Here is a 121,896-nt window from a genome sequence, read left to right as displayed (position 1 = left end):
ACTCCAGCCCAGGCTTTTCCAGCTCCACAGGAACAGGCACCGCGGTGCTGCCCCGTGCAGGCACTGCTTCCCTGCACTCGACTCGACTGGGACGTGTGAAACACACTGAAATTCATAAAATTTAAATAAGACAGTGAAATTATACCTTGTAGCTATAGTTATCACAAATAATGTACAGTCTAAATTGCAGCCTGAGCAAACACGATTTCCTGGGTGCCTCTGGAAGCCCAAGGCGGGATGCAGAGCAATTATGAGGAATGAGCACAAAGCTGATTTGCATCTGAATGGCGGAGGGGGGGGCGATGGGCGGGCTGGGCCCGCTCCATTCACAGCACCACAATGCACCAGCTGGGAAAAGCAACTTTATTAGTGTCCCGCAGCAAAATACATTAGTAATTTGTAACCAGGCATTACAATTCCCGTCCGTGTCACGGAGAGCGATCGGCCGCCCACAGCGGGGGAGGTTCCGCAGGGATCGGCCCCCGGGGCTCCCCCGGCAGCGGAGCCCCTCGGAGGGAGCGGTGCCAGGAGCACAAGGGAACCCCAGAGGGCTCCGGGGCAGCCCAGGAAAAGCAGCATCACGGCTCCAGGGCACCACCGAGCCCAGCTCCAAACACGATCCTCAGCAAAGCCCGGCCCAGGCACGGGTGTAGCGTTTTTCCAGCTGTTTTCCAGTTGTGCTCACACAGCCGGTGCCTGCTGCGATTTCAAACTCCTCTGAGCCTGCTCCCTCTCTACCCCCACAGCAGAGATACACTATCACATACAATACTTTCATTAATTTTTTTGAGTAAAAAAATCTATTTTTTTTCTCTTGATCACCATGATAAACTGAGTCTCTGAGTATCATGATCCAGTATTAGTGTTAACCATTAGTGTTACTGTAAAATCCTCTTTGGTTATAGAATATTTCATTTAAAGCAAGATTATAAAAAACCAGTTTCCAGCTAGAAATCCACCCCTGTAATCTAAAAGCCATCTAAATTACCAGACTTCTGCAGGCTGAAGATATACTGATAGGACTTAGAAATTTAAGTATCTCCCCAGGTAATCTAAACAAAGTTATCAAAATTATATTAAGTAAATACATTTGGAGGAATAGTAAATTTTTGAAAAATCCTTAGGGTATTAAAAGTAGAGTTCTGGAAGTAGCAGTAGTGGGCTAGAGAAAAACATCCCCGAGCCAGAGCTCTCCTCTAGATACTCTCCATGGCCTTGAACTCGCTGAGGGCCTGCACGGGGTTCACATGCTTCTTCTGGGATGCCCTCTTGATTTTCGTCTGGGTCTCGTCCTGTTTCTCCCTCTTGACCAGGGGTTTCTTCTCCGGAGCCTTCATCTTCCAGGAGACGGCCGGGAGGTTGAGGGAGGCCATGCCCTGGGACTTCTGGTACTTGGTGGATGCCACGTAGGAGGCCTTGACCGTCTGCACCACGGCGTTCATCAGGTTCTTGGCTGCCTGGATCAGGGACATGGCACTGTCCACCTGCCAAGGGACACAGAGTTACACACCATGGAACCCCCAAACACAGTGCTCCACTGAGAGCACGACAGGCCTGGGGGGAAAACCACTGGAAAACTGATTTCTATTTTTCCTTTGAAACCTGAGGCTCCCAGTTTAAGGCAGGATTTTTTTGGATGCTCAGTGGTTACAAACCTGACTTGTGCCACCAACACAAAAGAAAGCTTTGCCCCCCTGGATGCATTTTCCATATCAATGGCAATTGGAAACATTTGTATTCTGCCCTTTGCTTTTGTGACTAAGATTTAACAGTTGCTTATTCTCTAATGAGATTAATAAAGCTGTAGTAATATTTTAATCACTGATAATAAATATTTAAATCGCCCTAGAATACTAAATTGTATTGGGAAGGAAGGAACACAACTGCATCACCAGACAGGCCTGGAGCTCTTTCCCAGCTGGCTCCTGATTTACAAGAGTATCAAAACAAGGAAAAACATGAATTTGTCAAAGCTGTAGGGCACAGCAGGGACAGAGCTGAGACCAGAGCTGGGTGGAAGAGAGAGGGGAGGAGCACTGTGGTGACCCCAGCTGGGACCCCCTTCTCCAGGGGCCAGTGTCCTGCTCTGGGTGGGATCCCCAGCTTGTCATGGCCAAATGGGCTGGGACAGGGGTTTCATCTGGGGCAGGGTTTGGTTCTGGTGGCTTTTCTGGGGCATTGTCCCCTCCCTTCTACCCCACTGTGCCCCACGTGCCACCATGGCACCTCAGATCCTCTGGCAAGCCCCTGTGCTCTGCCCTCCTCCTCATGAGCCTGGAAACCACTGTGCTGGAGTGTTTCCAGGAATCCTCACAGCAGGAGGAATCATTAAAGGCCAGGAGAGCAGGGTGGTGCTTTTCTGAACGACCTGACAGACTCTGCAGGTGCCAGCTCTGCCCTCCTGGGCCCTGCTCTGCCCTCACAGCACTCGGGTGCACGGGCAGGGCGTTAACACCGGACAGAACCCTCCTTTCAGAGTGGTGATGCCTCTGGACTGGCTGAGGTCTTCATCTGATTATCCCATAGAGCTCAACACTGCTGCTGGCAGCCCTCAGCCCCAGTGGACAGGCTCAAGGAGAAGGGATAAAACCAGGAGATCAGACTACAGATGCCAGGCTGTTCTACTACTGATTTATGGCAGAGGGGATGTAAATCCTGCAGGCATTGAGTAACTGCAGTGAAGCCCTGGAGTACGTATTGCTGTTCAGTAACACATCTCCTGCTTTGACAGCACCATGCCTTCAGCCTCCCAGCTCCCAGGACATGAACAGCAGCACATCCCACCACAACCCCTGGAGCTGCTCTGGGGTCTGGAAAGGCAGCAGCGGGGGGAGCACAGCCCCATCACCTCCATCAGATGGACTCAGCTCGTGCAGGGATATCTACTGCTGACTGCTCCTGCTGCTGCTGCCCCAAAGCTCTCCTTCCACAGCGCTCCCTGGGTTTTGGGGGAAATCTGTGCTACTAAGTTTAAGCAATTGAGATATCAAACAGGGTTTCACTGGAAAATATCAGAGGCAGAGGATGCCCAGGGAAGCTGTGGCTGCTCCTGGATCCCTGGAAGTGTCCAAGGCCAGGCTGGACACTGGGGCTTGGAGAAGCCTGGGACAGTGGAAGGTGTCCCTGCCCATGGCAGGGGGTGGCATTGGATGAGTTTTAAGGTCCCTTCCAACCCAAACTGTTCCATGATTCTGTGGTATCAAAATGGCAGAATGTGGGAGGTTTTTCCATTTGCTGATCAGGGAGCAATTCTGGACTATCCAAGGGCCAATTCTGTCCCCTCTTCCAACCTCCTTCCTCAGTCCTGACACGGCTGGGCAAAAGCACCAGAAATGACCAAACGTGCCTATGCAGGGCAAGGAAGAGTATGCCAGAAGAATTTAAGAATTTAGCTCCACTTCCCTCCCCCCAAATATCTGTCATACAGAATCCTCTTAGGAGGCAGCATTTCATGAACTACAGTGAAAAAAAATTATTTGCAAAGTAATGGCTGGAATAAGGAAGCAAGCTGGCCTGGGGCAGCTTCCAGCTGTCAGAAACCAGAGCAGCCACTAAAAATCCCTGCACTCTTCAGGGCACAGCCATCCTGAAATATTAACATCTCTGGAGCATTGCAGGACCCCAGCATGTTTCAAGGCTGTGCAGAGACGTGGGGCAGGTTTGACTGTGTTGATAAAGTGATTTAACCTCACTAAGAGTGAAAAGCAGTCTGGAAAACAGATTACACAGAGGTGAAGTGAATCTGTCTACAACACTGTTGAGTAAGGAAATGTCAAGTCTGTATTTTCACAGCAAGCGTTCCTCCCCAGAACAGCGAGGCAGCAACACAAACTCTGCATCCATTAGAACTCAGAACGCTCCGGCATCTCCAGTCTCTGTTCCCTGGGGTTTAACACAAAAGCTCCCATGGAATAACCTGTGGGAGCCAAGCTGCCCGAGGCAGGCGTGTGCCATACGTACCCCGGAGACGACGAGCTCCCCGCCCAGGTTCTGCACCTCGGCCTTCACCTTGCTGCAGATGTTGAGCTGGTGGCAGTAGAGCGCGATGCGCTGCAGGTAGGCCAGCAGGTCCTGCTTGCACGCCGAGTCCGGGCACTGCGGGCGACACGGGCACAGCTGGGGCAGGAGCCAGACACGCTCCAGGCACCTCCCCTGGAGCGGGGCAGGGGCTGGGACAGTGCTGCCCTCCCTGCTGAGCCTGGGCTTTGAGACAGCTGAGCGGCGTGGGAGGCATCTAAACCCAGGAGCCACGAGCAGCGGCAGCACTGCACAGGCTCCTTCCACTGCCCTTCAGCAGCCCTCCCAGGGAGGAGGAAGAGGAGGAACAGAAGGAAAAGGAAGAGAAGGAGGACTATTTACCCTCCCCAGAGCAGGTCTGTCAGCTGTAAAAGGTCCTCCCTGTACTGCACAGGACACAGCAGCAATGGTCTGACACCCAAGGTCCCAAGCTGCAACTAGCAGGTGTTACCAATTCCTTCCTCAATCCTCAATCTTAAGTATTCCAAGCTCAAAAATGATAAACCCAACAGCGACTCAATTATGTGCAGCAAACAGAGATTTTCCTGACTTCTGCTCCTATCTTGTAGCATTGGGGAAAGCAGGTTCCTCACCACGCACAAAATTACATTTTTAAGGTGCTTGCTGCAGCACTCATCCATAAGAGAAATGTAACTTTTTCAGCTTTGCACAAAAGGCTCTGCAGGAGTCCTCTGTGCAGTTTGGGAAGGTGACATTTTCTGGGACAGAATTTAAGAATGATCCACAGATGAGCCAGGCTCAGGCTGGATTTCCAGACCAGAGGGGAGCCCAGCTGAGGAGCAGCCACAGTCCAGAGCAGGATCTGCAGGATATAAAGGCTGTGGGAAAGGTTCTGCTGCTCTCACCAGCCCTGCAGCCCCTTTAGCAGTAGCAGCAAAGGGGTCCCAGCAGTCCCCCATAGGCCACCTCAGCCCCCAGGGGCAGCCCACGTGCTCACACACAAACACACACCACCTACAGCTTCACATCCATGTGATTTACATCACACTGGGCCACACCCCATGTTGCTTAAGCTCTGCTCTGAGCCCCAGAGAAGCATCACTTGTACCCCACAGACAGCTCCTGTTCCATGGAGATGGCTACTCATCATCTCGTCTTCCCACCCAGCCTCCTGGACAAAACCACCATTAGACTCCCACGGATCCCCATCTCCTGCTCTAAGGAAGGCTGCACTGTGCCCAGCATTGTTGCAGCTGGAGCAGTGGAATTCACCTGGCATCATCCAGGGACAGGATTACACCCTGCAGGGATCTCCAGCTGTAGGGACAGCTGCACCCCATCCAGAGTGATTTAAGAGCTATTTTTCACACACCCCTGTTCACAGCAAAATCCCATTTCACCTAAGACCCTGATCCTGTGCAGTGGACCATCTGATGAAGATTCATAATGGACACGGCATGACTGGAAGATTAATCTTCAATGTGGCACCACTTCATTACTTAATGCCTCACTCCAGCTGAGGGTTGTTGCACAGGCCATGCAGCCTCTCCTCCCCTTTGAGGGCAAGGTAAAAATCCCCTCCTGGCTGTGAGCAGCAGGCTCTGAGCCCTGATGCTCCCTGCAGACTTTCTCTCCTTAGCTGGGAGATAGAAGCAGAAGCTCTTTTCTTTGTACAAAAGCGGAGCAGATCATGGTGCACACACAGGGATGTGCAAACATGGTCCCACTCACATGGAGCATTTCCTTCCCAACAGCTCTCAATCGGCCAGAAGAGGCATTTCCCTCTGCAGTGAAGGTGAGTGCAGCTAACATGTTTTTTCCAGTGGCTTTTGTAAGGCAAAGCCGTCTCTGTGCTGAGCAGAGGTAACTCAGGTGCTGCAGTGATGTTCCCACAGAGCTCTCACACACACAGGGGCACTGCACTGAGAGATCTGCATGGCTCTGTGGGCATCTGACCCCACCTACAGACATAAAACCACCTTCTCAGTCCCAAGGAAAATGTCAGAACACCCAAAGTAATTGCAACTCTCAACGTGGGCACGCAGCTTCCATCAGTGCAGTGAAGCCCTGCCTAACGAAGCAGCAAAGCTTGCAGGTTAATTTTTTAAGCTAATCAATATTAGTAAGCAGTACAAAATGTTTAAGAGCAAGTCCACAAATAGCCCTGGCCAAAGAGCTAATGAAAAGCCCAAATTACCATTTTGGAAACTGCTCTCCATCTCCCAAAGAGCTCATCTCACACAGCGAGTGAGCAGCACAGCAGTGCAGGGGCTCGAGGGCTGACAAATGCCCAGTACAGCACGTCAGGGGATGGCTCAACAATTCCAGCTACTCTGTGGGGCTGTGAAACCCTTCAAGAAAAGACTCTCAAGGCAGGAGGCTGCTGCACGTTCACCAACAGCTGAGGAAGGCAGCAAAACCTTCGTGGAATAGGAATCATCACTGGGCTGTGTACATCAATCCAGTGTGAGATGGAAACCCAGATCCTCTCCTGTGTGTGCTATTTCTGCAGGCAGGATCGAGGACTCAGCTCAAAGACAGATGAGGTTTAAATGGAGATGTAACACGAGATAAAAAAGAGCATCAACAAAAGGCACTGCGGGTGCCTGCAGGAGCCCTGTCCTTTCCTAGGCAGGAGCACTCGGATAAAAATCAAAAAACCCAAAAGGCAACAATTTGAACACTGATCAAGAATGATGACATTACTGGACTAACCCACAGCCACAACCCCCATCTGCAGAGATGGATGGGTTCTCACAGACACAGCACAGCCCAGCAGGGAGTGCAGTGCAGATGGAAATGAATGTGTTGGGGGACACCCCACCTTCCCAAAGCCCCCAAACTGAGCTGCTGCCACAGACTCAGGGAAGGTTACTGGCAAAAGTTAAGCTGGCGGCTCTAGGTTAAATCCAGGCTCCATCCTAGACACAGCAAACACCCCCCACTTTCAGTTTCTGCCGCCCCAGCTGAGCCTGCAGAGAAGCAGAATCACCCTTTTCTCTGTTTTTGCAGAGCAAAGGGGCAGGGCAGGACAGCAGAGCCCTGGTGGTGTGTGCTGATGGACACAGACCATGCCCAGTGGCTGCAGGGGAGAGCCAGCAACCCCAGAGCTTCTTCCTCCCACCCCCTCTCCCTTTGGGAACGGGTCCTGCTGCACCAGGAATTCCCAAAAAATGCCCCTGAGTCCTGGGTGCCCGCTGGGCCCAGCAGGAGCTGCCAGCAGCTGTTTTGGGGAGGCAGCTCCCTGGGAGAATGGGCACTGACCACGTGTGCCAGCAGCTGCCACCAGCCTGAGCCCAGGGTCCCCACCCCAGCCCCCCAGCAGGGACCAGTCTCCCTGGCACGAGGCTGCTGGAGCCTTTTACTGGGAAGTGGGGCAACCCCTACCCTCACCCCCAGCTGCTTCTCACAGGGTGATCAGAACTGATGCAGCCTCAGCCTCCCACCGCCACGGAAGGAAAAAAGGAACACAAAGTTCCTTTGGTTTTGTAGGTGTTCTGACATTGAAAAAATAAATAATAGAGAGAACCCTTGCTGCAAATCATTGTCATCTGTGTTGTGCTCATAACTGCTTCATATTTCCCTGTTCCCAGCAAGCAGCAGCTGCTTATAGTGAGGGATGGAAACCTCGGGGAGAACCTGGAGCTGATGGCAGAACTCTTCCCAACAGACAGGAATTCCTGGGACAGCAGCTCTTGGAGCTCCAGAAGAATGTGCTGCAGAAGGGCCTGATGGCAGAGCTGGGAGCTGCTGGCACACTGACACGAGGGGTCACAGCTCTGGTGTCACCCAGCACACAGCCCCTCCATGTGCTCCCTCCAGGGGCAGGGACAGCAGGATCCAGGAGCTGCTCCTGCTCTGTAGCTGTCACACTGCTCCACATTAACATGGTTCTAAAGAGTATGGAAGCACATCTAATGAAATATGCAGGCTCAAAGTATTAGCAGAGTATGGAGTCAGGAAAAAGCTATATTCTTGTCAAAATGACTAACTGTACAGTGTTGCTCATATTTATCTTCAAACATGTGCTTAATCTGTTACATTTTTAAGGACCTTACTGCTACTGAAAGTGGTTTTCTTTTATATTTTGAAATGGCTTGGTAGAGAAAACCATATACCAACTTTGCATAAAACATGTGAATTAAAAAAAAAGAAAAAGGCTTTGTAAACCTTCAGCCCAAGCTCCCCTGAGACCTTGAACACAAACTGCTCCTTGCTTCATTTACCTACACCAGCAGCACACCTGGTTCTTGCAGAAACAAGGCTGTCAAAGTGCTGTAGCAAGGAAAGCCATTTGAAAAAACACTTATCAAATTTATCTCCCCATTGAACATTTCTCACTGCATCATTAGTAAAGGAGGGTGTAGACAAGCACCTCTGAATGCAACATTAAGAGAGAGTCCTGCACTGCAATGATTTACTTTCAAAGTGACACTGGTTCAGTGAAAACCTCGCAGTACAAATTCCCATCCTGAAAAGGCCTGGAAAGCAAGTGACAACTGAGAAAACAAGGTTTAGTCCATGCTCTCGGACTTAACCTCCTTGCATTTCAGAGTCTCTCTTGAAGGTGGAATATTATTACTAATGTTGATGTTTCCCTGCTATTTGGGTGTGGGCTGAGGCCAAAGGTGCTCTTGCTTGGCCCAGTTTCTAAATGGCTCAGGACAGGCATTGCATAAATAAATCCCTGAGCTGGCCATACTCGTTCAGTCCTGTGAGAATTCCTTCCCAGCACTGGGACAGCACAGCCATGCTCAGGTCCCTGCAGGCCTTGCTCCAAGCCTTCATCAGCTCTGACAGTGAAAAAATACCAGAGAGCTCTGACACCCTCCCCCTCAGTCTGTGGAGCATCTGAAAATTGTTGATCTTACAAAGCTGCCTCAAAGCCAGTATTAAAGGTGGTGCAATAAGCCAGGTGCCATTGTGCAGCTGCTGTCCCTGCAGTCTGTGCTTTGGGAAGCACCAGGAGTGCTCTGGGTGTGATGTGAGCCCAGCCTGGTCCTGCTCAGCCCTGGCACTGCCCTGGCTCTACGTGACCTGAAGCAGGGCTGGCACAAAATGCCAGGTGCCTGACCGCAGCCAAGGAGCTGCTGTGTCACTGCTCAGAGAGGCAGGAGAGCAGCTGGAAAGAGCAGAAAGAACAAAATTTTCTAGCAGCAGATCTGGAAAATCAGTTAAAAGACCCCAAAACCAAACAGATTTTCATCTGTTCATCGTGCCTGCAGTACTGAAAGATCTCCTGCCCCTTGGAGCTGGAGCCTCCAGGACTGTGACTTACGTGGTCAGCAATGGTCCGGCCCAGCTTGTCCATCCTGGACCCAGCCTCTGCAATCTTCTTGGCTGCACTGATCACATCTGACGTGTTCTTCAGAGGACCTTTTCCCCTGCAAAACAGAGCAGACGCTCCCTCCTAGCACCAGGAAACCACGGCAGTGAATTCTGTGTCCCTTTTCTCATTCTGTTCCACTCTGTGCTGGCAGTGACTCCTCACCCAAAGGGCAGGGGAAGGCTGGAGCAGCCATTACAGCATCTTCATTTTCAAGAGTTACCCCCTTTCAGCTCTTCCCCACATTTAGTTTAAATCCAGGAATAAAAACATCTTAAATTTTACTGCTTTGAGCAGCTTAATGATGATAAGAGATAACATTTTAGAAGACGGATTTGCAATTTTTATGGAATGAAACGTGAAGTTTAAAAAACAGCGTTATATGAAATCTGGTAAATTAATTTCAAAAGGCATCAAAAACCCTCTCTTTCCTCTGCAAATAACTGTGCCAGGAACTATTTCTGCAGCATGGCAATATTGAGAAGCCCATAGAATTTAATGCTGTAAAGAACTGAGCAAATATATATATATATATATATATATTCCTGGGGACAAGAATCACCCTTAAGAAAGAAAGAAAGAAAGAAAGACAGGCAATAACTGCTGTGTATCTGCAGATCAATTTAAACAGTTATTACTACCCAGCCACTGCACAATAATGCATCTCCCCAGTTAATATGCAGCTGGAACAGGGCACCATTTAAAAGAGATTATAAGAAGTGAGACTCTTAGGAGAACTTGCACCATGTCTCATCAAAAGTCCAGCAGCCCAGGCAGCTCAGAGTGAGCACAAATTAAAAAGCCTCACCTGGTGAAGTCTGTCATTTCCATCATGATCATACACATCTGCTTGGCCAGGACAATGATGTCATTGCCACTGTCGTCCCATTTTGACACTTCAGCATCCAATTTACTCTTTTCCTCCTGGAAGCTGGCGACCTGCTCAGCAATCTTGGCTTTCTGCTCTTGAGGGAGCTGAGCCATGATAGCCTGGAAGAGAAGAGTTTTCTCACATGGCCTCCTGCTGCCTTGTAGAGGCTTTTTGGAACATTTCACTAATAACCAATTTCAGTCATGTAGATGGGGGATAAAACTTTAATAGCAATCCTCTACCTAGAGGCTTTACAGAGCCATTTGCTTCCATTTTGAATCAAAGTTTATACTCTTTTTAAAGAAAAAGTGCCCAGAAAGACAAGTTGACACTTAAAATATGGCTCTTTGCATGATAAAGCTGTTAAGACTCCAAACAAATTTGCCACATATTACCATCCCTCAAAATAAAACTGCATGAAGAAGGAGGACTTGTCTTTAACAGAAAATTTCAACGTTTTAAAATTAAGTTCCACTTGGGTATTGAGGATAATAAGAAATATTACCAGTCTCTTCCCTGCAAAAAGCTAGCTGTACTCTTTTGAAACATGTCTGCTGAGGAAAGAGTAAGTGAAAATAAACAGTATGTGCTTACTCCCAAATAAAATCTCTCAGACTGGGTTTACAGCCTGTGTAAGACTCCATGGCCTTGCCTTCATAAATACTGGGAGCACAGATGCCTCCAGGAGCAGGCAAAAAGGAGCCTTTGGTACTAAAAATCCTCTGGCAGCAGCTGTGCTAAGAGGTAAATGAGCAATGTCTGCATTTAAATAGAAGGGGGCGAGGGTCCAGGCATAGAAAGTGCTTGTGCAAGGGAGGGGAGCATGAAAATACTCCCAGCTGGTGTAATTCCCAAGCCAACGTGGCCCAGGTTTGATAAATAAGGTCTGGCCACTTCTTGCCTGGCAGGAAGAGCCTCCACAAAAAATCTGCCATGGCACTTTCCCAAGAGTGTAAATTGTTATTGATCCAGAGGGGCCGTGTCAAATAAAAGCAATAGGTAAGGCCTGGGCTTCCTTCAATGCACTGATTTTAGGGTTTCACCTCCTAATGATTATATATTGCCTATCAATGCTTTCATTTTTGAGTCACAGGAAATGCAGTTAGTTGAAATGATTTCATTTCTGCGTTCCTCTCAATGTTGTCTTGATAAATGCTCAGTGACCAAACACACACCAGCACGTGTGTGATTTGGGAAGATTTTTTTCTCATAAAGTTAATGTTTGTCTGTTGAAAATAACATTAATCCAATGAGTGATCTGCCCTGTACCTCCCTGCAGAAGCTCACCCAACTACTGTCTGTGGTATCAAAATGTGATGTAGTTTCTTGGTATTAAAAGGATTTTGATCTTTCAGAATACCCAAAATAAACCACAGACGTTTCTCACATCCATCAGACCAACTGCATTTCACTCAATCTCCTTTTCAGAAGAATGCTGGAAACAGAAAATGACAGTTTTCTGCTCCAGCATTTTTATCACCACCTCCCCAAATTCAACCTAGGGTTTCAAAGCAAGCTGCAGTGTTTCTTGAAGGCAGGTCACACTTGGATAAAGCTGAGGGTTGTGCCTTACCCTTGCACTCTGTCCAGCAATGAGCTGATCATCCTCAGTCTGGATGCTGGTTCTGCTGCGGACGTCGAAATCCTCGGTCTCAAAGTCAGAATCATCCAGCTCTTCAGGAGTCTGAGGAAAAAGCATTCAAGCAGAGTCAAACTACAGATTTCATGGCTCTGAAAACCAACAAGAATATTATTTTACAAGCAGAGAGAATAGAAATCAGTGGGGGTAAAAATTATTCCATGTTTTCAACAAAAAGGTAAATACAGGGACTGTATCCAGCTCTGAACACGTGTGATTTTATGTGCTTGACTGCTCCTGTTAAACACCATAGGGATCCCCAGAATCACACAGCAGTAACTAAACAGCTGAGATTTGTTAGGACATTAATGCACTCAGCATCTGAAAGACAGAAAAAAGTTCTTGCAAAGCGAGCAGCGCTTTTGCAAGTTGATTAAATGTAAAAGCTTCACTCGAGATTCTGAAGCTGGAATTACACACAGCTCTAAGGGCTGGTTCAGAAGCACAGACAGTGTCTTCAGCACAATTATGAATCAAAGCATTGACTAAATTAACAACAGATAAAATATCTCAAAATTTATCCTTGTCCCTCGGGAAAAGCTGAAAAATTTCAGCTAGTAAGGGCCAGCTTTTATGCTGTAGGCTAAACACATCTGACCTAGTTCCTGCTTGCCTAGGATTTATTCTTGCTACTGCCAGTCTGTAGTAGGCAAACTTTTTAGAAAGCCTATCAAGTTTAAACAGCATGTTTGTCAAAATACTACATCTTTGCAAAAGTGGCACTTCATGACAATTCTCCAGAGCTGGGTCAACAAAGAACTTCACTGATAGATGCAATAAATTGTGATTAACAGATAAGATGCAAATAAAGTCCCTGTTCTTTAGATTTTTTTCCCTATGATTTGAATTTTACAGACTCCTCTTCTACTACAGACACTTTGTGATACAGTGAAAATAGAGATGGACATGCAAAATAATTGCCAAAAAGCAAAGGTGAGTAGGGTGACAATTAAGACTTTGGGTATTTCAGCCTCCTCTCCAGGCCCTGGAGAACAGGGTATATCCATATCCACAACATCAGCAGAGGGACACACACTAAGAAGTGGCTCAGTGTATCAATATTAAAAAAAAAAAAAGCATCAAGAAAACAGTTCTGCTGTACATGATTCTGTCTGTGACTCCCCTCTGCCCCTCCCTCCCAAAGCCCAGGGACACACAAAGTGTAACTCTGCCTTTCAAGTGCCACCAAGGGCAGAAACTCCTCTGGGGTGACAGGCCTGGGCAGCAGGGAGGGGGGGAAAACTTCTCTTCAATAAATACAGATATAGTGAGATGGTAGTTTTGAAAATACCCTGCATAATCACAAAAATGAGGTGTTGCAGTGGCTTCTCCTGATGCTCCCTGTGAAGAGCAAGAGCCTCTGGACAAAGCTGAAGTGAATGACCCCTGTGAGCAAGCCCTGGAGAGATGTGCATGGCTCTTTTATCCCAAAATAAACTCTCTGGCCAACAAGTGCCAATATTTTAACTTCCTTCTAGGTGGCTGCTGTGTGGCCAGGGAGCTGCTGTTGGCTGCTGGCAGTGGAGCTGTGGCTCCCTGGCCCTGGATGGTGGCACAGGGCAAACATCAGCATTCCTGGACTGCCAGCCCAGGTAAGTGCTGCCCACTGGGACTCCCAACTCCCTGTCCTGAGTAACAAGGGCTTCAGCAGGGGGGGAATACCACCCTTTGCATAGCAGGAAGGCTTTGATATCCTCAACTACCACTGGCTGTCTATAAATCCTGAGCTTGTCTGAAAAAAATTCCATAGGGAGCACAGATGTGGTTGTCAGCTTTTCTTCCTGGTTTCTCATCTGATCCTTTGCTTTAAGCAGCAAACATGGAAGATGCCACTGCAATGGTTACTGTAATCACATATCTTCTGTACATTCTTGATTTACTGACCAACAAGCTGCATCTGCCATGGTCACCACTCTGAAAGACCAAGGCAGTTTCTCACAGTCAAAGGAATACAAGGAAAAGAAGACAAAAGGAATAAACCCCCTATATCTGTCTTTGTTATGTCTGGCTCCTGCCCATTTTTGCCCCGGTAAGATCCAAGAAATAGGTCCATAGATCAGCTGCAACCAGAACTTCCTTTTCTGCATCCCTTCCACCAACTGCACCCTTCTGTGTCTGGCCTACCAGAAATCAGGACTCCCAAGTCACACCCACTGCAAGCACACAGGAGTCAAGGCCTCCGTGAGCCGCCCCTGTTTACCCAGGTTAGCCAATTAACAAATTACATGCTCTACCAACTACAGACTGAACTCATCTCAGCTTCCTTTTGACTAACTAACATTAATTCTCAAAATTTACTTAATGAAGAGCTATTAGGTTTTATTTCTAAGCTCTCAAACCATCAACAAGCATCTATAGTTCTGAATTAATTTGCTGTTGTTAACTGAAAGGTCACTGATTTTAGCACATTAACGAGCCAGGCATTACCATGAGATTACAAAAGATGCATGAAGGGTATTTAGCATCACAACTCGGGCCATCATCGATGCTCAGATCTGGTTAATGAATCTGAATCCAAACGCACTGCTCAAGTGCTCCACGGCGATTAGCACATTTTAAGACTCTGAATGTTAATAGGAGCTAAATGAAAATTTTCTCCTGTCTGCTCTCCATTATCCGATGGCTGTCAGTAGAACAGAGGCAGGGAAGGCTGTGGGGAAGTTGTGCTCACCCGGATCATCAGCACGGCTTTCCTGATGTCGCGGATGCCGTCGTACACCAGCCGGGAGGCGTCGATGAACTCGTTCTCGTCCATGGGCTGCGCAGGGTCGGAGCTCAGCGCTTCCACTGCAGCCTCCACCTGCTCCGTGAAGCGCGGCATCACTGCGCCCAGAGCACAAAGCTGGTCAGTCCCACCCCGAGCCACTCTCTGCTTCCCACTCCTGCCCTGCTCTTAACTGTCCTGGAAGCTGTGCAGTCCTTCCATTGAAATCACAACATTTGGTACAGGAGGTGAAGTCTTAATCCAGCCCCATTTCTGCTTATGCTGCTGCTCTTTGGTGTTTTCCTCTTGGACAGTGAAGTTTATCACACCCTTCTAATGGACAAGGAGAAAACACTTGGGGAAGCCCCTAGAAACTATGGGATAAAATATTAATTGTTTGTTTGATGTTCTCTGCAGATGTACATCGTTTTTTGGGGGGGAAAGAAATCGTGCTACCATCAGGAAACTCAAGTTTAAGGAGCACTGGAAGGGGGCAGGTTGCACTGCTGCATTTCAGTGACTCATGGTGCCCCAGGAAGAACATGCCAGAACCAGTTAAGAGTCTGCTGTTTCTTCAGTGTCACCCTTGATTCTTCATCAAAGCAATTAAAGCAAAGCCAGCAATGAATGGCTGGCACTGAAGAAGCCAGAATCCCCCCCTCACCCTTATGGATGTCACCAGTAGTTCATAGGGAACACCCTGATTTGGTGTTTATGTGTGGGGCACTACAACCTACAATACACTTCCAACAGCTGTAAAGATACTTTACAAAATTTACCCTAATTATTACCCTAAATTTATTCTGCTGGGGGAATGTGATCTTCCTTCTGGACCCTGAACAGCTGCAGAGCCTGTTGCAATACTGCAAGATGAGCACAGCACAACTTCCAAGCCTTCACTCACGCCTGGGACTCATTCCTGGTGTTTTTGCTTCCCACAGCCCAGTCCATGACAGCAAGCACACTCAGGGACACCTTGTGCACAGCTCAGCTTTGAGGCAGTCAACACAGCAAAATCACACTTCTCACTTTGCAACAGTTTTGCAAACAACTCCCACTAATTTGCATTACAGCAAATTGAGTCTTTAACAGATTTCACAGGTACACCGGTAGCCAGCTGCCCACAAACTTTCAAGCAACAGCAATTCAGGGCTCCTGGGAGTGAGAGACCCTTACCTGTGTTGGACAGTAACTTGGTTGCCTCCAGCACCTTCTCAGTGTACACTCCAGGCTCGTAGTTGTCCATCTCCGAGGTGACCACGTGGATGACGCGAGCGGCGCGGCCCCGGATGGCGCCGGCCGTGCGGTCTAAGCCGTCCACGTCTTTCTCTTGGAGAGCGATGACACATTTGTTTACATCTTCTAAAATGTGATTCTCTGGAGGTAAAAGAAGGAGGATTTAGATGGTAATGTCTTTTCTGTCACAGTCATCAGCGTGGCAATTGCTCAGGGTGGGACCTGCTCTACAGAAGCTCCATGGAGATGCTGTCAAGCATTAATGTGAGGGTCACAACCAGCAAAGAGCTGCCCTTCCACAGGAGGTGTCAAAAAACCATCAATCCATTCACCAATTGGCTGCCACACATCCTGCCCCTGTTTGTACTGGATTTTACCAAAAGGAAAGCTGAGTTCTGCTGAGTTCTCCCCTGATTTCTTCCCATATTTCTCCCCTGGACTGCCCCAGCCCTTATTTCAAATACCTGCAAACCACTCCCCTGCCAGTGCACGTGGGGTGATGGGCACCTCCCCAGCACCACACCTACTCCCCTCAACACTCCAACAGACACTTGGTGCACGTTTCCAGCTTCCTCCAGAGTGTTTTCCTACAGGCACACACATTCCATCAGAGCACATTACACTGTCAGTCGCCCATTCCCATCTGAGACACACAATGTATGCAGTGAATAATCTGGAAAGCATTTCAGTCACACAGCACTCACTGACTGTTCAGAAAACAAACAAAAAAATTAAGGCAAGACCTCTGTTTGCAATTAGCTTTTTTAATATACATTTTCTGGTTTTGTAAAGAGATATTTTCCCTATTTATTGAGTCCAAGAAGCCCCAAATGGGAAAAACTTTTATTTAAGAGATTTCTGAAGATGCCTAAAGAAATTGGGATCCTTATTTGGGGAAACATACCCTAAAGATCTCCCAAACTGTTAATACAGACTTCCAAACTCTGCTAGAGAACTCTTTAATGTACCAGGACTAATGTTTCAGTATCATCATCCAACACCAGCATTTGGGCTGCTTGGTAAGAAACCAACTTGGAAACATTTCTGCTCTGTCACTTAAAATAGTTTCCAGCGTTAATTACCATTGACTTAATCTTTCTACACTGCCAACCCGTGCAAGTGGCTTTTATTCCCTCTGCAGGTAGTAAAAGAGCCATTTTGCAAGAGTTTGTAGAGACAAGAAGCTCATAGAGTTGGCTGGGAGAGGATTTGGAGGAACTGCCTGAAAGGATTGCTGCGGGAAGTTACGCCTGATTTACATAAAATTAACACAGCCAGGTGCAATATTGTGAGACTTCAGTAAGTAACCTGGGCAAAAATTACACTTGTGAAATCCCTCTGAAGTAAGTCAGCCTGAGCAGGTTCAGCTGAGGGCAGAATGTGGCCCTGAGAGAGCAAAGAGCAGGTTCATTAGTGATTTGACAAGTCAGTGAGCAGGCACAGGAGCCTCAGCGAGCACAGAGGGTATTTAAAGAAGAGACAGCCCTGGGAGCCACAAGAGCCCAAAGAAAAAGCTTCGGCGCCAGGCCAAAACACAGACTGTTTATTGCTTCAATTCCTAAATGAATAAATTAAGCCACAGACCATTTAAAAGCCTCTTTGGATTATCTGAACTTTAATAAAAGGCATGGACAAAATGAAGGTGAATATTTAAATGTCTGCTGATCATTTAATGCCTTTTGCAGAAGTGAAGTGGCCGGGAAGTCCCTTCTAGAGGGAGATAACCCACAGGGCAGCTTGCAAAGTGCCCAGGGAAGTGCAGGACTGTCAGGTCTATCTGTTCTGGAGATATTTTCTAGCTGGCTGATAACAGATAAGATCTGGCACTGTGCTGAGCCCTTGTAAATACACCCAGTGCTCCCCATCCTACAGGCACACAGAGCGTGGGTTCCCCACCAGCACCTCTGGGGATGGGAGAAAGCTGTCCCACATCCAAACCCCCCTGTCCTCCTGTTGAGCAGGAGAAACATCCCACAGCAACACAACACAGCACAGGCAACAGCAAAGGGATCTTGTCCCACCAAAATGGCTACAGGGAAAATGGCAGGGTTGGGCAAGAAGGTAAAAGGAAAGGTATTTTTTCCATAGAAATGATTTTTAGACCAAACAAGGAAATATATTAAACTGTGAAAAGCTACAGAATAAAAAGTCACCCACGACTGTCAATCCTCAATCCACGCCCACCAAACACCTTCCACCTCCACCCACCTCCACATTAAAGGGATGAAGCATGCTTTTCCAAACAACCCCAGCAGCTTCTGAGGGAGTCTGAGGGCTACAGGAGATCAAAATCAAAGAGAACAGTCAGGAGATGAAACGAAGATTCATAAACACAGCTGTGCTTCTCTGCTGCACCTCCTGTGGAAGGTCTCAGAACCATTTCCACATTGAACCTCTGCTGCCAAAGGGCACTGCAGGAGCCAGGTCAGGCAGCACATGGAGCAAACACTGGGGACTTCACACTCTTGTAAATACAGTGTTCATCCTGGCAATATTCACTGGGAGGCTCTTCAGAAAAAATAGCTCCACTGAGATGGACAATCTGTGGCATAAACCTCTGTCAGCAGCAGAGGAACAGAAGGCAGCAAATGGAATGGTTTTAAAGAGGGTTTCAAAGGAGATTCAGGTAATTTCAGAACATTGAATTTGACAATTACATGGTGCTATCAGCAACTGCTCTAAAGAACAGAGATAGTGAGCACACCAACACACCCAGAGTGCTTTGGGAAGGCACTGATAAGAGGGATAAGAATTACAGAAGGTACAGGAGAGCTTTGAAATGAGAAATAATGAAACAGGCAGAGACTGTGCAGTCAGGGAAGCGATGACTGACAAACTGCATGGCAGAACTCTGCACGTTTGCAAACAACATGAAGAGACAGAAGGGGGAAAAAACCTTTTCACCATCTTTAGTACAAGTAGGGGCATCAAATGAAGCAAACAGGAGACAGTGCAAACAAGGAGGTTCTTCACAGGGAGCACACTTCAGCTGTGAATCTTTGCACAGGATGATGGAAGTGCCAGCAGCTTATAATGCTCGAAAGAACAACTAACACCAGCTTAAATGAGAAAAATCTGTCAAGGATTGTTCAGGAGATAGCACCTCTGATGCTGGAGCTCCCTGAGCTGCATATCACTCATGGCTGGAGGCACACAGACATCTCTAGGCTGCAGGGTTCCTGTGCCATCCACCTCCCATCCTGACAGCGAGCCTCCCCCAGACCTGCCCTAACTCAACAGGGCCCTTCTGCTGCTGTACCTATGAAAGTGCTGTCACCTGCAAGCTCACCTGTGCACTGTGCACTGAAGGATCCTTCTTCCATGATGTTCTGCAGTTACCTAAGCCCAGCATCTCTTTCATCAAGCCTTTACTTGTGTATAATTGACACAATTCTGTAGCATGAGCTGAATGGTGAAGCCTTTACTTCAGCACACCACACAGTAGGGATGTGGGATGGCTTACATACATATTTATATATGCACACACTCATGCACTCACAAGAACTCCTTTAAATTCTGCTTACATCCCAGTTAGTAACTGATACAAACATCCTAATAACCCCAAACAGCACTTGATATAAATCATACTCGCCATGACTTTATCCAAAGAGAAGTTCAGACTTCTAGCAGATGAACTGGAGTTGTGGCATTATATGGAAAACATTTATCAAAGTTCAAACAAATAATATTTAAAAGAGCATTTATTGCTGTAATATTTTTCTACCATCTCTTTGATAATACACATATAAATAATTACTGAATGCACTTGAATATCTGGAGTTGTCTCAAGCTACATCTCCTTGGCTCCATTTTGGGTGGTGAATGCTCACTCAAGGTGAACTCTCACAAATCAATGTGCCACCACTCCAGGAAAGAAACTTTCTCTGCTTATTGCCAAGCTCCTGAGAGTACAGCCATGCAATAGATTTGGTTATTTAGCCAAAACCCCCAGTTCTCCTCTAACCTGCATCCCTGCAGAAGATGGGGTTGTCCTGCCCACAACTCACTTGAGTCTTGTGGTGCTAAACCTGGACTACAAGGGAAGGGAAGTGCTTTTGGCAGCTCCACACAGGCTGTGTTTGTATGGACTCCCAGCTTTTCTTTCTCACACGTTTGCACACTTGTGGGAAAGCTCCAAGTGGAGCCTCGAGCCTCAGCACACAATTCCCTCTGCACAGATCTGCCCACAGCAGGCTCCTCCCAGCTGTGCAATTCCAGCTGCTGCTGCCCAGGGAGCACCCAGGGATACAGTGAGCTTGGACACTGAACTGCCCCAGAAGTTTATGCTCACTCATTGCAAAGAGGAATTTTACTGAGATCCCAGGGAGCACAATACAGTGTGCATGACAATGCAGGTGACTCATCACAGGAACACCACTTGGGCTTTTGTTTGGTTTTTCTTAATAATAAAAAAATACACTCTCTTAATTCAGGACTTTAATTTCTCATCTACATTTTCTACCTGTGCTCATTTCTGACTCCACACATCATCCTGTGAAATCACTCTTTACAACTGAAGGTTTTAGGTCACTTCAGATGCCCAAACTTCCTTGCACCACGGAAATTAGAAACCCAGCTTGCAGTGGTGATTTGTGAACACTACTGCAGACACAATTCACATGGTTACATCTCCATGTCCTCTGACTGGAGCAGAATTAAAGGATGTGGAAATAAAAATGCTCCCATTATTTTTAGGTCACAGCAGCTGATAGTGGGTCTTTATCAAGATGCTGATAAAATGGATTATCTTGGCAAGTACTTTGCCAAATGTAATTATTAATCTATTATAATGATCCAATCTCTTTTAAAAACTCTTAAAACTTTACTAAAGCTGACAGAGTATGAACAGTTTTATTTTAATTAACTTGTACAACCATGGTTTGATATTCAGTTTTGTTTATATGGCAGTGTAAGGTGACCTGAGGGATCATTTTTTCTGCCAGTTCCTACCTTGGACATAAACATGTTCTATTTCCCCCTGAGTTACTGGTGAGCCTTGTCTACAGCAGCTAAATGGCAATTCATCCTTAGTTCAGCCAGCAGTTCCAAACCTTGGGACATAAAGTGTCTTCTCCTTGAAACCAGACCTCCTGCTGCACTTTCACACCTCACTGGGCACAAGGTGATCCCAGGTGAGGTGTGACAACACAAAAACCTCACAGACTCCAGAACACGTGTCCAAACCACCCCTTTCCAGGAGTAAGCTCTTAGGAGGGTGATTATCTCCCAGCCAGGAGCCCTGATTACCTGAGACAGCCAGGAAGTCATCGATGGAGGTGATGTCATCCACGGCATCCGTCAGCACGCGGACCTGCCTCTCCCACTGCTCCTTGAACAGGTCCATGTTCTCCTGAGCCAGTTTGCTTTGGGGTTTAGCAGCCAGAGCCAGCGCAGCATTGATGACCTGTAAAACACCTCTGGATTTTTAAAACATATCCCAACAAAATTATTACCTCCTGTGTGTTTATCTAATGAACTCAGCAACAGACAAAGCAAGTTTAATAAGTTTTGAGGAACTCGATGTTTAAACACAGAAGTGTTTAATTTTGTTGCTCTCACATCCAACTCATACCTGCTTCCATGTTTGTCATGGATAGTTATTAGAAGCAAAATCCCTTGGCAAGTTTTCACAAGAGCTGGTTTCACCTGTCTTTAGCAGCTTGTGGTAACAAGGTGTTGCTTTCCCAGTGTTGTTAAGTATTTTAGACAGGATGACATTTAGTACACTCAAGGCTGCATTTGCTACTTGCCAAAACCTCAGTAAAAAGGTCAAAAAAGGATTAATTTTATAAAGACTGAAGTAGAAACAATATGCATATACAAAATTAAAGCTAATTTTGATTTATCAGTTTTCCTTGCAGGTTTACTCTGGATCTTGCCAGTAATTGTTCTAACGACTGCAGATTTCTGCTGTGGCTGTGAACAAGCCAGATAAGCCAGGGAACAGGAGATGCTTCTTCTGAATACTCTCTCTGAATTTTCTTCAAACCTCAAAAACAGAATTTCCACCAGCTCCTAGTTTTTCTTAGCAGAACAAATGCTACAGGTGCTGCTGGGTCACAGAGCGTACGCTGTGTCCACTAATTGGTCATTTAAACGACCACAAAAGCCTCTTTGAATGTGGGGAGAAACCAATCTCAACAGCCTGGTCCTGCTCTTTCTGCAGCAGAATGACCTGGAGAGGTGCCAGGTGTGAGGAACCAGCCGCAGTCAGAGCATGACAATCCCAGCCTTGCTCCCAAGCACCTGAGAGTCAGAGCTAATTAACTCACAACTTCAAGGTGTCATTTTTCTTCTCCACTTTAAGACTGTATTAATTTCACCAACTTGTCGACCAAAACATGCAAGCACCAGATGTTCCCGCTTTTCCAAAATCTACTTTCCCTACCTGCTTCATTTACAAGTGTCACAAAGCATTTAAAAAAATATATAACTCACTAAACATGGAAATGATGGTGATGTCAAATGTACTGGGACAGCACTGAATGAATCAGGCAGGAGGAGGAGGAGGCTGCTTCACCTGAGGAATGGCAGGAGTTAGCAGGGACAGGAAAATCCACAGAAGGGCTGGGCTGCTCCTCACGCTGCCTGTAGAGCTGGGGCTGCAGGTCTGGGTCACAAAGCCAGCCCAGCTCCGTGGGTTTGTGACAGTGACCAACACAAGCAGCAGCACCTGAGCCTGAGCAGCATCTGCTCAGGGATCTGTGGGGATGAACACGCCTCTGACCCCAGCACAGGAACAGCACTGTCCCTGTCCCAGCCACCACCAAGGGCTTCTCTGCTGCTCCAGCCAGCCCAGGTCACACCTCTGTGGCACTGGCAGGAGTCAGGATGTGCCTTTGGAATGTCCCTGCTGCCAGCCACAGTCCATGCTGCTCTGCCACCCTCACTCATGGAACTGAAGTCCTGAAAACCCCCAAAAAGCCTTGCAACACCCAAGAAAATGATGTTTAGAATTTTTAAATCAAATAGAAGTTTTAGAGAGGCAAACCTGTGCTCAGCTGCTCAAGAGCCCTGATTTGCAGTCCAGCCACTGCCACCTCTCATCCAAGTCTGATGGATGTAATAAATTAACCACCTATCAATCAAAATCTAGATATCCAAGATTTCATGAAGATGAATCTGAACAAATGTCCTGGAAACAGGAAAGATAAACCAGACAATGCTCTGGAAATCTGCTCTCACTTCTATCCTGCTAGAAACTGTCACTGCAGAGACAGAGATGGTGGTGAGGCGATACCAAGGGTCAGGACATTTTCTCTGCTGTTCCCAACCTGCCTTGGCCCATATCAGATATAAAATATCCTGTAAGCACTGCGACAGGGCAGCATTAATGCTGCAGGAACATATGGCCTGGGTTCCTGCGAGATGTTTGTCTGGCCACAGCAGCTGTCTGCACAATTAATCTTTGCCAACAGCGCATGTCAAGCCCAGATGCCCATGTTCAGCACCTCGTCACAGGTAACAGCAGAGCTGTCACACTTAGAGGGCTCTGCAACTGCTCCACAGCCTCAAACTGTGTGCCCTCACCAAATCCAAGCACAGGAGGCACAGCATCACCCTCCTCTCAACAGGCAGCTTGTTCAACCAGAAAAAGTGCATTTTTTATACATTACAGCAAAAACCTATGGCCAAGGTGAATGCATTTTATAAAAATCATCAAGCAAAACCAGTGTTGATCTCTCTCAGACAGACTTTCCTGCAGTAGGGAAGCAGCCAGCAGTGCTGGAGATGAGGAAATCTGGTGGGGATATCAAAGGTTATCCATGATCACCATGGAGCTAAAGACAAACCCAAAGCTCAGGAGAGCCACACAGGTGTGAGTGTGCTCAGGGAGAAATCCAGGGCAGCAGACACAGCTCAGCAATCCCTTTTTATAGCACGCATTCCATATCTCCATGTGCAAAGTGGCCACAACAGGCAGCTTTAGCAGGGGTGATAAAAGCCATCACTCTGTGGAGAGTTTAGCATTCAAGTGAGCAAATCCTCCTGCACCTGTCTCACACCTCTGCTGAGGAAATGTCCCAGGGATCACTGACAACACCCTGCATGTGATCTGTTCCAGGGAATATACTCTGGTATCCAGCACAGAGTGATTGATTTATTTTCCAACAGATGCTGAGAGAGACGTGGGAAAATGACAGGGATGCTGGATCTTAAATAGTCTGTGTACTTAGCAGGACTATGATCCCTTTATTATCTAAAAATAAACACTTTCACAGGGAGGAGGAAACACTTTTATGGGGGAAGGGATGGACTACAATACACTTTCCTTCTCCAAAACACAAAAAACATTGGGCAACTACTTTAAATCTCACAGGATGGAGATAGACAGAGTTAAAATCCAGGAAGATCATGACCGGACTATCTGAAATGCAGCCACTTCCATGTAAAACATTTGGCAATTTCAGGGAAATATTTTGTGGTTCAGAGCTTTTCAAGATGCTGCCAGAGCGCTGTGATCACAATGACTCACTGAAGTTGTACAAAGAAAAGAATCAAACAGGGACATTTTGAGCCTATCCAGAAGGAAATGAAGCATGGCAAGAAAACACACTATTTTTATCGGTGCTTTGTTTCATGTAGCAGTTGCAGTGTTGGAGTCAGACAGCTCCACACTCCATATCACACTTCCAGAGAGTTCCTTGGAGCCTCTCCCCTGCACCTCTCAGCTTCCTGTGGCAGCAGCCAGGGCTTGCCAACACCTGGGGATGCTCAGCATTCCAAAGATTGGAATGGATGTCTCAATCTGCACCTTGAGTCCTCTTCTCATCCCTTCCATGGAACCAAGCTGCTGCTTTTCCCTGGTTTTATGCTCCCTGTTGAAAGCAGAGATGTCAGAGCGTGGCTGTGTCCTTCCCCCTTGGCAGGGCAGGCTCTCCAAGGCTCCCTGCAGTGACTCCTGCCTGGCTTACAACACTTCAACTGCTTGGCCCAGAAGCTCTCTCAAAAAGCTCAGCTATTCTGGCCAGAAAACACCTGAACCTCAGACAAACCTGTGGGTAAATTACAGCCACAATTAATTCTTTTAGGCTAAATTTAGGATAGCTTCCAGCCTCAGCTTTATAGCACCCCAGCTGAAAGTCAGAGAGGTCAGAAGAAAGCTCTTCCATGTGGTGGTGTTCTTACAAAGAACAATTTTGAATACTTGGCTGGCATGGCCAAAGGAAGAAACATCACTTGGGAGAGGAAAACTATCACCCAGCTATTTGCACTGCAATCCCAACCTGTTGTATCTTAATCAGTGCACACCATGAGTGACCCACACCCATTTCAGTGATTTAAGCACTTCTAGATTTTTGCCTCAGTCCTTTTGGTAAGAAGCTTTTGTTCCTTTCAAGAGAATGTTCTTCCTGCAGCTGGTTTAGCTTTTTCTTGATTCCTAGGATTGATTTTAGGATGTCACTGTGCCCCAACAAGGAGTTTTTCAGTTTCAGAAGCTCTGAGGTGAACCCCCAGTCCTCTCCCCTCACTACACACCACTGCTTTACAACCAAAACATCTGCAGTTCCTAAATAACTCACTTGGGCTTGGGGTTTATATAAAGATCTTGACTCACCAGATTTCTTGTGGCATTTGGATAATGAGTTGGAAAGTAGCTCCATGGCCTACAGATCCAGGATACTTTGCATTGGTAAAAAGAAAAAGGTAATAAAACAAGCCCCCACCTATCAGCTCTCATCTCAGGGGCACAGGAACACGTGGCACACACAGACAGTGCCCCAGTGGGGACGTGAAATTAGTTTTACTCAAAGAGTACATGAAAAAGAAGCCCACCAAGCCTCTTTGCCCTTCTCAGGTGGATTTTAATCCCCTATTTTCCTGTAATAAAGAAAGCATGGCTTGCTTCCTGGCAGTTCATAAGAAGCTCCTCATAATTTAACCTTACATACACAAGATGCCAGAGCTGCCTCCAGTGCTCACCCTGCTCATGCCCTTCCCTGCTCCTCACTGCGTTTTGCTCTGAGTGTTAAAAATGGTTTATGAGGAGGATGTCGCTCCCAGTCACATCCCAGCCAGGTTTGCATGCCCACATCTGTGAGTGCCAGCCCTCCACGTACTGGAGTACAGCAAAAAGCACTCTGCAGCTCTGATGAGCTGAAATGCCTGCGAGCAAAACACACAGCAGATTGTTTTACACTCTCAGAAGCTCTAATGGCAGTGACCAGCAATGAACAGAGGCTGATGCACCAAAAGAGGAAGGAAAAGTTTCCTTTGATTTCCAATTCTTTGTTGCCATGAACAAAAGGCACTTTGAGCACTTTCCTTTCCTGCGAGTTACGCACAGAGTGACTGCAGGGATCTCTGCAGATATTTACTGTCTTGTGGCAGTGCTGGAACAACCCACAGATCCACACTAAGTAACTCAGAACCACAGAATGGTCTGGGCTGGAAAGGACCTTAAAGTTCATCTCTTTCCAATAACAGGGACACCGTTAACTGTCCCAGGCTGCTCTAAACCCCATCCAGCCTGGCCTCGGACACTGCCAGGGATCCAGGGGCAGCCACAGCTGCTCTGGGCAACCTGCCCACCCTCAGAGGGGACAATTCCTTCCCAATATCCCACCTATCCCTGCCCTCTGGCACTGGGGTACAATTCCTGATGCAGAGTCTCTCTCCAGGTTCCTTGCAGCCCCTTCAAATGCTGGCAGGGGCTCTGAGGTCTCCCCACAACCTTCTCTTCTCCAGGCTGAACATTCTCAGCTCTCCCAGCCTCTCCATAAGGGAGATGCTCCCCTCAGCACAAAGCCCTTCTCCAGCCCAGCATGTACTGTCACAGCAGTATTTGCCATAAAGACTATTTCCATTCTGTGTATAGATAATTATCCTATCAACTTCCCCATCCATGAAGAAAACATTTTCATTTGGAGCTGAGGACTGATTTTGTAGTGCCAGTCCAAGCAGAAGCTGCAAGAATTTTGGTGCCATTTATCTTGCTCCATTCTGCATTCATCTGGCTTCAAATGCTGAAACTTTGGAGGTCTCAGGGACTTTGTTTCCTGCAAGCTGTTCCACCACTGTGCTCCCCAGATCCTGTGCCTGTGATGAAACAAAGGGCCCTTACTCACTAACACACTTCTTTCTACAGAACTGAATCCTATTCCTGCTCTTGGCTTATTTTCATGCACCAGTAACTGTTTGAATTTCTAAAATTGTTGCTTTTCTGGTCAGCCTTGGCCCGTGCTGGCAGTTCTTCCCACTGAGCCTGGGTGATGCAAATCTGCAACCCAAGTGTTAAGTTTTTAATAAAAGCATTTCTACTCACTGCCAATAAAATGTTTCAAGCACCTGCAATTAAACAGTCTGGAGACAGATCTGCTCGTTAGAACATTCAAAAAATCTGACAGTCTTTCAAAGAGATGAAAAAAGGGGACAATTGTTTGATGTTAAATCTTTACTGCAAGAAAAATGAAGTGCTCTCCTTCTCCAACAACCACCAGGAAATTGGTGGCGACTGGGGCCTCAAGGAGAACAAAGCCTGCTGGTCACATTTGGGTTTGGTTGATTTGAGGGGTGGTGTGCAGGGGTTTTTTTATTTCTCTAAGACACTCCAACTTTTAAACAAAAGTTTCTGGAACTCTCGATGGGATTCCTTCTGCTTTGGTATTTTGTCTCTGTGTCAGTAGGTGTGATCACATATGAGCCATCTGCCTCATCAGAAATCTATAAGCAGCAAATGGCTTTTCAAGCAGTTCAAAATTGGAATAGAAGGATGTGAACAAGCAGTTATTAAAGCAAGATGTTAATATGAGAAGAGCCAATTTATTTTTATTAAAAATGTAATTTAATCCAAGAATTCTCTGGAGTCAGTTTGATGGGCGCCGCGTGTGCGAGCAATTCCAAGCACACTCCAGCAGGTACGGGGGGGCTGGGAAGGACCTGTGCTCCCACCTGGGGGCCTCAAAGCTTCTTTGGAGGATGAGCTCTTTGGGCTGGGGTGGAGAAAAGCACCCAGCCCTGCCTTTCACAGGGGAACAGGTCCTGTGTGCCCTGGGCAGGTGTGTCCTGCAGCCGCCTCCCAGGAGATGCTCAGACCCCCGGGCAATGGGCTCCAGCTTTGGCTGGCTGAGGCAAACACCCAACCTGACAGGAACTATACCCCACAGTTATTTCTTACACCTCTCAGCCTGACTGCAGCTTGGGTAGGAGTCTATAGATGAACTTCATGGAGGCTGCAAAAACCAAGAAAATCAATGTCTAGCTGGTAAAAAAGGAGCTTAAGTGACAGCAGACTGTCACATCAAAAGGCTGGAGCAATTCCTCCTCTCAGGAGCTGGGCTGGGGCATTCTCACTGCTGGTTTCTAACACCTACAGCCTGTATGATCAGAAACACTCCAATGGTTTCAGCTCTTTTCCCAGGCATCTTTAATGCAAAATGCTGTTACAAAACAGCCTGTGCTGGCTCCCAAAGCAAGTCCTTCCTGGAGACAGAGCGCAGCCGCCAGAGCTGGCAGTGAGGAGAGGATCCAGGTTTCTGAGTTGAGATAAACAAAACCTTTCCCTAATTCACCACTGGCAAGCTCTGTGTTCAGTGGGAAGGCAAAGAAAACTTCCCCCCAGATCTGTGAGGCAAAGGCAGGCACGGGCAGCTATTCCAAGCATTTCACAGCAGTAATTTTACATTTCCATTAAGAAAGACAGTTTAAGCATTTTTTTTTAGATTTAACTGTAGTGATGGAGAACTTTGCTCCTTCATCTTAACCCCCTCCAGCCTGGCTTGCTCCCAGCACCCAGCGAGGCAGGGCTGAGGGAACTCCTGCGAGGTGCTGGACAAAGCTGGTTCCTCCCACACGCAGAACTCCAGCAATTCTCAAAAGAAAGAATTCAGGCAGGCTGGGAAGTCAAGGCTTGAGGAATAAAACACAGTGACCCACTGAAGCTGCCTTATTTCTGCCCTGTAAACCCAGAGTAAAATCACCCAGCTGGCTACTGTGGCACAGCTCATCCCAACAGCTCCTCCTGCACCCTCGAAGGGAGCTCTAAATATACCATTAAGTCTTCAACTTCACATTAATTTCTGTGCTAATTGGCTGGGGACCCACAAGCAGGAAGGATGATGTTACTCCTGAGGAAGAGCTGATTTCCAGAAACAAAACCACGCTAAATAAATTGACTGCTTGTTTCTGTAGACCTTTTGATGAAAATTTTCTGCATTTTCTTTTTCCTCAAAGAAAATTTTAAACCTGAGGAGGTCTGAACCCGAGGGTGACACCGGCAATGACAGACTGCTTGTCAATACCAACAAAACTTCCAGGTTTTCCCCAGGCAGCTTGAAGAGTTGCATGTTCCTTCATCCTGCTGCCAGTTCAATGGCTCCTGATGGCAAGGGAGCAAATTACGGCTCTATTTGAGCTACAGCTTTTATAATTAACTCTACAGATTGATTTCTGCAGAAATCATTCTTTAACCAGGAATTCCCTGCTCCCAGAATGGCTTCTACTCAGATAAACTATTTAAGAGGTTACCTGGGACTCAAGTGCATTAAATTTCAGTTTCATCTTTCAAGCACAGCAATACTTTGAATTACATTTCATACATTGTATTTCTGTGTGCTACTGATATCTTGATATTTCTGGGACTATTGTAATTACTGATTGACTTGACTCATTCTCAATCCAGCATCTTCCTGGAAAAATACCATCTGAGCCAAAAAAACCCTCCAAAAACATACAGGGCATATAATGTGGGTTTAACCTGTATCTTTTGCCTAATGCACACATTTGTTCAGCACAGCCACGTAAGAGGATTCAAGAAGTAGTTGTGAATCTCATCAGGAATAAATTGCAAAATAAATTGTCTAGAAAAGGAAATAAAATCTCACTTTGTTGCTCTTGATATTGAGAATTAAGAGATTGTGGAGAATACCCGGGGTTTGGGGACAAGCTGAGGAAGGCAGCTGAGGAGGAGGAGGATGGAGAGCTGTGCTGCTTGCACTGGCACCAGACGAGCTATTGTTACCAGAAAACACAGATGCCATTTGTAAAACAGCTTAGACAAGTGCCCCTAATTATCTCTCAGGATTCACAACATGTTTAAATACTCTTAGAGCATTAAAGAATCAACCCAAGAGCATGTAATGTAATATAAAAGCACTCTTTCAACTGCTATGAACATCTACAGTGTCATTTACTAATCTCTTGGTGACGACCCTGAAATTAAGGCAAGGCTGTGCAGTGGAGCATCTCAACTGTAGGCTTGGAAGTTCAGAGATGTGACCTTTGTAAAGCCAAAATCCATCAGTTAAAGCCCTCGTGCATTTATAGATACTCAGAGCTTCCAATGTGTGTTAAATATATTGTCCATAGTCCCCAAAGTCAAAGGCTAACAGCTGCACTTCAGGAGATGTGGCTACGCTGGTGACTACAGCTGGGTCATGATTTCATGCTGAATACCACGGTGCTTATTTTATCCAGGAGTAGATTTATTTAAATAGGCAGTTAGTTGTTGGAAAAGCAAAGATAGAAGAGTCTGAAATACACACAATTTCAGCAGTGGGGGGAGTAAAACACCCCCACAGACTTGGACAACCACCAGAAACATTTAGATTCAAAGAGAACCTAACTTTCTTCAGATGATTATTTTCAAAAGCAGCAGCATTTGTTTGGAACACCCTGCGTTAGACACCCATATTCTGGGAGATAACTAAAAAAAACTTACATCAGCCTAGTTGGCTTCTTAGGAAAGAGCAAGCCCTCATATCAGGGAAGATGGATTTCTAAAAGCTTTTTCTTCCACATGTTTTGTTCCTACTGCAAAACTTGACCTTTGGTTGCAGCAGCCATGCACAGCCCTCACCCCGGGGCAGGGGCAGAGAGCTGCTCAGCCAAATGCAGGAGTGGGAGCACAGAGAGCCACCCTGGGATGCCCAAAGGATTCGGATTTCACATTTTAGGCTTTATGTTCAGGGGCCTCTCTTCACCTGTTTAACAGCACAGTTACCTGCAGGTCATACAAAAGGTAAACCAGTCCTGCCTTCACCTATTCCCTCCAAATCCCCTCCTGCTGGGGTGGGTACAGGTGAACAACCCTCTTCCTTTTGACTGTTTTTTTGATTAAAAAGACAGATGGGAAAACCTGGAGAAATTCCAAGTAATCCTGAGACAATACACTTTATTTTCATAAAATGCCATTTTGCCAATTTTTCTGAGTACGTATTTTCTGTTAGTTCCTCCTTAGCAACAACAGCTTATTTGGATGTTTTAGATCTGAGTTTCCTGTTGCTTTAAAAAATGTAAATTACACAAATCAACAGCACCCTGCAGTCTTCAGGGGTTCATCCAAGTATCTAGTTGTTGACATTTAAAACACCAGGCTGTCAAAAAGGAAGAGGATAGTCTAGTGCTTATATAAACTTAATTTCCTTGTTTCCATTAAAAAGTTATTAATTAAAAGGTAGTCTCAGCCAGGCTCACACTGTTCACACATAGCCAACTTCCTCTCATCCTACTCCATCGGGAAGATTATCTGGCATATTTATATTCTAGTCAGGCAAAAATAGTATTTTATAATTCATCTTACAGCATGCCCAGGAGCAGTGCTAGCACCTTCACAAGGCACCTTCCTGCAGCACAGATGTGCACAGGAAACCACTGAAGCTTCCCACATTTACTAACTGCAGGTTACTGGAATGTCCTGGCCAAATGGAATTAGAGCTATGACATAAAAACGACCCTTTCACATCAGTGATTCCTTTGCCATGCATTTTAAAGTTCCTAAGTCTTGATGCCTACACTGCATTTCATCCTCTTCATGTACTAAGGGAAAAAAATCAAGTTCTGCAGCAAGCCACAGCCAGCCACAGTGACACCAGAGCAGTCCTAAGCAGCAGCAGCAGCTTGGGGTTTGTGTCCTGCTGTGCAGCCTCTCCTCACCTGGGGACACAGGGCCTCCAGCTGGCTGGCTGACATCCGAACCAGCTTCACACCCTCCTCGTTGTTGGAGATGGAGCAGGCCAAGTTGGCAACCTGTGTCAGAGGGGGGAGAAAACAAAACACAGCTGTTAGAATTGAGGGTTAGTTCCTTCTGGAGAAAACTTTTGCCTAATCCCAACAGTGACCACTAACCAGTAACCCATCATGAGCAAAAAGATTCCACATTTGTTCTGTTCTAAAGAGTTTTGAAACCACTAATGGCACCTGTTCCTTCTGTAGACATAAAATTGTAACACTGTGGATCATGGAATCCCAGCCTGGTTTGGGTTGGAAGGGACCTGAAAGCCCACCCAGTGCCACCCCTGCCATGGCAGGGACACCTCCCACTGTCCCAGGCTGCTCCAGCCCCAGTGTCCAGCCTGGCCTTGGGCACTGCCAGGGATCCAGGGGCAGCCCCAGCTGCTCTGGGCACCCTGTGCCAGGGCCTGCCCACCCTGCCAGGGAACAATTCCTCATTCCCAATCTCCCATCCAGCCCTGTCCCCTGGCAGTGGGAGCCATTCCCTGTGTCCTGTCCCTCCAGCCCTTGGCAATTTTCTCTCTCCAGGTTTCCTGGGGCTCCTTCAGGCCCTGCAAGGCCACCCTGAGCTCAGCCCAAAGCTTCTCCTCTGCAGGTGAACATTCCCAGCTGTGCCAGCCTTTCCTCCCAGCAGAGCTGCTCCATCCCTCTGCTCATCCTGGAGCCTCCTCTGGCCTGGCTCCAGCAGCTCCAGCTCCTGCCTGTGCTGGGGCAGGCCTGGGGCAGCTCTGCAGGTGGGCTCTCACCTGAGCACAGGGGCAGCAGGGGATCAGGGGTTCTGGGCGCTGGGGCAGGTCCAGCTCCCTCCCCCAGCCAGTCCAACAGGGCCGAAATCCCTGCCAGCCATGGTCAGGGTAATGCTAAAGAGCAGCACTGGCAGCAGCTGCAGTCAGTTTAAGAGCCCAGTCCCAGCAGGGAGAGACAGCAGAACCCCAGAGAGCTGAGCTGGTGTTCCTTGAGGGCCCCTGTGTGACAGGAGGGGTCAGGTAAGGCCTGGCACTGTTCCTCCAGCCCTCCCCTGCTGCAATTCATCAAATAAAACCAGTACAGGAGACCTTCATGTTGCATCCACAGGCCTCCAAAATTTGAATAGCACCTCTTGTGATGCTAAAAACTTTACTCCACAACCTTGACCTGCTGCACAGCATCACCCTTAACTAGGTCAGCCTGAAGCAGGGAGCTCTGTAAACATCTGCTTTTTCAGAGCACGGAGCATGGGGACAGCGCAGAATTTTTTGGTAATTGAAGATATTCCTCATCCCAAAGCTACTCTCAGGGGAAGGAAGTCTGAAATAAGTTGCATTTCTCAGCTGACAGGTGAATGACAAGCATGTTATTCTGAGCCATTTGAACACAGAAAGCTGTAAAAATAGCAGCAAGTGAACTGAGACGAACACCGAGTACTGTCCTTCCAGAGGTTGAGCAAGCTGCAAAGCCCCCTGTAAATATGCCATAAAAGCATCACCAGGAGCCAGCAGATGCTCAGTAACATCACTGAACCAGATTTCTCCAGATACTTTTCTCTATAAGCTGAGGAATTTGCATTCTGACTTTAATTAAACTATTCTTTGCATTCATGTAAGTCATTTTGAAGTAGTATCTGAGCTCTACCACATGCTTTTCCCCCTCCCCAAGCCCTTCCCTCACAGCAGATGTTCCCACACAGAATACATTACTGTCCTGCAAATCATCAAGCATGTGCCATTACACTTGAACAGCATTTTTCATCAATCCCATTATCAATTTGGGGAAACAAAATCAAGTTCCCACTGCAAAGTACAGGGACTCTTCCTCCCTCCAGCTCCAAGCCAAGTTACAGAGGATGGAAAGGAGGGGTGTCAGGAGAGGTGTTTCCAGCACAGAACAAGAAAGCAAACAGATGTGCCAACACATATATGGAGGAAAACAAACTGAAGTTGAGAGAAAGACTGAGCAGCATCAACACCACAGAGGAAACCCTGCCAGCTCTCAGGAATATTTGTGTCCTGCTGCTGAAGTTCGTCTTCCACTCGTGTTTGGATTCAATCCTTCACGAGCAGGGGTGAATTGCAGGATGTCCCAGCTGCACAGCGCTGCAGGCAGGGCCCAGCTGAGCCAGGGCTCTGTGCTCCTCCTCTGCCCCCAGCCCTGAACAGCTCCAGCCCTGCCCCTCTGCACAGCACCCCAGCAAACAGCTGGCCCTGGCCCACCCTCTCACGCAGGGGCTGTGTCTGAACACTGGGGGGTTTTCCTGTATATCTGCCATGCCTTGAATCCCTAGTTCCCAGCGAGCTGCTGGGATAATATAAAAGTACATCATGCTTTTGTTTAGAGGCTCACAAGAATCAAAAGACAATCAGATGCCATGATTTAAAAGTCAAATAAAGATTTTGCTGTTGGTTTAAGCACAGGTCATATTTTTGAGAAACACTGGTTTGCCAATATTTTTTATGGTCCATATTTCCCCATCATTCCTGCCTCCACAGCAGCATTACAACCTCTAGGAGCCAGGAGAACACAAAGCTCTATTGAGTAGGGGCAGAATAAAAGCGACATTGAAGCACCACAAAATCAGCCTCTCCGATATCTGGAGATGTTGTGCTGTCTCTCAAGCCAAGTGTGATGAATCAAGCGCACAGAAACCCTGCTCTGTCTGAACACAGAGAGGCAAAGAAGTTAATAATGGAGTGTCCCCACTGTGGTATAATGAAAATTTGCTTTTTTGCACAGTCATTTTTGAACAGTCATTTTTCTTCTGAATACCCAACTGATGGCAATTCTTCTTTAGAAAGCGCCCGACTGGCACTGCCAGCGCTCATGAAAGAAGCGTGTGTGCCTCCCTGACTGAGGGTCTTTGGCAGTTTAAGACAATCCAACTGTTGGCTGCCACATCCCATCCCAGGCTGCGGCTCCAGAGCTCAACCCTTCATTTCAGCACGCTCATCCAACAGCCAGCTACTCGCTCTGGCAGGGGCTTCCTCTGCCAGATCAGCACACAAACTTCCCTGCAAACTCTGCTGAACATCAGAGCGAGGCACAGACGTGGCAGCAGCTGAGATGACTTCAGAGTGCTGCAGACAGGGCTGTAAATTCACAGCAGTGCAGCGTTTACTGCACCCATGGGAAGGCTCTGTCTAACTACTGGAAAACACTCACAAGCCTCTTAAAATGTGGAACTTAAGAAGAGCTGTGTCTACTAATTAATCAAGTTGTAAATGACGTAACAGTGAGGTATTTTAAATTGTCAGTAATTATCAGGTGCTCTATAACATGAATTCTGAAATTGCATGTTCCAGCTAAGGTGGATGGCTGCAGGATTAAGAAATTTAATTTTAAAAGTACCTGAAAGGAGTAATCTTCAATAATTCCTGGGTGATCTGACAAATAACCTCAAACTCCCTCTCTCTTCAGAGGATAGGGTAGTGCTGGCCAGTTATTTGGCACATACCCACAATACACTGGATTTTGTAGCTGAGATGAAGATCAACTCTTTCAAAGCCCACAGAGCGCTTGGAAATCATACATTTCCAAAACTTCTAAATTAAATAATGCACCTCAAGGGAACAAAAATTTCCTTTAAATCAAATGTGAATTAAATAGTTTCTCCATGTCTCCAACAAAAGCAGCTGACTGACATAGTAAGTGGTCAGACTTGATTTAGAAAGAAGAACACTTGTGCTTGAGAGCAAAATAGCAATTGAATTCCTGCTGCATTTGTTCATTCTTACCATTCAATATCATCAAGTCCCTTTACATAAGCACTACTGGCACAGGCATCAAAGGAGACAAAACCACTGCAAATAATGTAATCAGCACAACGAGCAATCTCTTGAAAAAAGTTAAAAATACAGTGGGAATGAAGACAGCCCGAGCCCGCAGCCGAGCGCGGTTCAGACACCTCTCACTGCTGACAGACCGATTTAAAAGCAGATTTCAAGGTTCTCTCTGTTCAGAGCCTACAGCCACGGCCCAGAGATGGCTTCTCAGACCCCACAAGGCAGGGCAGACCCCAAGCAGCTGTTGGTACTTAGAGGAATGAGCTTAAATTTCCCCCCAGTGACAAATGCAGTGCACGGAACTCACGGTGCCAAGTGGAACAGCTGAGCAGGTTCATCTGGAAAGGGGCATTCGTGCCCTGAGCAGTGTTTGAAACTCAAATCTCATTGTTTCCAATGATGACATCAGCACACTGCAAGATGATTTGAGGTGAGTGGCTCTGGTGTTGGCACAATCAGGGAGTGAACGGCCCTAAATCCAGGCCAGTCACCAGTGGGGTTCCCTGGGCTCAGCCCTGGGCCAGCTCTGTTAGATGTCTCTGTGGGATGGAGGGCAGCCTCAGTAACTGCACAGGGAGCACGGTGCTGGGCAGGAGGGTGCATCTGCTGCAGGGCAGGAGGGCTCTGCAGAGGGATCTGGACAGGCTGATCCATGGGCTGAGATCCAGATCCAGCTGTCTGTTCAACCAGGCCAGGTGCTGGGTCCTGCTCTGGGGGCACAACAACCCCAGGGATGCTCCATGCTGGGGTGGAGTGGCTGGGAAGTGTCCAGCAGGAAAGGCCTGGGGGTCTGTGCCAGGGGCTGGACATGAGCCCAGGGGTGGCAGCAGGACCAGGGCAGGGCCTGTCCCCTGTGCTGGCACTGCTGGGGAACCTCCAGGGCTGTGCCCAGGTCTGGCCCCTCATGGCCAGAGAGCCCTGGAGGGGCTGGAGCGTGTCCAGGGAAGGGAATGGAGCCCCAGGAGGGGCTGAGGGAGCTGGGCAGGGGCTCAGCCTGGAGAAAAGGAGGCTCAGGGGGGACCTTGTGGCTCTGCACAGCTCCTGACAGGAGGGGACAGCCGGGGGGGTCGGGCTGTGCTCCAGGGAACAGGGACAGGAGGAGAGGGAACGGCCTCAGGCTGGGCCAGGCAGGCTCAGGGTGGATTTTTGAGGAAGTTTCTTCATTGAAAGCATTGTCAAACCCTGGCAGAGCTGCCCAGAGCAGTGGTAGAGTCACCCTCCCTGAAGGGATTTCAAAGCCATGTGGATGTGGCACTTGGTGACAGGGTTTAGTGGTGGCCTTGGCAGTGTGGGGGGAACAGTTGGACTCGAGGGTCTCAGAGGGCTTTTCCAACTTCAATTATTCCATGTTTTTTTGCCTTTGGAGGAGGCATAACTTAAGTGGTTCCTTTTGAGAGGCAGATGTTACCTCAAGCCAAAGGGTCAGCTGGGAATATGTTATTAGTAAGAAGGTGTAAGTCCAATATTAAAAAAAATATTGTACCATCTGTCACAGAGTGATTCCATCTCAGATTCTAGTTAACTTTGACTTTTCAGAATTTACTAATATTTAAATCAGGAAAAACTTGACATTTCTAAAGCTGTTCTTTCTACCATTAGTAACAATTTGTGGCAGAGAACCGCCTCCCCTGACAAGACAGAGGTTGTACCTTTTCCACATGAAATACATTTTGGTTTTTTTGTTAAACTCAAAATTTGTTCAGGTCGTGACTAAGGTAAGTCTTCCAGCAATTAAAAAACTGCAGCAGCCTCAACTACACAAGTTTGGGTCAGTGTTAAGCTTCTTAAATTACACTATTGAACATAACCCAGCAAGGCTAATAATAACACCAAGGTTGTGGGTCTGACCCCCACTCAGTGAAGAGATGGACTTTATGATCCTTGTGGGTTCCTTCCAACTCAGAACATTCTGTCATTCTGTGTAACAATGCTCCAGCTCTGTACTTGCTCTGCCTTCTCTTTGCCCAGACTCCCTGGCTTAGGCGAGGGGTTACTTTACAGGGAACTCTTTATTGAAGGACTGGCCAATCGCTTTTCCAACAAGAGACAGAAGATGCAATAGGAAAAAAAAAAGTAATTATACTCTCTAGGACTTTGAAACTTCATTTTCAAGGATTTCAAAGGCTGACAATAAATGTGTTAAAGCCTTGGAGTTATGTACCTGGATTGACTTCACAGAAACACCGCCCAGATTTCCCTCCTTGTTTACAGGTCAAGTTTTTAGGACAGCTTCTTCAGGCAGTCAAGAAGGCAAAGTCTCCAAAGTGGTGCTGCTGCAGCCATCCCGAGCTGGTGCAGCCCCAAGAAGGCTCTGCAATGTGTTTATTGTTGCATAATTGAATGTTGTCAGAGCTGGCCCTGCCACCCAGCATTGCCACAGCCCAGGATTACACATCCCTGTGCAGGAGGCAAACACTCACTAATTGAATTCTCCGAGTCTGGACACTCTCGTTTGAACCTGCAGTTGTAAAAATAGCATTGCAGAAAGAAGTTTTCTGACTGCCTTACCCTGAGAAACTTTTCAATTTAACATTAAGCAGAATCCTCTCATAACTGGTGCTCAAAAACTCTTACACAAAAATAACAAACCCACATCCATGTGTACACAGATACTTTGGGAATTTCAATGCCACAGAAACTAAGCTTTTCAAAGGTGTTCCTGGCATTTTCATTTCTGATTAAACTTCAAAACTTCAGCTGCTTGTTCTTTCTTTTTTTTTTTTTTTTTTGCTTTACATTTTACAATTTCTCTGGGAATGCAAATTCCAACTTTTAAGCAGCTTTAAAAAAATCACCCATTTTAAAAGCAAAAAAAGAAAGAATGGACAGGCAGCCACTGAACATTTTTCTCCTAGGAATGTGCTAAAGAAAAGTGCATTTGATATTTTCACAAAATTCAAACAGAGCACAGCTAATTTCTTCCTCCTCCATGTTAAAAAAGACCTGTCTAGATTCCCTTCACACTGGTCAAAGCTCAGGAAATTAATTTATCTGCAGAAACAACTCTTCTGGCAAAACTAATGGCAAGTGAGGACTCTCAGAAGAGATGTGTTGATTATGTAATCCCCATCCCTCTCCAGAAAGACTTTCATTATTCACCAAGTCCATACATTTATTTATTCACCTGTACACTACACTCAATATTTAGGACAAATTGGAGCATTTTAACATCCAGCCCTAACAGGTGCTGCCTGAGGGAGAAGTGTTACAGCTATAGGTGTGTTAACTCTAACCCTACAAACCCCTCATTTTGCAGAGGCAGAGTTAACTGGGAACTACACAAAACAGCTCCACTTCTTTAATACAGGAGGAGTAGGGATCAAATCCACTGGGACTGTGCAGAGAGTTACCAGAATCTTGCTGTCAGCTGCTTTGTGATTTTATATGACTTAAGTAGCATGTGGCTGCAGCTGCACAGCAGGTACCTTGCAAGAGCTTGTTGTGGGCAACAGAATCCCCAAGTATTAACTGAAAATAGTAAAAGTCTTTAAATAAAACAAGGCACACGTAGACAAAGTGCAGACATAAAGCACTGGGGAGAATGAAGGACCAAACTGAGAGAACTGCTATTTCCAGAGATCTGCAGCCTCACACGAAGATGGGAACAGTTTTCATTCCAAGATTGGTTATAAACACAAGGAGGGAAAGCTTCAGTTGGCTGGAAAAAAACTGGCAAACAAAGGGGTGGAGTTTTGGACCATGAGGAATGGAGGTCACACGGTTTGTTATTTCAACAGGCTGGTAAGTGATGGCAAGAGAAATCAGAGACAGTATCACAGAATCCCAGACTGGTTTGGGTTGGGAGGGACCTTAAAGCTCATCCAGTCTCACCCCCTGCCCTGGCAGGGACACCTCCCACTGTCCCAGGCTGCTCCAGCCCCAGTGTCCAGCCTGGCCTTGGGCACTGCCAGGGATCCAGGGACAGCCCCAGCTGCTCTGGGCACCTGTGCCAGGGCCTGCCCACCCTGCCAGGGAACAATTCCTTATTCCCAATATCCCATCCATCCCTGCCCTCTGGCAGTGGGAAGCCATTCCCCCTTGCTCTGTCTCTCCACACTCTTGTAAGTAATATAAAAGTATATTAAAGGTATTGTGCACCTTCTGCTCCTGTTATATTGAGGCAATCACTATTTCCTTTTGCTTGGGATTACGCCTTAGTACTTCCATATTTCTAGCTCCATCTTTGTGTTTAAAATTCTAATTAAAGGATGCAGCTTTGCACTTGCCTCTCACCCTGTCCAGAGCCGTCTCCAAATACCTCTCCAGCTCCCTGGTGCCATTCCAGGTACAGCTCTCCTGGTACTGCTCCACCCTGGCAAGCTCCTTCCGTGCCCTGAGGAAACGTTCTTCCCCAACAGAGAGCCACCCATGTGTTGTCAAGGTTCCCCAGAGAAGGGAAGTTTTTCACACAGCTGGGCAATGCCAGAGTTTGTGCATCACGACAAACCAGACCGGGCTCCACCACTGCAGCAAGGGCAGCAGGGGACACCTTCTCTCGTGCCAATGGGAAAGGTTTTCAATCAGACAGAAAAAAGAACTGTTTGAAGGGAACCAATACATCTGTAGCATAAACCACAGCCACAGCAGGAAATTGCAGCAATATCTTTATTTCCAGCCTGGTGGATTATCCTCTCTACAGACCTGAGGAAAAGCAGGGCTGCCACAGGAACAGCAGTGTGCGGCGTGGGCACCGTGCCCCTTGTTGATGCAGCTGTGGCAGCAGATGTAACTGCTGGCACAGGAACCATTCCTCCCTCAGACAAACAAGCTAAACTGTTAAAATGTTGTTATAATCACAAACCACATTAGTTACACAAGTCTATCTGAGCTACCACGACAGCAATGACACCACTGGTGTGTGATGGAGAGCTCAGCTTCAGCTGAAACCTTCAGAGCAAACCCTCAGCTGAGATGCTCCTTAGCAACACAAATACCTTTCCTTAAAAGTGTTTCTGGTAGTGGACAGGACCCAAATAATTATCCTTATCCAAAAACATCTCTGTGTTTGTCAAAGTGGAAATGAAGACAGGCTGGGAGAGCTGGGGGTGTTCAGCTGGGAGAAGAGAAGGCTCTGGAGAGATCTCAGAGCCCCTTCCAGGGCCTAAAGGGGATCCAGGAGAGCTGGAGAGGGACTGGGGACAAGGAGGGAGGGACAGGACACAGGGAATGGCTCCCACTGCCAGGGGACAGGGATGGATGGGAGATTGGGAATGAGGAATTGTTCCCTGGCAGGGTGGGCAGGCCCTGGCACAGGGTGCCCAGAGCAGCTGGGGCTGCCCCTGGATCCCTGGCAGTGCCCAAGGCCAGGCTGGACACTGGGGCTGGAGCACCTGGGACAGTGGGAGGTGTCCCTGCCATGGCAGGGGATTGGAATTGGATGAGCTTTAAGGTCCCTCCCAGCCCAAACCAGTCTGGGATTCTGTGAAATTGTTCTTCTCTCCCATCTCAGTTTGCTCAGCACTCAGAACATGCTGCCTTCTGATCTGACTAAAGGCTTCCAACTTGGTGCCTATTATTAGCTGCTTAAACCAGTTTTTGGTGATTCAGACAACTGTTCATGGCAGTGTAACTGTAATTGTCAGTACACTGTGCTCTTCACGAAGACGACAAAACAGTGTCAGTAATGAGCTCCACACAGATTTCAGGCACCTCCTTGATGACATGACATGACTAATAATCCAATATTGCTAATGACTAAGATGATGAAAATCGAGACATGCATCAAGGCTTTTAGTTAAATATCAAGAATTAAAACGTTTATGCCACATCTATAAAAAACTTTACCCAAAAAGCCACTTAAAAATGCAGTTGGAATTAAGACTTAAATATCTGGAAAATAAAAGGACTCTATTGCTTTTCAGCTACCTCTGAAGACATCATGTCAACACCACCTAAACCCAACTGTTCTCACACTTCCTGACCTCTTTTACACATTTCCCTTTCCAAAAAGCTTCTGTTTCCAAAGGAACAAGGAACAGAGCAAACACAGGGCAGTTTCTAGTGGAATAAAAAGCACATTAATATCTCCCAAACCCCAAACTCATTCAACTCCAAATTCTACCCCCTCCACACGTGCCTTGGCCCAGATGTGCAGAGGAAGTCGCAGCAAGGTGACTGTCCCTGTGGCTGAGGTGTGGCAGAAATGCCTCCCCTCCACGAGTAGCAGCAAACCACGAGGATTTCCAAAGAGAAAAACATCTCCAGACAGCCCAATGGCTGCCCAGATTTGTGGGGATTCAATCCCTTCATCCCTCCCCTCAGTTTCACTGTCATGGCTTGCCCATGAGCACTTAAAATGAAATCTGGACAGAAAGATTACCCTGAAGTCTCTTATTCCTCTTCCAACATAATTTTTAAACTCTACCAGCATCCTACAGACCCTTTCATACATTATTTGGTGTAGCATTAGAAGATTGGCCTCAAAAAATAACCTTACAAGAACAGAAGTTATCCTATTAAAAGGTCACTTGCCTTTACTTATGTATGATGTATTAAATTTGTATATCCAGTTTTGCTGAAAAATGTAGGAACATTTTTCTGCTGAGGCTTCCCTGCTTTTCTGATTATGAATGTAAGGAAAGCATGTTCTACGAGAAGAATTTAATTTATTTATGAATTAGTTGACTAATAAAATGAACTTACAAGGAAAGTGCATTGGCTGTTGAAGAGTGTCAGACTTTAGAGGGCACATTAGAGTTACACTGGTCATTTATTGGAGACATTAGTTTTAAATTGCTGCCAAGGCTATCTATAGACAAATTACGGAAAACGTGCTTGTGCTTTGGAAGAGACATTTTGCTCATTTTGATCCCCGTTTTAAATGGGAAATAACTCTGCCTCTTTTCTCCAGATCACAGTGCAAGGACATTTCCCTTGTAATACAAAATTACCTTAAAAATAAAAGCAATAAAAGGCAAACCTGAGTTGGCAGATATTTTTCCCTCTGTAAATGAGAGTACTGGAAAAATAGGTGCTGAAGTACCCTGGTAATGACCCTAGTCTGGAAAATGCTAGGTTTTGAGATTTAATAAAATTCAGAAAAACACTCCAAGTCAATATCTGAGTTGGGTGCCAAGTGCTTGTCTTGTTCCCCAGGAACCTCAGCCCTGCCTGGCAGCACTGACTGACCCCTGAGCTGGCAGGCAGGAGCGGAGAGCATTGCAGGAATGAACAAAGCCACCTCCAGAGAGGTTTGGAAAACTCAGTGGAACCTCTGGAAATCAGGTGGCTGATAGACACTAAGGATAATCTTGTCAGAGCAGATTAACTTCTGGATCTGCTGGATTCTTCCATTCCATGCTTTGTTTGCAATACATGCTGCTTAAGTCATATAAAATCACTTTACCTGGCCATGCCCAGGTAAGTGACAATGAACAGGGAACAGCCAAGACCTTCACTGTGCTTCCAAAATACAGTTTTTATTTTAAATCCAAGCTATGTTTTATCCACTTCACGTTTTAAAAAGCCTTTCACATGTAAAAAACCTGCAGCTGCTAAGACTCTCCCAAGAACACACAGGCTGCAAGTCTGAGCAAATCAGGATAATTGCAAGAAAAATGTAGCAAGTGTGCAAGGCTTCAGGCTTTGGGAGAGGGGTATTTTTAGATTTTAGACTGAAGAATGACTCCAGGACATCGGGCTAGACAGTGAGGGCAACAGAAGGGGGAAATGTCAGAGCAAGAGGCTACAGAAAGCTTATGGAGCTGCAAGTGCCCAAATGTGATTCTTTCCAAGCAAATAAATTTGCCGTCTGCATCTGTTCATGGGTTTCACTGAAAATGAGAAAATCATCACTCCATATGCAAGATGCAACCCAGTGCATTAAAAAAAGGCACAGAGCACTCTTTTCAGATAAATTAAAGCAATTAGAAAAAAAAAAATCAATGCTTATGAAACACCATTGAGAGCTTTTGCCTCCTTGGTCTTACCAATATTTCTCTTGGTCAGAAGAAAACTTAAAAATAAAATTTACTTTGAGAAAAATGCTTGACACAGGGGTAGTGGGTTCCCGAGGAAGAAGAGATCATTTGTTCTTTTTAAGGAATTACAAAGATATTACAAATGTATTCTCCAAAATATTCTTCAGCAAGCAAACTGGAGGATTTTAACCCAGACACTCTCCTTTATTTACCTTTTGTTTCCTAACCTCTCAATGTCTGAAAAACTTTTCCATTAAAACTACACAGAGTTACACTGTGTCACAGTCTAACCAGGGACAAATTGACAAGCTAATTTTTACTTTTCTAAAGCATTCAACAGCATAGCAAAGGTTTCTGTTTAACATGTCTGGCTTTCTCCCTGTGCAGGAGCAGCCCAAGCATCCCCGGGGAGCAGCACAAAGGCAGCTCAGCACAAACACCGCTCAAAGGCTGGCAGGGACAAAGAGCCAGCGTGGAGCTGGGTGACATCACTGCCCATGGGCACCACTGCAGGACAGCCCTGGCCCCCAGGCAGGAACAGGCACTCCAAGGATGCCAGGGCCAAGCTGTCCTTCCTCAAGAGCAAAGTCAGGTTGGAGAGCCAAGGCTGCCTCACCCAGTGGGATAAAACACTGGAATGGAGTTAGCAGTTCACAATCTGCAGATTGGGAAGACTTCCATAGTTTACAAATGAATTTAACTTTTTGTTAGGCTGGTTCCACAAATGCTGTTCTTTCTGTTATTCTTGTGTGTTACATTGAAATTGGCTTCTCAATTCCTGAATTAAACTCCTTTAACCAAATCCAGCCAGAGTTAATGGTCTGTTAGCACAGAGCAATTTTGAAAGCTATCTTTGAAACGTATTATTCAACTGAGACAAGGCTCATTCTACTCTTTTACTATTCCTCAGTTTTCAAAGGCAGGATAAAAGGGTTAGGATTTTACTACGTGGGAAACAAATTAGATGGGAGCCCTTTGGGATGCTCTTGGTATGGGTTCTCTACAAGACACAGACCCAGCAGGCAAATCAGCTTTTTGTGGTTATTGCACCTTTTGGTCAAATTTGGCTGCCTGGGCATTAGGAACCACAAAAGCAGAGAGTGCTGTGCTGCCAAGAAGGGAACATTTCAAAACGAAATTACCCAAATCATGTGCTTGCATCTCTTTATGGGTACTTGGAGGGCCCATAAACAGCTCTGCACTGCAGGAGCAAGAACTCCCTGTGCTCAGCCAGGACAGAACCAGCACTGCCACTCCTGTCTGGCCAACACCTGCCACAGTTTAGTGTGAAAAATGAAATAAAGTAAATCTATCTCATTATATATCTCTCAGGGGCTGGTTCACTGCCTCCTCCAGCTCACAGACTCAGGGGCATTAAAACAAGGTGCAAACCCTCCCAGCAATGCAGTGGGGATGTGCTGAGCTCCCCAGGGCAGAGCAGGATCTCCTGTACATTTCCTGTATCCATTAAGCACCAAAGGGAAGGAAGGGAAGAAGGGCAATGCTCCACTCTACACCCAAACCACAGGAGCCTGTCAGGGCACGATACAGCACAGCTCCAGCCAGTGCTGCAGCTGTTGGGCACATTTGCTGTCCTGAGTCGCCCAGCAGCACATGTGAGGGCAGTTCTGATAAAATCCCTGCACACTCATCTCCCCTGAAAGCAGTAGAAGCAACCACTGCCCATCTCACCAGGCAAAAAAAAAAAAACCAACTTCAGCTCTGCTCTTACACAAGCTTTTGTTGTTTCTCCTGAGCTTCCTGCCCAAGAGCAGAACCACGAGGGAATTGGCAAACATCCTTCTCCATTCTGGCAGAGGCACAAGACATTTCAAATGCAACCCACCCCAACCCATCCCCCTGCACAGTGAATCTGACATCTCATACGATGCTGGTGGCTCTCCTGCCCCTCAGGACAAAGGGTCTGCAGGAGCACTATTCCCTTCTGTACAAGCTAAGTGTATATATTAATCCATCTCCATTCAGGGAAGAGGTTTATAAACCATCTACATCATGCTACACTACAACTACAGTTACATTTCAGACAGCAAAAGCAATAACCAAGCCTTCAAAAAACTGTGGCAACAGCATATCATTTTAGCAGAAGCTTTTGATGTCAGTCAAAAATATTGCTGAATGTCTACTTTCAGGGGAATAGTCCTTGGAAGACAAGAGAGTCTGGCTGCACAGAGGCTCTGGAAAACTCCTGTGCAGCCTGGCCTTTGCACACCAGGTAGGGCCAGTGCCAGTGAGGATGGAACTGTGGCTGCTCCAGTGGGACATGGCTTCCAGGGGACAGGGAGAAAGGGCTCACCTGGCAAGGGCTGGGGAGAAGCTCAGGGACAGAGCAGCACAATTACTCCTTTTAATTATGCCAATAAATTCCACACATCTGCTGAGGAGGTAGCAGAACTCTGGTAGAAGAGGCACTGCTATTGTTACATGATTCAACTTCTACTGTAAACAAGCCCTAAAAATAATTTTCTAGATAAATCAGGCTTGCAACATGAAGAAGGGAGGCTTTAGAGCAAACCCACTTCAAAGTGTTCCCAAGGCTGTATCCTGCTGCCAAGGCAGGGCACAGCAGCCCTGCCTTCCTTCCACATGCTGCTTTGCAGAACAACGTCAGTTACTTAAAATTTAGATTAGAATAACTTTGCAGCTCTAGGAGGACAGCATTGATGCTGAAACATGACAAGCCAAAAGAGAAAAATGGATGCCTTGAAGGAATTAAAGATTGTCATTGCTTAGACAGCAGCTCTAAAGAGCTGGACGAACTTCAGGCACCCTGGACTATGGGCCAGCTGCAAAGTGCACTCAGAACCCTACCAAAAATACATTGTGCAAGTCAGAAGCTACTTTTACTGATGTCTGATCAGTCTTATTCTTGAGCAATTTAAATGTGCCTAGCTGTGTGAGTATTCCCCACAAGCCTTGGAGACACATGGACCCTGCTATCAAACAGAGACACCGAGAGAGCAGAACCACATGAAGCAGCCTGGGACTGTTCCCAGGGAGCTGCTGAGGTTCAGCACAACCAGCCAGAGCCTCAAAGCACAGAAGAGCACAGGAGGAGTTTTTGACACTTATTCCTAGTGGCATGTTTCCCCAACAACACCTATAGCTGTTTGTTCCGTGCCATTCAGCATCAGCTGGCACAGAACTCTCACGCGACGGCGGCGGCGAGGGGCCCAGAGTCCCGAGGTGGATCCATGAACAGGGCAGGCTCTGCTGCTGCTCTCTGCAGACACCACCCATGGAAACTGCTCCCCTCAGCAGGGCACAAACAACTCTGAGAGCAACTTCCTGACAGGAGGAGCAGCCAGGTGAGGGTCAGTTTTCTCCCAGGTAATGAGTGAGAAGACAAGAGGGAACGGCCTCAGGCTGGGCCAGGCAGGCTCAGGGAGGGCACCAGGAGGAATTTCCCCATGGAAAGGGTGCTCGGGGATTGGGAGGGGCTGCCCAGGGGGGTTTGGAATCCCCATCCCTGGAGGTGTCCCAGGAACACCTGGAGGTGGCACTGAGTGCTCTGGGCTGGGGACAAGGTGGGGATCAGGCACAGCTTGGACTCAATTGGCTGGCAGGGATTTTCCAACTTCAGTGATCCTGGGATTCCAGTTAAGACACACTGGTCCCATTTAATCAGGTTTTCCCCCCAGTCAGAGCTCGGCTCTGTAGTTCCATCAGCTGGAGAGCCTTTGAGTTTTCCTTACAGAGGAGTGGCAGGGATCAGTTGTGCTGTCACTCCAAGTGTTCTGTTTGCTCTTTACAAACACACGAGCAGCTCTTCATTCTGAAAGCCTTCACACAAAAGGCCTGTTTATATTCAGTGGGATTTGACTGGAAAGAAAACCCCTCCAGGCTTCAAAACAATGGGTCAAACTGTCCAGCAGGACAATCATGCCCTGGTCTCCCTTACTCCAACTGACCCCCTCCAAGTAACAAAACCTTTATCATGTACTCTCATTGTAATATCCACAACTACAGGGGTTATTTAACAGCTCCTTCTGATAAGCTTATGTTTTCAATTATTTAAATATTAAATTGTGTTTAAATTCATTCAAATAAAATTTTAAAAGGAAATTTATTACAGAATTTGCTTTGTGCTTCAGCAGAACTGAAAAACCTGTTTTGCCTAGTCTTCCCTTAATTTAACTAGCAACAATTAAATTTTAATTTGTACCATCTTACCTCAATCAATTTGTTGGCATGTTCACGGAAAACCTGGGCATATTCTTTAACTTCTTTTTCATTCCCATTCTTGGCAGCTTCAATCAATACTAAAAGAGGAACATTTGTTTCCAGAAAAGAGTCTGAAACGTGGTCCATAACAGCTTTGCGGAGCTAAAATAAAAGTAAAAAAATGAGTTATTCTTCAGTAGTGTTCCACTGCTGTTTCCCCCTTACTGTATTAATACGTACAGCTTAAACTGCTTTTGTCATTGATCCTTTTTCCTTTGTGTGACCAAGGCTTTCCCTGCACTAAGTCTTGTCTACAGACTTTTTGCTTCAATTTAAATGAAATCTCCTTAAAAAATGGATTAGTTATAGAAGTGCAAGTCACCAGTTTGGCCACAAATATTGATTTAGCAGCTCATATTGGTTTTGTCTGAGTAAATTTGCTGCTTTCCCTCAGCTGATTAAACAACACACTGATTTAACTTTTTTATTTTTCTGCTAGAATAAAAACATTTTTCAACAAACCTGATCCATATTCTCACTTACTCAAAAATGGGAATATATTGTTTTAAAACCAAACAGACAAAAAGCTGATGCTACATAAATACAGTTCTCAAATAAAATAGGTTGAGATGAACACCACCAGGACGATAAAATATCACTGATTATCTTCAAAGTCCACCAAGTAAAAGTTGTTTTTTGGGGGGCTTTGTTGGGTTTTTTTAATCTCTCTTGCCATGAGGATGATTAAAACTCCAACATCTGTATCACACAGTTAACAGGGAATTAAGAGGGATTTACATTCCCACCCCATGCATCCCACTGGAAGCTTCTGGCCTCTAATTCACTAGGAACAAATGCCCAGGAACAAATCCCCAGCAGGCAGCACTGCACTCCTGTGTCTCAGCCAGCACCACCTCTGACCATCCCTCACCTGCCTGCGCAGGTCTCTGGTCTTCTTGGTCATTTTATCAATGGCAGAGTTCAGGGCATCGCTTCTTTCCTTGCGGCCAGCCTGGAAAACAGCAGACAAAGAGGTAAACAGGTATTCAGGGTCTCAGAGTTTCATGTCAAATGTATGGTAAGCTTCTGTTTCTATTTTTGAGGTTTATGGAGTGATTCTGCACATGGGCAGTAGAATCTCCACCTCCCCCATAAGGCAATCACTGCTCCCTGCACACCCCACCCCAGGGATCACACAACACTGCTCCTGAGCAGGCAGTCAAAAGCCCAGAATCAAAAGTCAAATCCTTAAAAACCATTTGTTGGTTAAGAAATTCAAAGTGAGTAAAATTTCAAGTGAGTCTCCAGGCCCACCCATGGGGAGCTGCCAAGGTTTGATCCTGCACGTTTCGCCTGAGTTCTGTTGTTAGAGAGGCCAAAGGGCCAAGCAGCAGGGGCAGCTTCCCTTTTCATCAGACACTGGGTCAAAAATACCCTCACTTCTAACAAATTAAGAGTCAGATAAGACAGTGGTGGTGGTCTGGTTTTGCTGGGAGATTTTTCTCTTTAATATAGCTTATATTAGGGTTTCAAAACACACTTTATTCAACCACAATCCAATTTCTGAAGTCCTAAGCAACAATCAATATAATTATCCAGTTGAGAAGAAAAACCATTTAGCAGTGCTGCAGTGAGTGTATGCCAGGTATCAATTCTCCAGGTGACAGGCTGGTGTGAAATATCTGGATGAACAGCCTTGAATCTAAAACATCAAGTCCACTCTACAGCAGAAATAAAAAATGGGGGGGGAGGGAGTTAGGATGCTGTAATGTCATTATAGTGTAATGAATTATTGAAGATTTGTCACCGCCACGATCAAGTTATTTGATTCTCATCACAAAAGGTAACTGAAAACTGACTGGAGCTAAACCCAGGAGCTTGTTGTGACACTGCCAAACCTGCAGCAGCCCCAGCACTGGCCCCCTCTTTGCTCTATATTCAAAAATCAAAGCTGAAGGCTCTAAATAAAGTGAAGATTAATGCACTGATTTACCCAACACTTTGCTGCTGCCCTGCTCAGAGGATATGACGGACAAGACTCCCTGAGCAATGGCTCTGCCCCTGGCATGCTGGTGGCAGCAGGCAAGGCTGGCACCTGCGGGGAACAGGGGGACAGTGACCCCAGAAGCTGCCACCAGGCACTGCCCCAGCCACAAGCTGCTCCAAGACACCCACCTGCAGTGGCAGCTGCTTCACCCCTGTTTACCCGCGGCAACGTGATCATTTTACTGAACCCACAGCACCCTCCCCACACACTGGGTTTTTTTCCCGGGAATATGTTTGGATCTAAGATATATGCTCATCTATTATGCAGAAAGCCAAACATTCAGCTGTTCCAAGAAGTGCCATTTTACTTCTCCCCGGGTGCTCCCACATTACCATTTTAACAAGAAGCAGGAGCAGGGATTTGAGGCGATACCACCCATCAATTCCACTTTGCTGTCCCCGGCTTCACAGCCCACAGCCTCGGTGCACAGCACCAGATGCCTTTTGGATGAGAGGAAAACCAAGAGATGGCCTCCACTAATGGATCACTATGCAAAACACCCCAACAAAGCACATTAAAGCCTGAGCAGCACTGATTTCTCACTGCTGATCCATTCTTATGAAACTACACCACATCCTAGCACAGAAAAAGCTGTAGAATCCAACCCCACTAGATTTCAGGAAGGCAGCTCCAGTTTATTTCCACCTTGCTGCTATGCATAAGTTTTAGTACAGAAGCTTGTCAAGAGCATGACCAGAATTTACTTCAGAAGGCTGCAGGATGAAGCACCCTGCTAATTTAGCTCTGGTGATTTAGCACATGGAGTCACTAATTGGGATCCTTTGTCAGGGCTGAGTGGGGGCAGAGCAGGACAGACCCAGGACACCTCAGTGGATACACAAACCCTGCTGCCACTGACATCTAAAACCATCACAGTCAATTCCAACCATGGTCCTGGAGACAACAATGTCAAGTTTTGCCCAGCTGAAGTTTCCTGACCTTTTTCCCCCCTGCATAATAAATACTGTGGTGCCAAACAAACCCCATTAGGACCTGGTGGAACACATGAAGACCTGCACAGCCCATGGCAGCAGAAACCCTCGTGGGCACAGAAACATGCTGAGGATCAGCCCTGACCACAGCCCTGTCACTTTGTCCAGGCTGCCACACAAGTCGAAAATTTTACCCATTGGTTCCACCCTACAGTTGGGCTTGTCCACCAAAAGTCCTGTTTGAGCTGGGCTCCCTCTCTCAACTAATAAATTGTGTTTTAAAGGCTCCAAGTGCCAGTTTAGCTCTTTTGGGTAATATGTTCCACTAACCAATTAGCCTGACCATTAAAAACTGGTCCTCATGTCTAGTGTGAACCTTCACTGAGGAGCCAGCTAATGACCCGGCAGCACAAGGCAGCCCAGCCAGCAGCTCCTGCTATCCATGGGATTAGGAGGACTCACAAGAGTGAAGCCCAAATATTCAGATTTCTAACAGGATTTTTAGATATTCAGCACAAAACTCTGCTGAGGGAATCACAAACCCTGCAGCCAGCGAGCAGCTAATAGATTCAGTAGATTTAATAGGGTCATGCTGACCATGTCAATCATTCTGCAGTATGCTATCCCAACTCTGACCAGTATCATGGATAATAAATTTAGCCACGGTGCAAATTTACTTTAAATTAAATCAGATCTTTATCAAAGAGGATAGAATTGATGTTCAAAATTGCTCGTTACCCCCACTCCCTCCACCTCTGCTCTTCCCCCACCATTGCTGCTCCCCTTGCAGAGCTCCACAAATGTTCCCTGTAACATCCCTGCGGTCCCAGCTCACACCACCACCCCCAGAGGGGACTCTTTTAATGCTCAAAGCAAAGAAAGGGGATTTGTACACAGGGAGGGGAGCAGAATCACCATTTCTGTCACAAAGCCTTCCTGCTGTAGGTGTGTCATCTGAATTCAAACAAGCAAAAGACAGACCCAGGCTTTTCCTATAGCTATGGAGGTTAAAATCTAATTTATAGAGGCACAGGAGCATGGCAGTGGCGGTGCATTCCACCAGCATCAACAGAGCATGTCCTGTAACCAGCTACTCAAAGATACATTTTTGTAACTAAATATCACAAATATCAGCTGTTAATCTTAAAGGTCCATCATCAGTTTGGGTTAAACTGAGCTCACTGAGGTATTGAGGTCCTGCTCAGCACCACCTCACACCATCCCTGCAGAGCCCACCATGCCCCCTCCCCAAATCAGCACCCAGCTGTAAGCCAGATACACCACTGCTGAGAGCCACCACTGTCCCACCTTCACACCCCACACAACCACCAGAAAGGATGGCTGGCAGAGAGGTTTCTGCTTCAGGTGTCTGGGAATTGACTCCTGGGCTGTCAGTACAACAGGCAGCATCCTGGTTAATGATGGGGCTGAGTAAGTTCCACGTGAGTGCTTGGCACACCTTCCTGTGGGCAGGCGGTGTGTCACTGTGTGTCACTGTGCCACCTCTGGGCTCCGCAGCCAGGGGACACCGAACATCAGTGCCTGGGTGCATTCTGTCCCACGCTTGGTTTTGCCCTGCCACCCAGCCTAATTCCGTGTCTGGAGGATAACCACGCACAGCCCTCCATCACTGTGACAGCAGGGCTGCCAACCGGTTCCAGCCAGAACGGGGCTGATCCGGGGCCAGCAGCGTGAGCACTGAGGGGTGACCACACCAATTCCAGCAGTGTTTTAAATCCAAGGGCAGGAAGCAGGACTGTGCCCTGGTTTGCTGCAGGAAGGAGTCTCCCACAGCCAGCCACAGCTCAGCCCAGCAAATGGGCTGCATGGCATCGTCTGGGCTTCAGCAAGAACCTGGGTGACAATAAAGCTTCCTGCACGGTCCCCCTGCCCAGCTGGCCATGCCACAGCACTGCCACCCTGACATCCTTCCCCACGGACAGGCTGCACCACAGAGAGGGGAAGGGTGGCTCCTGCACTCACCCTGGTACAAGGAGGAATTACAACCGGTGCCAGGTGCAGAGAGCTGCCAGACAGGGAGGTGACAGCCACCACGCTATGCCACCACACGTGCACTTTGCTCCCGTGAAGACAAGGCCACCCAGCCTTCAGTGCCCATCCATCCCACTGCCCTGCCCCAAAGGACTCTGCAGCTGGCCTGAAGCCCTGGGCACATCTCTGCTGCTGGGTCACCTCCAACAAGCCTTTGTCCTGTGTGTCCCCTCCTAGGGCTCAGTGCTTCCACGGCAGCAAATCCAAGTGACAGAGCGCACATGGTGACACTCCAGCCACACCCCTGCTCACCTCCTGCCTCACAGCCCTGTGACACAGCACAAACACAACCTTCTGGCCAAAGAGCAGCAAATCCTCCCATGGTCCCCGAGGTGCTAACGCCCAGCAACAATTCCCCCGGCCACTCCTGCAGGCAGGAAGGAGGGTGAGCTGGCAGTGCCACACACCTGCTGCAGTCTCACCTGCAGCTCCAGGCCCCCAGCACAGCAAAGTTATGCAGCCCCCACATCTCCATCCAGTAAAATTAGCTTGTATGTTGTTCTTAATACACTAGGAAGGCTTCCACAAGATGTCAGCCTAACTAAATGACAACGCTCGCCTCAGGGTGCAATTCTACTTTCCCGGCGCATGGGTTTAGCAGCAGAACCAGTTGTGCTGCTGCTCCAGGAGCGGGGTAGGTGAGAAGCCCTCAAACCCCTTGGTCCTAGCAAGCTTATTCCTGCCAATTTCTCTGTCCACATTGCATATGAGGGTTCAGGCTGCCATAAAGTTCCTGCTGTGGCAGAAGTGCCCAGGTGGTATCATGGTTTTTCATGCTGGGCAATGAGTATTCAGGCTCAGAAGAAATGCATTTGCATGAGTTTTCTGGGGGTTTATTCCCAGTCTGTTGCACCCTGACAGCCCAGGCAGCTCCCAAGGAACAATATAAATGTTACTGCAGTGTTCCAGACTTCGGAGACTGAGATGCACACTTGAGGTAATAACTGTTATTTCACAGCAAGTGCACATAAAAACATGTTTTGCTAAGAAAAGCGCCCATAAAGTTCGTGTTAACAGTTTCCTAAACAGGAAACTCGCTGGCAAGGTGCTAAATAGCCCTTGTTTGGTTAAGGGCCAAAGAACGGAGAGCTTCAGAAAAGGAGCAACTCACCGTGTTTGAACATTAACTCTTAACTCTGTGCCAAATTACACAATCTTAACGTGGGAGGAACCTACCAGCAGATATTGATGCAAAAAAGCAAAATGTTTCCAACGATACCTAATTTCAGTCTCCTGGTGAGAGGGAAAGAGCTGACAGTTGACCTCAAATTATACCCTTTGGAATGCTGCTGTGAACTGTTATGGTAACATATTGAAATGTTATTAAAACCAACACCTCGGATGAGGGTGCTGCACAGAGCTGCTCCAAGAACCTTCTGCAGGTCCTGCAGAGCCGAGGTTCTGTTGGACAGCTGGAGCTGAGCCTGAGCTCTTCGTACCCTGAACATTAAACAAGAAGAATCTCTTTAAATAGGTTTATGTAATTTCTTTGCATGGATTTCTTTCACACTAGAGCAAATGTGAAAACATTTATTATGGCAGAGCAATTTAAGAAATTTATCTAACATTTCCTTATTTGCTTAATATTAAAGAATTTTACTTTCCTGATGGGTTCAGGGTAGGGTTTATTTGTTTTGCTTTAGCTTTTTTCAGTTTTTTGAGATTTTATTCTTGTGCATTCATGTTCTCCATCCCTTTACTTTCCATTCATTGCTCCCCTCGAGTCTGCCCATCCCAGAAAGGAAGCACCAGAGGCAGTGTCACCATTCCACCACAGGACAGCCAAGGGAGAAGCAGGCAGAGAAGAGCAGGTCTTGGTTTAAGCAAGGACCTCCAAGGAACCAAAGCAAGGAACCAACACTTAATAACAAAGGTAAACAGCCATTTTATTTTAAACCCTTCTTTTGACACAATTCATCTTGCTCCATCATCATGGGAAATTTGTTGTTCTCAGCTCATTCCAGATCTTGGAGGTTAGAGGTGATACCTCACTGCTACACAGCAAACATTTTCAAGTGCCTCCACTACATTATTGCTTTATATTTCAAGGAAAAAAAATTTAAAAGCTTATCCAAGTTGCCTGGAGCAGGAAACCGGCATCCCCCTGCTGTACCCACATCGAGCTATGACCAAAGCAGTGGCTCCAAAGGCTTTACCTGCACATGCATCCTAAAATCATATAAAAATGTAAATCGAACCTGGTCATTTACCTTTCAGTACCAGCTGTCCCAGAGGAGAGGTTGCTCTGAATAATGGGGCAATGAACCTTTAAAGCAAGCAAACAGCCCTAAGAGAGCCCACTGTCCTCCTCCCGGCTGTGTGTGCATGCTCCAGCCAGAGCCCAGCGGGGCTGGAGAGCACACACAGCCCTGCAGGGCACAGCTCTGCAGCCCTAAACCCACAGGATAACTGTTACAGACCCACCCTGCAGCCAGGGGCTCCTGGAGGCGTCCCCCCTCTCTGAGGGGACACACAGCAGCAGGACATTGTGGGTGACCACAAGGAAGCCCTCGCACCACTCTGAGCCCAGACTGGAGATGTCAATCTCACCATTTCTGCCCTGCACTCCAGTGCCCAGGGAAAAGCAAGTATAAAAGCCACCGTTTGGGAGGAGAAAATAGATTTTCTAGTTTCATAACCGCACACTGTCAAGCTGGATTCCAATTAAATTTTTCCTGTGCCCTAACGCAAGCTTTGCTTTTTCCAGAAATTTCTCCTGGCTTGAAGCGCTTGCCCCTGTGCCCTGCACCCGGGCTGTACTTCCTGACACTCCTGCTCCAGCTCCAGCACTGCTCTCTGCACTTCTGCAGGGACCACAGTTGCACACAGCTGTCACACAGAGCTCTGAGCTGCCCAATCCCTCTCACCTCCATGAAAGCCGGTGCTGACCAGCATCCTCTATTCAAACTCTGCGCATTTTGCATCTAAAAGTTCCTTTCATGCAGGGAGATTTAGCAGAAAAGTAAGAGCAGGCGGCACTCGGGCACTTCCATCCGCAGCTCTGTGCTGCTTTTAACCCCAGCTGAGCAGAGCCGGCGCAGATGTGGGGGGAGCAGGGTGCTGCGAGTCCCTCCTGCTCCTTCTCTCGTGGGGACGAAGGACTCCTGCCGCTGGATTTTTCCCCCTCTATCAGTGGTCTTTAACATGATCACAGCATGCAGCACAATGCTTTAAAACAGCAAAGCTTCTGGAAAACCCAAACAAAAGGAACGTCACCAGGTGACGTCAGCCTATATAGAGCCCTGTGTGGTCGCAGCGCATAAGCAAATCCATTCTTGTACCGCTTCCCTGAAAAGCTTTTCAGTAAATGCACTCATGCTACTACAGGAGCTTCTCTCAGCAATAAGCCACCCATCTGCCATCAACAAGTTAGGACTAAAGGAAGCCACAGCTGCGGAAAAGGAAAACGTGAGCTTCAATTAACCAGCTGAGCAGCCACGGAGGACGAAAACTTGTATTAAGATTTAAAAATTGCAGACCTGTCAGAGGAGATCAAGGCAGCAATTTCAAAAGGAATATTCCAAGAGAGCATCGTGGATTTTGCACTAATATCAAAGGACACCAAATCCAGTCAATTATTCAAGGCTGTCTTACATTAGAGCCTTTCACAGACTCACGGCGTTGAGTCTCAAACTACGACTGAATGCACCCTCCAATGTACTCAAAAGAATGGGTAAGTTCCTGCGTTTCTCTGTTCCTTGTATAATGAATGACAGCTCTGCTTTAAAGGAGCAGTTAAGATGCTAAAGCTGATTGCTCTGCACTGAACCTTATGAAAAAAATGTTTTCCGATAGCGCCACTGTAACCCTCCGTAATCGAGATAAAGCCTCCTCCTAAGTGTAATGTCCAAGTATTCGGTTTGTCATAGTAAGTTGTTTTTTGCATTTAGAATTAGCTTGTTGGAAATGCATGGCAATGTTATCTGCAGTGAAATCTTCCACCGTGATATTCCAAGTGTACTGATAAGGCTATCCTATCTTGTTGTTTTCCTAAATTATATTCTGCAGGCTTACATTTCAAGTGGCCATTAGGGGCTCGTATGCTGGCAGCACTATATGCAATGAGTATGGTTTTAAAAATGCTGCCTGCCTTGGGCATGGCTTGTCCACCAAAATGTCGCTGTGAGAAGCTGCTCTTTTACTGTGACTCTCAGGGGTTTCACTCAGTGCCAAACACCACTGAAAAGGGCTCGCTAGGTTTGTCACTGAGGCACAATTATATTTCTGAACTTGAAAGGGATCAATTTGCAAGCTTCAGTCAACTTACTTGGCTTCACTTAGATCATAATCAAATTGCAACAGTCAGAGAAGATTCTTTTCAAGGACTGTATAAACTTAAGGAATTAGTCTTAAGTTCCAACAAAATCTTTCATTTGCCAAACACAACTTTTAGCCAGCTGCTTAACCTGCAGAATTTGGACCTCTCTTTTAATCAGTTATCCTCTCTGCACCCCGAGCTCTTCTACGGCCTTCGCAAGCTACAGACCTTGCACTTGCGATCCAACTCCCTGCGGACCATCCCGGTCCGCCTGTTCTGGGACTGTCGTAGCCTGGAATTCCTGGATTTGAGCACAAACCGCTTGCGAAGTTTGGCTCGCAATGGATTTGCAGGATTAATCAAGCTGAGGGAGCTTCACCTAGAGCACAACCAGCTGACAAAGATTAATTTTGCTCACTTCCTCCGGCTGAGCAGCCTGCACACGCTCTTCTTGCAGTGGAACAAAATTAGCAACTTGACATGTGGGATGGAGTGGACCTGGGGCACCTTAACAAAGCTCGATTTGACTGGAAACGAAATCAAAGCCATTGACCTCACCGTCTTTGAAACTATGCCTAACCTTAAAACCCTCCTCATGGATAACAACAAGCTCACCACTCTGGATTCCAAGATCCTGAGCTCGCTGACATCCCTCACCACCGTGGGCCTCTCCGGCAATCTGTGGGAATGCAGCCCAAAGATCTGCTCCTTGGCCACATGGTTGAGTGGCTTCCAAGGTCGGTGGGAGCACGCCATCCTCTGCCACAGCCCCGACCACACCCAGGGAGAGGATATTCTAGATGCAGTGTATGGCTTTCAGCTTTGCTGGAATTTATCGACTGTGGTTACCCCTGTGGCTACGACGTCGTACACAGCTCCAACTACCGAGTACACGAAAAGAATAAGCTCTTCTCATTTCCATGTGGGAGACAAAGAGATTCCAACTACAGCAGGCATGGTCGTTACCACCGAAGAACAGTTCCCTGAGCCAAACAATGCCATCTTCACGCAGAGGGTAATTACAGGAACAATGGCTTTATTGTTTTCTTTCTTTTTTATCATTTTTATAGTGTTCATCTCCAGGAAGTGCTGCCCTCCCACACTAAGAAGAATTAGGCAGTGCTCAATGATTCAAAACCACAGGCAGCTCCGATCCCAAACACGGCTGCATATGGCCAATATGTCAGACCAAGGACCCTATAACGAGTACGAACCCACCCACGAAGGACCCTTCATCATCATCAATGGCTACGGACAGTGCAAGTGCCAGCAGCTGCCCTATAAAGAATGTGAAGTATAATTCCTACAGCCCATCACAAAGTATATCAGATAAGTAACCTACTTTAAAATTGTAGGGACCTACATCAGATTCTAATTTTTACAAATGTTGACATAAAGCCTAATTTTCCAAGCTACTTAATGGAAACATTGTTTATGGAGTGGTGCAGTATTTTTAAGTTTTTTAAAAAATAAATCCATAATATTTTCAGTGTTAAAGAAGCAATGATTACATTCAACTTGCACTCCTAATGTTTAAAAGTCTAAAAGAGATGCTCACCTCAAACTATGTAAAATGTTTCATGTTATGTAATTATATGACTGTGTGTAAACATTTATACCCGAGTCTCCATATTCTACTTTTTCTACTGCAAACAGTCTGAGGGGAAGGAGACTGGATATCTGTGCAGGGATCTGTGGGGGACGTGCACTCCGTTTGTTCCACTGCAGCTGGAGGATCCCAAACACCGCAGCTGGCTCCGGGCACTTTAAGGGCAGCCCAGGAGGAGGATTTTCCTCCTCTGAGCATTTCACTCCAGTAAGGGAAGGGAGGGAAAACAAAACGAAAAAAAAATAAAGAGCAACAAAGGTCCAGGTGGGAATTTCAGTGCATTGGGGTGAACTAATATGAAATAGTTTTGTTCTGTGCATGTTCATGGCTCAGCTTGCTGAAAGGGACAGCAGGCACAGAAAGGAGCAGTTCACACAGGCACACACACATGGGCACACAGCCCCGGGCAGGATGGGCACACACAGTCCCAAGCAGGATGGGCACACACCCCTCCAAGAGCAGGACAGCCCTCCGTGTGTCCCCAGATTGGCACTGCAGCTTCTTTAGAGAGGCTCAGCATGCTGGCATCGATTGGAAATATTAAGTACATTCAGTCCTCGGCTCCCTGGTTTCACTTGATGATGCTTTTCATGAATTCAGGCTAATTACTTAATGATGATGAACAAACAGCATTTCAGCACCTTTTCATGTGTAAATACCCTTAATGCAAGGTTCTCTTAATTAAAAGCAAATATCAACAGCAAGGTTAAGGAGAAGAAGGAAGGAAGAAAGGAAGGAAGGAAGAAGCCTCTCTTTGTCCCCCTGCTGCCCCCCCAGCTGAGGCTTCCTCTGGCTGGGAAGCTATTTTCATGCACTAACTCCATTGGTTTCTCTGGAGACAGAATTAGCCCCTGTAATAAAAGCTCTCACTTGTCCTCCTCTTCCAAAATTCAAGATAAAAAAAGACCCCTTCTGATAAGTTAGGAGAATATGATTAGTTTATAGAATAGTTCACTGAAAAATGTTTTGTTTCTTACTCGATATGGGACAGAATCTAAACTAGTATGACTTTTTAAAAAATCATATATAAATATATATACACGTACACCTCATTCTAAGGGGTAATTTGGTTTCTTTAGCCAGAAGTACCATATTGCTATTTATACTCTATTATGGAATTATATGTAAATATTTGCAGATCTATGCAGTGATGGTGGTACTCAGATGCCACAAGGGTGGGAGGGTGGGGGGTCTGCAAAGGATTACATTATTTTTAAGTCAACTGCTCAAATATTGCAAACATTCTAACCAAAGCTAAAAGATTCAGAGGGATGGAGAATTATTTTATATATATATACATGTATGTATAACTAAAAAATGTGTTGTGTCCAATGCTGCAGTGTTAAACAATTACCAGCACACCCTGATGAAGAAACTAAATTCCTCACAGTGTTGCCATATTTTGACCAAATCCATAATTACAGTATGCTAATTGTGATGTACTAAACTATCCTGCAAACTTTTGAAACAGAAAAACCACTGCACAAAAATCCGTTTGCTATTTCACTCTGCTTTTCTCTCTGTATTACCACTTAGTGAGGTATTTAGGGTGCAATTATACAACAGTTTGATGTTTTCTTGTGAGATGAATTCGTCCAAGACAATTATAGCAAGATAAGTAACTTCTCGTAAGATTTTACATAAAGGTTTTTCAATTGCTGGCTTTGAAGATATTAATTTGCATCATTTTATTTTACATACAGTGCCCTTAATATAAAACCAATATTTTGTTTACTTTCCTTGACTCTGTACTTTAATGGAAGAGATGATCCAGTGAAGCCTAATGGATTTCCATAGAGATATCTTTGAACTCTTGTTACTGTTAATACTAAGATGAATCCATTTACACCTGTTCTGGGAAATTAATTACTGCTTTTAACTGACTACAAAAAGTCCTGCCGGGTAGGTGGACAAAGAGCAGATATTCTGGATGATTAAATCCCACGTGAGGCAGAAGGCCAGAGCTAAACTGAGAAATACAAACCCATACTGGCCCCCAGGGGTATTTAGCTACTGTAGGAAGATTTGCTTTGCTCCCTCCCATAACTAAGTGCTCACAGCTCTCCCGAGGCCCAGGATGCTGCTCTAGGAGCAGGTGAGTGAGCACTGAGTGGGCATCATTGTCCCTCACCCTGCACTGGCTGGCAAAGGCCAGCTCTAGGAGCCTGGGGAGGAGGCACTTGGGGATGACTTCCACCTACAGCTGCAGGGTACCAGCACAAAGTCATCACAGAGCTTGTTAATTATTCTGGCAACCAAATAATCTGGCTGTGCTGCCATCCCCAGTCAGATGTCACCACTGAACTCAGACAGCCTCAGCTGTGTCTGCAGGAAGCAATCCCAGAAACCCTGGCTGTCAGACAGTTCAAGGGGTACCACCTCAGTCTTCCACATAGGAACAAGAAGTGGCTGCTTGGTGAGGAGCTGAGGTTCCTCCAGAGGAGGTGCTTTCCCAACAGCCCAGCTCTGTCCCACTCCATCTTTATGAGCTTTTAATTCCACCCAGGAAGAACAAAGACAGATCCTCCAGCAATGCTGCATGTAACCCACTTCTCCATCCCTGCCACTCACGGTGATTTTCCAAGCATTAAAGCACTCTTCCAGTGCCTGTCCAAGCCCAGGCACCCAGGCACCCAAGTTTCCACTAGTCCTGAAGTGCTTGGCCTGCAGACAGCAGAGCAGGAGGCCAGCAGGCACAGCCCAGCACCGCTCCCGTTCCCTCTCTGTACTCCACAGCCAGTCTCCCAAATACTGTGGTTTATGTGCGCTATTTCCAAACCCATTTGTCGCCAGGTTCCAGGCATAAGCAAAGCAATTCAGTAAACATTACATTTAGGGTAACAGGTATCATAAAACTCGCAGAATGTCAAACAGCAGCAGTGAAGTCAACTTGAATTCCCTGCGGAGGGACAGCGAGCACCAGGCAGAGCCATCGCTCCGCACAAGGACATAGCCAGAGGCCGTTAATATTTTTTATTTTAAAGTTACTGTCTTCCATTTGCAATTGCTTGTGACTCTTCCAGGCAAGGAGGGGATTGGAATAATTGTGCTACTCAGCAGTCCCTGATTTATTTTGTTGATGGAACAAGAACCACGATGATTTGGTTTAAATTAATCGTATTTCAGTACGAGCGCTGGCTGATGACAGGAGCTTGTTAACCTGCCCTCCCCAAACACCATCTCTGCTGCACAGCCTCGGTTTGTACAGATCCTACACTGCTTACAGGTGCTTCAACACCTCCAGGCACAACCTCAGAGGTCTTTGGGTCTTTTAGAAACAGAATTTCTTGTACTGCTTTTGAGATCCTCATCCCACCCAAGTATCTCCTCAATCCTTGCTGATATCCAGGCAGCTTCCCCTGCTCCTCACCCTCGTGTCAGTGAAATGGAAACCCAGCAGCACAAGTTCAGGTTTTGAGTCATTCTCCTGGAACAGGCTGAATTAATGCTCCCAGTTAGTCTCTCTGCATTAGATCAGTGTTTAAATGCACACAAGTAAAAATGACTCGATGAAGGGTGAAATGGGTGAGTGTTCAGTCTCCAGCTGAAGTACTCCTCTGCACTGAGCTCCCATTCCCTATCAGATGGAAACATAATGAATGCTGCTTCATTGGTGTTTGGTTTTGTTTGTTTCTCCCCCAAGCAGAAATGATCCGATTTTTCAGTGATCAGCCACATGCAAATCTGAGCTTCTGTCCCATTACCCCCTTACAAGACAGGGGCCTATTGCTACCTTGTAAAATCAGAAACATCCTGTGGCTTTAAACCAGAAATCTGCACTACACGCTTATTTTTAATGTGTCTAAGATAATTTCTGTACTACTTTAATGGAAATAAAGTTGATTTAATTTTGTGATCTGTGTAGCTATCAAAATCCATCTGTTCAGACCTATGAAAGTTACCCAGGAGCTGAATTTCATCTTTCTTATGAAGTTTTCCATAAAAATTAAACAAGTTCAGAGGGGGATACAGTATTTCTCCTCCCCCCCAAAAAGGAAACAACAGAAACCAAAGGCAGCAGCTCCTCCCTTCCCACACCTTCCTCCACTGCAAATGTCCCAGATGCTAAAATTGGTGCTGGGCTTTGCTTTTTAAGGCACCACCTTAGCAGGATGCTTAGAGATAATTTCAGAATCAGCTGGAAATTCAGCATTTCACATCTTGTGTAAAAATCTGCCTTGTGAAAGGCATCTAGGGAAAGGTACCAGAAGCTTTGAGGGGTATAGTCAGGCCTTGGATGGGGTGAAACAGCATTGCACACCCCTGTGTAAGCACCAAGAAGCTATGCCTGCCATCTCCCAACCCTTCCTTTGTAAAAAGCCAAACAAAACCCACCCCACCCATTTTTTTTTTTACTAATGAAAACACTAGTAAGTGAACTATTCTACCAGCTTAGCAACCCAAGATTACAGAGAGTCCTAGATGCATTGTGTTTAAATTATGTTTCGAGAGCCAACTTCTGGTGGGAGGGGGTGTGAGTAATGGAGTAAAACAAGTGCAGTGTACAGAAGCATTTTGTTATTAAAATTGTGTATACTGTAAACCTGAATTTGCCTCTTTCTTCCTCCCTTTTCAAGCAGAGGTGCCAAAAGCACACTCTTTCATGGTATGTTATAAGCAGTCTGCAGCCACTGTCCCAAGCAGAAGGGTCAGGTTTGGGCCATTTGAAAGAGTCACAGCAAATCCAACCCCTTCTGCTGTACCACAGTGAGCAGGGCTGCAGGGGCTCTTCCCAAACCCAGCGTCTCCTGACTAACAAAAACTGCATGAAAACCAAACCAAAGCCAAACTCCCGACCCTTGAATAGCTACATCAGGATCAGCACAGGCCTGGCCCAGCCTGGCTCTGCCCCTGAGTGTTTCCTGGGTCCCCAGGTACGCCTCCAGGGTCACCTGTGGGTCACTGTGCCAGCCAGGAGCTGGCATTTCCAACGGGAGCAACCTGCCAGCAGTGTGGCAAGGACAAACAGCCCGTAAGGTTCAGAGGTGTCACACAGTGAGACATCCCATCAGTTCTGAGTCACAGCCCTCCAGGAAGGGTCCCAAAACCACTCCTGGCAGAGGAAGTGTTCTTTACATGAGCTACCACAGCCAGCACAGCATTCAGAGCCACTGTGCCTGAATATCACGGGAAGGATTTCTGGGTTTGAGAAGTGACAAGCTCACAGACACAGCCCAAAAGCCATGATAGAGAACGGAACAAAAGAACGAGTTTCAGGATGTTCCAAGATGATTACATGCACTGAACCACAAGCTAAAATCATTTCAGTAACTAAGCCGTAGCTGCATTTACTTTTTTATCAAAAGGTTTGGCTGGAACAGGTTCTCAAGGGTTTTAAATGTCAGTTGGCAAACTGCCTCTCAAATCCTTCTAATACTTCAAAGCAGCACATGATATATCTATTTTCTTAAACTCTCAGAGACTAATTTTACAAGCAAAAGCATCTCTCAACTACAAACCCAATTGTTCTCACAAGCAAAGGTAACAAACCTCAGAGAAAAAACACTATTCTGAATATATTATGCAAAACTTTAAAATCCAATTAGGAACAAGGAATGTCAACATCACTAGCAACTTACTTTTAAATGTAGGCTCTGTTAAGACAACTGCAAAAAAATTGAGATTCAAGAATTTGACTGGAGACAATTGCACAAATGAACTGACAACTGCAGCACTGAGAAACCCTGGCTCCCTCCTGCAGTGAATGTCCAGGCTAAGGGACAGGATTCAGTGGGAGTGTTCACCCACCACAAAACCCTGATGTCTGTATTTTCTGTAATCTGTTCTTAAAGAGAAGCTTTACAAAATCATTATTACCTAATCCAATTTCATTACCATTAAGATTTTAGGAAATTTTATTATAATGAGGGGTAAAGCTCTATTTGACATAGGAGCCACATGCTCTGGGTCTTAGTTTGGGAGAAATTTTTTTACAGTGAGGGTGGTGAAGCTCTGGGACAGGTTACCCAGAGAGGTGGGGGATGCCCCTTCCCTAGAAACATTCCAGGCCAAGCTGGACATGGCTGTGGGTGACCTGATCTACTTGAAGCTGTTCCTACTCATTGCAGGGGGCCGGACTAGGGTGATTTTAATGGTCCCTTCCCACCCAAACCATTCTGTGATTCTATAAAACAAAAAAATGGCAAGTGTCTCATTAGCACAATCCTGCGTTTGTTTCTGTTACGCACAACTCCAGAGGTCTGGCTGCCAAGGGCACTGACCAAACTCTTCTGGCCTGACAAGTAACCAAACCCTGATTTCAGCTCTTCAGCTGGTTTTAATCCACAAAGTCTATAATTTGACTTTTTTTTTAAGTTTTCTAAAAGGACAAAAGTTAAATACACACAAAAATCATTTAAGCATAAAAACCAGGAGCAAGAAGCTGAACCAAGACCAGAGGGGAACATCCCTTGAGTTAAACCCAATTTCTTCTCCCCAGTATGTAACACAAACACTTGCAGTATGCACACACAAGCAAAATGAAAGGCTATTGATGTTTAAATGAAGTAATCAATCTTTCTTTTATAAAACCAAGGTATTTCTTTTTAATGCCATGGAAGTAACTTCCCTGCTATCCCCAGCACTCTCCTCCCTGTACACTGAATACTCAAGCAAACTGGACACAGAGGAGGTGCTGGTTTTCCTTGCACCCCTCCCTAACCCACAGCGTGGGCAGTGCAGCCGCTGTTTGACAGAGGTGCATCATGCTTTGTACCAGTTAAAAAAATCAGCCATATTTCATGAGAAGTCTTGGAGTAAGTGGAAAAGGTTCATCCATCAAGAAGGTTCTTAAATAATGAATGAGTCATAATTCTTTACAGTCAAAAGCAATTAATTTTCTGTATTGTAATCAGGAGAATAAATCTGAAAAATCCATTCTAATGGCTCTGAATCTGAAGTAGTGTTGCAGCTGAATTTTTAATATTAAAATATAGGAGCAGTGAGGACTTCTGCTGTTTAAACACACAATCTTCTACCAAACAGAACAGCTTTACTGCATATTTAATAGGTAGAACAGGTTTTGTGAGACCACATGAGATTAAAGACAGCATTAGATACAGGAAATGCATTTCAAGCAGAAAGGTCCCTCCAAGATACCTCTTAACTGCATAGCCTGTCATACTAAAATACTTGAAATATCCTTTATGAAGTGTACAAAATATTCAGAAAATCTTGCTGCAAGAAGTAGTTTTACTTACATGTTTGCCAATAGGTAAAAATATTGAGTAGTGTGTTAATGTGGAATCCAACTCAATCCTACAGCAACTGTTCCTATTAGGAAGCATTTGCTCTTTTCCCACTGACTCCTAAATAATCCATCACATATCCAAAACCTCTGCCTCTAAAGCCATGTGCTCTTAGCTGGGACTATCAATTTCTGCCCTCAAATGGATTGCTTCAACCCTAACACCACTTTATGTTTGAATTCTTTTAGAGAACAAACCTGTAAAATTAATAGAGCTCTTAGTAAAGCTAATAATGACACAGTCTGCTAAGGAGTGAGAACATGGGAAAGGGGCAGGGACACAATGCTACAAGTGCAGTTCCATCACTGAAGGCACCACATGGCACTTAACTGGGGGAAAAACATATTCCCTGCACTGCAGCCACTCCCAGCAGCTTTGCTAACAACCTCTCCTTTGAGGAAGGCAAATTTCAGCTGTCCAAGCAGCCCAGCTGCTCCAGAGAGGGGTCATGCACTGAACATCCTCAGCACACACCTATCAAAGGATGAGAGCCAAACCCCCAGGCTGGGAAATCCACCCAGCAGGGCCATGCTGCAAGCCCCCAGGTCTAAGCACACAGCTCTGACTTAAAGAGCAGGAGATATTAAAGCACCACCTCTGCTGTCCTCAGGAGAAGACAACATACTCCAGTAAAGACCTGGAACTACTTATTGATCCCATCCAGCCCTGGAGCACAACATCCCCACACAAACAGCAACAGCTGCTTGAAATTCTGCCTGAATAATTTAAAGGTTAAAGAACTCCTCCTCAAGCTTTCCAGACAGTCCTGAAGAAGGAAATAGCTGGAAATAGATGGAATTTATTCCAGGTAGGACAAACACTGAGCTCAGCATCCAGGGGAGCAGCAGGCCATAGCAGCACAGGAGCTGACCAGAGCACAGGCAGCCACGCTGGGGAGCTCCTAATGACAGCTGGAAGCTCCCTGGGTAGCAAGGGTGTATCTGCAGGGTCCAGGCCCTCAAGAATTCCACAGCCACAGGGCAGGCAGGCAGAGAAAGCCATCTCTAGTTTATATTCTTGTCTGTGGATGACCAGCTTAGCTCTGGGACATCCATTAACAGCACGGCAGCTGTGGAGCTTGGAAGTGAGGGAGCTGAGCTGTGTCTTCTGATGCCTTCTGACTGCAGTTAGCATCCAGAAACTTCCAAAAAGGTTAAAGTTAGACATCTGATTGGGATGAACCAGAAAAAAAAAATTAAAACCAAACAAATGAAAACAAAACCAAAATAAACAAACCAAGCCAGTGAGCTTTGGCAGGTACTGCATCTTTAACATGACACTACACTCCTGAACAGAACACAAATGAGATACTTCTGACAAGTTCCCACAGTCTCTGGTGACTTCTGGGAGATGCATGTTCACCTTCTACTGAACTTTTAGGAGTTGTCTGCTCACCCTTGTCCTGGGTTTCCCAAACCAGGACAAGGCTTAACTGAGCCTATGAAGCATCAGCCTCAATGTCTCATGTGCAATGAGCTCTTGCCAGGTATTCCTCCTGCCAGTGAGTCTCTAGTCCCTGCCAGAGCAAGTCTCTAGACCAGCTACAACACCACCCACAGTTAAACTCAGCAAACACCCAGAGAGCTCACTTTGTAACAACACAACAGCATCAGGACTAAGGAATTCCAGTTATTTACAGACCACTCAGAATACCCTCAGTGCTGGGAGCTGCTGGACAGACCGCAGTGCCTCTTCCATGCCAAGTTTTGGATTAGTCAGCAGTGTAAATATTTGTTGACAAATGTGAAACTTGGCTAAAACCACCGCTTTGTTCCACACCCAAGAGGTGTTTCTGGAATGAATTCCAAGTCCTTGCCCCCCTGCTGCAGCGCTGTCCCTTCCCAGCAGGGCCCAGGCCAGCAGCAGGAGGTTCCTGAGCACACAGCAGTGGGATCACAGCTGGAGCTGGAGCAATGAGTGCTCCACACCTTCCCCAGCCCCTCCTGTCCCTCAAGCACAGGGACAAATGGAAACACAGACAAAGAGGAGGCAGACTCCAGTGTACCCAGCAGATAAATCCCAGGGATATTGTCCCTTCATACCTAGAGCTGTCTATGGACAACAATTAACTTGACAAAGGGTGCCAGGAGAATGTCCAGAGACACATGAAAAAGGTTTATGCCACATTCAAATGAGCTGATGCCACCCAGCTGCAGACTGCTTCTTTCTTCCTAGTGGGCACTCCATCATTTGAATATGGCCCAATAAAGCTGCATCATCAAGAGAGGAACTTTCTGACACCTACAAAAGTAGGTGTCTGAATGTACTGTCCATTTATTCAAAACCAGTAGTCTTCATCAGGCAAATTAATAAGTGATCATCGGCTTTAGAAAGCAATTTCAATTGTTCATGCAAACATAGCTCCACTGCAGGAAGCAGCTCACTGCCACTGCCCCAACCTCAGGCTGTGCTGGCACAGTCAACAACAAAACCCAGTCCATCCTGCCTGGCCATCAGGCACCCATGGGAAACAGGAAAATACCAGCAAACCATTCCAAAAATATGAGTTATGCAAATAACAAAACAAGCTAAGCACTCTATCCCTCTAAAGCATTAATTATGCACACATATGCAGTTAATTAAATATATATAAAATAGAGACATTTCAGGAGGATTTCCTGTGTCACATTACGATATACATGCAGTCAGTGATCCTGGGGAACTAACTGGTATCAATCAAAAAATATTTAAAAGTCAAAAGTAAATCTCAAAACAAACCCTCTAATGGAAAGTTTACTCATGGAAGGAGTTATAAAAGGGGTTTTTTATAATTACTCCATCCTGTTTGCTACACTTGCTTATGCAAGAAAAGTGTTTTTAACTACTGACAGGACTAGGATTAAATGACAAGTCCACATACTTGATCCAGATTGTTCATAGGCACAAGGTGAAAAATATGATAAAGAACATGAACAGGTTTTAGCAAGCTGAGCCAGGGAAAAAAAAAATCAAACCCACATTCCTTCTGAGCTGACTTTTTTGTGATTATTATTAAAATAATTTCTATCAAGGCAAGTACACAGGCTGATTTCTACTCTGACAAGTGGTTTGGTCACTTCTTTTTATGTAATGCAGTTAATCAAGAGAGGCCTGCTTTACCTCTGTTATCAAAACCACTGTCTTCAAACCAAATATTTCAAATTAGTAACATACTTCCAGTCACTTCACTAATATTTTAAAAACCTCCAAAAATCTTATTTTCTCACAGGAGAGCTATAATTAGCAATTTCAGTCTTGCAGTCTGTTCCCTAATGATAAAGAAAAATCAGGAGAGCACATGGGTGTTCCTCCACATTTCACAGCATCTTTTAACTTTAATGGCAACTGACCAAAAGCTTCAGGATGCTCTGGGCTAAAAACAATTCCTAATCCCTGTAATCAGATGGAATTCCTACTCAAGGGCAGAACTGGGAGCAGCTAAAAACACTGGGACTGGTTTGTGAGAATTCACATCCTGAGAACAACCAAATGTAGCTGCCCCAGCCCTGGAAGTGTCCAAGGCCAGGTGGGAAATGAGGCTAAAGAGGAAGGAGTGTGCCCAGCGAGAACAGGGTCAGGTGACGTGGGAAGACCACAGAGATGCTGCTCCCCCCACTGTAGGCAGAAAATCTGTGTGGACAAAGCTCAGCTGGAGCTGGAGCTGCCAGAACTGGGGAATAATAACAATTTACAAATATATTAATGGCAAAAGGCAGCGTAGAGATGACTTCAGTGTGTTCCAGGATGAGGACAATCACCTGACAGACAGGGCAGGGAAAGGCAGAGCTGTTTAATGCATTCTTTGCTTCTGTCTTCAACATGGATCACAGACCAAGGGGGTCCCAGTGCCCTGAGCTGGAGGACCATGACTGTGACAATGATCAGCTCCCAGGTGACCCTGAAATCAAGCAGGATCTGCTGCTCCAGCTGGGTCCCTACAAACCCATGGGGGCCTGATGGGATTCATCCAAGAATCTTCAAAGAGCTGCTGACATCATCACAAAGCCTCTCTTGATGATTTTTGAGTGGTACTGGCAATCTGGAGAGGTCCCAGCTGACTGGAAGCTGGGGAACATTGTTCTGATTTTCAAGAAGGGCAAGGAGGAGGACCCCGGAAACCACAGGCCTGTCAGTCTCACTTCAGTGCTGGGTAAAGTTGTGGAGGTTATTCTGGGAGGTGTTGAAAAACACCTGGAGGACAACACAGGCATCGGTCACAACCAGCACAGTGACAGGAGAGGAAAGTCCTGCTTGCCCAAACCTGATTTCCTTCTGCAACAGGGGATCCCACCTGGCTGATTGAGGAAAGCCACCTGATGTGAGCATTTTGGAGTTCAGGCTCAGGCTGGATCTCAGGGACAGGTTCTTACCCCAGAGGGTGCTGGCACTGCCCAGGCTGCCCAGGGAATGGGCACAGCCCTGAGGCTGCCAGAGCTCCAGGAGCCTTTGGACACCAGGGATGCACAGGGGGACTGCTGGGGTGTCTGGGCAGAGCACTGAAATCCTTGTGGGTTCTTCCAAGCCAGGATATTCTATGATCTTGTAAGTCTTCTTTTCAGTGATGGTGAAACCAAACCTTTAAAGTTACTGTCTAGTGCTATCAATGTATTATTTCTTGAGGGGCAAAAAACATTATTGCAACAGCAAAAAGTAATTTTTTTTACTATTATTTGCACCTGTGGTGTGGGGGAGGAAGGGAAGGGATGAAGAGAGGTGTTTGTCAGGTCTGAAAAAAAACAGATTCTCAAACATTTTGTACTACTTTTATACTACTTCTAGGTAACAGATCTATCTACCAGTGTTCTCTTAAGGCTTATTCTTATATCTAGCAAGTTAATGGCATATGTTTTATGATATATAGCACGAAGGTTCCACACCTCTGCAGCACATTTCTACCACTGAAGCAAAAATATCTATTTTTAAGATCAGTAATGGCAGGAAAGTGCCAGGGTGCCAAGAAAGTCATCCTGTAACAACATACATCTTTTCCCTAAAAGCGCAAAAGAAAACCCAAATTGGCAATAATACATCACATGCTAAACCTGGCTTTTCATGGAATCGAGTTTCCCCAGTTTCCATCACATCATGATGCTGGGGCTCTACAAGCCAGACCAGACCCAGCATTAACCAAGCAAAAGTACCTGAAACCTTTTGCAAAATGGCTCAGGTTTCTAGTTCTTGTTTCCTCACAGGCGTTTCTTAGCTGAGCTCAGGCAGCTGCAGGCTCTGACTTCCAGCAGCATGCTCAGGTGACAGAATATCCTGAGCTGGAAGGGGCCCACAAGGATCAGAGTCCAGCTCCCAAGGGAATGGCCCACACAGCAAGGAGTCCCATACCTTGGGGTTATTAACAGCATGCTTTGACCCCCTGAGCCCACCTCAGGGTCACCCCCCCTTCCCCTCCACACCGGGGCAGTTCCTGCCTCCAGGTCACAGAGGCAGAGGAGTTGTGTCTCTATCTCACCCAACTGCAGATGTAAAGGGGTTACTCTGCATCCTGCTCCTGCAGTTTGCAATCCCGTGCTCCTGCCCCTCCCTGCTGAGAGCTGCCAGGGCTTAGGACTCCAGCACTGCCAGCCAGGCTGCTCCTTCCCCTGGACCACAGCCCCCAGCTGCCCCCCAGCCCAGACAGGAGCAGGAAAAGGAGCAGGACAGCACCACATCACAACAGCCCCCACAGGCCCTGGAATGGATCACAGCTGCTGATAAAAGCTCAGTTTTAAACCTAGAGTTTAAACCTTCACACGGCACCCAGAACAAAATAATGCACGACCCCCCAGGCAAGTGCAGCCAGGTGAGATGTGGGCCAGGCTGCTGTGAGTGACAACCAGCAGCTCAAGGGGGGCTGCCCAATATTTTGTCAACACTTCCAGCTGTTTCCTCCCGAGGGATTTTGCTGAGTGACGACTGGTTAAGCTTTGCTACAGGTCAATTCATCTCACTTCCAGTATGCCTGGTTAGATGGGAGAAGCAGGATGGATGGGGGAATGTCTCAGAATACCAAATCAGGGGGACAAACCACTTCTGGCAGGAGACAGCAGAGAGCTGCTGGGGCTGGAGAGTAATCTACCCCTGGAGCTGCTTTTTTACAGGCTTAGTTTTTCTTTTTTATGTTAATTAGTAATCTTATCTAAGGAATATCTCAAGTTTTTCCTTTGCAGATAACATGAATTAATAGATATATCCAGAAGTACGAAAAGCAGGCTGAAGTTTACACCTGCAGTAATTGTAAAAGCCTTGAGATATTGTAGTTTTTATCAAATTTTACATGTGTGCAAAAGGCTTTAGAAATAGAACTAAAATTGGAACAACACAGACCCCTGCAAAACTCAAATTAAAAGGAGTGAGCCAAGGCAGCATATGCCCTTTCCAAGAGGAAGAGAATGCATTATAAATCTGGGAATAAAGCCACCTAACTCCTGGCAAGACAGCTTGGAGAAACAGATAATAAAGCAATCCTACCAATACGGTCACAAGACATTAAAAGTTAGAATTAATGTATCCTTTATTCATTATTAGAAATATAAATAGGTTTAATTTGCAACAGATTTAAAAGTGTTTCCTGTAGGGTGGGGGATTTAGCAGCCTTAACCTGCAATACACCAACAGAAAAAGCAGATATGAAGTTGCCTTTCAAAGGAAACAATAGGCATTAGAAACCAGGAACAGCAGAAAAAGCTGACTAATTGTCAGGAACTTAAAGCCTTGGCAGCAGCAAAAACAGCAGAATCTCCTCTCCATCACAGAATCCCAGAGTGCTCTGGGTGGGAAGGGACCTTAAAGATCATCTCATTTCACCCCCACATGGAAGGGACACCTCCCACTGTCCCAGACCCAAGCCCCATCCAGCCTGGCCTTGGGCACTGCCAGGGATCCAGGGGCAGCCCCAGCTGCTCTGGGCACCCTGTGCCAGGGCCTGCCCACCCTGCCAGGGAACAATTCCTCATTCCCAATCTCCCATCCAGCCCTGTCCCCTGGCAGTGGGAGCCTTTCCCTGTGTCCTGTCCCTCCAGCCCTTGGCAATTGTCTCTCTCCAGGTTTCCTGGGGCTCCTCCAGGCCCTGCAAGGCCACCCTGAGCTCAGCCCAAAGCTTCTCCTGTGCAGGTGAACATTCCCAGCTGTGCCAGCCTTTCCTCCCAGCAGAGCTGCTCCATCCCTCTGCTCATCCTGGAGCCTCCTCTGGCCTGGCTCCAGCAGCTCCAGCTCCTGCCTGTGCTGGGCCACGCCTGGGGCAGCTCTGTAGGGTCAGCATCTGTGGAGTTGGGTGAAGTCCCTGAGAAGCCAAAAGGACTCAGAAGCAGCCCTGGCTGCCCAGGAGGGAGATCCCACTGAGGGCACTCAGACCAAGCCAACCTCATCCACATCTCCATTCACCCAGAGCCAGTCACTCCTGGGGCACCAGGGGGATTGAAAAGCCCAGAAACATGGTGTGCATACCTTCATTTCTCACAGAGGCACCACCAAGCTATTATTTACTGAGCTAACTAATTAGCCAGCCACCCTGCAGATAACAAGAATGCATTAAAGTATTTAGAATTCTAGTACAAGGCTGACACATATGAAGTGGCTGCCCTTCTTCAAAAGAAAGTGAATGTCAAAGGAAATAAACCATTTAGGAACACTCAGCACATCTGAGGTACAGGGGAAAGGCAGCATCACCTCAGCATCCAGGACAAAAAAGGAAAACAAAGCTGAGTGCTTTGTTTGGGATGCCGAGACATTTACACTTTTATTGTATCAGCTTCTACTTCTAAAGAGATCATCAGATACACAATCTGAATTAGCATTACATAGATGATAAAGTAACAGCTATTAAAAATGAACAGAATTAATACACAGAACTGCAAAAACTGGCACAGAAAAAGCGGGAGATTGAAGGTACTTAAACTGACAGTAATCTGAAAAACCCAGCTGGTAAATTCAGTTTTACACCAAGAAATAAGTTGTAACTGAATCTACACTTCACTGCAGTCTAGCACTGAAAGCACCCTCCCCTGCACACAGGCACTGCTCCAGGAGTGGGTAATAGAATCAAAGTCACAGAGCAAGTTTACACAATGCATAAAATAATCAATCCACTGGAAATACCGCCAGGATTACTCCCAGGGGATACAAGCGCCCTGTGTACTTGAGGTAGTCCTGCTGTTACAAAAGGAGTTCCACAAGTCCAGCTGAGAATACCCATAACTTGGGGGCATGGAGGAAATAGGTTTCCACAGCACTACAAAACTGATAAGAGATAAAAATTTAGAGGAAGCTTGGAGAATTCAGCATCAGCCACCAAAAAGGTAGTTTTACATTCTCTGTGAAAATGCCTTCATGAGAGCACTGGGGGGGAAGGGGGGATGTACAGGACAGGCAGATATGCATAATTACCACATTTTTCTCTCCACACACATTCCTGACAGGCTCTCCTCGCCTCACACTGCAGGTCCCTGAGCACCTGCACACACAGGGGCAGCCCTTGGGCTGAGCACAGCTGGGATTGACCACAGTAGGTGGAGCAGGAGCCCACCTCACCTGTGGCTACCAGAGAGCCACACCTGCAAACCCACTCTCACAAGAACATCAGCTTTTCCATGGCCTGGTGAAGACCCTGCCTTCCCCAACGAAAGGAAGGAACATGCCCATCTTGTAGGCCATTAGCTCCAAAGGGGTCGCTTGCCCAGGCACAAGGCAGAAGGGCTTTCAACTTCTTTCTCTTCAGTTATTTCTGCATTAACTTCTTGTTTTCTTGGCTTTTTTAAGTCCACTGACCTCTAGAATTTGGATTCTTTGACTCCTGGAGAGATGCCCAAAAAACTCATTCTGCCTCTAAGGAAATTCACAATTTGGCATTTAAGGGGAACAGTATCAAGTGATATGGCTGCAGTCTTATTTTGTACTTGACATCAGAGCTCTCCAGTCACCTTCCCCCAAAATGACTCAATAAAGAGTCTTCAAAGGAGAGGTTCAAAGGCACAGTAGGGAAGAGGAAGCCAGCCCCACATCCCACATCCCTCCCTACACAATCCAGCAGGCTGAGTGCTGAGGGGGAGATACACACACAGACCCTTCAAAAAGGGGGAAATGAGATTGAAGCCACAGATGCAGAAGCCACCTGGGCACTATCAGGCAGCCAGTTGCTCAACCTCTAAGCAAGCAGAATTAATTGCATTAATTCTGGGGTTTAGTCAAGAGAACTTGAATAAAAATAATGCATACTTAAAAGCAGTGCAGAGTATTGGGTTAAAAGCCATGGGGACAGCATATACAGGGAGGGATCTGACTTGGGCAGCACTGACATTCACAGCTGCAATTCATCTGCTGGAAAGCCTGAAAGGAAAAACATCCATCAACTTCCAACACCAGATACAGGACAAAATGTGTGTGCTACAAACAAGTCCCAGGGTTATCTTCCAACTCAGCAAATGGGTGCTTTTTAAAGCATCATATACCAATGCTGCAGGTAATATCAGAAAAGAAAATAAACTAAAAAAAGAGCTAAAGTCTCAAGCACATAATGAGATTGGTGTCTCAAAGAAATTGCTAAAGTATCTCCAGCATTCCTTAATATCTCTGTATGTATTTTAATTTGGGGAGAAACTATGCAACTATATTCATATATTAAGACAACATGAGAAGAAATTTAACAGTATCAGGATTATTTGAAGTCTTGAATAGTTCAGGATAGTCAGTGCTCCAACTCCCCCAAATAGCCCCTGTTTGCAGCCTCATGGCCCAATCTTCATCTGTCATCATATTAAAGAACCTGCCTGCCACACTTGCAGGTGGGAACCTTACTCCAAAATTCAATCAATCAAGGCAACAAAAAAGTACTTTATGGTTTAGTTTTGGGGTTTTTTTTAAAAGGCATCCATCCTTTAAATACAAGGTCAAAATAAATTCCCTAAACCCCAGCAGATGAGAGGAAAGCTGGAAGAATGCTCTGGAGCAGTCATGGCACCCAGGACTGATGCACCTGCGTCCCCAAGATGCTCCTCGTCTCTGTCCAGTCACTCCCCCACACACTCCCACGTCACCCACACTTCCTGTGCCCCACACACTTCACTCTCAAGGTACCACTCCTACAAAGCTGAACCGATCCTCAGCCAAGAACCTTCTGTTTTCAGAGCCTTTCCCCCCAGAGAAGCAGCAGGCTTCATTTCCCCAGATCACTCTGCAGGTTTCAGACAGTAACTGATAACGTCAATTCACGTTATCATATTCAGCAAACCACAGCTGACAGCACCTCAGGCATATCAAAGAGATTCTGAACTGAGAAGCAATTTTTCTCTTCTGGCCACATATGGCAGCAGTGGAGCACCCAATGAATGGCAAAAGCCTTGTTTCTTGACAGACAGAGGTTACCAGAACACAGTAGAGTCGACACTCCACGAGTGGCTGCACATCCCACAATATTTGCATTCACTCTGACACACACAATAAAGAAAAACACCCTCCATTTGTGGAAGGCACAGGTATTTGTGAAAGCCAGCACAGAACCATCTGGGTTTGAGTCTTCACTGCCTACTGCTAATTTTGCACATGCCCTGGTTTTCCCTCTGTGGCTCGATGCCAGTGCTTTTTTTTAATTGCTGCTGAAAAAAATGCACCTTTTAGCCCACCTCTGCAAGGCAGCTCCTGGCCTGACAGCCTCTGGCTTTGCTGCTCTTATTGTAAGGAAACTACTCTTCTAGCATGCCTGTTCAGCAAAAATAATTTGTGAGTATTCAGTCTCCAAAGTCAAGAAGTGTTTTCAGATAGCCTGAGCAGGTTTTTAACCCTGCCATACACAAGCTGGCTCTGCTGCTTCCCCTCTAACTCCCATCCCTCCTGCTTAAGGAATGTGTCCCTGTGTAGGCCAGAAGGAAGCCAAAGTTCTCCCCTCTATTTCAACAGCTTTCCAAGATACAGCTTAAGCCTCATCCTTTTCTCAGACATGAGAAGGATTAAGTCACTCTTTTGCCTCTATTTAAATTCCAGAGGGCTGCCACTATTTGGATAAGCCACAAATGCTAATTATTCTGTATTGATTCTGTTGACTTTCTGGGACAAAGGAGGTCTGAAGCTCCAGGACACATTAAGAGCATTACAGAACATCAGCTTTCTTACACAGGATAAAACAGGTTAAGTAAGAGCAGAGTCTGGATAATAAACACTACATCCAGAAGAGAATACCTCAGTTTCCATCAAGACCTCTAATGCTTGCAGCAGGAGCTGTAAAAAAGATGAAGAGGTACTGGAAAGGAAAAAATGAAAGAGCACAACAGGTTTTGCTTGTCATGGGAGGAGCACTGGAGAGGAGACGAGTGGTACCACACAGCCACAGGGACACGTGCACATGGACAGTGACTGTTCCCCTTCTCTCCATTATCTCTGAATCCCATCCTGCAGATGGAACTTAATCCAGAGTTTGTATTAGATCAAGGCAAAAGAAAAATGAAAAGTCAAGGACTCGAGAATCAAGTATGTCATTGCAATACAAGAACTGTGGTATTCCAGCTTTGTAATAATTCCATCTCCCCTTCCTCCAACGAGAGGAATTGAAAAGCCCAGTTGTGTGTGTAATACTTCTGCACACTGAGAGCATGATCCTGCTGGAGGCTAGAAGACTGTTTATCCACAGATCAGCAGTCACTGTGCAAACTTACATGCTCCATTCCATCCATACTCCTCAAATTTGACTTTGAGAGACTACTCAAGTATCACCAAATGGAGTTGCATTAGGGCTGACTACATATTTGATCTTATGTAGACAGATAAAGTTCAAATATTTTCCTACAAAACAGTAGAATTCAAATTAATTAAGCCATAAACCACAGTGTTAAGGCAGAATCCATGCACAGCATTAGTAAATTTATGTAAAACCACTTAGAGTTCTAGGAAAGTAAAACACTGCAAAATGCCAACCTCCATATCACAAACAAGGGTGTACACATTTCTATTGCAGGTTTTCCCTGCAATCTTAAATGTTATTTGATCAACATGAGATTAAGAAAGCTTGAGATTTATAGTGCATTATCAGAAGATCAGAATGTGTTTACAATGGAGATGGACACATGCCTGACAAGAAAGGAAAACCCAGGTGGTTTCACCAACACAAAAGCAAAGGGTGAAGGGGAAAAGAGGGACCAGGTAGGATGGGAGCCTTCACTGCCACTCAGAGTATCCACAGGACTCAATTCCTGTTCAGAGCCAGCACTAAAGCTCAGCTCTGCTGCACAGATGGCTGCAGTGAGCACTGTGAGTGAGGGCAGCCACCTTCCTTCTTTTACATACATTAAGAGTCTGTAACAAAAATGCTGCAAAGCATGGAAAGGCTGCAAGGGTGAGTTCTGCTGTACAAGGCAGTTCAGAACAAGTCCCAAGTGCTGTCAAATCTATTCAATTTAAGAGAGTTCTCACTGGCAGCTCTGCACCAAACAAGCAGCAAAGGCTGAAGGCAGTGGATGGAGCACAGCAGTGATTTAAGACTTCAAGAGACTCCTAAGCTCCTACTGCAATCAGGCCTGAGGTGTGAGTGCTGGGCTTTGCTGGGATTCTCTCAGGAGGCACTCAGCTAGCCATATGCTTCTTTAAGAGATGCATCTGCACAGCACAAAAACCGTCTTGGGTTTGGAAAAGCATCCAGGTCTTGCAAGCTGTGCCACTGGCGTCAGTGGCTGCACTGGCCAGTGCCCCCACCCAGGGCACACAGCTGGAGCCCAGATGTGCTGCCCCTCCCTCCCCTCTAGCACTGGGCACCCCAAGTTGTTTGGGGTCTCTAAACCAGCAATTCCACATCAACATTGGGACAAGCTCAGGGAAACCACTGGGGGCAACAGGGAAGACTCTGAAGAGCTTCAAACCCAAAGATCACAAGGCGTTTAGAACTTTGCATCAGCTGGACTCTAAAGAACTTCTCTTAAATTCCGTAAGTGCTTTTATTACTCCCTAAGAAAGAGAAGGTACCAGAACATCTCCTAAAAACCCCACACTACGTCCCACACCACGATGGTGTTGGGTGAACACCAGGAAGCTTGATTCTGTAGCCCAAAAATGCCTGACTGACACAGTGTGAAGCTCTCACCATCTTCGTCTGGCTTCACTCCAATGATGCTGAAATATTTACTCTATGGCAGCCTATAAGCATTAAACTTAAAACTCCTATCACTTCAGAAATGTTCTGCTTTTAAAAGCAGCATTTTTGTCAAAGCAATAATGTCTATGGAAATTAGGGCCCAGCATAACAGCACAGCTCTCTACTGAGCAGCAAAGTCCATGACAGGAAAACCCATCCAGGCTTTCTAACTACATCCATCACGTCAGCATTCAGGCATCTTAAACTGACAAACAATATTAAAAAAGAAAGTGTAGATTATCTCAAGGCAGAATTTTTATCAGCATCTTTATCATCAACACAGATCAGTGTGCCATTTTAATTCACATCTATTCCCACAGAAACAGATGCTTTCATTAAAAGGGCTATGCAAGAGCCCTTTCAGTATATAGATACTTGCTATAAATGAATTTCAGAGTCATGTGAAAATTCATGTGTTCCTTTCCAAGCTTGGATCCTTGATGGGAATACAAAGCTGTGGATCAACATTATTAATAGGCAAATTCATCATGAAAACACATCTCCATTCTGAAAATTGCAAGTGTGTCAGGAGTAGAAATATCTTTTGCTGGTAGTTCTGAAGACAAATGATTTCTCCCAGCAGATATTGAATAGATAAGCCAGGCACTTTCCTGCCCAATCACTTTCCAAGCATCAGAAATGTTCAGAGAAGCTTAGGAAAGAAAAGCAAAATAGTGCAATTAAGATTGAGCAAACAGCACTTGTGTGGAGTATTACATTCCCCTAACTGCACTGAACACAGACACAAGGGTGCAAACCAAGCATTTAACAAGTTATGGGTCCACCAGGTCTAAATCCAGCAGGGCTGGGACCTTCTCTGGAGACCCTGAGATCCAAACCATGCTGGCCTGCCAGAGTTCCCTGAGCAGAGCAGGGCCACAGCCTGGGCTCAACCACCCCCCTCACCCTGAAGCTGTGCCATACCAGCATAGGTCAGGTTAAAATCTAAAACAAACAGAAACACAACCCCCACCCCCAAACAGATCCTGCTGCGGTGCTCAAGCACTTGAGGCCAAAGAGGAGATGGAAACCAGGGAAGATAAAAAGCCATCCTGAAGTGATGTGTGCCTGGAATGCCTGCTCTGAACCAGCTCCCAATGGCTTTTCTCCATTTGCTGCCAAGCACCTCTAATGCAATCCAGACAGTCAAGGACACAGTCAGAATGTTAATATGAAAGCATTAAAATTCCCATTGAAATGGGACCTGTCAGGCTACTTTATGTAACATGATTTATCGTTTCCAAATGTAGTAACAAGGGATTTTATTGTACAAGTGCATGTGGTACACAATGGGGCTCCGGGTCCGCATTCCGCACTCGCCAAACTACAATTCCTGACAATGTTTCTGCTGGTACATGGCTGAGTTACTGGTGTGTGCATGAAAGGGGAGCTGAATGCATTAGAAATTGATGGGGTACAGAATAGACTGAAAATGAGAGCTCTCTGCACTTCCCTGTGCATACTGAACAGAGCCAGACACCTCCGACCACTGCTGGCCCATGGAAAGGAGCCCAACTGCCCCCAGCCCTCAGGGCTCCTGCAGCAGGCAGTAAAAATGGACTGTCAAAAGCTGAAGGAAGCTTTTATTTCCAGTTTTACACATCAGTCAGGTAACTGATGTCTTCTGCAAGTTCAGGGCGCACTGAGAGCACACTGCAAACTGCTGGTTACACTTCCAGGGTGTGGCCTGTGCTTTCTACCCTGCTAAACCCCAAACCCCTTCAAAGCCCAGCCTCAAAGGCACCAAACCCAGCGTTTGCCATGTGTAACACAGAGCTGACAGCAAGGCAAGCTGCCCAAGTCCTGTGCTAATGACACCCAGAGGGTTACAGCACAGAGCACATACCTGTCACAACCAAGTTTGTGGATTCTTGTGCCAGTGACACATTTTCTTTCTAAAATAGAGAAATTTTTCAGCTGTCAGCCCACTGGGCATTTTTTAATGCATTTCAGTAGTTTAGATATCCATGTAGTTTTTATTTGAATTATGTTAACTTTGAGGCAGAGCTGAGTAGCACAGAACAGAAAAGCAGAAATGTTGGCTGTACCTACAGTGGGAGAGGAATCTCACCAGCTGCCAGTGCAAAGACAATGCCAGGATAAACTGGTAGCAGTGTCAAAAAATACACAGCTTCATCCTTTTTACCTGGAGCAAACTGCAACAGGTCAACATACACCCACACAAGACCATGGAGTTAGACCCAAAAGACTGTTTGCATTGTATTTTCTGATATTTCTTACTAACTTCTTCATTGATTGCACTATTAATCTTGGCATCATTTAGTTCGATGCTTTCCTCTGTCCTCTTGCCCTGCCTAAGTCTGGAATCAATGCTCAACTAAACTCAAATATGCTTTGAAATTTCTTTGCTTAATTAATAAAATACACACCAAAAATGCCTGACTGCCACAAAGATCGCACAAAGATCTGGGTCTTGCCATTTGTGAATTATATTACAAACTTAGCTGCAATTGATGTGGTGAATTTACTGCATTCCAGGCAGTTGATCCCAGAACCAAGACCTTGGACTACTCTGTTTCACAAAGCTACTCAGAATCAATAATGAATTTAGGCCTTCCCCTCCCAGCTCTGCCATTCAGTACCAGCAGCAAGAATCAAGCTTACTCCAAGTAATAAAACCTAAATGCAAATAAGCATCCATGCTATTTCAATCCAGGAGGGATCTGCATGCAAGTTTAAAAAGGGAAACTATTTTCTGTTGGAATTGTGAGAAGTGAGCAAAAGCCATAATGGAAAACAGCTCTCCCCAGGCAAAGTGGGAGAGGAGGAGTAAAAGCCAGATGCTACAATTAAGGGATGAAGAGTTGGGATTTCAAAGAACGTAGCTTATAAACCAGGAGGCTGGGTCAGGAAGTGGCCGATGATGTTCAGTGGATGCAGATAATGAAAGCCCATCTCACTCACCATCCACAGAAACAGACTCCTGCCACTAGCCACAACTTCTCTTGCCATTTTCAAGAGCAGTCCAGAAGGTCAGAAGCGCCTGAGCTGCAGACTGCCAACACTGGACAGCCCCCTTTTTCCTGTCCTTCTGCTTGCAGGACCCACTACTGACCACTGTCTGACACAATGCTGGCCTTCATGTGTAAGATTTAGTCTGACCAAGCTGCTCTTGAAAATGGCAAGAGAAATTGTACTAGATGAAAAGGAAATCGTACACACATCAATCTAAGAAAAAGGCGATTCAAACTTCTGTAACAAACTACTGAAAAAGCAAATCTTGCCCTTCTTTTAAGGGCATAATCACAGGATTCATCACCTTGCCAGCAGATGCAGTGGGGGTCAAGAGATCCTACAATTCAGTTTATTGCCAAAACCCGTTATTCAGCTAAAAACTTCTGCCACACTCCATAACACAGCTGCCAATGCTTCCAGGCTTCCAGACTTTCAAGGACAGGCACAGAGAAACAGTTAAACTCTGGGTCCAAAACACTTAACTTTGAGTTATAAACAGTCTAGAAAAGCCTTGTTATTGCCAGAGATCAGAAACAAAGCCCAAAAGCTAGAGGAAGTCACTGAAGAGAAGGCATTTAAAGTTAAAAAGGAAATCTGTCTCAAGACAGTCCTGTGCTTCAGCCTTTCCAGTCTATTCCTCATCCAATCTTCTCTGAATTTTTACACTTGGCCAATAAATACCTCTTACTCTAGCACTTGGATAGGATTTACGATGCACTGCAAGTGCTGTGCAATTAACAGATTTAATGCCCAATTCACTTCCTCCTTCAAAGGGAGACTGGAGGAAAGCATCCCAGGAGCTGTGGGTATATCATACATATACATGAAATGACATTTCCTCTGCCACTACTCCAAGTCAGCACATCCCTACTCTTCCTGCAGATGTATCAAACCATTTTCACTGTTTAGATTCCCAACTATTAGTCATTCTTCAGCTTAATCACAGAGGGGTTTACAGTATGGATTTTTACACACCATCCCACATTTTAACCATAATTTATCAATTGCTTTTTCCACTCCATTTCACTGAATTTCTAATCTCATTTCCCCAACTACACTGTCTACAATCATAACATAACAGTGACTTTAAAAAATGCAGTATGCTCCACTAATTTCACAATGTGCCAAAGGAGATAACAGAGGGAATACATTCTTCCCATCTCAGCACGATTACTTTAACTTGCCTATCAGAGACAAAAGCACATGGCTGAGGAGGAGGACAGGCATTGCTGTGAGAGGAAGTCAAAGCTCTGCACTCTCACATGGCTATTTGACCAACTTTCAATGAGACAAATGCCACCAACTCCTCCATGCAAGACTGAGCATTTACCTCTTGCACATGTTAATTACCCTTTGGTGGCTGCTCCATTCGGAATCGTGCTGACAGGGCTCCATCCAACCCAGCAGCACATTTGAGGGATTATTGCTGATGCTTCACAGACTCATAAAACACCCTGCTCAAAGGAGTTTTGAGTGGCACAACTTCGTGCTTTGCTTCCCAGCTGCAGTCTGAAGTTCTACAAAATGTCAATGCTGAGCACAAGCTACTTTCACAAGCAATTAAGACAGACTACATGAATACCTAGCTCAGCCCGCAGGCTACATCAGACTTGCCTTTCAGTTTTGTTCAATTACTTTGCCCTTCTCTTTGGTAAACAGAAATCCTTGTTTTCCTTTCTCTCTACCACACACTGCATCTATTCTCCAAATTCCACCACCCCAAACCACACATGGCAGCCCCTGGGTTAGTTTTGCTCTATATTGAAATCACTTTGGCCAGAAGATTTGAAGGTAAAGTATCTAATGCAGCAAGGTTCCTAAATAAGTATCTCTGAACTCAGTTGCACCTCAAACAAGTTCAAAAGCATAAATAAGACCTCAAGTCCCCCCATTAAGATTTCTTCAGACGATTTTACTTGCCACAGCACTACAAGCCACTCAGTTTGCTTAAGTTGTTGCCATTTCTGCAACATTGTTTCTGAAATCAGCTTTAACAGTACTGAAGTTAAACAATTATATATAGTTTCATCTATAATCTTATGATATCCTGATCTCACCTCTCAACACATCAAGTTCTTCAGCTTAAAACCCATTGGGACAAGAGCAAAGGGGCAGTGGAGGGGAAGGAAGTGCAATATTACACCATGATGCCCTCATATACAGAAGCTCATCCGCATGACATGACACTCACTCCAACTGTGGAAACACTCCGGCTTCAGACACTGCGTGCACATTCAGTGCCTAAACACTGGAAAAGAACTGCTCCGAGCTCAATATTTACACCAAACTGCTCTCAGATTTTTTACTACATATTTAACTTCATACATCACTTCTACTCAAACCAAGTAGCAACAAGAATCAACTTGATTCTGACAATTCATGCTTTCAGCAACAAAGATGAGACAGCTAAAGTTTCCAAGAGACAACAGAAGTGAGGTAGAACTTTTTGCATAAGCCCAGTTACCTTATGTAAACCGAGGTTTGAATTTTTCTACAAAACAATGTCAACAGTCATAAAAGAGAAATAGAAGCATTGCCAAGGGATTAACACTTTATGATGATAACACTTGTTTGGAAAGACTGGAGATCAGATTTAAGGTAAGTATAATTGGTGATTTAAGAAGGTTTCATCCCACCTCATGACAAACCTTTCAGGACCACTTGTTATTGCTCAAATTCTGTTTGGGACAGAATAGAATTCACAGAATCACCAGGTTGGAAGAGACCTTCAAGATCATGGAGTCCAACCCAGCCCTAACACCTCAACTAAACCATGTCACCTGGTGCCACATCCAGGCTTTTTTAAACACAACCAGGGATGGTGACTCCACCACATCCCTGGGCAGGCCATTCCAGAACTTTATCACTCTTTCTGTGAAAAACTTTTTCCTAATATTCAACCTGAATTTCCCTTGACACATCTTAAGACTGTGTCCTCTGGTTCTGTGAGTGCTGCCTGGAGAAAAAGCCCAACCCCACCTGACTACAGCCACCTTCAGGAAGTTGTGCAGAGTGATAATGCCACCCTTGAGTCTCCTTTTCTCCAGGCTGAGCACCCCAGCTCCCTCAGTTGTTCCTCACAGGGTTTGTGCTCCCAGCCCCTCTCCAGCCTCATTGCCTCCTCCAGACGCGCTCGAGCATCTCATTGTCCTTCCTAAACTGAGAGGCCAGAACTGGACACAGCACTCAAGGTGCAGCCTCACCAGTGCGAAGTACAGGAGAACAAACCAGCTTTGAGGGACATGGCTTTAATTCCATGTTTGAGCTGACCCCATGGAGTTACAGCCCCAAAGGGAGCCAGCAGAGCAGGGTACTGACATTGCCCATTTACTCAGAGTTTCAATTCCATGTTTGAGCTGACCCCATGGAGTTACAGCCCCGAAGGGAGCCAGCAGAGCGGGGTACTCACGTTGCCCATGTACTCGGAGAGCAGGTCCTGCAGGGCCTGGCGCACGGCGTTGCACTCGGCCACGATGCGCTCGCGGCGGTCGTCGCGCGTGCAGGACGAGTCGGCCATCAGGGCTGCCCCGCTGATGATGCTCTCCAGCCTCTCCTCCAGGGACGGCCGGAACCGTTCCTCACTGAACGTTGAGGGGTCCACGATGATTTGTTTCTAGGAAGAGAAAAAGTTCTGCAAATCAGTCACCAGCCCAAGTGATGTCTTAGGATTCAGCTTTTATATTTTTCAAATCCTGTAGCGCTTTAGTGTATAACTCTTAAACTCCTTATACAGTGTTAGCTACTGTCTTCACATTTTGGTCAGACAATTCCTCTCTGGGCCTGAAATTCAAGGACATCTCACTGCCTCAGGCCACGAGAGATGTAAGTAACAGTGAATTGAGGGGGCAAACTTGGAGTAGATAACTTCACTACATGAAACTGTAATTGGAGGATTAACCCCCGATATGTAAATGGACCAAACATATCATTTCCTGAAAAATTCATGACCATCGTCCATCTTGGGTGTAGCCCCTCTGTGAGGCTTTTGACTGACCAAGGTGTACCTGTTGAAGGCCTTCAATAAATACCCACTTCTTTGTCTTAATCTTGTCTAGCCTCTGTTCTAGCTAGCCATTTTGAGGCAACAAAGCAGTGTATTACTGTTAAGTCATGCACACAACCAACACTTAGAGTAACCCCCTGATCAGGCATTAAGAGGCAAATGACACTATTTTGGCACTGAGGAGGATTTTCATGAGTAGTTCTGTAAAATTACTAAGAGGTTTCCCAGCAGATTATATTGCTACTCATTTCTTGTGCTGCTTTGACAGCACAAGAAAAACAAAACTTGGCCATAGGAAGCCTTGTTACATGAATGGCAAAAACCAAATGTGCCAGCAAAAATAAGGTTCAAAGTACAAAACTCTTCCTAATGACATGTCAATTTGGACAGGCCTTCACTAGTTAACTTGTCAGAAATAATTGTCCCATCAAGAACAAGAAAACAAACATCCAAAATTAGCTCTATATATTGTGTTCTGTTGCCCTACTTTGCACAGTCTTTCTTCTCTTCAGTGTTATGCAGGTAAATACAACTGTGTTCTCGAAAATTCTCCAAGTGAAATATCAACATAAACGTTTCAAACCACGCAGAAATCCATTTCTTCATGGCAGAAAATTACCACAGGTTTCTCTTGCCAGAGTGTTAGCAAGCACAGCTCATATCAAGAGACTCAGGGCTGAAACAGCAGCACTGATGCATCTGCTCTCGAGGGGCCAACACCACCACCCATGGAAGCTCCCCAGGAAGAAACTGCACAGCATTTATCACCTTTGAGTCCTTTCAGGTGATTTGCTTAAACAGGTCTGTAATTTAATACAGAAAAATAATTTGGCCATTTCATGGTCTGGTCGTTTGTTTAGGGTTAGGCTCAGTTATTTCAGGGGTGGATTTTTTTAATTCTAAAAGAAGCCCCAAAGCTTTTTGAAATAGGAATTTTTTCAGCCAGTTTGTATTCAAACTAACCTCAGCAGCCACGTCACAACCACCTCCTTCTGCCAGCCAGCACATTTCATATCCCTATGGAGTAACCACGCAGCCATCACAGCAGGATGAGAACATGGCATGTGCTCTCCAACACATTCCCTCCTCCTTCTTCCTGAAACTTTCAGACACTGGCTAATACAGTGGTGGTGTGCTGCCACTCCAGAACTCCACCAAAAAAGAGATAACAATCGGCTTGTTATCGTCTGGTAGCCATTTCATATTTTACCATCACTGGAGTATCTGAGGGCACGTGTGCTCAAAGCCTCTATTACAGGAGTGTAATAACACTCAAGCAGTAGCAGGAAATGAAGTGCAAGGATAACATCTGCCAAGAACCTCAACACATTTGTTTTGTCAGCCTCCTTTGGCAGGGATGAGACAAAGCTATCATGAAGCTGGCCTGCTGATCAGGCACTGCTGCTATTAGAGAGCCTAACAAAGTGGAATTAAAAGCTGAAAAAGCTTCATGTGAACTGCAACACTCAAAAAGTAGTCTGCAGCTGTATACTGGAGAGTTTGTATGGTAAAACAGGGTGATTTATCAGAAATCCCATTAGCTGGCTTGAGCTGTACAAGCCAATCCACCAACTTGCACGGAATTGCTTCTTCACTGCCAGCCCCCTGACACAGTTCTGCTGCTGCCTTCCCCTTCCACAGGCACCTGTGAGAACCTGCAGCCCGTCGGGGCTAACCTGAGGCATGCTCTGAAGGCTTACTGAGCATCTGATGGAATTTCAGAAAGGCAAACTCAAAACTGAAATCAGCCACAAAGATCAAGCTATGACCTCCTCTTATTACCAAGAGATCACAGAAAAGGCTTCCCATCAGACACAGGGAGAACTCAATCAGAACTTTATCCTGGCAAAACCCACATGGCAGAAAGGGAGGAATGAGAGTGGTAAAACCAAAAAGGAGCAAGTGAGCAAAATCTGGCAAAACCACAACTATTAAATGCCTTTTGAGTGATGGCTCTGCAATATTAAATAGAGTTCTAGAGTAAGTTAGGGCTACAGTGTTTAAAATTCAGAGGCTGAATCAGGTAGACACCGAATCCTGGCTTCAAAAGGAAAGCGATCGCAGTAAAAATGCATGGCTGTCCTCAGCAACGTGCTGAATGCAAGATAAAGAACATGACAGATCAGTACAACCTATCAGTATGAAATGACTTCATTTCCAACCAAAGATCATATTAAAACTTCCCACTTCATGTTCCTCTCGAGAGGTAGTTTCAGCAATCCCAAATACATGATTCACTTTTAATAAATCACTTCTGTCACCTCCAAGAATACATTACATAAATATATTATGAAATAATCAATTTCAAACAAACCATCTAATGTAGCAGTAGGCTGCTATTTCAGAGCTAGTTTAACTTGACAGCCTTCCATCACCAAGAACCACATATGTAACTTTCTATATTCCATCAACCCTAGTTCGGAAAATGGCTTTTTTAAAAAAAGCCTACTTTGCCTATAACTTGCTGCACTTCAGTAGAAAATGATCTTCCAGGCAGTATCAATAAAAGCAAGCTGTGGCTAACAGAGCAGGTGAAGGAACAGGAGGGTTATCCCAGCAAGGCTCCGACTCACATCGAAGTTGTTGAGGGCGTAGGCCAGCTCTCCGCCCCCGCCCTGCTGCTGCGCGGCGTCGTCCGAGGCGGTGGCCTGGGCGGCGTTGGAGATGCCGCTGACCGCCTGCTGCAGCTGCTTGTAGATCAGGTCCCTGTTGGCCTTGTAGGCAGCCACGTCGGGGTGCTGCAGGCAGGCCTGGGACGCCGTGTACAGGATGGGCACGTTCTTCTGCAGGATTCCTCTGGCTGCCGCCATCTGATCGCGGTGACCCACATCTTTCAACTCCTGTTAGGAAAATTAAAGGGGGAAGGAAAAGCATTTGAGAGCATTGCCCACATTCAACATCCCTGCGCTGTCTCCCCGCATCTTCAAAGGACAGGCAGGTTCTTTGCCTCAAATCTGCTCAAATCCGTCTGCTGAGTATTCCTATCCTTAAGGGCTCAACTAATTGCAAAACACAACAGCTTCGTAAGGCCAAAAAACAACAACACTGCAGGGCAATTCACAACAACACAATTCAAAATCTGACGTTGGATTTTTGTTCCTCTGCAGCATTGGACCGGCGTTTTAGAAGCTGTCATGTCTTGCACTTGCAGATGAGAAGCAAGATCATCTTTAATTTAAACTCTCAGGCTCACAACCAGAATGTTTTCTTTAATCACACCTAGAAGATGGCATTTACTCTCCTCAAGAGACTCAGGTACTTAATTTCAGAAGAACAAATATATCATCTCATTCAACTTCTTGTTCACCTCCAATGAGACAAAATTAATCCAATGACTGTAATTACCACTAATTCAAGATTAGTGAGCAAGTCCATAAGTCTTTTCCCAAACACTCTGTGCTGTAATTCTCTAAAGCACCATCACCTCTGTTTTGGAACATAGCACCATGATCAGATAAAGCCTCTGAGTCCAGCACAAGCAGTAAGTTTATAAAAGGAGGAACAACCACAGTTATTAGCAGCAGCACCATTTCAAAATTACCTCTTAAATCTAACAAAGAGGCAGTGAAAATGAAGACAAGGACTGCCTTACTGAGAAAAGGGAAAAAAATTCTGTCAGACTCTCTAAAATGAATGGGCAATAGGTGACCTCTGTAAGGTACACACTGAGCAGGGAGGGCACTCCAAGCAGGCACAGAGATTTACAGATTTTGTACAGCCACTTCCCATAGTGTGGAACAATCCATCACAAAGCAGTTTTAGAGCATTTATTGCATTGCCATCACAAGCCTACTCCCATTTACTGCAATCAGATTTGAGATACACAACCAACTGGCAATCCCTTTTTGACTGTACCCAGCTTATTTTCTAAGACAAATCTGTGCAAAAAAACCCAAGCAGAGTCAGAGGTGCATAAGCAGTTTTGGTTTGTACATATGTACAGAACAAAGAGGCAAAAAATGCTCTAAAAGAATTATGCTATTTCTGATAACTTAAACTGCCCACACCTCTGCTTTCTTCTGAAAACTTAACTACTCAAGAATGAGTCACACCAGCGCTGTTGAACAAAACAAATTTCACACACAATTTAAGGCTAAGCACAAGCTATCCAAACACAGAACATACCCACAACAAACAGGAATTTCAACCCCTCCTCCTCCAATGGACATTTCAGTGCAAGACCAGTGGGCAGCACCATTCACTTTCTCAGGAAGTTGTAGCTGTGCCCAGCCATGGCTTTTGCTGTGCACATGGATATGTTCAGTCCATCTGCATGAACCACAACAGCAACAGGGCCTAGTGGAGAGTGCCCCAGGACTGGGACACATCTCAGCTCCTGTCTCAAGTGCAGGTCTTGGGCAGCAGCCTGCCATTAAAGCACTAAAACACTGACATTTACAAATGCTACTGTGAACAAATTCCATCAGAAGCAGCACCCTACAGCCAAGCACACTTTCCTTGTTACCAGGCAAGCTCACAGTTCCTTAGCATGGTAGAGCACAACATAAAGTACTAAGCAAGAATGTAAAAAAATAAAGTAAAAAGTATTAACAGAACAGGCACTTTCCAAGAGCAGCAAGCTATTTTGGAAAAGAAAAATAAGAATTATTATACAGAAGAAAATGGCCACACTATACCTGTTGTCTTTTGGCTGCCATGATGTTAAGCTTGTCCACTTCTGGTTTGAGGGCTTTGTACTGGATACCCAAATCCTGCTCTGTACCAGCATTTCTTAGTTTCAAGATACCATCTTCCACCTAAAAGAATACATATTCATGTATTTTTCCAAGCAATACAGTCCACAGGTCAGGGGGCAGTTCAGAATGTATTTAATGGCAGTCAGAGAAAGCAATCTTCCACTGCCCCTTGTTATTTTTTCGAGAGAGACACTTTAAAGGCTAATAGGATACAGTGCTTAGCTACTATTTCATAGTCAACATCTACCAGAGACAGTCAAGAACACACATCTGAAAGAGCATGAAGGAGTCAAGGGTCCTGGTAGGGCCACAGCAGTGGCCAAAGGCCACAAGGAGAGTCCTCAAGGCTTGTTTACAAAGGAAGACCCAGTATCCAATGTCATTTCACTTTAAATTCTGCACAAACCACTTGCCCACCATGTTGCCCATGGGAAGGAAAGGCCTCCTCAAACAGCCCACTTTCACTTTTATTTAGCCTGCTGAAGCTACTCATCCCTAGCAGCTGCAAAGGAGTACTGGTTATAAGAAAGCCAGTTTCTGTAAGATGAAAGGGCTGGCTCTCACCGGCAGCTGCAGACCAGGGCTCAGTTAGTTTTTGTACTAAAAGTTCAGAACAGAGTGCAGCTCAATGTCAAAAGCTACTGACAGTGAGTATAGAAGTGAGTGACACACGCCCACTGCACACATTCTGCTGAGAGGGAAAACCCCCAGACCCCCCCACTGCAGAAGGAAATTGCTGCCAGCGCACGCCCCACGGGGTCACACACAGAGAGGGCACCTGGCAGAGCAGCCCTGGCATACCAGGCACAGCAGAGCCCCACACTTACAACTTTGAGCTGAACAAGCAGCTTGTAGACGTCGGCCATGTCAGCCAGGATGAGCAGGCGGGTGACGGCGGAGAGCAGGGCGCGCGCCGCCCGCACCATGTTCCCGCGCTTCACCGACGAGCAGGGGTCATCTGCGAACTCCCCCGACGCGCTCTTCATCAGGTCACCTGCATGGGGGGACAGCAGGGGCTGGCTTCAGCATCACACAGCATTGCATCAGCCACTGGAAAGGCTCCTAAGCCAACCTGAGTCTCTAAAACAAAACCTTTGTGAAATACGGCTGACAGTTCACGCTGCTCTGAGTACAGCCACCACATGGCATTGGGGCAGAGGGGTTTGTGCAGAGAGGAAGGGCTGGGATTATCACACTTTGGTCCTTATTTCCATTTGTACAGGTGTTTCAGCATGCCAGAATTCTCTAGAGAGGTGAATTCAGCACGCCTTTGCAGGGCTGCAGTTATTTCCCAAGCTCCGATGCTTTCAAAGTCTGAGCAAAAGCTTTGATTTGTGTGCATGTAGGAGTTAAGCAGAAAGCAGCAGAAAGCCCTGTAAACACACAGCGAGCTGCCACAGCTCCTGGGACCGTAAACAACTCGGAGCGATGACCTGGCTGGATATGCCCTGGTTGGAATTCAAAGCCAGGCAGCGCTTCGTAAAGCGCTTCAACATTTCATAGCCTGTGGGGCTGCATCTGGTGCAGGAGCAAAGAATTTGGGTTTCAGATGCTAACAATGCCATTGGTTAACTATGAAAAGCAAAGGCCACTTTGCACAGCTAGAGCAATTCCTCCAGAAGGCATTCACAAAGCATGAAAGTAAGGCCTGCATATAATCAGAGGAGTAAATTTTGGATTTCTCCCTCACTTTTTGGGCCAGCTTCCAGTACCACAGTTCCTACACAACAGTAAGTTTTGGAATCCACATTGTTATCCTTGGATCTCTCTGCATCTCAGAAACACTGAGAGAAATTAGGACTTAGTTTAGAAAATGGTAGGGCCTCAGGGTCAGGGATTAGCAGGCAGCAAGAGATGACCAGAAAGCAGATTGCTATAGCTAGGTGCTTTTCAGAGGCTTCCCAAAAACCTGTATGAAAAAGTGTCCATGTGGCCAAATGCCAAAATAAAAATAGCCTGTCTCAGATGAGACTAAAAAACCTCCACCAGCGTTTGACAAGTGACAGCTGACAGAGTCCCATGGAGCCCCCCACACCAGACAGGGCAAGGGCTGCACCAAAATCTCTGCCTGATGCGGTCCCAGGAGTCTCCACTTATTTAACAGCTTATTTTTAACTGCTCAGAAATGCCAACAGCTGGAGAGCCTGGGGTTATCCATCCCCATGCATAATATCTTGCCCAGGAAGTTTTCCCCACCCAGGCACTCTACACCTTCACAGCTAAATTCAGCCCAAGCACAGCTGCCAGCCTGCCCAAGCAACCACACCAAGATACTTGATTTTGTTCAAATGCTCCCCCCTATGTAACACCCTTCCATCATCTTAAATAATACAACCAAGAGTGCCACATAACATTTTAAGATAAAAATATGCTACTTCTGTACTGGGACACAGCAAAAAAGCTTCTGTCCAAGTACAGGCCAGCTCTGAGTATCAACCCAAAGCTATCCCCTACCCAGCTCTGGGGAACACAACTCATTACTTTAACACAGGGTAAGAACTCCAGACTCCCAGATGGGTGAGAGATGAACCACCAATGCTGTGAGCTTCAGACAGCCAGGAGATTACAAAACCCCAACACAACTGACATGATCCTTTCTTTGCTCTTTCTGGAACAGGCTAATAATAAAAATCATCACCACAAGTATGAAATCCATTGACAACCTCAGAATTTAAGGATATATATTTACAAGAGCATGAAGCAACACAATAAAAGGGAATGTCTTCAAACAGAGTAGGGTTAGATGAGATACTGGGAGGAATTCCTCCCTGGCAGGGTGGGCAGGCCCTGGCACAGGGTCCCCAGAGAAGCTGTGGCTGCCCCTGGATCCCTGGAAGTGTCCAAGGCCAGGTTGGACACTGGGGCTTGGGGCACCCTGGGATAGTGGAAGGTGTCCCTGCCATGGCAGGGGGTTGGACTGGATAGATTTAAGGTCCCTTCCAATCCAGGCCATTCTGTGACATGCCAGAACCAAAACTGAGTACAAATATTTCCTTCTTTATTTACTTATATATAGAATTCCCACATTTTCAACTCCCAAAATGCATTTACATTTTTTTATTTAAAACAACTTATTGAAGAGGCCACTTGCTTCACATGAATCTCAGAAATTGCTAACGAAGTTAAAAGCCAAAATTATCCTCTACCCAGCTCTTAAATTGCAACCTTTCAAGCCAGTCCTAAAATAAAATGCTATTCCCTTTTATTTTAACAAGAGATTTTAAAAGATTTAGTGAGTTTCAAACAGCTTGTCAGGGTGTCAAAAGATAACCAGCTTCCCAAAATTAAAAGCAGATTATATTTAAAGTTGTTGCATATATATACATTTCTGCCAATTAAGGGAAGCTGACTTTCAGGCTTCTATTATAAAGGGAAAGCACCCTGGGGTAGTTCTTTTAGCTGGATTCAAAGGGCAAGAGAGCACTCTGGCCTGGCCTCAATATGCAGGTACTGCATAGTGTGTGCACATCAGCAGTTCCAAGGCAATCCAGCACAATCATCCCTTTTTTAACACTGAACACAGGTAACACAACCACTCAGGAAGAAGGATTTTAAGAGTTAAAGTAACACAGTGGAGAAGAGTCCAACCGTGAGACACGGACTATAAAGCTGATACAAATTCTTACATGAGTAGTCTTTTTTTTCGAATATAACCTTAGATCTTCATTAGATATTAGAAGGGAAAGAAAATAAAACAGAGTTGAGAAAAGAAGAGGCAACAGTAGCCATCCTGTGATCATGTCAATAAAGCACTAAGAACTCACTTAAATCTAATGGAACAAAGCCCATTTTAAAAATGGTCAGATTCCAATCCATCAAAAGAAAATTCCCATTTTCTAGTCTCTGTCCCCCATGCCCACAGGGTGTGACAACACTTTCAGGCAGCACCCCTAACCGTCTCCCAGCATGGAACAGGATGACCGTGGACAGAACTTGCTCCACACCACAGACAGGAGGGCACAGCAGCAGGCAGGACAGGCCAGGCAGGGCCAGCCAGGACACACTGGCACTGCTGCTCCTCTGCCAAGCTGGGCATTCATGCCCACACATCACCTCCTTCAGCACTTCAGCTCAGAGCTGGCCCCAGGCTGCTTGGCCAGCAGTGCCAGGGACACACCAGTGCCACCAGGCCATTCCCTCCTGCTCACAGCACCCCACCACACTTCCCCAGAGATTGCCATTCCCCACCAACTGAAGGCAAGCAGGAAATCAGTTTCAAGTCTCTACTGCTCTGGATACTGGAGTCCAATCTCACCAATAATGCCACCTTCAACACCCACCAACAGGGTCACAGTGGGCAGTCCTGACTTTCTGCTCGAAAGGATGAGGCCCCACACCATCTTTTGCCATATCAACACATGAGTTGATACGTATGGCAACAAAAGCTTCTGATAATTCCTTAATCTCATCTTCAATTAAATCCATATACCGCCTACAACGCTCCTACAGTTTGCCAACAGCCACCTCAGAGCTCCCTCAGGTTATGGCTTTTCAAAGTGGCACACTCCTAAAGCTTTGTTGCAGGAAACCAACTGAACTCACTGCATCTTTCTAAGAAATTTAGCTAACTGGTCACAACAGAATTTTTAAGTTGAATTTTCCAAGAAGAATTCAGTATTTAACTTCAAGATGTTCCACAACTGGCCTCTTCCTGCTCCTTGAAAATGCTTAAGCCAGACATCCTCTGTGATGTACACTTGTTTTCCCCTTTCATAATTCATCTCACTGTTCAGTTTTGAAGAACCCTTCACTTAGAAGAATGAAGCAGAAGGACAGAGCTGAATCAGTTGGTTCATTCCCCTGCATTTGCCATCTGAGCCATCAAAGCATTCATTCCTTCTCTTACCTCATACCCTATACACAGGCTTAGACTTTTCAATGTTAAGTGTTAATTTTTGGTCTGTTACGTAAAGTTGCCAGAGAAGACACACAACAGGAGAGCACAGTGAATTCCCTGGATCCCCACACTCACACAGAGACAGAGAGCTGTAGCCATCAGCATTCTAGGGAATTAGGAACAGCCTTGCCAGTCTGACCCAAAAGAAATCTCCCTCTTGAGCCCAGTTTGGAAGCTGCCTCAGTGCCAAGCACCTGGGTAAGGGACTGGTTGAAGTTCCAAAACACCTCCCAACAGCACCAGAGGAGCTGGGCAGGACCAGTGCTGCACCTTCTGTTACCCAGCAAACCTCTGATGGCAGAAATGCCTGTAACAAACACTACAGCAATGCCAAAATTCAGGATGTTCACATCAAATGCTTTCCAAATACCAAGTCTTTTCAATAACCACAGCAGGATCTATTCTGAAGAACACTTTGATTCCTTATCTCCACTTTTCTGCTCAAAACCTTAAGAAGTTTCATTACTTTATAAGGAATCAAAAGTACAAAGCTTTAAAGGGCCAGGAATCTTACTGTCGGATATTTCATTAACTTGCTCACTGTAATTTATTCTTCCATTGTAAAAAACAAGAAGACTTTGAAGATCCACTTACATTGATTTAGTAGGCAGCCATGCTATTATTCATTCAAAATAGCTCTTTTCAGTTCTTTGTTTTTACCCCCAACAAATGGGATTTTATGAACAAGCATGCTCACTAAAATCATGTACTCTCTCAATCTTCTTCTCGCTAGGCTAAAAAAATTTTTTTTAATTTTCTCTGATGAGACAAGTTATCTATTGTCCTAATCATCTTCATAATCCCTGTCTACATTCATTCATCTTTTTTTATTATGGCAACTAAACCACTCCCTACTCTAAATAGAGGCATTATTAATGCTATTTTCCTGTCCTCCACTGAAGATTAATTATGCTTTATATCCATAATCCCACTGCCAGCTCATCATCACCCTGCTGCTGACCACAACACCCAAATTCTCCTCTCCACTCATGCCCCTGTTGCAAAAGATTTGCTGAGCCCACATACAGGCTTTGCATCCCACTTTCCTTGTTTCTCCAGTTCACAAATTCAACTGGTCTGACACAATATGGGGAGGCTTCTGAGGTGCACAGAGTGTACACAACCACATGCATTGGGAGGTTGTATCTCCCTGCTGTTACTAGCACTGCTGAGAACTGCAATCCTCCTGGGCACTGGCAGCAATAACCCTTCCCTCTGTTCTAGCTCATTTTTCACTACTTGCTTGTCCTTTCCTCAAAGGCTGGCTTGACTTTTAATTTCCTCACCTGCTAAACCTGGCCAAACACTGGCCCCATGATGGAGCACAGCTTTGACCCAGGTTGTGTTGCAATGGTGTCCCCACAGAGCATGGTGGGCACCACCTGTGTCCAGGAGATTCACTGCAGTTTGACCACCCACCAGCCTGAGCAAACAGGCACAGCTGCCCCTTCTACACCAGAATCCACACAAGCTGCAAACAGCAAAAAGGGAGGAAGAACTGAAGCAACATTAAGGCAGGAAGTTATTTCATTCCGGCACCTCTCAGTTATGAGCTTCACCTCCTCTGTCAAAGCCAACAGAGCAGGGAGGTTTTGGCATCAAGCCTATGTGTAGTCTCAGAACCAAGAAAGAGCCAAGAAACATAGGAAAAGGTCATCTGGAAGGTTTTTTATCAGTCTCCCCTTCCCACCAGCCTCTCACTGCAATATTCAGCTACAAATCCAGCTCAGGGAAGTTCTCCATCCCAAGGGCTGAGTAGAATTCCCTCTCTCACCAGCACCACTGAGCCTTTTGGAGGCACCCACAGATGAGCACTAACTCTCAACTGAGCAGCAGTCGAGCACCAACAATTAAAGCTTGGAGTCAAAGGGGGCTCTCCTGCTGTTTGTTCTTGTTAAATTAAGCCAACTCAATTAGCCCCTTATATTGCAGCCTTCTTACCTTGATCTTTCTTTGGTCTATCAGCCAGGCTCATCCCTAACTTAGAACCACTTCCAACTAATATTTCAACACTCTGCAACTTCAGCTACAAACAAGTAATTAATGCTAATGAGTTTTCCCCTTTTTGCAGCAGCAGCCGTCACCATTAATACCAGTTGACTGGGTTTCACTGAAGCATAGAAAAGACTCATGACTGGAAGAATGATAAATGATTTATGAGCAACAATATTTACTAGTGCATATTTTAGAGTAAGTCAGCTCCATAGGCTTTTCTTGCAGGTCTGCTCCAAGAAAGTAAAAAGAAAATTATAAAAATCAACATTAGATGTGAGGAAGGAAGCCTGGAATATTTAATCAAGGTCTTCACATTCTGTTTGGTGTTTGTTTACGTTTTACATATTCAAGAAACACATCTCTGTTGAGTCAACACTTCGCTCTTCCTCCTACAGTGCTGGTCTGTATACAATCAGATATTGAAGAAGTTATTGACATATTTCAGATGTAGCCCCATAAAACTCAGAGCTGCAGGGAGCACATTCACTTTTGAGCCTAAACTGAGTTTTTAAAGGCTCTTCAAAGAATTAGCCTTTCTGCTTCTCTTCTTAATCTCTGCTTGGGCCATCCAATTTCCAGACCTATCTAGTTACATTACTGCTTAGGGATGCCAGCCAGGCAAGCTGAGAACCCACAAGTTGAGAGGCATAGTCATTAGAAAGAGCAGCAAAGGGAAATGGGAATGGTTCCACTTGCTCTGAAGAGCCACAGTTTGAGAGGCCACCAGATCCATACTCTTACCTTGCTTGCGAACATCTTCCACAGCTGCCACCAGCTCCTCCTTCAGGAACTGGCTCTCCTTTGCAATTTTGTCTCCTTTCTCCAGGAAATTCTCTGTTGCTTGTTCAACTGAAGCAGCCAAGACATGAGCCTTTTTAGAACGGCCTCGCTTTTTATTGGAGGGGCCCTTGTTGCTGGTGTTAACCAGTGTTGTTACCTAAAGGAATAGATGGAAGGGAAAAAACCCAACATCAAATTAAATGTCTAGCCATTTGATAGTAAGGCCACATGTATTTTTTTCTAGATAGTACATTGCTAATACCTGCACTATTGCCAGCTCCAAAAGTTAACCTAATGAATATTTTTCACATTTAAACACTACCATGCTTCTTGATTCTTTAGATGAGCAAAATAAATGCAGCTAAACAGCTCAAAGATTTCTCTTTAACAGCAGCACACCTCAAAAGTTGATTTTAAGAATGGAAATCTATTTGTATTTTTCATAAACTGCAGTCTCAGAAACAGGCCAGAGCTCACCACATAAAAGAAAAAAAAAAAACTCTCCAGTCATAAGAGACCCCAGACACAGTTGAAGTCTGTGCCAGTAAAAATGTAGAGACACAGTATCTTTTCAGCCCAAAACAGTGCTATAGCCAAGAGGCTGAATGCAGAGCAAAGGACTTGGTAGAGCTCATTATTTCCCTAAAAAAAAAAAAAAAACCCAACTGAACTCTCACAATCATCCTGCAATCAACAAATATTTCCAAGCTCTCCATCTTTAGACTGAAACCCTGCTGGGAGCAGAGTGATCACTAGAGGCCAGGAGACCCCGGGTACTCCCTGAGCTTAGGATCAGGATCCATCCCCTTGTATGTCACAAAATCCACACACACTTCTCCATTTGCCTTATTCTTTCCTCTCCTTTTTGGAAAGCCTCAGAAAACACACACAAAGCTGCTTCAGAGGGACATTAAATTACAACACTAAAAAAATTACTACTCTGGAAAGCCCAAGGACTGCTGACATAAAGGTCCTCAGAGCAGAATCCATCTTCCCAGCTGGCTGATGCAGAGAGGGAAAGCCATCAGCTGGGAATATTGTGGTTGGTTAATGGGGAGCATTTGTACTGGGTACTCTCGGTTCATCGTGTTCTACAAATAAAGAACAAGTTGCAACCAGGCAATTTGCTCCAGTTCCCTCTGTATTTTGCCAGTCACATCATTCAGAAAACTGGGGATTGCCAGTACAGCCTGTTGTGCTTATTCCTTGAGGACTAAGTTACAGACACTGCACTGGGTGAAAAAGGTCCTGTGAACGAGTTTGCTCAGTTAAGTTTGCCAAATTAGGACAATTTCTCTTAAGCAAAGACTCCATCAGTAACTTCAGCTAAAAAGCCTCATCAATTGGATAACTGCCCACCCGAGGACCCAGAGGGAACAAGTCACAGGCACAGACAGCAGTTTGGTGACTAAAGGGGATAATACTGGAAACAAAACTTGATCGTTCCCATCTGTACTTAGCAGGAATTGTGTTCAGCTCATTCTGTCATTTTAGACATTTCACATTCCAGGAAAACAATGCTGAAGACAACAAGTGAACTGTCTCTGGTGTACCTTCTCTTCCAGACCTCCTAGAAAGTCTCTTCCAAGAATTTCCAAAACACCCAATACACACAGCTCCCATTTACAAGACTTACTCCAGCCTTCCTGTGCTCTTCAGTGCTTTCCACTGCGGATATACACCACAGAGAAAGAAGCTTTTATTCACAAATCCAGCACAAAGCATAGGCATGGAGCATTATTTCAATCAGAAGTGCAGAAATGCATGTTAGTAACTCCTGTGTCTTATCAGGTGCTGAAGCAGCAGAGTCTCCCTGGACTCATGGCCAGTGACTATACAATAAAACTGAGCAAAGAAACTGCTTGCTGACTTTTTTCTGTTTAGTTTGTAGTGTTTTACAACTAGAATTTAAGCTTTGTGATTTAATTAAAACACCAAAACAGGCAATCATGTTTATGACTGTCTTTTTGCCCCATCTTTTTCCTACCTGTGTAACAAGAGGCTCGAGCAGCCTTTCAACTGCCAGGGTCCTTATCTCCAGGCTTTTGGGGTCCCATTTGAAGTTCACGTTGGCTGCAGTGACAGCAGTCATTTCTGCCAGAAGAAAAGAGCTACATGAATACATTTTTTTTATTGCTAATACATCTTAAAAATAAATTAAAATGCAGCCTGTTAAACACAAAACATCCACTTAGTGTTAAGTGGAAGTTAAAGCATCTCCAGAAATATCAGCTTTGATTCAAATGGTATGGGTTTGAGAAAATGTTATTACAATATACAGATATTACCTGCACATTTTGGTTAGAAAATAAAACCAAAAGCAAACAAACCCATACACAAACCTACCCAAAGCCGTACTGTTTTATCAGAGCAATGACAAGATCAGCAGTGCCTGGGCCACTCACTGGTGGTCCTCAAGCAATGAAGAAGCACCACAGATAGTGGGGGCACTTTGCCCATGAAGCTGGGTGCCCCCTGCCCAGTTTGCACCCCCTCCCTTCCAGGGCCAGCTCTCAGACACAGCCCAAGGCCTGGGGGAGCAGAAGGGAGCCCCGGACTTCAGCAGCTCTGGATGCTGCCCACCTCCTCAGCTCCATCACCAGTCACTGCCCAAAGGCTCTACCAAAGCAGGAGCCAGGTTTAACCCAGCCCACACACCCTCCCCCTTCACCCAGTTCACCTTTGGGGAATACAAAGGTAAAGGAGTGAATATAAGCCTCACAAAGCCAGAAAATCCAGCTGGTTCATACTTAACAGCTTACATATCTATTACACTTCTCCTTAACATTTGCATAGGAGGGAAAAGCAGATTTGCATGAAGAGATCTGTTCGAAGCTGTCACTGAGCCGTTCCTTCCCGTTACAGTTTTATATCAACATCCCAACAGAACAGCAAACATACTTATGGGAAAAGTTGAGTGAAACTACTAAAATAGCTCTGCTGTTGAGACCAGTAGTCTAAAAAAACAGAACTAAAAATAAGGAACTACAACAAATCACTGGATTAACACTATGATGCTGCACATTACAACAAAAGAATAAAGTGAACAATAATTTCAGTTAAAAAATGGATTTAAAGTACTGGAGATCCATAAAGCCAATTCATTTCACTTCAGACATAATAGATTCTAGCTCTTCCTGCTTTGGGCTGACCTCAAAATTCAAGATTAGACTGAACCTACATTTGTAACTCTTTATTTTTAAAAAAGTCAGGAAGATAACTAGATTTCCTAAATCTCTGTCCACCCATCTTCCTAAACACCTACTGTTGAGGTAATTTAAAAGCTTATTTGCTGGTATTTTTAATCTTCTCTGGCCAGGGCATTGCCTGCACAGCATCTCAGCAGTCACGTTGCTCTGACAGCACCAGATGTCCCCAAGCTGCCAGACGAGCACAACATCCCGTTATTTTTAAAATGCAGGAGGCAAGGCACTAATTTTGGTAACCAACAATGTTTATAACACGTACCAACAACCAACTGCTCTCTCCTGACCCCAACAGCTAATTGTGCACAGGAGGGCTGCTTGTTTCCCCGGGAAGAATGAAAGCTCTGGGGCACTGGGAGAGCTCAGCCAGGGCTCAGGGCTGCTCCCCAGCCATCCCAGGGCTCCCACACCACGGGCACCAGAGCAGAGATTGGGAACTCACTCCAGCACTGCTGACCAAAGCTGACACAACTGAAGCACAACTTCACAAGGTGCAAGGCAGGAATATTCACCCAGCTGTATTCAGCTCTCCACTACACCCACACTCCAAGTGCCCACACTCCTGAGAGAAAAAAACTTTAAAAGCTGAAAGCTTAAAAAGAGAGAGACTAGAATGAGCCCACTCGAGGCTGGCATACATGTAACCCTTCTGATGGTTTGCACTGAAAAAGCAGTGGGTGTAGGGGAAGGCTCCCAGCTCCAGAGCACAAGCCAGGCCACAGCTCCAGAGCCCCCAAGGAGCCACAGGATGGTGGAAGGTGGTCATCTCCTGTCCTCCCCTACCTCTGACAGGAGCCACAAAGCACTGTGAACTCACTAATTAACCTTCTCTCTCAGTCACCCCCTCTTTTTATTTCACTCACCTACTGGCTTGTGCCACAGCCCAGACACTGCTGGCACAGGGCATGCTGTGAAATGCCCTTCACCCCCAGGCAGCTTCCCACCCCCCACAAGGAATTTCACTGGTTTATCCCCTCCCCATCAGCTCAGCACAAATGCTTCCTATGTAAGAACCGGAGAAAAATGCACTGACAACCTTTGTGGTTTCTGAGAAACAGAGCCAGGGCTCTGGAAAGCCCAGAAGGTTTCTAAAGAAAGGCTTTTTCTATGTAGTTAATGCTGTTAGACCTCTTACAGAAACAATGTGCAGGACGAAGTAACCATGAGAAGATACACTAATTGTATTAGTAGGATAATAAAGGCAATTCATCTGAAAACACGTTAAGTATGATAGTTCATGAATTGGCCAAAAGTAATGGTCTATAAAAACCACTTAGTAGCAGTGCTATTGAAATTTATCTAAAAAGCAAAGCTTGGTATCAAATAGCCTGCTTGGCAGCAAGGGCTTGGATATCATTTCTACATTGCAATAAATATGTTTATTTAATTAAATTAAACCCGTGGAGAACACAGGAAACAGGCTACAGGTAACTAAAACATGGATGAGATAGGTTTAGGGACAACTGTCAGGGCCATGGTATAGCATGGCTGTGACTCCCTCTAGTTCTCTGGAACTTGCCTTTTCCCTGTGACTGCTCAAGCTCTCCCTCAGTGAATTCAAATACGGTAACAGGTAGCAACCACCTCATGGGATACTGGAGCAGAGTGCTTAATCCTTGGCTCCTGGAGAGCATACCACAACCCCCACTGCAGCCACTCCAACGCCTACAGGGAAAGAGGACATCCTCTGGAAGAGGAGCCCACAGCAGAGCAGTGCAGCACTGGTTTGACAGCTGGGACAGCCCAACTGCCATGGAACAGGTTCTCCATGCCCCAGCCCCACTAATTTCAGGGACAAAGCAGCACGGACCACACGGCAGAAGAGTGAGCGGCGCTGAATCTTAAATGCAAGAATATATAGAACAACACCACTGCACAGGGAGTTGTGGCTGCCCAGCCTGTGGTTTCATAAGCAGCAGAAAAGCTGCTTAAGGACCAATGTTCATCCTCCCACACCCCTCCAGGAACTCATTCCCGTTTGCACATCACACCCCCTCCGTACTGGCACAGCTTTCCCCACGCCTGAGCGATTAACCAGATGGGGAAGGACTGATTTGGCTGAAGGGAAAGAAATCCATTTTTGCAAGGTGGGCTGAGATGCCCATCTGGCTCACCGTGCCACCACACGGCAAGGGGAGATGGCACCATCAGCTGGCACCCTTGGCAAAGCCGCTGCAGTGGGAAACACGGGGCAAAGCTGGATGCCACAGCCAAGCTGAACCAGGAGCCACTGAAAACTGAGAATCAAGCAGAGCTTCTGCAGGGAGCAGGAATGCCCTCCCCACACATCTGATGCTCAGACATGTGAAGCTCCAACCTCCAACCATGCTCACCAGCCCAGCACGTTAACTGCAAACCCTCTGGGTTATTTTCCTGTTCATGATGGTGCTCATTATTGCAATAGAGATTTCAGTAGTAATGCAGTGTGTTACTGGGGCTTAGTGCACTGGCAAGGACATGAGGGCAGGGGAAGCACAGGGGTTTAAGGAAGCCACTTTCAGAGCTCTGCTCCAGCCAATGATCTGCAAGCAGACTCACCCCTGGACAACTCTTGCTTGCTTTCTACAAACAGCCAAGATCTCATCAACAGCTAAAGATTAAGGACAGGCCTCCATTCTGCTTCAACCAGCCACGGCTGCCATCCAGCTGCTCCTCTCCCTGCCCAAACAGACCCATGCTGGCAGAGGCCTGTTGGGTGAGCCACTGCAGGGTGTCTCAGAGTAAGCTGGTAACTAAAACTTCTCTCTCCAGGTTCCTGTCCTGATGGAGGAGCTGGGACTGCACAGGGAGGGAGCAGCATGGAGATGAGCTCTGCTTCTGAAGTGTCCCCCAGGGCACGCCCCAGCCCTGCTTGGAGAGAAGGATGAGCAGAGGGATATCTGAGCTGCTGGAGCTGCCAGGAGCACACCAAGGGTGATGTACACACAGTGCTCCTTCAAAAAGCCACACCTGTAGGTCTGAGTGTTCTCAAAAACTGGAAATTCAAGGTTTTAAGAATAATTTCAGATACTTACTTCCATAATACTGGCATGCAAATAATTTTTAGATATTGGCAAGGAGAGGAATGCAGCTCTGCAGCTGCTTTGCAGAAGTGCCCTGAAGGCACCCAAGGCTTTTCCAAAAAGCCCATGAAGGAGCACAATTCGAACAGCAAGCTCTGCACCCCAACGAATCACAAAAAGGCCTAAGTGCTCAGGGTCCTGTTTTTCCAGGTTGCACTCCCACATACACACCTGAAGGCAGTGCTGGCTGTATCTCAGACACTACTGAGTGAGTCCATTCCACCTGCCCAGTACCAAACCATCCTGCAGTCACCCTACCTCCAGGCAAGGGTAAATTTCTTGGGTTATACATCAAAAAATAACTGTCCATCTCCTGTGCTTCAGTCCCACCACCTTGTGCTACCTGAAAGTCTTTAACATAACATCTGCTATCAGTCTTCACATTTTAACTCTCCTGCCAGGCTGCTTTCTAAAAGCTTTTAGCTGCACTCACTGATTTCTTGTTTTTTCTCAGAGAAGCCAGTATTCAAGGAATGGTCTGACTGGCATAGAGAGGACCTGACCTTGCCAGGCACAATAGACCACATGCTGAATTCCAGCACTGAGCTAGCCAAAATACCTAACACAGAACATGGGACAAGAACATTTTATACCTGAGAGGACATTCTCTATCTGAACACCCTTCCTGAACTCCTCAGCTGTTTCCCATTCTGTGGGGCTGATGTGCCCAGGAGTAGTAAGAGGTAATTCACTGCAGTTTTTTGCAGCTTTTTTCTCTCATATGTCTCACTCATTTTGAATGATAATCTGGTCTCCTACCATGCTTCCAGACTGTCTAGATATTCTGTACTGCATAATGACTATCACCCACGTCCTGGGGATGGAATATGGTGGGATTCACAACACAATGACCCAGCTTTATCTTCCATACAGAAAAAGAATCAGCCCCCTTGTTCCCAAAGGAATCCTTTTGCTTGGCTTGGTATCAAATATTCAACCCACCTGACAACCAGCAGGGATCCTTGACCCCTGCTGAAGGCGGCAGACAAGAGAGCAAAGATCTTCAGGAGATGGGTATCTAACACATACCATTAATACAAATGTTCCAAACAGTTTTGGCTTCAAAGAGATTAAGGCACACTTCAGTAAAACTCAGCTCACATGCTGGGGCTTCATATGACATTGACAACAGGCCCATTGACAACTCAAAACTGGTTTTTCATATAATTAGGAATATCCATAAAATAAAAAGTTCCATTCTTTCCCTTCACAGTCTCCAAATTAATTTGTCTGCCCTGTTCCACAAATAAAGCAACACTGAGCAGCCAAATAGCTGCAAGTCAAGGATGTTTGGTGTATGTGATCCTTTTCAAGAAGGATTTAAGCAGGCTTTATTTAAGCTGGTTTTATTTAACATCAAGTATACACAACTAAAAACAGAGACACTCTTCTAACATAGCCTTACACTCCATCTGCTCAGCTACCAAATCCTGTCCCCCATCATAAATGCCACACAGGTACTACCTCATTAGAAATCCTTACTGCTAGAATTTCACAGTCTGAAATATTAATACAAACACAGGTGTCATGTTGTGGCAAAGCTCATATTTGTATGTGGAGGATGAGTTTGAGTTGAACCTGTCTTATGAGACCCAGGTCTTGGTGACACAGGTAAGATGTACTCCCTGTGTCCATGTTATTAAACTTTGGAGTGCCTCCATGTTCTGGGGTGTGAGTAGGTACACTGGCTTTGTCCAGCTTGCTGCCAAGGTAAGATCATCCACCTCATTCCAAACTCTTTTCATTGAATACAATTTTACTAAACTTTCAAGTGTGTTATCTATACAAATCATGGAAAAATATGTGGGAAATAGCTTCACTGAGTAAAGCAACCTTCTGTAGAAACCAATGACCATGTTTTCCTTGATGGAATTTCCTTCCACTCAAGTATATTCAACTTTGCTATGGCTTTTGTTTAGGGGTTTTTCCCACAAACTGCAGTAACCACCCAAGAAAAAAGATGATATTCAGGTTCAGATAAGCCTGTTCCTCACCAGTGCCATCCCAGTTCCAGATCTCTTAATCTACTTTCATAAATTTCTCTGCTGCTCTTGTGGAGAAAACCCACAGACGCATCTGAAATACTCATCAGACAACCTGACACAGCCAGTAACAAACAAATGCTTCTCTATTCTCCACTCATTTAGACCTTGCTACTGAATTGAGAGATGAACCCTGATCCACTGTCCCTACAAAAATCCATTAAATTCTTGGCTGTTTTCTCTCCTGTGTGGGCGTTGCCTCCCAGCAGAGCCAGCAGCCACAGGGAGCCCCTCACCTTTTCCCTGTGGCAGCAGTGCCTAGCCCAGCCCACACGGGAGTGGGCACAGGGCCCAGCAGCAGATGAAGATGCCTCACTCTCCCCCCCAGCAGTCTGTGCTATCTCCTAGCAGCTTCCAAACTGTCACAGTGCTGGGTATTCAAGCCATTCATCTTCAGTCAGAACCAGGAACATGCTCTGTCCCTCCAGGTTTTCACTCCTTCACTCAGGTTCAGCTGCTGCTGCTGCTTAGGGGATGAAGGCATGCTCTGCACAAACAGCTTCACTGCTGGTCCTGGGACCTCAGCAGAGATTTCACAATGGCAAATATCATGTTTGCTTGGGAGATGCTGGTGCCAACAGCAGCTTCTTGCCTCCAGTTATGCAAGTGTTCAGCTCTGATCGTTTTCTTTCTGACAGAATTGTTTTACTACAAAGGATCTAGGAAGGAGGTGTGTGGAAGACAAATCACAGGCAGCACGAGCAATTAGTGATTTATTTATGTCACACTGAGGCTCCAGTTCATGGATGACACCCTGAAAGAATAGAGGAGCCAAACTCAGCTTTATACCCACTTAGCTGTTCAGATGGATAGCCTGGTTCATCCCAAACTTCCAATTCATTTCTGCAGTTTTCAGTTTCCAAAACTCATGGATGATCCCAACTCCATAAAGAAAACTGACAGGGAATCAAGAGTGCTTTGAAAGTCACACATGATCTTTCTCAAAAAGAGAATCTCCTCTACAAGTAAGATTAATTTTTATATTCTGGCTGCAAAACTTTGTATTTGGAAAAAAAGGATGGGCCATGACCAGCAAGCTATTACTGTTACGAATAATAACCACTCACTTTGCTTTCACATGGATGTTCGTGCATTTTATGCTGAAGACCTGCACTAACACCATGAAAGATAACTTCCAAATCAGAACAAGTAACTACTGGATCTGTGTTTAGCAGCTGTATTTAGCTGCTCTGTGGGTGAGCACTGCGAGGCTCTGGCCATGCAGAAGGACACCACATCTGCATTTTAAGCAAACAACATCTCTCCTGAGCTTATCCCTGCAGTGATGGCAACTTCAACCTCCCAAACCCAGCCCTTACTCAGCCACATCTCTCACACTGAAGCTGTAGGCTCAAACTGTAGGTTCACACTGAAGCACAACAAGGGGGCTCAGCCTGGAGACAGGATGTCAGAACCCAGGAGGGTCTTGTGCATCTGCTGGACCACTTGAATTGAACTGCCAAGAGTACTTCCAACCTCAGTGCCTCTTTCCACTCTTGAGGCAGAAAACTTCATGAAGCTTCCCCAAAATCATTGAGAAAGAATTAAAGAACAGTTTTCTGGCACTCTCTGAACCACAGCACACATTTCAGACCCTAGGGACACACAGTCAGTGCAGATATAATAACTAGGCTGTGGCTTCAGAGCATGGCTCTTCAAACCCCAAACTACAGCAGCACAGGTTCCAATTACCAACCTTAAGTTAACAATGAATGCAAGAAGGGGCAACCTTTTAACAAGATAATTTTTGCCACAACTACACATTAAATAAGGAAAAGATTGTTATAAATTAGTCCACTTTATCAGCTGGCAGGAGAATTTGCCACAGCTGCAAAATTGATTCTTGCTTAGCCTGCAAAACCTCACTGATGGCTGGCAATAAAGGGAAAAGAAAACCCGGGGATTTTTGTTCTGATCTTCTTCAGCACTCAACCTGCAATAAAAAGTGCTGTTTATGCTAAAGAGTCAGAAATAACCAGAATCTGACCCCACTCAAACTGCATTTTCATTCCTAAATTGATATGTTGTTATGCAATACCCTTCAGTCCTTTTAGCTGACCACATCTTCGAAATCTACACCTTCATTAGCAATTTAAAACTGTCAGGAGTCCACAAATAATGGAGCTGTTGGAGCTGACACACGTGTTTTGGAAAAAAAAAAAAATAAAAAAAAAACCTCCCTGTAATTAGGGGGTTGATGAAAATTTACTTAAACATGGAGCAAATGGACAGCCCTGTATTATTAGAGACTAAATACCATATTCTTTCTCAGTTGCATGCCCAGAGCAGCAGCAACTAAGGACTACGTAACAAAAACTTCTGTGTTTTAAGGATGGAAAAAGTTTCCCAGTTTTTTCCTTGGCAAAACCTACCAGAAGCACCCACTGAAGCAAAAGGAGAACATGAACATGAAGACTCTTCAAAGTAAAATGTTTTCTAAGTTTCCTGTGAAAACTTCAGAAGTCCTTTTGCAGTCCTCCACTTTGATTCAGGAACACTCTGTCAGTCTTAGCCAAAAATTACAAAGCAGATTTTAAAGAAAAAAGTAACAATACCCACAGGTGACGAGGCCGAGATTTTCACTTCATGCTCAGGGCAACCTTCAGCAACATCTCTCAGCTATAAACAATGAGTTCCTCTGACAGGAAGAGTTGCACCATCACCTCACGCCCTCAGACAACTCTCAACTTGCAGCTCCCGCTGTGAGTTTGGGAGGGGGAAGGGGAAATTCACAAAAACAAACCCCAAAAGAAAGAGTGACCATGAATGGACTGCACAAGCATGGCTTGGAGGAGTGAAGCACCTCCCAGTGCCTGCACACTAAGGCAGGATGCTCTGACACACCATCCCCTCAAGGCTGCAGACACTGGAACACCGGGGCACTGACTGGTGAGAACTTCACAGCCTCTCCAGAAGAGCAAAGCAAGTCATAATAAAAGCACAGTGCTGTGATGCATATTTGGATGCTTCCCACAGTTCCTGTACAGCTGTAACCACCTTCTGTCAAGTACAAACTGACTAAGGGTGCACCACGGTGCATGGTAGCCAGAGCTAACCATGACCTGCCTGGGCAGGAATCCTTTTGAGTCACTGCCTTCACAGATAGATGACCAATTAAAGCCACTTCTGTTTAAAAAAAAAAAAAAATAAAAGCCATTGTCCCTCCCACATTCCATAGAAGCAAGAAGAACAAACCAAGTTTGAGAAAAAGGAGTTACTGCTTAAATAGTCTTGTTAGGGAAAAAAAAAATTAATGTAGCAACACAGCCATTTACTAAGTAGAACTCACATCTGATTAAAGACATATTTTTCTCTCTCCACCCCTTCTTTTCACCCCCAGGAATAGGAAACATGACAAACCTACAAAACAGAAACCAGATGAGCTAAAAAATCCTGTTCCATTGGCTTTGCACCAGCACTTTGCCTCTGGTTCTGCTGAACACTGCATCTTTCACTGACTTTTCCCTAAGCCCACAATAATACTCTGTTAACCAAATAATCATATTCAAATTGTCTTAACCAGTTCTGTAAACTAAGTAAACCAGCTGAGAACACCTGACACTAAAGTACTGATACATAAAGACCAGAAATTAACTTTTTCTCCTTGAGGTTATAAGCTTTGAACCCTGCACAAGTAACCTACATTATTCTGTTTTGCTACATATAAACCCTCTAGCTTTTTTATTTTTTGTGCTACTCTTATTGGATTTTATGTAATTATTTTTTATCCCTAACCCCCAGCTAGGAGAGAGGGGAAAACCCCCTGCTCACAATCCTACTGCACTCTTCTCTATACCTGTACAAAGTCAGAGGGCTGTGACTGAGGACTCCCCCAGCAGTGAAGTGTCATGGAGTAACAAACACAGGCTGTGTCTGCTGTCCAAAAAGGCTTCTCTACATCTCCACTTTCAGGATGGGCTGCTTAATGTTACTCAGGAAATGTGTTTCCAGCTGCAAGGGCACTGGTTTCTAATTAAACACATCTTCCAAAGAGTGGAAGTGGCAGGAACTACAAAGCCATACTTTGTACCAATACTTAAACCACTACAGAGCCCCTCATAGAGCCAAACCAGATTCCTGCTTGTCACTCAAAAAATATTCCAAAAAAATCTTCCATTTTACTTGTAGCTTTTATGAAGTTGTTTAATTCACAGGGTTTCTAAATTTAAAAGCCATGAAGTCATCAGCTGAATGCAATGATGGGAGAGCTGCTCTGCACCTGCAGCCAGGATTGTCAGAGCCAGAGGCCATGTGGGCTCCTGCCAGCACTGGCCACTGTGGCCACCGGGCACATCTGCAGAACAGCCAGTCCAGGCTCCAACTGCTGCCTCAGGAACCTCCTAAACTGCTGGACCCTGGCAGAGAACCTCAGGGAAGCAATGCTACTTGTTTGCTCTTCTCTCATGCTTTTATTGCTTGTTTTACTGCCTGCCTGCTGCTTTCCCTTTTAGGGATGGCTTTACACACTGCCACCACCCAGGAAAAAGGTGGGGGAGTATATGAGGGAGGGAAGATGAATGATGATAAATGATTGCAGGGATCAGTAAAAAGAAAATGGCAGGGGTTGGTAATTAAGACCAGAGAAGCAGAAGGAGACACCAAACCCCATCCTAGAGCATTCATCACTCCACAAAGGCATCCAAGAGCCAGAGGATACTGCTCAAGAGTGCAACAAGCAGAGCTCCTGCTTTATTCCCTCATTCAGTTGTTGCTACCAGTCAGCTCAGCCAAGACCAGGTGAAGACCAGGTCTTAGGGCCTCAGACAAGGGCTAGCCTAATAAAAAGTTGATGGGACCAGTACAACCAAAACCCCCCTGATGAGGGTCACAGCAGGACAGACCTCTCAGCTATAGCAACCAGAACACATCAAACCCTCTGTGCACCACTTACAGTTCATTGTTCAACTTTTCACCTTTGAAATTAATAAATAATTGAAATTTCAGGATGCTTAGACTCCAAAACACCTGGACACCAGGTACTGGTTGGAATGAATGCTATGGTTTGTAAGTGAAGTTATTATGAGATGTGTCACTTGCACACACATCCACAGCCCATCAGGAATTATCCAGGACCAGGAGCAAGTCTTCAGCACTGAGCAGCGAGACTCTCTAGGTCTTTAAGTCATACTAAAAGAGATTAGTTTTACAAGTATACATTACAAGGACATACTTGCAAGAAAGAGGGCAAAAACTGGCAGCTTGTACATCTTGATTAGTTGCACTCACACTCACTTTCACCTTTTTGCTTCTGAGCACACCACAGCTCTGTCCTCTGCTGTTCAACAAGACTGGCTCTGAATTCAATATTCCAGTCAATTAAAAAAAAAACATTTACCCACCTACAGCTTCAGCTGGAGATCTCAAGAGCACTTTGCTAAGATGAATACTGACCTGCTCAGTGTTATGCAGGTTAAACACCGTTTTATAGGCACACAGCTCAGCCCTGTTTACATGAAAAATTCAACTGACCTTTGTGGCTCTGTAAAGCTACATTGCTAGGGCAGCCCTTTGTGCAGACCATTTATTTAAGTGGATCTCCTGTGCTCAGGTTGTATCAACCAGAGAAAGATATAGAAAAAGAATCTCCCCCCTAGAGCCTTAGATCTGCATAGATATCACCTCTACAAGTGCCCAGAATAAAGTGAATGAAAACTCTGAGACCTTGAAGAAGTGGGAAAAGCAACGGAAGGCCAAGCACAGAAAACCACCAAGTCATCAAGGCCACATGTTCCTCATAGCATTAACCCCTACTGACTTAAATGAAAAGCCACAAATTTAGTATTTACCTAAATGTCCTCTTGACCTTCTGACAAAAAACGGCAATGACAGAACTGTAAGGCCTACAATCTCTCCTCAGTTAACACCCAGGTTAAAAAAAAAAAAAAACACCAAACATTTTTTTCTTCTGATCCTTCAGCACCTAGCCACCTACCAAGCTCATCAGTTTCAGCCTCTTCCTTAAACTAGCTATTGACAGGAACAGGGTGAACCCTAATTTGCACCAAAATCTCATTTGCTCCACATCAACTCCACACAGAAATTCTTCTTAAGCATATACAGTCATATGCAGATCTATTCCATAATAGGGCACTGATTGCTGAGAAACTGGGTGTTCTTTGGGAAAAACAGCACACCAGAAGCTGAGGATCCCACATCACGCCCAATGCAATCCTACCTGCCACACTGGTGCCAGCTGCCTGTCTGCTTCAAGCCCCTCACTACCAAAAGCTTCACTCACTCTCGGGCTGTAACATCAACATTCATCTGTTCTTGTGCCACTCCATGCACTAAAAGAGAGCTACCAGAGAACCAGCTGGCCTCCAGCTTGGCTTCATGGGCCTTGGTAATGGTTCCTTGGTAATGGTTATTCCTTTAGCTATAGCTGGCCTCATGTTTGGTTTTTCCATTCCTGAGTTTATCAGAGAATGGTTTGGCTTGGGAGGGACCTTAAAGCTCATCTCATTCCACTCTGCTGTGGGCAGGGACACCTTCCACCAGCCCAAGTTGCTCCAAGCTCCAATGTCCAACCCGGCCTTGGACATTTCCAGGGATCCAGGGGCAGCCACAGCTCTTCTGGGCACCCTGTGCCAGGGCCTCCCCACCTTCACAGCCAAGAATTTTTCCCAATATCCTATCTATCCCTTCACACTGCCAGTGGGAAGCCATTTAGGCACTGGAAGGGGCTTTGAGCTCTCCCTGGAGCCTTCTCCTCTCCAGGTGAACAATCCCAACTGTGCCAGCCTTTCCTCCCAGCAGAGCTGCTCCATCCATCCCTCTGCTCATCCTGGTGCCTGCTCTGGCCTGGCCCCAGCAGCTCCAGCTCCTCTCTGTGCTGGGGCAGATCTGAAGGGGGTGTCTCACCTGAGAGAAGGTGGAGAATCCCCACCCTTGATCTGCTGCCCACAGAGCTTCAGATAAGCCCAGGATACAGGCATTGATCCCTGAATTTAAAACCTTTCAGAAGAGGCTCTTGGGAATCTAACTGATTAATAAGTAGCTGTCTTGTAAATTAGAGAAATTGTATCAGAAGGGAACTTCAGACTGGGGGAGAATTGCACTTTACAAACTGTGTTAGTTTAGATCTGTGTATTGAATAATTTCTATCACTTCACAAAGCGTGGGGAAAAAAAGGTTACTCCTCTAATTCCACCAGAGATATTTATAAACATATATTAAAGGGCTAACAGATGTTTTCTGTAGTACATCTGGGATTAACAAGCAAAAATATGTAATCATATTGAGAGAAAAGGTAGCTGGCTCTTTAAATCCATAAGTCACAAGGAATTATGAATCATATTTAAGTATCAGATTTGCCAACAGAAGAGTCTGGACTAACCTTCTGCACACCAGAAATCACAGTTACACCCATTCTCACCCTGACTAGCTGATAAGGAGTCTCAGTTACTGGAGGAGAACAATCCCACTTCCAGTTGCAGTGACCTCATTCCTCCTGCAACTCCTTCACCTCAGTAAATCCATCTGCACCCAGCTCTGCTTCGTGACACAGCAGGCCACTCTCAGTGCTTGTCTTTCCAGAGGAGCTCATCCAGTCAGGGTGCTAGCATACAATTTTGTGGTAGCTCTATTTTAAATCTCATTTGCTGGATTAAAATAGTATGGAGTTAAAAGTAGTAATTATCAAACATCTGCACTTTCTCTAAAGCTGCAATGCTGTTTAACCAACACACGAGCTATAAAGTCACTGAATGGAGCTATTCCAGACTAGCTGGAGAACAGTTCGGGTGAACTCCCAGAGCAGTAATGGATTCTACTCCTCAAGGTCATACTTTCAGCACTGAAGTTCAGCAGCACAAGCTTTTGAGTGATGTCAGTCAAGGCACAACAGCAGGAAGCCCCATCCCAGGAAGCATTCAAGGCCAGGGTGGAAGGGCTCGGAGCAGGGTTTGGGCAGGGAAGGTGTCCCTGCCCAGGCAGCAGAGCAGAACCGGTGCTTTAAGGTCTCTTTCAACCCAAACCAGCCTGTGACTCATCATTATGCTGAGTGACTGTCTCATAGGATACTGTCCTAACAAAATGACACTCAGTCCTCTTTTATTCATCATGTTTCCTTTGGTGCCCAGCAAAGCTGAGAGATGCCAGTAAAACAGAACCCAGCAAGTCGTGAACAGAAGCACCACGAGGGCTCTCACTCCAGAGCAGCCCCACTGCCCACCCAGGACAAGCAGGCTGGTTTGGACACTGAGTATTTTTGTGATCTTAACTAATTCTCTGCATAAGAAAAGTCATCTAGAAATCAAACAGTAACAGCAGACATAAATTCAAGGTAGGCCTGAAGTCCCACAAAAGTGTATTTCCAATTCAAACATTTCTACTTAATGTGGATTCCTTTGCAAGATCAGTTTCTGGATCTTACAGCTGCAGAAAGAACATATTCATGCTGCTGAAAAAAACACAAATTACTCTTCTATTACATCTTCCAGTTAAATTTATCAGACCAACAGAAGCCCTACGAAGAAGCTGAACATTAATGTCTGTCCTTACACACATCAGCACAGAAATGCTGATGCTTCAAACCCTGAAAATCAATTGTGAGGAAAGTATTTACATTTGTATTTTAAAGCATCGATTTGAACACAGGATTTCTAATCTCTGCCCACTGCGCTCCCCCCGGCCACCTTGTATAAACTTTAAATCTCCGATGCAGAGGCCTATTATTAGAGCTGGCTGGAAAAAAAAACGTAAAGAATGAAGGCACATTGTTTGTTATAGAAAAGGTTAGGGCAAAGCCTTTCTAAAAACAAAACCTACTAAACCTTTGTCTGTTTCTGCTGAAAAAAGTCAAGACATTTCCGTGATGTTTTAGAAACTGCTTCTTTGAAAACGATGAACAGTGACTCAACATCAAAGTATGTCCTTTTAAACAACACGTTTCGATTCAGAAGGGTGAAATAAATACAACAAAACACTTAATGTGGCCTTGGTGCCCCAAGACACAGCAAAGGCTGTGCCTAGCGTAAAATGAGCTGGGCTTTCACCTTCATCAACACAATCCTACCTACAAACCAACCCAGGAACTGAAATATACAACCCCAGAGCCTGGTGTGGCCATCAGGACTGAGGAGCGCAGCCTCTCCCACCTCCCCAGCTCCAGTGCAGGAAAAACACAGGAAACCAGTAACCAGAGCACAAGTGACTGAAGCACCCAGAAAACACCTTCTGCACAACTCCCATCCCAAAAAAACAATAGACAAAGCCAAACAAAGGGGGGAGGGCAGCAAAGAGCTCCCAGACTAGTTCAATACAGACAGTCCAGACACGCCTGGAGTCACAGCTCCGAAAGCTGGGCTGAGGACGCGGTCACAGGGCCACAGCCCAGCGGGGCGAGGGGCGATCGATGACCCTCGCCAGAAGACACCTCCTGGACACGGCTGGCCAGCCAAGGACACACAAGCAGGGAGCCGTGTCTGAGTGCATCTGATTCTTCACAAAATATAAGTGGAACACACACTTTCCTGCAAACCTTCGGTCTGAAAGATTTTAGGCGTTCTGAATGGGTAGGAGCAATAAATAACAGGCGGGTGACCCACGCTGCCCAGGGACCCCAGGGCCACAGGCAGCAGACACAGGGGCCGCACGTAACCCAGGAGTGGATGCGCTCTCCCTACTTTGCCTTTGGGAAAAGTAGCACGAAACTTTCTGTCAGCGAAGGAGAGGCTCTCGCCTTCCAGCACAGGAGGGGATTAGCGGTGGGTGTAAGAAAACGTGGCGGAGCCAGGCGGGGTGTTCCCGGCTTTCCGTGTATGGGATCAGCAGCACGGCCGGGGCTGGAGGAGGGCTGGCTCCGGCTGCGCCGCCCGGACAGACCGCGGGTCCGAAAGGCACGGAGCGCTCCCGGGGGCTCTCAGGGGGCCCCCGGCCCTGCCCGGCCCTGCCCGCAGCCGGGGAGCGGCGCCGGGGCGGCCCCGGCCGCGCGGGGAGGGGCCTGGACACCGCCCCGCCGCACCGAAACTTCGCCGGGAGCGGCCCGGCCGCGCTGCTCCCCCGGCAGAACGCGCTCGGCGGCCCCGAACACCGCGGGCCCGCCCCGCTCCCGCGCGGGCCCCGCCGCTCGGGGCAGCGCAGCCTCCCCAGCCGGGCCCGGCTCCCTCCCCACGCGCGGCCCGCTCCGTTCCGCTCCCATCCTCCGCCCCCCGGCCCGGCCCCGCGCCCAAAAGTTTCCAAGTGCGAGAAGCGCAACTTTACCGGGGCAGAGCTGGGCTGGGATGGTGGCGGCCGCCCTGGCTGCGCTCGGCCCCGCCGCTTTGTCCCGTCCCGCGGAGGAAATGGGCTCTTCCGGCGCCTCCCCGCCCGGCCCGGCCGCTCTTCCCGGCACCGCCCGCCGCGCCGCCCCCGCGCCCTGCCGGCGCCGCCCGCCCGCAGGTGAGGGACGGCGGGGACAGCAGCGGACACGGCGGGCACCCCTCGGCCCGGGCAGGACGGGGAGGTCCCCTCAGCCCGGGCAGGGCGCCCTAAAACCGCCCAGGCCCCGCAGCGGAGCCTGGTACAGCTCCCCGTCCCCCTCGGCCCCTCGCTCCGTGGGCCGACGGGTAGCCTCCCTTCACAGCCGCCCACCGGCTGCCCCCACCCAGGCTCTTAGGATGCCACTTTTGACGTAGAATCAACAAATTCGACCTTAAAATTTCTCCTTGTCGTCCTAAGTGCAGCGTATGGAGGTTCTTTGGAGAGAGGGGAGGTGATGGATGCAGGAGTTTGAAGGAAACAGAGGGAAAGTTATAGTTGGGTTCCCCCTGCGTCTGTGAATTGTTGTTTTGTTTTGAAAACTCAGATATTTTCACCCTCCTGAGAGCTGCTGCTTTTAGGAAAAGCCTTGTTTTCATCCAAATGTCTCTAATAACAAGACTACAGGTGAGAGGAAATCCTGGGGTACAAGCAGGGCCATAGGAACCCCTCTAAGAAGAGAGGAAGGATTTGGGAACCCAACCTTGACCTGCAGAGGCAGGTCCACAGGTGGGGAAACTTGTCTTAATTCGATAATTTGTTTCAAAGTTTGCTTTGAAAAGTCTCAGTGAGCCTGTTGCGAGAGAGAGTGATTTTTTACCCTGCAACAAATTACTCTGGGACTTTCTGTGGTGTGTTTTGAGATGGTTTTTAATACAAATCTCTCCACAGAACTTACACTTGTACTGGATTGTAAAGACAGCTGAATAAATTGAATACATTTCATGACTCATTTGCCAGCAGTTCTGAGATACCTGAATCTACACACTCCATCCTTTGTTATTGAGCAAAAAATAGAGAGATTGAGTAAGCTAAAAGGAAGATTTATTCAAGATGTAACTGAGTGAGGGGCTGGCCCGAGGTCAGTGTCACAGCACAGGTGACCACACCATGGTCAGGACTGTAACTTTCCTCCAGATCCTGGTTCAGTGGGATTTGCAGGGCTGTGTTTCCCATCTTTGCCATATTCCTACAAGCCTTTCCTGCAGGAACACTGTGTCCTGCAGGGAATTAGATTGCATTTTTCCTTCCTGCAGGTTTAATCCAAGAAAGGGATCCAAGACAGGGAAATAAGCAGAGTGCTGTTGTTTTATAATCCAGAAAGAAAATAGGGATCAAGAGCTCAGCCTTGTCAGTGAGTGAAATTAGTCTAAAGAATGTGAGATCTTAATTATGAAACTGACTGAGATACAGGTTATTAAAAAAACATACAGGTCTTCAGTGCCTCAACAAACAGGCTCTCCTATGGAAAGACATGGAAAACAGATTTTTTAACTTCATTGTATTTCCTGCTTATACCAAACCATTAATATTTGGTGTCAATTGAACCAGGGATACAAACTACTCATTTCTCTCTGTAGCACACTCTCAGTAAAAATGGAGTTTACACTTCAATAGCTTGCTTTCTTTCATTACTCGTTTTAATATCATGTCTTGGCCTCCTGTGGTGCCTTCCACATTCGGCAGTTCTGTGTGCCTCACATCCTTTCAGGACAAAATGTCAGATTAAAAAAAAAATTCCTTTTTAAACCTACAGATTCTAAAGTAGAAGGCCTGGAGTTGTAGAGAATCACATGTTCTGCACTGCATCACTGAAAAGTCAAGGGAAAAGTAGGAGATCAGCTGCCAGCTCTGTTGGTTCATGGAGCGAGTTAAAAGGCTCAGCAAACAAAACATAAAATTATGTAAAAATAGAGCCAGCTAGCTTGAGATTGGACTTTGTCTCTTAATTAACAGCTCTCTCTGAATCACAGCACTGGGCTCTGTCAACAAGACTAAGATGCAGGGGGTGTTCAGACAGGCACCCAGCAACAGTAGCTCACACCTCCCATCCAGTCCATGTCATTGGCAGCTCGAAATCTAATGCATTTTCTGAAATGAGTTACAAGTCTGCTGCTTGACCTCAAATCTTCCTGTAACGCTGTTTGTGGCTTTGTAATCCCATTTGCCCGGTGGTTTTTAAAATGTTTTTCTTGCCCTTTTTCATTGGGTGAAAACGCAGGGTAAGCCAGGGGAGAGGACAGGGAGAGAGGCGAGGTGGCCGCAGCGCTTCTGGGGAGGTTGTTTGTGCAGAGTCAATAAAAGCTCCGGGCTCACCCGAGGATCCAAGGTGCAGCGGAGCAGAGCCGGGCTGGCACTCCTGGCAGCCTGGCCCTGCTCCTCGGGTGTGTGCACAAGGGCAGTCCCTGCCAGGGCCACCTGGAGATGCCGTGTGGGTGTAGCTCCGCAGGGGAGCTGCATTTTCCTGTCAATCCTGCGTCAATCCTGGGCTGGGTGTGTGTAGGAAGGGCTTGTTTATGTAGCACCTGCTGGAGCTCCACTGTCTGCCAGTCCCAGTGAACACGGGGTTTAAATAATGTGCCTCACCTGGAACTGGATTTTCTATTTCTGTAACGTTGCTGAAGGGAAGTGTTGCTCCATGCATCCATTTGTGCTCGGTTTCAAAATGTTTGTTTGGTCTCTGTGGTTTTGTGTTTTGTTTTGAGGGAATTTTTTAAGTGGTTTTGTTGTTTTATTTGTGAGAAGTAAGCATTGCGCCTCTCAGGTCAGTTTCAAAGACAGGACTGCTGGGGCAGGAGGTGGTGAGGGGATTGAGAGGGATGAGAGAAGGAAGGAAAAAAGAATGAAGAAAAGATAGAGTGTTGTAATGGCAAGCTGAAGGTCCTGCTGGAGAGGCTGAATGGGCAGCAGGAACCAAGAGAGAGAGGAAAAGCTCCAAATGCTCTAAAGGAATCTCCAGGTTCAGCTAGCAGCTGGTTGAAGCTCTCTGCGGGCTGATGTCATGCTGGGCGGTGGGGACAGCCCCAGGGCAGCCGTGCTGTGCCGCCAGCTGTGTGACTGCGAGCACAGCCCTGTCACCTCCTGTCCCTGCGCTGCAGCAAGGGGCAGGAGCAGGGCAGGGACTCGCAGCCCGTGAGCTTTGCTGTAGGGGTCACCCCAAAATGCAGCCTCCCTTGAAGACTGGGGGCTCTGATGAAGTCAGCAATGTAGCAAAGTGACAGAATGAGGGTCTGGCACCAACTCCTGGGGGCTCTCCAGTGCTCATCTCAGCATCCCATGCAACTGGGAGGCATCACTATTCCTTTTCAGGGCTCAGACATATAAAGAACTAAGATTGTCTCACAATATTCAGCTAAGAATGAGCATGTGTACAGCCAGAAATCAAATTCCAGTGTCCTGGGGCAATGCAATGGACTCTGGAAATGCTGGTAGGTGGTGCTTCTGGGGACACTGCAGGTACACAGCCTCAGCTGTGACTACAACACTCACCTTGGTGAAATAAGCCTCAGCCAGGAGGAGAAGCTGCACCCCTGCAGCTACACTGGGGCTCCCTGGCACCACTGGCAGTGCTGGGATCAAACCCAGTTGATGCTGCAGTGCTTCTGGGGTCAGCACTGGTTCTCTGGGAGCTACAGCCCCAGAGAACAGCACAGCCACCACAATGCTCCTGGTGCCCGGGCTGTGCTCCCCATCACTGCCACCCTCTCCAAGGGAAACTGTCTGCTAGAAACATGCCCTGGTTCGTAGTTAAGAAGCCACTGGATCCTAAGTGAAACACTCTCTTCCTGCACTATGAAATGCTCCTGGGCCCTCCAGAAAGAGAAGCAATCTATAGTGCCAGCATGGCCAGGAGCAGAGGGGCTGCGGCACGGAGCAGCATCCCCCTGCACACTGCAGCACATGCCTGTGCTGCCTGAAATAAACAGGCAGAAACTGTAATGAGGGGAAATTATGCCATCCCAAAAGGCTCAGCATGAACTGGGTTCACTGGTTGCTGTTCCTAGCCCAGAGTAGTTTGCATTCACCTCCAGGTTCACACAGCCTTTGTGTAATAAACTGTCATAGCCCCGGAGAAGGGAACATTCAAAAAAGCACCCCGAGGCAATGCATAGCAGAAGCCTGAGAATCCTCCTGCATGAGTCACTGACCTCCACACACTGCATCTATTTCAGCCTTTAATTAATAAGATTTTACATTTCTATGGCACTTTCCATCTGGAAAGATCCGAAAATGCTGTAAAGACCAAGGGGTGTACAGCACCATTGAAATGTGGTTCCTGTAGAGGTGGGACTGTGAGAGCTTAGCCAAGGGCACAGGGGAAAAAGGTTCTTCATTTTAAATGCAGCCTCTGTTACGTCACTAAGTATTTAATATCTGTGGAGAACAGACAAAAAGATTTTCGTTTTTAAGGCACCGCTTGAGTAAATAACATTGTCAATTGCTTTTGTAATCCAGGGGGTATGCAGTGCAGAACAAGTACTGGGTGATTTTAATTTGGGGTCTTAAAGGGTCACAACCTAAGCTACAAATTTATACCATCATTGGATTGAGGCTTTCCTGCCTCCTGATAATTTATTCCCAAATGTAAGATACAAAGCAAAAGCCAGTGGAGGAAACAAATCCCATGCTGACAGCACCTTACCCTGCATCCGGAACACCGAACCCTCATACGCTCCCTGAAAGCTCAGCAGGATCGTGTGAGGCTTCAGCAAGGTCAAAACCAGCCCCAAGGAGCAAGTGGGGCAATGGAGAAAACCAGGAGGAAAGAGCCCTCCTGTCCCAAGGCTGACACAGCCCCCGAGGGGAACCAGGGCTTTGCTGAACCAGCACAAATCCCTGCATTTTTATTTCTAAAGATTAAATAAGTTTAATCACTCTGCTCAGCAGATGAGCAGGGCCTGACTTGCACGAGGGCAACTGAAAGGACTGTCAGCCACAGCTGGCATCCCTCTTACTAAGTACTTGGCCAAAATGGGCTGGGAGCACTTGACCACAAAGAGTTTTCAAAGGAACGTCAAATTTCTCTTTTTCTCTGTGTGATTCTAAACTATTTTTATCTACCTCTTTCTGGAAGAGAGACACGGGCATTGCCACGACTAGTTGTAAACTTTCATTACTTCCCGAGGAGAAATTGCAGGGAAATTACAGGCTAGTGCACTCTTTTTATGTCTCTGCTGCTCCGGGCATGTCAGCACTGCTGCATTCCATTCAA

General features: G+C 46.1%; 2 protein-coding genes across 2 annotated transcripts; one reads left to right on the top strand and one right to left on the bottom strand.

Annotated features, from left to right (window-relative positions):
• Positions 1–344: 344 nt before the first annotated feature.
• CTNNA1 (catenin alpha 1) lies at positions 345–116,779 on the bottom strand. The gene is made up of 18 exons (XM_084215978.1): positions 116,649–116,779; positions 100,123–100,229; positions 98,097–98,292; positions 91,291–91,457; positions 90,404–90,523; positions 88,340–88,606; positions 85,173–85,376; positions 48,493–48,573; positions 47,571–47,723; positions 31,628–31,720; positions 21,002–21,158; positions 15,695–15,895; positions 14,486–14,637; positions 11,749–11,859; positions 10,113–10,294; positions 9,257–9,362; positions 3,961–4,095; positions 345–1,484 (listed from the first exon to the last, which is right to left on the bottom strand). The coding sequence occupies exons 2-18, from the start codon at positions 100,225–100,227 to the stop codon at positions 1,197–1,199; spliced, it is 2,718 nt and encodes a 905-aa protein (XP_084072104.1). The 5' UTR covers positions 100,228–100,229; positions 116,649–116,779; the 3' UTR covers positions 345–1,196.
• Positions 56,236–58,150, top strand: LRRTM2 (leucine rich repeat transmembrane neuronal 2; the record flags this gene model as incomplete). Its single annotated transcript, XM_084215985.1, has 2 exons — positions 56,236–56,265; positions 56,549–58,150. 2 exons carry the CDS (start codon positions 56,236–56,238, stop codon positions 58,148–58,150), a joined length of 1,632 nt encoding a protein of 543 aa, XP_084072111.1.
• Positions 116,780–121,896: the final 5,117 nt, after the last annotated feature.

Source organism: Fringilla coelebs, assembly GCF_963513975.1.
Source record: "Fringilla coelebs genome assembly, chromosome: 15".
In the NCBI taxonomy this organism is placed as follows: domain Eukaryota; kingdom Metazoa; phylum Chordata; class Aves; order Passeriformes; family Fringillidae; genus Fringilla; species Fringilla coelebs.
Note: the sequence above shows the minus strand (reverse complement) of the source record. Positions and strands in the feature narration are given on the sequence as shown.

Excerpts from the sequence above, each read along its gene's own strand:
- CTNNA1 (XM_084215978.1), bottom strand. The coding sequence starts at position 100,227 with ATGACTGCTGTCACTGCAGCCAACGTGAACTTCAAATGGGACCCCAAA. Across the intron at positions 90,524-91,290 it reads TGCTTGTTCAGCTCAAAGTT|GTGGAAGATGGTATCTTGAA; the intron begins GTAAGTGTGGGG and ends GTATTCTTTTAG. Across the intron at positions 11,860-14,485 it reads AAGCCGTGCTGATGATCCGG|ACTCCTGAAGAGCTGGATGA; the intron begins GTGAGCACAACT and ends CTTTTTCCTCAG.